The following is a 144,179-nucleotide window of genomic DNA, read 5'->3' as shown; positions in this document are numbered from 1 at the left end:
TCATGAGTAGCCAAAAATGGTGAGCTAATTGAAACATTAATCAAAAGAGTATCCATAAGACATTTTAAAGATGATTTTTTTTATTTTAAAAGTTTAAAAAAATTTGAGAAATTCAAAAAGATACAAGTCTCTCACAATAATTTTCTCCGAAACTTGAGCGCGGGCAGGCAATAATCATTTTGATTATTTAATAAAATCGGTATAAATCGGTATAAAACCTCAAAAATCGGTATTCTCAGGAACCTTATCTGTATATCGGTATCTAGTTCGGAAATCGGTATAAATATCGATAAATCGGTACATCTGGCAACGCTGCAGCGGACAGCGCTCTCATTTTAGTTTAGTCACTCTTCTCCACATCGGTCGCTGCTATCGCGGTTATCAATTTACTCGCCGTAGTCCGTACCGGTAGTGAGCATTTTGACATTTCTACGAATAGCAACCTTTCTCCAGCGCTGCTAAATTTGGTAACGCGCTTCTCACCGAGAAGCCGACTGCTATTTTAGTTTGTCGTATTGGCAACCCCCGATACGGTAGCTGCGCTATGATGAGGGCTGCTAAAATGAGTTTAGCAGCGTACCGTTACGGTTGCTTATACTTTGATCGCAAATGAAAACTGGTTTTAAGCGATCTATTGAAATCCTCTGTACTTTCCCATTGATTTTTACGTCCATGTACTTCTCATATTTTGTACATCATCTAAAAGAGCTTCGTTTTCTGAGCTAGCGATATTTTTTTCGAAAACCTACACTTTCTTCTCGATTTTTAAATCAATAGGGGAAATGTGGGCTTCGGCAATACCTTAACCTTTTATCGTCAGGAGGGTAAACAAAGTCCTAGAGCACTCAAATTTGGCCAATAGTTGCTCTGAAACACAATGTATCCACATGCCAAAATTGATCTCTGAAGGACTTTTTTTACCCCCCTGACGATAATAGGTGAAGCTATTGCCGAAGCCAACTTTTCCCCTATTTATATCAAAATATTAATTTCGCAGTTTGACACTAAACTAACAACTCGCTCCCATACAAAGTGCCACCGAGGGGTCCTAAGGTACACTGATAAAATTTCAAAGATTGTTTTTATGTGTCCCACACATGATTTTTTGTAATGTGATCAACAAATGATATCTATGTGTGGGTGGGTTCTGTTTATGTGTGGCACATGAAAATCATGTGGAATTTCACATTGAAAATCGTCAATAAAAATGTGTGGAATTTTATTAGTGTAGTAATTTTTGCAAATGTAATCGTACTTATTTAAAATAACTCCAGTGTACCAAAATTTATGAAATTTTTGATTTGGGTTCTATTTTTAATACAGATTCCCTATAAAAAATAACCATAAAAGAACGATAACCCAAATCATTGAACTATTCCACAAATTGTTTGGATGATACCCAGAACACGTCGTTAAGCAAATTAACCATACAATTTTTATTAGGGTTACGAATGTGCATTTCCTCAATACCCTTAAAGAACCCAGTTCTTATTTTTAAGTTCTTTCTATTTTCGATTTTGAGTAGTTTCGTCTTACCGTGTATACCGTGTGTAACGCAAACAGCTTGATTTGTTTACAACACCTTCAAGTAACGCTGGTGAAAAATTTCGTCGAGTCGGTTTTCTCCAAAAAAATGTTTGAAGTAGGTAATCTGCTAAAATAAATTAAAAAATCCTGCGTTTCCGACATGAGTAGTGAACAAGGCTTGAACGAATCCATTCAGCTGTATACTGATCAGGTATTTCTTAATGATATTAAAACATTTGGAAATAATATTATGTTCCTCTATTTCAAATTGTAGCTTACCCAAGTGGAACTAGCCTTAGTGGCCGCAAGTGACGGCACTGAACGCGAGTCTTTGCTGAATTTGAGAAGCGATCTCCAGGAATTACTGCAGCTTACTCGTGAAACACTTGAACATGAAAACGGTGACGAATCTGATGGACCAGGTTCTACCAATGACGTCGACGATGAGTATGCACTATTCATGTCGGAAATAGACGGATTGGATGCTTCAACGGAACCCCAACAAGCAGAGGTGACTGCGGAGGAAGCAGATGCATTCAAAGATCTTGTCGGCAGCAAATGCTCGGCTCCTCACATACACAAGTGGGGATCGAAGTCGTATCACAATGCACTGATATGCAGCTTGGATGCATCCAATCTGGAAGAGGTAACGGTGAAGGTGTTATTCATCAATCCAACTCACCAGGAAATGGTTCCGTGTGTGTACTTCCTCGAAGGAGATTGCAAATTCAGCGACGAAAAGTGTCGTTTCTCACATGGGGAAGTTATCTCGTTCAATGAGCTGAAAGAATACCGGGAGCCACGGTTTGAACTGCTGCGAAAAAAGGGTGGACGAGTTTTGGCAAAGCAGAAAAATCGTTTGTGGAGTAAGGGAACGATAAAACAGGCTGATTTTGAAAATAAATTATGCAAAATTCAAATTGACGAAGGAAAACATGAGCTGGAGATGCAATTTGAGGATGTTTTACCTTTGGAGGGCGATGAGATGTCAAGCTCCGATTCGGAATCTGACTCGAACAGCGAAGGAATGGAAGAAGACGTGGTTTCGATTCGACAGGCACAAATTATTCAGCGAAGTTTGTTAAATCCTGCGCCGAGTCAGCGGTTGGGTGAATGGGAGAAGCACACCAAGGGTATTGGATCAAAGATTATGCAAAAAATGGGCTACGTCGTCGGTGCTGGTCTTGGAAGTAGAGGCGAAGGCATTGTTGTGCCGGTTAGTGCGCAAGTATTACCGCAGGGTAAATCGCTGGACTACTGTATGCAACTTCGCGAACAGGCCAACGGAGACAGCAACCTATTCAATGTCGAGAAGAAACTTCTACGACAGAAAAGAATTCAGGAGAAACGGGACTTGAAGCAGTACGCCAAGGGGAGGGAGAAGAAAGATGTGTTTAATTTCCTGAATAGCGAAATTTTGGGTTCCAACGAAGGCACATCGAAACTTACTGATAGGAAATCCAACGAAAATCAAAATAAGATCGATCTGCCAAACTGTTCGTTGAAAAATCTAAACATTGCCAGCCTCAAACTTGCCGAGCAAACTAGGCGGCTTGAAATGGACATTGAGAAACTGTCACATTCTCTGACGCGACATCAGCCCGGATCGAAAATGCATTCGAACCTAAGAAAGCAGATTACCGACAAGCAGAAGGAAATTTCCGAAATCCAGAAAACGGAACACTCGATCTCACGGGAACAGCAGCTGAGAAACGATAAACGAAAGATGACAGTATTTTAAGCAGGACGAACCATTACAGTGTAGTGCATAATAGTTGGTATTTTTTTCGAGGATGACATCCCTAATAAACAAATACCATAAACGAACTGTATCCCAGATGGGTAAACTATCCCATAAATGGTTTGCATGATACCCGGAACACGTACTTCAGCTCTCTTTTATGATTATTTTTGTGGGATTACCATTGTCTGCTATTGGTACCGTTCTTTCATGAATAAAATGAACTACCTATCTAGTGTTAAACTTTAACAACTTTTTCACATTTTATTTCGTTTGCCGTCGAGCCAAGGCGGCTTTCGTTTCCTGCTTAATAGCGTTGCCTATAATTTTCAATGTCCTAGCATCGTCTATCTGCTCGGACATTCGCTGGAAGCAGCTATTCATAATGGCTTTTACAAGATCATCCAACGACTCGGAGCTGGTAGCTTTCGGTTGTAAACTTTTAAGTTCTTCCATGTTCTTTGCTGTATTTTGCAATTCCTCTATTTGCTTCATCAATAGTGAATTTTTCTCATTCGATAATGTCTCTCTCTTTTGGGCTTCCCCTATTTGGTTAGTCAGTAGAGAGATTTCTTTGGCTTTTTCCGCTATCAATTGATTCTTTGTATCAAATTCTCCTTTTATTCTTTCAATTTCTTTAAGATCTAAATCACTTCTATAACGATTCGCTACTAAATCTTCCTGAAGTGCGGCTACTTTTTCCTCGAATTCTTTGCAACACTTTTCCGATTCAGTTAATTGTTGCCTTAGAACTGCATCATTCTTCCTAAAACTAGTTTCCGCTTCCATAGTTCGCAGCTTTCCTTTTAAAGCATGATTTTCCTTCTTGAGCTCAAATATTTTCTCCTCCAGTGCCAAAATGTCCTCATCCTTATCAATCGCGGATTTCTCAGCCGAGCCCCCACCGCTATTCAAGTTTATGCAATCGATTTTGTCCAACACCCGATCCAGTTTGGATTCCAATTTGGACAGATTCATACGTACCTCGGTACCTTGCATTCGATTCTCGGTCATGAACAAATTAAAGTTTACATCGGTAGCCGTGTGTAGCATGTTTTGTCCGGCAATGGCCGTCGTCAGGGCATTCGCAGCAGAAGGAACCATTTGCATTCCCATCGATACGGGTTGAATTTTTCCGCTACCTCCGCTTGCAGCTCGTCGATGAGGGGGAATGTTTGAACGGGGAATAGTTTCGAAGCGTGCATCCGTATCGGAGGAATCGCTCACTTCCGTCGTTGATAGAGGCTTATCCTGTGGTAAAATTGACTGACCAACTCGAGCCATTCTAGAGATGAGACTAGCTTTGCTTTGCTCTATGTCCGAGTCTGGTTCCTCTACGATCGGAATGGTCCGTGAAGCAGGTACCGGAGGAACTCGATGCTGTTGTTCTTTTTCTATAGTGCATACATCTTTAATTGTTCTCAGTAAACGATCCCGTTCAGCAGGATTTTCAAACAATACGCTCCAGAAACTTTCGTCGTCGCTTCGAAATTGCAGGTATTCATTTTTGAGAAAAAGCTTACTGGAGGAAGCTAGATTCAAAGTTGCAACAGCGTCCGTTTTCGTTCGATAAATCAAAATTCTGAATTCAGAACCGGAATTGAGCAAAGCTAAACCCAGCTTCCCCTGCGTTGTATTCGTGTTATTAACACTGGAAAACGGATTGTATAAAGTTAATGACCTATCACACCATTATCTGCTAATCATAAACTCACAGTTTGTAGGCGGTAACTACACAAGCTTGAACCAGACTCCACTCTGCAGAGGATTTATTTGCCGATGTTTCTCCATCTGAGTGGGTTTCTACCACCTCCTGCGGTGGAACATATCGAAATGATGACGCCCCATAGCGATCCGAGACTTTGCTCGCCGTGGGTTTGGTAGCGCTAGATACGATTTCCGGCGAATTCCTCGTAGAAGCAGTCTTCCCCTTTGCAATGCCAAATATTTTCGCCAGAGTTGAGCTGCAACACGGTGATGATTTGTAATGTAATAATTTAAAACGTCAAGGTGAAAAAGCTGGAATATTTTTTTAGGACGACTCACTTGGGAGTTGGCTTGAAAAAGTCATCATCGTCATCGGATGGTGGCTGGCCACCCCTGTTGTTGGTTGGCATTTTAAAAAACTTTTTTTTATTAAGTTATCAATAAGGAATGAAAAAATCTTTACGGGAAAATCCTTGTTTACACCAATCAGGATTATAAAGGCTAAAAATTCTAAAGCCCTACAGTAAAAGTATGGACGTCTGTCAAAAGTTATTCCAATAACCGAACCGTCAAAATGTAAAGCCCTACAGTAAAAGTATGGAAGTCTGTCAAAATGCACCGCTTTACTCAGCCCACTGGCAAGCGCGTAGGCAACTTGTCAGTGCTAACATTTGAAAACGGCGCAAAAGCCATTTGTAAACAAATGGTTTGTGGGCCCTTTACTCGCTACCCGAAGAACGCCCACGCAAACCAACAGCATCGTCAGGAAGGGGAAAATTTCCCCTACCCGATGTTGCTGTTGTGTCGCGTGGGTGTACTTCAAGTAGTGAGTAAAGGGCCCACAAACCATTTGTTTACAAATGGCTTTTGTGCCGTTTTCAAATGTTAGCACTGAATGTTATACCGTGACAGCGGGCCCAGCACAGTAAAATAAACGATTTGAGCCCGGGACATGCTGCCTGCTGTCAAAAGCTGCTGTTAGTATACGTCTTGTCACTGGCCTGGCTTTACTCGATTGGAACAGCTTTTTCCGTTTTGTGGTAACAGTCGTCCATAGACGAGTGCACAGATGGATTTGAGTTCACTCACTTGACAAAAAGTGACACAACAGCGGGGCCCTTTTACTAAAAATGAACACATATGTGTTCATTTTTAGTGAACAGGGCCCCGCTGTTGTGTCACTTTTTGTCGAGTGAGTGAACTCAAATCCATCCGTGCACTCGTCTATACTTTAACTAGAGGGCTTATGACAGTCATCTGTTTTTGAAGCTTCATGTCATTCGCGAAATCGCGAGTTTCAATAATTCATCGTCATCGATCGGAACGAGCTTTCTCTCCGCAGTCGTTCCTTCAACGCTCCAACAAGTTGTTCCTGCTTCCTTCATCGTTGTTGTGGCATTGCTATTTTCTGGCGAGATTCCACAGCGGATTTAAATTTCTAGTAGCAGAACGGAGATTTATCTCAACCAAGCACAAAAATGGAATCTTTGAAGCAGTACTCGCTCGCCGAAGTTGCAAAACACAATACCACGGCGGATTTGTGGATGGTGATAGACGATAAGGTGTACGACGTCACCAAATTCCAAAATGAGGTAGGTGCAGATCAGCGGATGATAAATAATATCTGTATCTCCTTTAAAATCACCGCTATCTCTATTCTGATTTGCAGCATCCCGGTGGTGAGGAAATACTGTTTGAGGTGGCCGGAAAGGACGCCACCACGGAGTTCACCGATGTTGGCCACAGTACCGATGCGAAGTAAATACCTATATACATGTATTCTGATCTGAATAATTCCGTGTAGAACGTAGATACACCAGATTTGTGTTGTATCATTGTGACTGTAAAAGCATGGTTCTAAAAAACTTCACCGTTTTTTTCTTCTTCAAGGGAACAAATGAAGCAATTTGTTGTTGGAGAGATCGTTGAAGCCGAGCGAAAAAAGAAAGCAACAACGCAAGAGTAAGTCGTTTCTTTATTCAGCTACCTATCTACTTTGCTAGTAGTGCTTTTGTGTAACTTGTAGCATTGTAATTTACGTCATATCTGTTTGTTGCACTCAATATGTTTATTTGTAGAAAGTAGTAGCTTCTTATGGTTAACGTTTTGTTTTCCCTTCAATTTAGTTCTGATTCTTCGTCCTCGCCATCCGGATCCTGGTTCGGTGCCTTGAAGGCTAAGTTTTTTGGATAAGATTTGGATTAATATTGTAATAGAATGCCTGTATCGAATACGATTGATAGTTTTGTGCTTGATATCTCAAACTATCATTAACCTGTGGTGCTGTGTTTAAAACATTCTATCGATGAAAATAAACATTTATTTCATTTTATGAGCAATCTCCTTTGTGTAGTTCGTTTAATCATCCGATCAGAACACGTGAACTTTTTCCGTTTACTCATACATAGTAGTGCTATCTCCTTATCAATGTTCGCTGCATGATTATGTTACATATTGCTCGTTGATTGATAAGCCACAGTCTGAACGACTTCTAAACTGATTTCACCATTAAAACAAACTATCATTTCAGCTGGCAGCAAAAGGCCCTCATTGCAGGTTCGGCATTAGCTCTTGGACTTGGATTGGTTTTAATTTACAAAGCTCTGAAGAAGTGAATATTCGATCTGTTATACCTATATGTAGATATTATGTATCGCATTTTCACCGAGGACCATGCAATTGGTAATAAAAAAATAGATTTCAAATATTAGAAGATGCACAATGAAATATTATTATTACAAAGGAACTATACTTTAAACTGGATTTCTTTATTCCAAGAAAATAATGTAACGACATGTCCATCTTGTAGTATAGGTTGAGGAAATTGAGATATTACTATACAGCAATCTTAGACATGCCAAGGCGCCGCCGGGATTTTCTGAGGCATAACATCTCTGATCACGCCTTCCTTCGGAAGGGAAGTAAAGCCGTTGGTCCCCGGTCTATGAGTTGATGGGTCGATAGGTAGGGCCAAGGTGTGGGAGCTGTCTCCTTGGCGTCGCTACCATTGTTACTCAGTACGGAAAACAAGATCGACGGAAAACAAATCAAGGAAAAAAAAACCCTTAATGTCCAAGAAAACTGAACCCATTTGCTGGTTTTGCGCATAGGACAGTTGAATTTCAGTTGAAAGCAACGTAAAACTGTCGCTCGTTCCTTTGCATCTCCGAAATACAAATTGCCTATCTGAAAGTAAACTATTGGACTCGACCCATTTGTCTAGACGAAAAAGAATCATTTTCTCCAACAATTTCCGTATACAGCATTGCTTCTACAATTCCACTGAAGAACAGAGATTATATCCCCGACCTCATTCGGAATATTATCCATCACAAGATATGATCGATGCAAGGGAGGACCACCACTCAAAAGAGTTTTCACAATTGGAAGCACTAAATTAATAATGTTCCTCGTTAAGTCAGAGAGTCTTAAGTTATAGTACTTATCGTTATCACCGATAACGTTAACGTTTGAAGACGTTATCGTCATCGGCGTTAACGATACCAGACGTTATCGCCATCGACGATGACGATTATCGACAATAATTTATCGCGTTAACAACACTGTCAGAGACGTTGAATATATTGAAGGTGCTCTCCACAATTCCAGAAAACGTGAACATGGGAGCATCTTCTTGCTGATTTTCAGCTGTTCTTCTGGCTGAAAAAATGGGATATCTGGGGTTTTAGATGATCTCGGTGGTGGTGAGGGTTTCGTACATTTCCGTTACCTCTTAAATTTGTCAAGGTAGGTTGAGAGTCCATACAAGAGGTCTTACAAGGCTTTTGAGTGACGTTTTTTTAATCGCTTTCTCGTGTTGCCTTTAAAGGCAAAGGGACTACCTTCACCGACCTCTGAGTCAGAGCCTTGATCATCATCTGGCAAAAGGGAATATGTGTTTTTGATTTTTGGGGTGGTTTGGGAAGATGAAGCGGTATTTTATAAAGTTCTGCAAGTGACCTCTTGGAGCGAGCTTGCAAAGACCGCTTAAGTTTTTCTTCCTGCTGTTTGTACTTCGGACAATCAACCAAAGCATGCAGAGTATCCTGACAGTAAACACATTTTGGGTTAGTCCGGCATGGACCATCTGCATGCAGCTCGGTTTGTTGGAGCAGAAGTCAGCGGTGTGACCAAGTTGCTTGCATTTCGAGCAGTTCATTACTCGCGGTACAAACAACCGGTGGAAACTATAGATACTATAGATTCCATAGATAAGCGGAGGCAAAATATAATGGAGCCAAACGAACTGTCAGTTAGTGTAGCCAAACGAGCATGACGTCATCATGGCAACAATCAATACGAAACTAACGATTTTAAATTGGCTCACCACTTGACTAGCCTATTGGTCCCAAGCAAACGATTAACGTACCCTATTCTAGTCGAAATTCTAGTACTACGCAATGTTTGTTTTGATTCGCTATGAAAGTTTGACAGATAAAATGAGGGGTTATTGGTTTTCCCTATGTTTCGAGGGGTGAATCGATTAGCTTGGGACCGAAGAGAGTACCAAGCTGAGCCAAAAAGTTGAGCACGTTATTTCGGGACCTTCTAGTCTTAGAGTTACCTCTATGGTAGAACCATAGAGGTAACTCTAAGACCAGAAGGTCCCGAAGAAACGAGCTCAACTTTTTGGCTCTACTGTTCTACTGTTATCTGTCAAAAGTTCTTGGTAAACAAAAAAGTCAGCTGATCGCAACTGTCTCGTGGACAGCCTTATAGGGGAAAAAACTAGTACCGATAACGGAGTGCAATTAGCCGGCGCCGGTGGTGTAGTGGTAAGCGTGACTGCTTTCTAACACCCCAATGGTTCGGTGGGATTTTTCTGAGGCATAAAAATCTCTGGTCACGTCTTCCTTCGGAAGGGAAGTAAAGCCGTTGGTCCCGGCCCATGTGTGTTTAATTTATTTATTTATTTCATCAACCGATGTAGACTAGTACAAATACATATACAAATTTGTTTTTCTTAAGAATATTAAAAAATATATTGACAGCTATTATATTTTTACTTCCTACGAGTTATGATTCCGTATGGAGTTAAAATATTGTTTTAGTTTATGCCGAGACATTGAAAAGTCAATGGTTTCGCAGTATTGATTGTAAGACGCCATCATGCGATTTAATGGCCCAAATTTTGCATAATTTGTGCGATGATGGGTTACGGCAAATAAATTTCTATTTCTGAGTTGTCGAGTAGGTACATAAAAATTTAATTTTGATAAAAGTTCTGCTGAGTTAATGCGCTGCGAAACGATATCGTTTACAAACGAAACCATTGCATATTCACGACGCTCTTTTAATGTTTGTATGTTTATAAGCATGCAGCGTGCTTCATATGATGGAAGAGGAAATGATGTCCAACCTAATTTACGAAGGGCATATAATAGAAATTGCTTTTGTACTGATTCTAATCTTTCTTCGTGCGTGATTGAAAATGGAGACCATACAATGCTGCAATATTCCAGTATTGACCTCACATAGGCAATATATAGTGTTTTAATTGTGTATGGGTCCTGAAAGTTATAGCAAAAGCGCTTGATAAAGCCTAGCATGTTATTTGCCCTGTGAATAATTGTATTGTAATGGTCTATGAAAGTTAGTTTGGAGTCTAAGATAATCCCTAAATCCCTGACTCTTTCACATTTTTCTACATTCTGATTTCCTAATGCAATTGAAATGTTTGATGGTGTTCTTTTTCTGCTAAATGATATTAAGTTGCATTTTTTTTACATTCAGTTCTAATAGGCTTTTTTTACACCATGTGTAGAATATGTGTATTTCACTCTGGAATATATTGATGTCTTCATCATTTTTTATTTCCAAAAAGAGCTTCATGTCGTCGGCATAGATTAGCAATTTTATTTTTTTGAGAATGAAGGAAATGTCGTTTACGTACAGGATAAAAAGAAGAGGTCCCAGATGAGAGCCTTGCGGGACTCCTGAGGTGACTTGAATTGGGGTCGATTTCTTTCCGTTGAATTTAATTATTTGTTGGCGGTTAGTTAAATATGATTCAAGCCATTTCAGGAGTCCTCCCAAGTAACATTGCAGGTTTTATCGCGGTTTTATAGCATTCTACAAGTCTAAATCATGGTCTACAGAACCCTCATAAAACCAAAATTGTTACTTGGGCTGGCTCAATTCCAATTTTTTTCAATTTGAAAAGAAGCATTGGTATGTCAATTCGGTCAAATGCCTTGCTAAAGTCTGTATAGAGAGCTTCTACGTGGTTTCCATTATCCATTGCATTTAATGAATAGTCTATAAATTCAAGTAAATTTGTCGAGGTCGAACGTCCTTTAAAGAAGCCGTGTTGCATGTCAGTAATTCTATTTTTGGTTTGAAGAAATAATTTTTCATTTACAATTGCCTCGAAAAGCTTTGGAATGCAAGAGATAATGGCTATTCCACGATAATTACGTACGTCAGATTTTCGGCCAGATTTAAAAATAGGTACTAAAAATGAGCTTTTCCATATTTTTGGGAAGGTTCCGGATTCCAGTGACATATTAAAAAGCCAAAACAATGGAGCAGTGAGTTCCATTGCTAGACTTTTTAAAAATACTGGAGGAATTCCGTCAGGTCCAGGACCTTTTGAGGCGTCTAAATTCTTTAAAGCCTGCAAAATATCCTGCACTTGAAGTTGATTGACGCCAATGTCCCTTGAAAATTCTGGATGAAATGCAAAATAATCGCGGTCGCGATCTTCATCGGAAAATGTCGTATAGATTTCTTGAAAAAAAATTGCAAAAAGCTTACAATTTTTTTCCGAGCTATCCCCGACACGTTCGTCAAGATGCATTATTGATGGAAAATTGTCAGATTTTAATTTGGTTTTTACGTAATTAAAGAAGTTCTTTGGGCAGGACTTTATTTCAAGTTCAGTTTTTGAATTAAATTCTTCAAATGCATTACTGATGGCTAAATCTAGTTGATCGCATAAGTCCAAATAGATAGCCAAATTTTCACTATTATTGTGTTTTTTGTAATGTTTATGTGCTTTCTGTTTTCGATTTTTTAAGTTTTTTATTTGTCTGTTATACCAGACTGGATTTTTTGTGCTTCTGTAGCGTCTTTTTTTCTTCAAAGGTATTTCTTCCAAAATTATTCCTGATAAAATTTGGTAGAAGATGTCTACAGCAGTTTCGACATTTCCTTCATTCCTTAGAATTATTTGCCAATTGACGCTGTTTAATTTATGTTTGATTTTTTCGTAGTCTGCTAATTTGTATTCAAAGACTTCCTCGTATTCGCAGTCGTTGGGTCTTTGGTATTCGTGTACAAATAAAGAATATTCAATTGCTGTGTGAAACGCTTCGTTTTTCCACAATGGGTTTAATGATTTGGTCACACAGAAATCTTCATAAATATTCGTTAGTAAAAAGTCCAAATAGCAATTTTGTTGATTTTTGATGTGGTTAATTTGGTTCAGTCCTAAATTAGCAGTTTTGTCAAAAATGAACTGCAATGTTTCATTATCCCCAACGACTGGGAGTAAGATACATTCATTTTCAGAGTCCAGAATGAAGTCAGCATGGCGTTGATTAAAGTCTCCATAGATGTGAACTTTAACCTCAGGAGGAAGCTCAGATAGAATTTGTTCAGCACTTTGGAAGAAGGCTTCATAAGTGCTTTTATGAGCATGGTCTGGTGGAAAATACACTGAGGCGAACACGTGCGTTTCACCGGCAATGTGTGATTTCACCCAAATATGCTCAAATTCTGTAAATTTTGGTGTAAAGATAATTTCTGAGTTAAAATTGGCCGAAAGAGCTATAAGGACTCCACCGCCTGACTTCTTCTGAGTTGCATGAAAATTTCTGTCGTCTCTGAATACATTAAAAGCATTTCCAAAGATTTCTTCACTTTTCACGCTTTCGTCCCAGCTTGTTTCAGTTGCCAGAATGACCGAGAAGGATGAGCATAATAAATTTTGATAGATTTCCTTCATTTTAGCTGGGCTTTTCATGCGATTGAAATTTTGACAGTAAATCAAAATTTCAGTCGCATTCTGTTTATGTGAAGAGATTTTTGGAAGTACGTCGGTTGATAAAATATTTTCATTTGTATTATTATTTACCTCTTTCTCGTCAAAAGGAGTCATTGCTTCCGAAAATTCGGGTTGTGAAATTTGTCGGCGCTTTCCCTTATACGCTGCAGGTGTTGGATCCTCTGGTTGTTAAGATGACGCCGATAGGATTCCAAATCGTCAGATGCCGCCTGTTTTGGTACACCATGTTCTTCATGCACCTCGAAAAAGATTTTCCGAAGTTCCTCCGCTGAAGTCGGTAGTCCTTCGGATGCCAAATTAATTTTGATGCTAGTAGTGGTCATTCCTTCATGGCAAAACGATGGCTCCTTGTCATGCATATATGCCAAATAAAGGCGAACGATGTACATTATTTTTGTGTCCCGTAGTCGTGCTTTCAGGAAACGCCCGTCCCCATCAGCTGATTGCTGCGTCAAGCTTACGATGGGTGGGCGCATAGGGTCGAGTGACCATCCAGATGTCTGATTTGATGTATTTGTATTTGATTGCAATGATGACGGCGTTTCAGTCTTGTTGTTGTGTTGTACCTGCTTTTCTGTCCGGTATTGGTTGATGGTTTCACCCTTCCTGAAGTTGATGAATTTTGGGACCGAGAGGGCTGCAATTGGGTGGTCGGTGGTCAATGGCGGACCAGCAAATTGTACTTTCGCTGTGGCCAGTAGTTGCTTGTCCGATCCCTTGGCGCGGCTGTATTCATTTCCTTGGATGATGTTTTTGGTACTGCTGGTGTGGATTTGTTGTTGTTTTCGTCGTTTTCTGCTGCGTTTGGATTTTTCAGCAGCTTTTTCCTGCAACCTGCGAGTCCGTTGTTTTGCGTCAAATTTAGACCAGTCCTGCTTCCAGTGCCATTTGTTGCCTAAAAACCGCCATCCAGGAGATGAATGGTCAGTTTTTGGAGATATTGTATTTTTGTGTACTGGAGGACTTTCAGCTAACTCTTCCTCCAAGGTCTTCTGATGAGGTTCTGCAGCATTTATCTGAAGACTAGAAACAGCCCCAGATACAAATTTCACTTCCTCAAGAATTTCCAGAAGTTTCGGCTCTGGATGATGATGATGAGGTGATGATTCGGCCCCTTTTATTGAAAGTGCCATGTCATTAGATAAGCTTGATAGCCGTTCGTCAAGTAATTTTGTAATTTTTTGTGACATCAACGAATTTGATTCGTTGATGCCGGTTATTGTCGCGTGCGCTTGTGAATCACACGTTTTCATATGCTGGCCGACCGCGCTGCACATGTTATTATTGTTTTTATTTATTACTGCCAACGTTTCTTTTACGTCATTTAGCAGGTGCTCAATGCTGTCGAATAATTCTGATACTAAGCAGAATTTTTTTAGGTCAGCGGCAATGCGGTGGTTCGCGTCCGTTTGAGAGTGGATTGCTTCCACAAGTTGCTCCTGTTGATGAAGCAGCTTCCTCACGTCGGCTTCCTTCCGTAAAATGTGCTGGCAGTCAGCACACATAGGCACCATGAATGCCGTGATGAAATGCTCCCGTTGTCGCTGTACTCCGACACAGGCAGCATGGTATTTTTTGTTGCAAAATTCGCACTTCCATAGAAAGCGGTCGTCGTTGATGCTGCATGATATTACACCGCACGGCATAACTGCTTATGTTTTAAATATTCGACGCGATACTATAAGGTACAAATGGCCAGCGAGACCCACACGCGTCGTTGTCGAAGTGTAAAAAAAAAATATATATATATACAAATTACTTGCGGACCAAAATGCAAATGCGTCCGCGCCCGAAGACAGCTCGTGGCGAAAAATTAAATGGGTGCGATATACTACGCAGGTGTGGAAGCTGCCTTCCTGCACATTCGATTGCCGTCAATGGATGGCAATGTACATCGTACAACCAACAATCAATACGAAACTAACGATTTTAAATTGGCTCACTACTTGACTAGCCTATTGGTCCCTAGCAAATCGACTAACGTACTCCATTCTAGTATAAATTCCAGTACTATACTATGTTTGTTTTGATTCGCTATCAAAGTTTGACAGATAAAATGAGGGGTTAGTGGATTTTCCTAAGTTTTGAGGGGTGAATCGATTAGCTTGGGACCGAAGATAGTACCAGAGCTGAGCCAAAAAGTTGAGCACGTTTCTTCGGGACCTTCTGGTCTTAGAGTTACCTCTATGGTACAACGTTATATTACACAACCGGCGGAATGACCTCTGTGCAGCTGTTTGGATGTAATATTCAACAATTTTTTTTCTGTGTAGTTTCTGATATATGCCACCGCAAACAACAGCAGTGACATCTGATGAAAAATCAATGCAGAAGCTTGACTAAATGGTTAATTGGGTTCTTTAGGGGTATTGAGGTTATCGCATATTCGTAATCTACATTACAAGCCGAAATCCAAAGTTTCATCTATTGGGTCGTTTAATTAAAAAAAAACATACTAGTTTGTATACATCATCTGAAAGAGCTTCGTTTTCTGAGTACAAAATCCCGTGCTTCAATTTTTAAATCAAGATTAAAATTTCTAATTTTTGACACTAAATCTGTTAGTTGACAGCTTGCTCCCATACAAAGTCCCGCCGAGGGGCGCTAATATGGTTATTTTTGAAAATGTAATCGCACTTATTTAAAATATTTCCACCATATTTGCACCAAAACTGATGAAATTTCGGATTTCGGTTCCATTTATATTTTTTTTCCTTGATTTGTCTTCCGTCGATCTTGTTTTCCGTGCTGAGCACCAATGCTACCGACGCCAGAGAGGTAGCTCTCACACCTATCGACCCATCAACTTATGAGCCGGGGACCAACGGCTTTACTTCCCTTCCGAAGGAAGGCGTGATCAGAGATGTCAGAACATCCCGGCGGTGCCGACTGGGATTGAACCCAGGCCTGCTGGGGTGAGAGGTAATCACGCTTACCACCACACCACCGGCACCGCTTGTTCCATTTATAATGAAGATTACGATTATGTATTTACCTCAATACCCCTGTTCGCACCCCTCCGGTGCGAATGACAAACTTTAGTTTGTCCGTCAAAAGACCTACTTTTGAAAATCGTTTTTCATTCGCACCGGAGGGGTGCGAACAACCCCCCTAAACAATCAAATTTTGGAGCTGGAACAATTTTAAATAAGTGCGATTATATTAGAAAAAAATCACCGTCTTAACGCCCCTCGGTGTTGCTTGGTATGGAAGCGTTAGCTTTGTGTCAAACAGCGATGTGATATTTTGTTTTATGTCTTGATTTACAAATCAGAACAAAACAGAAAAAAATATCGTACGGGTGCTCAATAAAAAATGAGAATGATTTCAGTGCCGTCCAGCGCTCTTGCGAGAGCATCGCGACTAATTTGCGTCGTAAGGCTGACCAGGGTCCAATATTCATTGACGTTTTTTAAAGAATAAACATTATGTTTTTAATAAAAAAATACTGAATTCGTTGAAACAATTTTTTTTACTAGCTATATGATAGATAAAATTCCCATTTTTTATTGAACACCCGTTAGTAACCGATTTTTCTTTCTCAATATTAAAGAACCCAATTCGAATGATACTTCCAATGACATTTTGAAGAATATTTCAATGGAATTTCTACAATAATTCCATGAGAGTTTCGGGAGAATATAAACCGAATACTGAGGAGAACTCCAAGTGAATTTTCATGAGAACTCTCCGTTGAGTATGAAATGAACTATTCTGGGGACTAATTGAAAGTTCTCAAAATTTTCCTGAAGTTAATGAAACTTCATTACAACAACAACAACAACATTAGACTGATTACTCACAATACTTCTCATCATATTTCTAAACTTCCCTGAACTTTTTCGGACTTCCTAAAGTTTTCTCAATTTTCCTGACAATCATGGCTATTGAGCATGATTGACCGCCCACGGTTGCTAATCTGTTATTGTCAGACCAGCTGTAATTACACAGAGAACCAATAGACGATGCTTGGGACTAGCAATCATCCTCAATGTGTAAAAACTGGTGATCTCAAACTAGGCAATACCAGCGCCGGCCGCGCTCGAACACAGGTCAAGAAAGGAAGGGGTAGGAATGTGTTGACGTGACACTCGCTTTGATGGAAGCCGAGAACACCTCTGCACTTCCACGAGGAATCACTGGGATATTGGGTAATAGGGTTGGGTTTGCAGCAGGGTTCGTTTTGGTAAACAATAAGCTGAATTGATGTCATAACAATCATATAACGCGAAGGAGCTTAGGATTAAACCCACGGTCTTCAACAAGCGATCTAACCATACATTTTTAATATGAAAGGATCTGGGACCGCGTTTTGCTGCTCAGTAAGCAAGCCACTGCAACCGACGATCTTTGAAATCCTTAAACTAAAAGCTATGAAAGAGGCCTTCATTAAGATCCATTTTCACGCGACGTTAAATGTTTCGATTTTCACTTTACGCATGGTTCAGGTAATCATAACAAGCTATGACCGACGTGACGATTGTTTAAGACCTGGTTGAACAAGCTATTCAAATGAAATTACGTTCTCGAATTTTACTTGGCATGTAATGAACAACAGAAATACGCGATAATTCATATTTTCAGCGGTTGGTGGTTAATTTTAAATATACTAACGGTACTGCCTACGACTACGACGGCGATTACGACAGCGACTACGACGGCGCCTACGACAACGACAACAGAGAATTTGTAACTTACCATTTCTCGATGAACATTTCAAATGGTCCTATCTGCTTTGATCGATTCTCTTCATCGACTTTCTCTTTTCATAACCACTGCTATGCAAACAGACTTCGCGCTAATTCTACCACATAGTTTGATAAAGGAGGTTCTTATCTAGCGTCCAAAACGTCAAATACAACAGGGAAAGGTTTTGCAGCTGAGTTATTAACGAAAGAGAAAGTCGATGAAGAGAATCGATCAAAGCAGATAGGACCATTTGAAATGTTCATCGAGATTTGTCTAGGATAAACACCTTTGCCCGGCACCTCCACTGGTTCTTCATGTCTGCTATCTGTCACTGTTTGCAATTACCTTCCAATTGGCGTTGACGGCACCGTCGAAAAATTTTCTCTTTCAGCAAATATAGACAGTTTCTTATGAGAATTTTCGGTGGAGTGAAAGGATAGTACAAAGTCCGCCATGTTTCACGCACAGTCTGACGTTTGCTTATGGATTTTCTCATAGGAGTAAAGAGCTACAGAGTCGCCGTCAACGCCAATACCAATACTTCCTGTATTGCCATGGTCATCTGGGAGGAGGGTCGCATCTAGTGCTTTCCCCAGGAACCGTTAACGGCCACCAGCTACTGCCCGTCCAGTCTTGGGCGTATCCAGCGAGGCATCCTTCAGATTACTTACAATCTCCGACACTCAATGCAAATCGCAGGCACATTTACGCTAGTTACAAAAAAAAACACCCGTGCAAAGAAACGGATCAAATAAACGTCACTCTCGCGAAAGCACACCCGTCGTCGTCGAACGGCAAAAAAAGGAATCGGTGGGCACCCAACTACGAAACACGTTCAGAAGCACTTTTGGTACACTTTCGTTCGAAAACACTTAATTTTGTTTCAAAAATAGTTGCGAGTGAACCAACATCATCATCGCGTAAATAAACTAAAATTAAAATTATCGCTCGCGATACCACAAATTTCTGGACCGGGAGAAAAAATCAAACAACGCAGATAGCGTCAAATCTTCTGTTGCTTGCAAACATGATGAATCATGTTTTCTTTCTCGATTCTAAAACTTCTCGGAAAGTGAGAAAACCACCACTCACACACGTATAACCGTCCGGGAGGCAGAGTGCCAGCGCTAATCCGGCAAATGCAGCCGAAAACTATGAAAACTAATGCACGCACAAAACAGAGAAGAAACTTAACACAACCGTATCCAAAGGCGTTCGAAACTCGACTCCTCACAAACCATTTCTTTTCTTGACAATCATGGCTATTCTCTAAAAATCCAAAAAAGCGCTGAAGTTCTCGAAACTTCTTTAAAATTTATGTAATTTCTCTAATGTAACTGCTCTGAGGTTCTCTGCTCTTTCCTGAAGTTATCGAAACTTTTTTTTAAAGTTTTTGCAGTTCTTATGACGCTAGTTGAACCGAGGGGCATGCAATAACCTTTAACTCCAACGCAGGCAACGGCTTACTGCTTTAATTACATTAATTACACAGTGTAGAACATTAACTACTTTATAAGTCCATTAATTACAGACGAAATTCCGTAATTAAAGCACAGACATGTGATTAAAGTACATTAATTACATTTTCAATACTTTTAATTACATTAAGTACGGATATTTAATTTTAATTACCGTCAGTACTACTTCAAAACGCATTAATTACTTTAAGTGTTTTTAATTGCATTTTAACTTCAACGCACCAGTTCTTTGTATTGCGTGCCCCTCGAGTTGAATTACCTTGAATGTAATTGGGTTGTTTAGGGGTATTGAGGTAAATACATATTCGTTATCTGCATTAAAAATGGAACTGAAATCCAAAATTTCATCGATTTTGGTACACTGGAACTATTTTAAATAAGTACGATTACATTAGAAAAAAATCACCATCTTAGCGCCCCTTGGTGAGACTTTGTATGGGAGCGAGCTGTCAACGAATAGATTTAGTGTCAAGTATCAAACATTTAAATCTTGATTTAAAAATCGAGATGAATGTCTACGGGATCGATAAAAATATCGTTGCGCTCAAAAAACGAAGCTCCATCAGATGATGTATAAAAATTGGTATATTTTTCGAAGTTAAGCAACCCAATTGAACAGTACTAAAAATATTTAAGCTTCCATGAGCTTCTGAACTTTTATGAAGATCTCAATAATTTTCTTAACATCTCTGTTTCATATTTTAATGTTCCGATATACTTCATTTCACCATTACATATATTTACATTATATAAATAAATACTGGGTTGGGTGGGAGCATCAGGGTATCATTTGACCTGAAACTGGACGATGGAGTGGTATGACAACCGGAGTCTTGGAGGGAATAAACACTATCATTTTCTTTATCCTACCGATTCGATTGTGGTGGTGTAAATTCTACTCCAACAGTTTCAGTGAGATTGACGCACCCTTCTTAACAAACCATCCTGTAGGAAGCTTAATAAGTATTGCGAATTGCGTTATTCGATTTGCTGGATCGTATCGTTGGAAGGAGATTCTCAAATTCCCGTGGATTTCACGTAAGTGTCTCTGCTTACGGGTCCACCCCCCCGTTTTTGGCCCTTCAAACAGCGATATTGTGAATTCAGATCGGTAGCTCAAATTGATCATGCTATTAAGTGGAGCTGCATACAAGACAAGATCTTTGAAGGGATGGTGGCTACCTTACATACATACATACATACAGACATCTCAATAATTTTCTTAACATCTCTGTAGTTCTCTGAAAAAGTGGGAACTTCTTAAAATTTCTCGCTAATTTCCTGAAATTAATGGAACTGAGCGCTCCTTGAAATTCCCTCTTTTTGTGGAGCTTACTAAACTTATTTGAAATGCTCCCGCAGTTTGCTACTGTTCATGAAAGTTCCTTTCTCGAAATGTTTGTGAAAGTCTCTGCAGTTCTGTTAAATTTTTGAAGTTTTTCTGAAATTTCTTTATACTCCCACAATTTTCTTAGAATCAAAACAAAATAATTAATATAGTTCTATGATTTTCACTTAAGTTCTCTAGATATCTCGAAAGTTAATGGAACTGCCCTTAAATTATCAACACTAATTCATAAATACATCAATAGTCTAGACTTTCCTGATATTATTAAAACTGCCCAAAATATGTCTGAACTTGCTTAAAGTTCTCTAGACTGCCCTGAATTTCACAGTATTTTTTTATAAGAACATGGTGCGTATCAGGGGCGAACACTCAAAAGGTGCAGGTCTTCATCAATCGTTGCCTGCGGTATAAAATTCGTGCCTGGTGGTCTCTCAACTGGACCTCGAATGCTGAGCTCCATTGTCGATGTCATCAGATGCCGATATTTGCGTTACGTTTGAAACGAAGTAGGGGAAATGACGGCTTCGGCATGACAGACTATTTTCGGCAACCCAAATTGAAACACTATTTTCACTGGATTTTCTTACGAAAACACTTCGCTGAATGCATGCAAACGATTCTTTATGCTTTCAGCTTCAATTTGACTATATTTTTACCACTTAGAAAAAGCAATCTAGCAAGGTTTTCTTGAAATGCAACACACGCACTACAAATTGTAGCTGATTTCGAGTTGCCGATAATAGAACAGCAGATTTACATGCAGTTCAAATGGAACGGTTGCCGAAGAAAAACTGGTTGCCGACAATACTCGCTCTCACTAGAGAAGATTGGAGCTTTGTAAAAGCGTTTCAAAACAGTTTTTGACAATTCTTTCGACTGAAATTGCTAGATCAGCTGGCAGCAAAAGATTGTAAACAAACCAATACTGCATATGTGTGCATTCCTTAGAGAAAAAGGCTATAGAAAGAAGGTCGCTGCTTAGGTTGCCGAGAATACGTAAATTCCCCTATTCCAAAGCCGATATCAACATAAATTCGAGAACCTAAGTGTAGATGGGTTGTGGCCTTGTCGGTAAAGGGACGACATTACCAAGCCTGAGACGGTTCGATTCCCGGTCCGGTCGAGGAAATCTTTCGGGTAGGAAATTCTTTCGTTTTTCCTGGGCATAATAGTGTATCATTGTGCTTGCCACACAATACCGTTGGTTGGCATTGGAAGTGCATCTAGAACACTATGTTGAGAGCTGGCAAAACGCTCGCAAAAGAGACGAAAAAAGACTAGAAGAAGAATAATAAGTATACTGCCGGATTCTATTATATTTACTACCCCGAATGTCACTACCCCGGACGCCATAGCCCCGAACGCCGTTACCCTGAATGCCACTACCCCGAATTTCCTACTACCCCAAATGGCCATTACCCCGAATACCCTACTACCCCGAATGGCCATAAACCCGAAATTAAGACAAATGGAAGAACAGCATGTGATCAAAAGAAGAGTAAATTTTTAAGAAGAAAATTTTCTTTTGTAGTTTAAACTGAATACAAATGATAAAAATAACAATTTAAAATTGATTTATGTAAATCAGTGATGCAAAAGTTCACTATGATTCGCGACCTTTTTTCTAGGTGAACTTCGTGAAAATTCGCGAACCCTTCCAATGCTGTATTTTGTATTTTTCACAATGACACTCTCTAAATTCTAATAAAATAAATTATTAGATTCTATAACATTCCCCAGAATGCACCATTCCCCAGAAAAGCATTCCCCAAAATGTACCATTCCCCAGAAAAGATGATGAAATTAGTAATTTATCACTTTTTTTGTTGGTCATTTGATATTATATTTCAGTTTTATATTACAGAACAGGCGTCCATAAATAAACAGGTCCGCAAGTATCTTGCACACTGAATAATACATCTTCTGAATACCAATTTTCTAGATAAATTTTACACATATGATTTAGTATATTTTTCATGACAAAACTCTTTGATTAGTTTCACTTTACTATTGATGATACACTACGTTTACTTTTATGGAACTATGTATTTATCAATTCCAAACCATTTTATAGCTCTTTAGAAAATGACAACCTTCAAGTTTTCGAGCACTTCGTTCATCATTTAAAAAGTCAAAGGGTCTATTATGCAATCCAATTCAACCAGTCGGAAACTGTTAAACCTTATCGAAGAATTGTTCGACCTGAGTTGAAGAATTTCTCGTGATGGATTAAAAAATCGGTGCAAATTTATGGGCATTACCCCGCGTCCCTTGCGAAAAACTATTGATTATATATTTTCCTTATATTAAAAGAAGGGAATATTCCCTTCTTTTTCGTATATCCAAAGAATTAATTATTTTCTTTTGTTATATTTTCAAAGAAGGGAATATTCCCTTCTTTATCATATATTTAACGAATTAATGCTGTTCTCTTTTATACATTCAAAGAAGGGAATATTCCCTTCTTTATCGTATATCCAAAGAATTAATTATTTACAGCTTTTGGAAATGAATTCGGGGTAGTGTACTATTCAGGGTAACGGCGTTCGGGGTAGTGACATTCGGGGTAGTGTCATAAAACCATACTGCCGTTATACGCATAACTGTCCCATGTTCTATGCAATCCTTATGTCCAGTGGGACTCTTATGCGTATAACGGCAGTATAGGCCACACACTACGAAGGGGCGGGAACGAAATCTACAAGCAAGGATTTGGTTGGAAGACCGGCAGGACATCGCAGCAGAGGCAGGCTCAGATGCTTATGACGGCAGAGCCTCAACAAAGTAACTAGTTTGTACCACTGAAGGTTCGCAGGATACATGAGTGAGTGAGTGAGTATCAAACCAGGATGAATTTCTCAATACTTTTCACAAAACAACAAACAAGAACAGTAATTATTTTCAAAAAGCTTGTTTTCATCACCTTTTTCTAGAACACAGATTTTAATTTTCCGTTGCCGATTGCTTCTTTTCGGACAATCATTTTTGTATTACAGAATAAGAATTACTCCGCACAGCTGTTTACTAATAGCTGCTTTGTGTTTAGCATCTTGTTACGGCGCTTCTTCGATTTAGTTAGTACTTTGTTACATGCATTCCTTTGATAAACGCTTGTATCCGTTACGCATAAGAGATACCGGGCGATTGCATATGAAATTAAAATATTATACAAGAGTCACGAGTGTAGGAAAACATGGCTTAGAGGTACTATTTACAGATTAATTATAATCAATAACAATGCACGATTCACACTCGGCGAGATTCTCACACTTCTGCGCTGTTAGAAGAATCTTTTCAAATGTCAATCGCAGGACAGTACGACAAAGTAATTTACTCATTAATAGGAAGAAAAAACATCTCAAAGCTTTTCGCGGAAAGCGTTCTTGGGGAGAAGCTTTGATACTGTTTTTTATTCGGTCGTTATTCACTAGATTAGCTATTTTCGCGATTGATATCACTGTTATCGTTTTCTTTCAACAAAATTTACGAAAGTATAGTACTAACATGATCAATGTAAATAATAGCAGCTGATGTATCCAATTCAATTTAAATATATTATGCTTATGATTTGATAACAAATTAAATCAGTACTGTATTCACCCAAGCTCCAGACATTTTATTTTTCTATTCAGAGAAGTCGAAACAATCTCCTGATCGTTTTTTCCTTCAGATCTGGAGAAAATTTCAAGTTCTCTACACACCTAAAGCACCGGGTAAATTTACGATTATAAACTATATAAAAACAAACAAAGGGTTTTGTTTGCAAAAACATTCGTTCCTTCACGCTCTCCCTGTTAGAAAATACAATGTGTTACAATGTTCACTCTAAAGAAAATAAAAGATAACTCCTTGAATGCAATATAGAAAACTACAAATCTTCTCACTCGCAAATATAACTCTTTACCTCTCTTTACTATGAATTCGTATTCTATTTCTTCTAAAAAGAAAATTACAATCATACAAATATACACTAGCGTTAATAAATTAATGACAACTGATGATTTACGTCTAAACGAAAATAAGCCTGAAGGAAAGGGCCGAACAATGAAACATATGCTATAAATTTTGTCATTGATTGAGGACTGCACTAATGGAAGCATGGAACAATTTGTATCCCTATCAAGCTTGCTCCTTTCTAGGTCTAATGTCTACCTATCGAATGTTGGTAAATAAATTTAGAACACTTTTGTTTTCCTTCTGACTCCGCGCTTTGCTAAAAACATTCCAAAAACGAAGGGTTTCATCGCCGGCTCCGGTTACGATCGCTTCTCCATCGGGACTCAGTGCAAGATACAGAACCCGATAGGAATGCCCTGTCAGCTTGGCAACTTGCGTGAGCGATGGATATTTCCACACCAGGATCTGGTTCTGTGAATAGCCATGGGTGGACACCAGCTCCGAGGAATGTTTCGACCAGGCGAGATTGCAAACTTGAGACCCAGTGTCGACGCACTGCATCGGTTGCCCGGTGAGAGTATTCCAGAAGCGTATACAACGATCTGCCGTACCGCCTCCGCTGGCGAGTAGCCCATGGTGGTGAGGTGACCACGCAATCGCTTTCACTGCAGCCATGTGCTCCGAGTACGATTGAACGGGATTGGATGAATGCTGGTTCCATACGTATAGCCTATTGTCATTGCCGCCGCTGGCTAGGTATTGATTATCCGGGGACCATTTGAGACCGCACACCTCCTGCCTATGGCCGACCAAACGTCGCTCGGATACCTGAGCTGGAGTTCGAGTATCCCGCTGCATGATCAGGCGATCTCGAGACCCGCTCGAGAGGACATCACCGTTCCAAGCTAGTGCACCTACGCGGGCCGAATGACCTTGCAATTTGTTAACCTGTGATTGAAGTAAGAGGGAAAAATGTAGGCATTAAGCAATTGAGTGCGTCACGCACTTTTTTTTTCTAAGCGGATAAGATTAGCAGTCTCACAAAAAAAATGCGAATCCAGTTAGGAAGGTGTCACTGTCCATTCAAGTCACGTTTCGCAATACAATATATAAAAAAAACGGGTGCGTAAGAAAAGTGTTCGTTATTTATTTTTTGCAAACTCTGAATGGTGTCATCAGTGAGCAGTGCGTGAAACCATCGAGTACCTATAACTTGTATGTCGTCTTGATAGATGCGCATTTACCACTTCAGTGACTGGGTGGGTAAATAAAGAAAAGTTTTTTTTTTATTTGGACATCGCATTTCTCTTACGCGACGAATCTTGTGGATCATGGCAGGTTATCATCAAAAGTTAATCTTTCCTAGTGTATGGCATTTTCCTTCTGTAAAGCATTCCTATGAACAATCAAGAGGCTAACATCCATAATCCATAAATAGTGTTCTGCATAGAAATACAATTTTTATGGAGTAAATTTCTAGAAATATATGCATAAGATTATTAAGGATAATCCAGAAAGCATATGTAATTCTGAAGTTCTGTACTAGGTTCAAAATTCTAAGAGAAACATTAAAGATACTGAACTATAATAAACTATAACAAATATTCAATATTAAAATTATACGTTAATGTTCCATGCAAATTCCCGATTATTTCCCTGTTGCTTACGATTCCCGGTTGACTCCCGGTTACCCTCGGTTTTTTCCGCTTCAGTGCTGCAATACAAAAAAAAATGCAAAAAGTTCAATGTAACATTGACCGATTCGATTTTCTCTGCAAGTCTCCAGTCCTTATAACTTTATTTCATAGCACACGTGATATTGGAACAACATATCATACTTGATATTGATTTTACAAGCTCCTTTGATTATTGTAAGAGTATTCACAATATGCAAAAATCAAGTTCAGACTCGACACAAAAATGATTCCGATGCGCATTGTTTTCTTAGCAAGAGAAAGTATAGTTTGCTATCTGTGTCTGCCAGCAAGGGCGTAGCGAGGTTTCGAGCTAGGGGGAGAGGCGAAAAAAAATTCTATGGAAAATTTGGCCGAATGCCATTTTACCGAAAGCCTTTGTGTTGCTGGGTTTAGGGGGAAGCTACCCCCTCTGGCTACGCCTATGGCTTCAAGCAGTGATGCAAGTTTCGGGTCGCGTTCGGGTGTAAAATAAAAATCTTGAAACTCAAACTCACAGTTTTGTGAGAATTGCAGCTGGTGACTTTTGTTAGCTTGATATTCGCAGCTACGGCATCACAACTTGTAATATCATCCGCAGTTGTTTGCCTATTGATTTTTGTCTACGAAAATCAAGCGTGATCATGGTGAAAAATATCACCATGATCACGCTTGATTTTTGTAGACAAAAATCAACAGGCAAACAACTGCGGATGATATTACAAGTTGTGATACCGTTTTTTTTTTTTGGATAAAGTAGAAATTGTCGATGGTGGTGTTTACCTCACTATGTCATCTGACAGAAGTCTAGCATACCAACAGAAAAATCTCTGAACTTCTCAAACTTATCTTTATATTTACTAATTTTTTCTGACGAAGTCATCGCGAACATCTCTAAAATGAGTGCACATCTTAAAACATCCCACTGAAGCCCTAAGAACTCTGTCGGTACGTCATTCAAGTCTAGAATTGTGTCCGGCCGAATGTCCTTTTACCAAATGCCATTTGGCCGATTGTCTTGTGGTCGAATACTAGTTACTTTAACACTACTGAGTCATTCGTGACTTATCTTGGGATGAGATTTGAACTCGTGACTTTGGCGTGGGAGGCATGGATGTTAACCACTACGACGGGGTTTGTCCCTAAGAAGTCATCTATTTTCAAACAATAATACATTGCTGATTTGAAATCAGAGGGCAGAAGGAAAGAAGTGCATCTGACATACATAAATGGACTCTGTTATAATATAATAAGAGCCTACACACTTATCAACCCTCTTCTTTGCCCCTCTTAAAGTGTCTACGCACAACCCCTTATGTAAATAGCGTACATAAAATTTTGCTCAAAGTATCGATAAGGGAGCATGCCTTATGTCACGTTCTTCCTATACCTAATGCATTGCTTGTTACGCATTTGTTAACGCCCCTAGCTCAGGTTTTCAGGATTATCACTTGAACTCATTTCCTTTTAACCACCTAATATGAAATTGAGAAAAGGAAATATTGTATGAATCCAGATCCCAAGCTTAATGGAATTTTACGATCTAGGACTTGGAGATTTTTCATTTCCATTTCATTTCCTCGATCTATGCACTGGACATCAATTTAAAGGCGTTCTTGTCGAGCAAAGACAATTAAAACATTATCTCAAGATCCTTTACTTTTCAAAATTCTGAAGTTTCTGATAAAACTCAGTAGGAAAACTTCCAATATAGGAAAAGTTCCACGGAGTGATAATTCAACCGTAATGTCGAGGCACTCACAAAACGTCAGCATTACAGGTGATGAATTTCATATTCTTCGAATTATTGTTCATGTTGACACTGCAAAAGGAGGTTGAAAAATATAAGAATGAGGTTTTAAAGTATGAAGCGAAACAAAAAATAAAAATACTTTAAGGAGATTTTTCTGTTCTCGTATGTATTTGACAGCGCCAATGTAGCATACAATGAGGTTATAATGTGTTTTATCCCGTTTGGAAAATTGGACGAGAAATTAGAAATTAGAAATTTTAAGATATTTTCCTTCTTATAACCTCATATAATTATTCATTCATTTCATGAGAAGTACTTTCGGAATAAATCAGTTTTTGGCCAAACGGCGTTCGACCAAATGACATTCGATCAAACGACATTCGGCTAAATGACCCGGATGACCGTCCAGGATAGTTTAATCTTTTTTTCAACAGTATTACTACTTTCTTTTTTATTAAACATCAGTGGTAAAACGTTATGCATGGTCACTTAGAATCTGGACGTTATGCATGGTCACTTAGAAATTCTCGTGATTGATTTGAAATTGAAAAATATTAAGTAATCAATTTGTAGCGTTTTTGTTGCACTTTCATAGAAAAATGTCAGAAACATAAGTCCATTGTCCAAACTTTTATTGAAATTGATATTTTTCTAACATCCAAAAATTACTCTGCCAGTTTTCTTCAACGTCGGCTTGACAATTTCCCAAAATTATTAGATTGGGCAGAATTGGAGCCGATAAAATCCACTCCGTTGTCACAATGCTCACTACAGGGTGTCTACTAATTTTGCTAAATAAAAATCCCTGAGATTTCCAGATGTATTCATTATTTCAATAATAATTACAATTTTTTACTTCAAACGGGATGACAAGAGGATCGACCGAGCTGTAGAAAGCGAACGCTGTCCAATGAAACAATTGACCAGTTTTTTGAGCTGTGCTATTGAAAAAAGGTGGTTTGTTCAATAAAAATTAAAAACAATACCAAGTCAAATGGTCACAGCACAGCGAAAAGTAGCCGCAGGTCAGTCCCATTAGGAAAGATATATGATTTCAATAAAATAATCTATAAAACAACGTCACAGCTATGTTTTTAGGCTTGCTTATATAGAATTAAGAATGTTAGACAACATATCGCATCATAAGATTTGACTCAAACAGAGTCTGTACTTATCCGGATGTGACCAATATAGTTCTTACGACCCTCAATATGACCGCCAATGGAATTTTCATGTGATTTTAAGCGTCGTATGATGGATTTAGATTTGAAAGATTTTACCACTTCCTCGGGGATATCCGGAACATGTCCGGGGGCGACCAACATGTTGATGGTTACTCATCATGACTCTTATTGATCTTATTTTAAAATTATCATGTGAATTGATTTATTACATGGTGGGTTTGGCTCGCCGGAATATGTTCAGGCCATAGCTCCAGAATCAGCGGAACGATTCCAATAGCATTTAATAGCGTTCTATGGGACCATGGTATCTACTGTTCAATACTGTGCTAAACTAATGCAGCAGCGTCATGATATTGTCACTGACTTGCAGTTATGTTTCTTACTGACGTTAAATGTAATCGCAAGTCAGTCCCACTTTCAGTCAGATTTTGGCCATAAAATAAAAATTTCACGATATTTTATCCAATATTTTTTACTAAACTTGATGCATTCTATCACATTGCACGTTTTATTTTCATAATTATCCCTCTAAAGTGTTAAATGAGAAAACCTGTTAAATCTTCGAACGCCGTTTTCTCATTTCCAGCTTTTTACAGATGAGACTGATTTGCGGTTATGGGCAATACTCAATAATGCTACTCTAGGCAGTCAAGGCATTAGTTGTTCAATAATCTTTGGTTCAATGATCAATAATTACCATGCTATTCCAAGTCATTAAAAATTCTTCCATCCAAACAAGATCATATTACTGGTTCTCATTCCTAAGCATTACATTAGGAAACGATTGGAACGAAGAATTGATGGCTATAAAATTTCTGAAAAAAATGTAAGCTATATGATAAGATATAATCGAATTTACTGCAAAGAGGCGAATGAACCCGTTGGTTTAAAACCTCTATAATAAAAAAAAAATATATATATATATTTAACTGGTTCTCATTGAGTAACTGATTCTTTGAGAATATCAGGCTTAACTATTTACAATTCATGCATTTACGCAAAAACGTTTCAATCCAGAAGTGTGTTTTTTGTTGAACCCAACAAGAACCAGCATCCTCGCAGAGACGCACAAATCTGTCACTTGTAGGTAAATTTGGTTGGACCCAACATCCATTAAGAGACGCACTAACCAAATTGGAGGTTATATTTTGTTACAATCAACAACGTCAAGCATATACTCAAAGACAGCACACATATCATCATCCAGAAGCCATGAAGATCTGAAAATTGAACTCAATAGATGTTTGTTTGCGCTTCCGAGTACCATTTTCAGCTTCATAAATGAAGTAGATCATCAGTTGTGTGTCCGAATGCGACCCCATGCTGTATTTATCCAGCGAACATTTTTGATGAGGAATTAAATTGAAATTGGTAAATTGAGCGGAAAACTAGCTCATCAAGCTCATGTCGGCTCCTATTTATTCAGCTTTAAATAGACCGTTGACCAAAATGAGATTTTCGAATGATCTGAAAAACGGGACAACATTGCATTTGAATACATATAACCCGTTGACAAGAAATAACAGGGATTGTAACCCTTTGGTTCCAGTGAGTCATTTTGCATCGGATGAACACAGACTAACTGCTCATATTTGCGTGCTCGAGTGACATCCAACATTCGAGAGCAGAAGAATTGAGCGCAAATAAATGTCAATTAAAGATACTGCTTCTGATCCTCTTTTGTGCAATATTTGCTTACAACGACGAATGGAATAAACAAAATGAGTGCATTAAAATCCGCTGTTTTATGAAGTGGCCAGAATTGGCCGGTGAATGTGCGCTACTTGTCAAAGATCATCAAGAGGCTACTCGCTTCAATGTATTTGCGCTTTCGGTCGTATGCGACGTCTTCCCTCGGGAATGTTTACCATCTTCAAACAGTCAATATTTGCACACTATCCGAGGGAACGTGTTTCATTTCACCGCGATTACTATACATTATGGCATACTGGAGGAACATACCTGTTTGCTAGCGGCCACGTCCCACACGGTGACGTAGCCATGATGCGTCCCCACAGCCAGCTGATGCCCTCGTTCACTCCATGAAACTGATGTGACAGTGTTCGCATCGGAGCTCAAGTCGCACAGCCGTGTCACCTGAAAACGCAAATATAGTAGACATTAGCGAACGATTGCAGCGTCGAGACCGGATACACCGCTGATAAGAAGCTGGGTTACTCAACTCACCTGACTGGTGCAGGCACTCCATAGGTAAACACAGCTACCCAACCCCACCGCCAGCACATTCTGGGCAGACCAGTCAACCAGGTTCAGGTAGAAGTCGTCCTGCAGCTCAGGCGCGTCTAACACTTTGAAGGGTATTTTCGAAATTTTGCGGGTGGCCTTTCGCGGCGATCGCAGCAATTTTTGACTCTTGATGCTAACCGGTGACAGCGAGTACGGACATTGTTCGTTGTAGTCCTAGAGGAAAGAGAGAAAGGGAGAGGTTTAGTAAATAGCAATAGCAAATGCAACTGATAATAAGAGTGTGCACTTTGATCTTGATGTATTGTCGTTAACAGCTGAAAACTGAAAAAAAAACCACTAGCGAAAATCGAATTTTCTCTCGTTCCACTTTTCAACTCTAATGGCAATATTTGAGTCAGTGCACTGCCACAGCAAGTACAGAAGCCACAACACAACGACGGAGAATGCATATCAAGCAAAAGCGGTTGTTTTGATAAGCAAGTATATGCCGTCTGTATGGTACGGTACAGACTGTATTCGAATACAATATGAGCTAGTTTAATCTACATATGGATGCAGATCGGATGCATTTATGTAAACTTGAAATGAATTCAATAATTTCCAGTGAAGGTTTGCCGATACTTCTACTGGGTATGTGAAAGAGTCGTTTTCAGATTATATTTCTTTTTTGTCTACATAGGGTAGAGCGCTACTTCGTCGTAATCGCCCATTTCCGTTCTATCGATCAAAAAAGATTAAAAATATCAATTATTTCACCGTGCACAAATCAATAATAGGTTTGTTCCGATGCGTTAGTTCATTAGCTACAACATAAATCCTGTTAGAGCGGATTGTATGAATATTTACGCTCATTGTTCTCAAAACAAAAGAAGCGCTCCTAGCGAATCCCCTTTTTCTTCCGTAGGACGAAGAAAATCTAATGGCGTTTCAATGCGTTAGGACGGAATTGAAACTCGTAGAACGAATTTTGAATCAAGAAGCAGTATTATATTTTAAACAATATCTCAACAATTCGTGCCTCTTTGTCAAATCTAACGATACGTATAGAAAGGTGAATAAATTTAGAAGTCATCTTAGACAGAAATATTCAATTTTTTGTTTAAACTAGTTCAGAAAAGAGAGGCAAAGCGCGGGTTGTGCTTAGTAGGACGGAAATTAGATCAAAAACCCTATGATCATAATATGATAACATCTAGATTTGAATACAGATTTGCCCAAAATATGCTCTTGTTTATCACTAACGAAAGAATTTGCCTACCTGATTTCAAGGAGGGACACAAGCCTAGAATTTGTTGTTAAACCGATTCACTTAGCATCTTGACTGCCTATAATAGCATATTAGTGCTATATGCAAAAAAGTTGATGTTAACAAAACGACAGTCGACCAAAATTATATTTTTTTCTTTTGGTTTTAAACAGTTGCAGTGAAGCTAACATGTTATATGTTATGAGTCATACATATAGGGTAAGGTGGAAAATATGGGTCAGCTATTTAGTATATTTATTAATTTATTTGTTTGACAAAATCAACCAATGATGGTTTGTTTTTTCATACTGTTGACGTTGACAATAAAATATATAAATAAATCAAGTAGGTGATCCATCTTTCCCCATCTTACCCTACTTGCCATGTCCACAGATGATCTGTTCAACAAGTGGAATATATAATTCAATTTCGCTTGATAAACGCACCGGAATAAATTTCAATACACAATCACGTTAGGGTGATCACCTATTTGTTGTTACAACTCGCACACACGACGTAAACGGAAACCCATATCGCATTTCACCAAACAACTAAATTCTCACTGAACATGCTTCGCTGCACATTCATTCTGAATGTTATCGAGTTGCATTTTGACACCCCTACGACACCGTGGAGACATCGAAAGTAGTTCTAAAGTTCAATAAAACTGCAAAAAGTGCATCGACAATACTACCGCGGTAGAAACGAGTACGTAGCCTATAGTAGCTAATGGTAGCAGTAAGCAGCGTTCGTTGACTTCATTGGACGGTGTTGTGTTGTTGCAGCAATTTTTACGCCTCCTGTACCTTGGGAGTTTCGATTTCGGTTTCCACATTTGTGGGGAAATAATAAATAACAAATGAGTAATATTGAGGCTCACTTCTTAGCATTTTAGATTATTCCAATTTCACAAACAGCATCGAAGCTCTTTGCTTAAACTGCAGTTTTTAACACCATTGATCATTCGCAGTTAAGGGTGGTCATGGTTTTCAGACCGGGTGAGGTAAAAATCTCAATTTTCGAATGTTAAAATTCTGCATTGTTTTCAATTATTTCCTAATATACCTATTACATTTCTATTTACAATGCATTGCAATGTTATGATGCTTGTATTGATGATATTTTTCATGATAACTTACTTTTTGTAGAACTCTTCAGTTGTACATTTACACTGTAAAAGGTAGTAAAGAGTAGTTACCAATATTTGTCACTTTCGGTAAAAAAGTGACCAAATTGCTCTCGGATTACGGTGCTTGATGACTCGCAGAACGATTATTACCTACAGTTGCAAATGGATCCCATATTTCCCACAATACAATTTCGCTAAAAACAGCGATAAATCGCAGAGAAATTACACACTTTCCGTTCCAAAGATTGCATTTGCCAGTTGGGCTGGTAGTTAACGAATTAACAAAATCATTCTTTTTATCAGCTGGACTAATCTAATTTATTAGGTCCCGTTGGAATGAGGTGGTTGCATTGTTGTGCTCAAGCTTCCGGTTAGATGCAAGGAAAAAAAAAGAACGCAACAGACAAAACCACCCGCTACTGCTGCACCAATTTGGATGCAACATTAATTTCCATTTAGGTAAATGAAACGGTGCTGCTCTATCCTATCTCTTCCACCGTTTGATACATTCGATAATAAAATATAATTGACCGTGACTTTCTGACACAGACAGGCAGGTTGTCGACGTTGACTGACTGTGTCGCTAATTGAAGCGTTTAAATTTTGGGCGTGGACCTAAGTTTTCCCCTTCTTCTCTAGATGGCAGAAACGTCGAAAAAGGTCAAACGGATCAAAGGCAGATTTGAATTTACGAATTGCTTTGCATTAGATTTTTTGTTTGTTTATAGTGTTAGGTGTGGAAGGTTTCCGGTAATTACATTGACGACGCAAGTGGTTAATCACCGTTTAAATAATTCGCTATTAAAATTAATCGTAAAATGTCTTTAATATGATTTTATTCACTAAACCACTGTTGTCGCAATCGTATTCTGATGAATTCACCAGAACTGTTTCGAAATACATCAATTTTCTTGGTGGCAAGTTAATTTCCATTTTGAAATTCCTGGATTTTTCCTGGTTTTCCTGGTCAATGATTTGAAAACTTTCTGGTTTTAAAAACCATGTATTTAAAAAACTATTTTTAATAAAAAAATAAAGTGAATCCTTGTACCATCATTCTTCGCGCAATGCGGAATTTCACAAACCAAAATAGGTATTAAGGTTCTTGTTAATGCCCGTGAAATCTTTATCTGATTGTTTACTGTAAAGAAGCTAGTAGGGAGCCGCGCTACTTCGTCGTATCATGGCGCCTATTTCCGTTCTATGTGCTAAAACTATAATAGCAAAGCGTTTTCACTCATGTTTTTGCAAAAATATCTTGTATAATTACGATTGACACTGAAACATTTGCGATAACCCGTAAAATGAGCGATTTTAGGGATATCGGACAAAGAAAAGCTGAGATACGACGGCTAGCGCGGAGCCCTATCTAATGTCTGAAATTTAGAGATCTATAAGCCCCTGCGATTTTTTTAAATTTATTATTGAGATTTTTAGCCAACGGGCTAGTTTATCTCAACGTGAAATTGCGAATTGTGATATGAATGAGGACTGTTTAAACAAACCTTTGCTTCTAACAATTTTACGGATTTCCAGTTGGTTTAAATTTTCCGCAAATTGTCAACGATTAAGGATCTTATTTAGCGGAATTTTGATTACAACATGATTTCAAAATCATATGATTAAAAGATTTCATAAACAACGCTGGTTTAATAACTCTTATTATTAAAAAGACTGACTGCTGAAGTTCAAAGAAACTCCCTAAAGTTCGTAGAACTTTCCTGAAGCGTTAAGGTCTTTCCTGAAAGGTTCATTGAAGTTTGTATTGCCTGTATTTAATGGACTTCCCCGAAGTTCGAACGACTTTTTTTAAGATCTCAGGACTTCCCTGAAGTTCGGAGTTTTTTGAAATTCATAGAAATTTCCTAAATATCGTAGAAGTACCACGAAGTTCGTAGAAATTCTCAGAAGTTTGTAAGACTTCCTTCAAGTTCGAAGAACTTTCTCGAAGATCTGAGGACTTCCCTGAAGTTTGAAGGACTTAACTGAATATATGAGGACCCTAAATTTAGAAGAGCTTCCCTGAAGTTCATAAGGCTTTAAATATCGAAGGGTTTTCCAAAAGTTTGTGGGTCTTTCCTTAGTTTCTTGGAAATTCCCTGAAGTTTGGAGAGCTCCCATGAATTTCGTAGGACTACCTGTAGTTCAATCGACTTCTCGGAAGTTCTAGGAACTTTTTTGAGCTCGGAAAAAAATCCATAAGTGTCATAGGACTATCCTTAAGTTTTAAGTAATGCCTAAATGTCGTAGAAGTTACATTAAATCTGTAGAAAATTCTGTAAAATTCGTAGTTATTCCCCAAAGATTAAAGGACTTCCCTGAAGTTCGTAAGACTTCTCTAAAATTTGTAGAAGGTTCGGAGAGATTTCCTGACTATCGTAGGTCATCACAGTAGTTCACAGGATTTTCCTGAAACTTGTAAGACTTTCCCGAATTTTGTAGAACTTGCATGAAGTTCGAAGTTCTGAAGGTTCGGAGAGATTTCCTGACCGTCGTGGGTCATCACAGTAGTTCACAGGATTTTCCTGAAACATGTAAGACTTTCCCGAATTTTGTAGAACTTGCATGAAGTTCAAAGGCCTTATCTGAAGTTTTTAAAAATAGAACTTTTTTATTGAACATGTTGAACAGCTACTTCAAAGTTGTTACGCGTCGGCCTTGCTTAAGTCTGCTATCAATTAAGCACAAATCATACATGCAATTGATTCGAGAAAAAAAAAATTAAATTAAAAATAAATACAAAATATATTTACTAAATTCTCAGGGTTAATTTTGTTCATCAATGTTTAGTTGTGTGAAAGATTTAGCTTGAACAAAATTGTTAGTGTTGACCTGATTATAAAAAGAAACTTTGACATACATAATATTTAAAACCTATTTAAATTATACAAACAAGATTATTTTCCTGGTGGACTTATGAAATTTCCGGTTTTTCCTGGTGAGAATAAATTCCCGACTTTTTCCCGGATTTCCTGGTTCACTTGCCACCCTGCTCCACCCACCCCTCTTATTATGCCACAATTTCAAAAGTTAAAGCTAGTTTAATGATAGTTTCATGAGAATTTCTTAGAGAATTCATAAGAATTTTGAAGAAAATTTTAAGAAATTTCCGGGAGGGTTGCAAAGAAGATTCTCAGGGAATTCTGAGCATATTTCCGAAGAAATTCTGTGTAGTTTTTCAGAAAATTTAAACAAATTTTAATTATTTCAGGAACGAAGGGTAATGTAAATAATTTGTTTTTTAAAGATATATTTTAGTCTTAGGTGAAATCCTAGGAAATTTTGGAAGAATACTTTAAAAAATTCTAAAGTGCATACCCTGATATTTCTGAGGAATATTCCTAGGGAATTTAAAAGACAGTTTTATAGAGAGAGAAATTAAAGCCCATTTTCGCGAGAACTATTAATAAATAATACGAACATAAATGCAGAGTGAATATCAAATGTTTTCTGAAGAGTATTCTCAATGTGTTCGGCTGAGACTGTTAGGGTACAACAAAGGTAACTATAAGATTATTGTCTTCGATTGAGAGGAAATCACAAGATCCTGGTCTAAGAAAACCGTTGAAGATTATAAGGCTAGACATTTTTGAAAAGTATAACAGTGAGATGTGTGAGCTCTTAAACTTGAAAAATACCTCTATACGCCAGACGTCAATTCAATATCAAGTGCAGGCATTCTCTAGATTCTGTGACATGAAAAGTTTGTAAGGTTCTAAAATTAACAAACATATTCAAAATGTCCGACTTTGTGTAAAAACTGGTAGGCAATACCAGCGCCGGCCGCGCCCGAACACAGGTCAAGAAAGGAATGGGAAGGATTGTGTTGACATGACACTCGCTTTGATGGAAGCCGAGAACACCTCTGCACTTCCACGAGGAATCACTGGGATGTTGGATAAGAGGGTTGGGTTTGCAGCAGGGTTCGTTTTGGTAAACGATAAGCTGAATTGATGTCCTAACGATCATATAACGCGAAGGAGCTTGGGACTAAATCCACGGTCTTCTGCTCAGTAAGCAAAATCGTTTGCCACTAGGCAGACGAGCACCTTTTTAATCACCGAGTTGCTGTTATTACCATGTAGTCATATTAACAAATAAAACGATTGACGAATCTTGAATGTGGATGGGCCTGAGATTAGACTCATGATGTTCTGCTCAGTAAACAAAAACCACCGAGCCCCTCATATCACATAATACCGTTGCTCAAATTTGTGTATCCATTCAAACCCGGAAGAAACGACAACAACGAGTTTCGCAAAATACACGATACACAAGCGATTTTACCATAAATCTCTTTGATATGTAAGGACCTGGGACCGCGTTTTTCTGCTCAGTAAGCAGGCCACTGTAACCGACGATCTTTCAAATCCGAAAACTAAAAACTACGGAAAAGTACTTAGGCCTTCATTAAGTTCCACTTTCACGCGACGTTCAATGACAGAGTCCTATCCAGGATTACATCTGAAAAATCCAAATCTGGCCAACGCCCACCTAAACCTGTTCTAATCCACCTGAAATGACTAACGAATAGAAGACTTTGACTACCCAGCCATGCAATAGTCTCATTCCGTGCCTTATGGCAACTTGATGATTCTATTGCGCTCATCTTTTGGCACCACCCAGGGGAGACTTGGTCCTGTACCCAATGCTTAACTTATCTCCATTCCACTCAGCTACTCGCAATTTCTTGTGATATAGTGGGCGGAATATTATTATATGAGACAATTCAATGCAGACGTCTCCAAATTTGGGAGATCGACATGTAATCGGTGAGTTACCACGATAGTTGCTATTCAACAACTCGACAACGTCCCATCGTCAACGCATGCTATGAGAATTTCCCATTGCAGACGCCAACGAAATGACGTCATCGAGCTATCGATCAACTACCCTGGTTATCGCCTGGTACCTTATAGCACGATGCTAGGAGGCTAACCGGAAGAATCGATGAGCTACCTCTCCCCCCCTGAATATTTACGCTCATTGTTCTCAACACAATCTCCTTTTTCTACGTTTATCCGTATGACGAAGAAAATCTAATGGCGTTTCACGGAATTGAAACTCGTAGAACGAATTTAGAATCAAGAAGCAGTATTAGATTATAAACAATATCTCAACAATTTGTGACTCTTTATCAAATCCAACGGTACGTATGGAAAGGTGAATAAATTCATCTTTGACAGAAATATTTTTTTTTGTTTAAACTCGTTCAGAAAAGAGAGGTTAAGCGCGGGTTGTGCTTAGGAGAACGGAAATTAGATCAAAAACCCTATCTGCGACTTAGAAATTGTAGAACTAGGACTCTCACTGGAATCATTGAGAAAAATTATCACGATCTTGAACTTCACAAATTTTCGAAATTCTGTGACATTGCTAGATTTTTTAAAGCTCGGATTTTATTTCTGGAAATGTTAAGTATTCCTAGCTTGTAGAAATATTCAAGATTCGACTAAGCATTCGAAAAATCAGACTTAGAATTTTGATTAACAGAATTCGATTAACTTTCAACCCCGTCATAAAATACCCCATTTCAATTCAAAACATTTTAGGAATAAACATATTTTTTCAAAATTCATTAAGGCTCATCAGAACTTGAGGAGTTTGCGGTATTTTTTAGATGGATAGATACAGAATCTGCTCATAAATTACGGGAGTTATGATAGTTTTAGCATTATTATCAGACGTTGAGGGTTTGAGAGTTAATATAGGGTAAATGTCAGCATCGGCACCCATTGACTGTTTTCGGCAACCAAAATTTAAATGTTAACTTCACTGTATTCTGCCATGCAAACACGCTGAGTGTATTCACACGATTCCTTAGTCTTTCAAGTTTCATCTGATTTCAGTTTTACGACTGAGCAATGCCGTTATGCCATATTTTTCTTTAAATGAAATATGTGCATTACAAAACGCGGCTGATTTCGAGTTGCCGATAATAGAACAGCTGGTTAGCACGCAGGTCAAATGGAAAAAAGGCTAAGAATTATTTTCGGTAATTTCTCGTTTTTTTCTTCTTTTTTATTTATTTATTTGTCAAGGCTCAATTGAGTTAGCTTTGCGGAGCCATAATTCAATGTATTTCAACAATATTTCTTATGATTTAGCAAAACGGGGTCCAAATACTCGCGGCTTACTCGAAGTTAAGGAGTGTAATTTAAAAAAAGGGTGGACGTGGACTCGTTTTTTCTTTGTTTCGACTCTTTCGGTGCCCTAAACATGATTTATTCACATTTGCAAGTTACGCCCTTTTGGTAGAAACAAACAAGATCAATTTACGGGGGGCGACCCCGGCGTAGTGGTTTAAATCCATACCTTTCACGCCAAAGTCACGAGTTCAAATCCTACCTCCGGACAAGTCACGAATGACCCAAGAGTGTTAAAATGACTATAATAATAAAAAAAAAAAAAAAAAAAAAAATCAATTTAAACTGATCGAAATGGCTTGTTTGAATTCTCCTTATCTCCTGACATGTTCCACGGCGATTCCAGTTCAGGCCATAGAAAAGCAATCCCATTAACACACTTATTTACACGTACGCTTCAACCGTACAGCCAACGGTCAGTCAGCTTTTCATGGAACAGTGCCCAATATGAATGCACTTATATGCATCACACCCGCTGCAACTAACGGTAGACACGGGATGGTTCGCTCGAAAACTAGTTAATACTAACTGTTGATTTGGCACGCTCACGTATGTTTTTAAACACCGCGGCTTGTTTTGTTTTGATTCCATCGCATCAGAGCCATGTGATATGTACTTTACTGTGCTGTGCTCAGATGCAGAGATTTTACGATCGTTAAACTCGTGGGTTTTGGAATGCACTTTTTTTCTCAGACCGACGACCACTTTGCGCCGTCCGCAACCATTCGCTTGGGAAAAAAAGTATGTCTCATCATCAAGCAATCGTACGATGCTCTAAGTGCCACGCTCGTTGACCATAAATTGCGGACTTGAGATTTGCCGGTAGTGTAATAAAATTTGCATTTCGTGGGGTAAATGAAATTCAAATAAAAGTACAATAAAATTAAGCTTATATGCGCGGGGACAATATGGGCTCACAATAAGGCACACACACAAAAATGCAACAGTGCACGAGAAAGTACAGTGCGAAAGATCGCTATGGGGAAGATATGGTATGTATTTGTTTGTGGGGTTGGGTGACTGAAAATCGCTGACCGGTAGTAGAGCGTCGTCAGTGCTCAGCCGATACTCCATATATAGGGAAATGCGGTTGACTGAACTCTGCATACCCGCATGTGTCTGTCTGTCTGTTCCATGGAAGTACGTGGGAGTAGTGGAAGTAGCACTCCAGAATGGCACGACATTTTATTACGTTTATTACCATACACTTTTCGAGTAATTTACATTTCATCAAATGTCGAAGACGGCGCACAGTTGCGAGGCCTGTATTGCAAAATTTGGCAATGGTGAAAGCTAAAACCACCACCTCCGTTAAGTATTCTTGTCGACGTCGTCACCGGGGGTTGATTTGAAACAATTTAGCAAACATCTAAATGACGAAAATGACGGGCACAAAAAAAAGCTCGCAAATAATGGTCTGCCAAATAGATTTTCTGCGGAATCGTTCCTCATACAGATGTGCTAATTAGCTATGCAGAGCCTCTTTGAGTTTGGTTGAGTAGAGCGTTTGGAAAGCGGTAATTCAACATTTTTCTTGAGCATTCGACTGAATTGGTTTCCATCGAGTGAATACCAAAGTAGATCATAAAGGATCATCAAATGCTGTCAGAAAAACTATAAATGTGACACATGACTCAGCGCATGGCATGTGTTAAATTAAGTCCCGTTAGGAACGAGCATATTCGCAGTACCGAACGCATTTTCTGATGAAATCACAGACGACAGAACTGATAAACGCGAAAATTACATAACTTGCACGCATTTCAAAATCAAACGCACCACCAAAAAGGGGAGCAATTAAATTTTCTTTCCGAAAAGTCAAGCGTTTCGTAATTAAGTCGACCGACTTGCAAAAACCGCACCAGTAAATAAGCGATAATATTTGCAAAAAAAGCGTCACATCCATTTGGCGAAATTGTCCTCCTGCCAATCAAATACGGATCGTTTGCATGGGAATTGTCATCAAACAAAGGAGAAAAAACGCACCTAAAATGCGTGGCCAAATTAATATTAGCAGACGCATCTGCCGGCTACCGAAAGCGAAAGTGGAACCGTATCGATCGCTGCAAGCAAACGCATTAGATTTTGCGAATTTCAATTTTTGCAAACCTCCGCGGAAAACCTAACAGAGTCATTAGTATGCAAAGATGCCGACCAGGTTTCCTTTTGTCTTAAGTTTTTTTTCATGAAGGAAGAAAAGAAGCGCAGTGCGTTACGCACTCACGCACGCCAAATATGCTACCGGTTGCTATTTTGCATTTGTCATTCGCGAATGACAAAACGTTTGCGAATTTTGAAATGCGACGTTTTGATTGTGCCAAAATTTGCTAGCCCCATCCCTACCGAAAGCTAGGTGGTTGCAATTAATTATGAAATTTATCGCTTATCGCTCTTAAACGACAGCTATCAGCATGTTAATGAATTTTATCTATCGAGCAAAATTTCAACGGTGCTATTTCAATTATGGCTTTGCTACCACAGACAGGGGCGGGTTGGCACCTTTCGGGCATCAAGCGGTGTCACGTTGGCAGGCGGAATGGTAAATGCGAAACGATTAAAGTGGCGGTCTGGTCATTCACCGACGGTAATGCACGGATGATGGGGGAACAGCCGGGACCCAAATATGTACTTCCTTTAGCCATTTGGCTTTCCTATATTCAGTCACTTCCTTTTAGTGTTAATTGAGAACGGTTAGGTTCTTGTTTCCAATGTATTGGCGCAAAACGCATGGAAGTGGACATGTTCGAAACTGTAGTACGGTGATTATCCCATTTTGTCGACCACCTGATTGTAGATATAACGGTTTTGACGTAGGATTACGTCTTTCGGCAACATATTGGGGGTGCAATTAAAAAAAAAACCAAAATCAACCGCGTTACGAAAAGTGGTCAGGTTTTGATCATTTATAACGCTTTCAACAGCGGATGGATTTTAATTTTAGACAAGCCAACCGATTGGAACTTTTCCTATGAATCTGCTAAAATGAACACTTTATCAATTTTCAATAGGTAACTTATGCAAATTACACAAGTGTCTAGCTGTTGCAATGGTGTTCAAAATTATCACCGAGTGATTTCCCTAACACAGTCGCCGAATATTGATACCGAGCACGTAATCCTATGTCAAACCTTAAGTCGTGTCTTGGATACAACCTTTTACTTTTTAAGCATTTAAGGATTTTGAACACTCAAATATTTCAAAACTCACGTATCAGGCCGTACCTACGGAGATGAACAAAAATCGTAATTCAGACCTTATTTCGAAGATGACAGCAGTTAAAGATTTTGGATACCAAAACATGTCTTAAATCGCAACTTAGGCCTTTTGTACGAAGATAAACACAGGTTGACCACTTGATTTAAGAATTTAAATTCCAGATTTTTCCCGGTTGACTAGTCTAACATAGTTTTCCCGGTTTTCTGAAAAAGCTAAATATGGTATAAATACCTAAAATAATATTATAAGTTTTATCGATGTTCTACAAGAGCGAGGTCTACAATAGCATAGTAACGACGAAATCCCGACTACGAATTTCCCGTTTTATTCCCAGAATGTTGACATTTTCCTGGTTAAAACCTGAAAAGGAATGGATCATGACTACGACAGTCACATTTTTCCTGGGGTTGTGTCCGGCGTGATTAGCACTCATGCCTCTCACGCCAATGGTTAAATCTTATCCTAGGTAATTCACAAATGACATAAAATGTGTCTATAAATAAGCAGTTTTCTGGATTTGTTTTATACGTTCTAAATATTAATTTTTTTCTAGGTTTTAAGGTGATACGACCCAGAGAAGCCCGGGCTCTGATGCCACTTCACATTTTCCAGGCGATAATTATCTTCCACCGGAAAACATACAATAACGCAGCAAATATGGTGATGCATATTTAATGCCTGAAATCGTAATAGTGTCGGAGATTAACTCGCTAGAAAACTTGAAGTGGCAGTGCACGTGCCTATGATTTGTGGATGCTGGATCGTATCACTTATAACTTCCATGATAATTTACTCAGAACTCTTTACATGATTTCTTTGTACTAATGAGTTCACGTTTGTCTTTAGAATCATTCCCCTTTATAGCGGTCTTTTCAGAACTCCCCTAAAATAAACATGAGATTCTCTCCAAAATTCGCTTGTCGCTTTATACCAGTCGCAACATACTCTGCAGAGCACTTGACGAAAATTTTTGAATACACCATAAGACTGACCTAAAATGTGTCATTCGTGACTCATCAGGGGTGAGATTTGAACGCAAGTCTTTCAGCGTAAGAGGCATAAATGCTAACGATTTACGCCAGGCCCGTATTCAGTTAAATATTATGAATGAAAAATCAGTAATCCAATTGATTTAATTGAAACAAGGATTAGTTTTCCGTTTGATTCAACAGTGTAAAAGTTTGCTCTCATTTTTGCTGTGTTAACCGTTAAGTCAACCAAAATGAGATTAACTGGAATATTCAAAATAAGTTACACCATAACAGCTGGGGTATTATGATTTGAAATGCTGCATGACATGGATTTCTAAAAAATAACTATTCCCTACCGTGTACTGTACACCAGGATTCGCAAAATCGGATTCCGGAACCCCGGAACTGATACCAAAAGAATCACCTCGAATAGTCTGCATTTTCCATATCGCATTAGTGCTTGCATGATTTGACTTGCTGCATTATTATTTGTCTTCAAATTTTACTATGGCAATGTGGCCAGATGTCATCGGATATACCGGAAACTGATTTCAGAGACCCCATTGCCAGTTTGACATGATTTGACATGTCCCATGATATGGCTACTTTGAACGTAATAATGTTATAGCAAACCCTATCTTGGAATTCGCGGAACCGAATTCCAAACAAATTAACAATAATTTCGGACTGATTTGAGATTCGGGCGTAACTGTTTTTGTAAACAATAACAACAATCACTGATTGTTCTCGACTAAATCTAGATAGAGCTGGAATTAGGGCGTAACAGCTTTTGTAAGCATCGATGATTTCTCGGAAGCCATGGCTCTCCCTGGAAATCGACATCACCATCACATATATCATACACGACGGATATGTTGGTGTGTGTAGGCGCAGGCATGGAAAATCATTTGCATTCATTTCATACATTCATTTACATTCATTTGCCTCTAACTTTCTTCATCAACAGCATTCCGCAAATTGATGTATAGAGCTTTTGTAGGTTTTGTTATTAGCTACAAGTTTTGCTCATAACTCAAATCTGTATCTCTTATGCATCACGAACTAAAGCGGGCAGAACTTGTTGCTGTTTTGCAGTGAATGTAAAATACATTCACTAAAAAACAGTAGTGGCTTCTGTTCGCTCTGCTTCGTCATGCATAAGAGATACGGATTTGACTTATGAACAAAAGTTGTAGCTAATAACAAAAACTACAAAAGCTCTATGCATCATTTTACGGAATGCTGTTGAAGAAAAAAGTTAGAGGCAAATGAATGTAAATGAATGTATGAAATGAATGCAAATGATTTTCCATGCCTGTGTAGGCGTGCTTTGAATTCCGATAAATCAACGAGAGAAGTCATTGTTTACAAAGGCTGTTACGCCCTAATTCCAGCTCTATCTAGAAATGCTCAATCTCGCAAACTAACAACAAAACCAGGTAGGGGAGTGATACCTCTAGCAGTAGGTATTTGTTTGCAAAATCGAACTTTTATTCACGAGAAATCGGTGATTGAAGCCATTGTTTACAAAAACAGTTGCGCTCAAATCTCAAATCAAGAGCCACATGTGAAAAGGGCATACAAGCTTTTTGTAAACAAACCTTTGTAGGTTTTTTTCTCGCCAACCAAGGGTCGCCTACGCAAACCAACCACATCATCGGAAAGGGGAAAGTTTCACCTACCCTGTGATGTTGATGGTTTGCGTTGGTGTCATATGGATGGCGAGAAAAGGGCATAAGAAGGTTTGTTTACAAAAAGCTTGTATGCCCTTGTCACATGTTGTTCTTGAAATCAGTACGGAATTGTTGTTTCAATGACAGATGAACTTAAATTAAATTTTCAACAAGACGGTAACAGCAGAACTTGAAGTTAAATGGCTTTCTTTTAAAAAACTTTTAACTGCAAAATAAAATAACAATATGCTATCAGACTTATGTCGGGACTATTGTAGAAAAATGAGTTTTCATCATGATAGAAACTGCCAAACTTAATATCGATTTGCTTTCATTTTGTTTACCGAATTTGCTCGGGATGATTACTGAGATAAACACATTTTATTGCTATGTTTGTTTTATTATTATTATAGTCACTTTACTTAAATTGATTGATTTCTTTATTATAGAGACTTTCAGCCGTTGGCTGGTTCGTCTCTGAAAAGATAGTGTGGGGTCCAGAAGGGACCTCATCTACACTTTAATCAAAGATATCCGATTGAATTCTATTTAGAACTACATTTTGAATTCTCCTTAGGCTTCACCTGAAATCTGGAGTTCCTAAGAACTACCTTTACAGTAATGCGTAGATTTCACTAAAAGTTTATTTCAATTCTTCCCAAAACTCCTTTGGAAACCTCCGTCGAATTTCCGTGAACTTTATTAGAGTTCCTCAAAAATTCAGTTTTTTCAAGTCCAAGACTTTCTAAAATTCTCTAATTTTAAAATATATGAAATTATCCATGTTCCAAACCATACAAAATGCCAGATTAAGCCTCAGAGTTTTTCAAAAATTATTTTGTTACTGAATCTAAATTCATTAAATAAAATTAGGAAGTCCTATTTCCGGAGAAGATTTTTTTTAATTAACTTCAATACAATACAATGAAAAATGTGCTTCGTAAGATAATTAAAAATTTCCCTGAGTAAATTGATGGAACTCTCTGAGCGGAAAAGGTTTTTTTTTCAGTAATCAGGTAAACACATCTTAATCCTTGTTACGTTTTACGCATTGTTGATAGCGACACAGACAAGACTCGGGTCGCATTCCACTGCAGGGTTACTTCCATTCATTTTGCTTACAACATATGTTTTATGGTATTATGGAATCATAAGATGTTATGATGATGATGATGATGATGATGGTCCCACCACTTACCCCTACAAAGATTTGTGCCGGACGATTTATCTTTAAGATAATTAAATATGACATTTTAACCAGCCTATCAAACAAAATCGAACTGGTTACAGTTACAGATATAAATTACCTCTAGAGTTTACAGTTGCTTCACAGCGATATAAATGTGGAAAAGCTCAGGCGTCCACCTTTTAGATGATGATGTTTTGTTACAAGATAAGGTTGTGCTGTAAACATGAAATTTTGCCAATTGACAATCAATGGTTTTCTGATCGCTGTTGGCGAATCGTGAAGAATGAGTGAAAGAAAATAATAAAATCGCTTATTGCGACTCTCATAAAGCGAAATTGGCAGGTTTTTCAAACACATGCTTTACAACCTATTTTTGTTACTTACAAATACAAGATATCATCGTAATACCTTATGATTCCATAATCCCATAAAACAATTTTTGATGCAAAATTAATGGAGTAACCCTGCGGAGCGAAATTTTTGAAGTTTGATGAGGAGAATAATAGCATTAACCTATCTATTTTAAAATGGACCTAACTGAAAATTTTATTGGAATTAACGTTACCTTTTTATATTAAAGAGCGACCGAGGATGATCATGAAACAAGGAAAAAATGGGTTAGTCTTCTATGTGATTCCTAATCTGAATGTATTGTTATAAACTTTTAAAAAAATCAACGAAATGCAGCAAGTGTCTCATGTTTGTGTTAACAGAATTTTACCACCAGACACAAAACCATCCGGTATATCTCTCCTTTTACGTGGCATAGGAAATGCCTTGACTGCTGCCATTCCAAAGCTCATGCATTCCATACAGTTTTCTTCAGTCTCAGTTTTATATCTGAAGGAGAGCAGCAGGGTATACTGTTGTGAAAACATGTTATATAACGTAGTCTTTGGTCAATCGTCAATCAATGAGTACGCACTCTCGTTTTTCATTTCCGCATTATTTGTACACACGTTGTCTATAAATTCCGGAACAAAGAATGATTACAATCACAGAAAACGCCTTGCTGGTGGTAATCGATATCAATAGTATTATTAACATTGAAACTACCGGCGAGACGGCACGATATAGCTTCAATAAATCGTCCCGATCCTCTAAATTGCCCCAGTTTGCAATTGTTATTCATGCACAAAGTTCCACGTCCGACGCGCCAAACGCGATTGAAAAATGTTCCTCCGCGCTCCGCGGTATGTGTTAGGTATAGTTGGTCGTCAGCCGGAGAACCGAGGCAACTGACCGAATCAACACTCTCTAGTCAGTTAGCTCGAAAAGTTGAGCTTGAAATCTCTCATTTCATTTGTTTTTATTATTTTATTGAACGGTGCTGGACGTGCGTGCTAATAACATCGCTGGTGTGCTAATGATATCGGCAGGAGTGGTGCTGGTTGCGTACTGAGTAGGTAACACTCAGTCAGTGCATTTTACCGTCAGGCAACGACGTGGTTTAAGATTTATTTTTATTGCGAGCATTTTTATTCGAAAAAGTATTAAACCTTATGGACAGATTATGCGGGTTCTGGTTTTTGGATAATGTTGAACAAAGTGCGTGAGCGTGGAATCTAAGTGATTTCGGACTTTTCCGAATAGGCTGGTTCGTAAGCAAAAAATGTATGCCAGAATCTAGATCCTACTGTATTGCAAGAAGAACCCACGCACCCGTTGAGGGAATTGAAAATAAGTCTAAAATATACTTGAACTCTGCAAGGAACACAAATGGAATGAACATCAAATGTAAGGTTGGATTTCCTACATCCTCTGCATGTTTTTTTGCAACAATTGTAATGTCAGTTCTTACAATGGACTTTAGTGTACAAGCAAGTTGTTCTAGTCCTTCATGGGATGGTTTTATAGTCTTTTGGGGAAATAAACTTTGTTTAAAAAATACACTAACATAAAAATTACAAAATTAATTTAAAAAACCTTGCATGTTTTTTATGCAAATCTGCAATAGAATATTACGTTACCTGGTAGAGTGCAACAATACAACATCCTACCCATTTAACCTTCCTAATGCATTAGGAAAAAAAATTGTATGGGAATCCGGGTAAAAAATGACCCCAATGCACTAGGAAGGTTAAATCACATAGTCTATGACTGGTACACCCCAAAACTGGATCAAATTATAAGCAGTGCTGTAACTGGTGCTTTTCTTTTACTATAAAAAACGCTCCATAACTCTGAACATACTACACTAGTGGACATCAATATTAGAACACTTTAAGAAGTATGGCTCCTCCCAAATCTAAGTATCAGAGGAATTCTATATCATGTGTGTCACATTATCATGCTACAATATCAGCCTAAGAAGGAACCAATTGCATCATAAACGTAGGAGAAATAAATGGAATTGTGATTTTCTCCTTCGGAAATAACTATAAGGACGCCATACAAAAATGTATGGGGAATTGGTCATTGTCAAAACATTATTTAGCATGTCAACAATTATTGAGACATCAAAATAATCAAAGAGTTAGTTCAAATAATCATTAAACTTCATTGAACAAAAATCATTGGATGATCACATAGGAGAAACATACTTTTATGTCGGTTGGATCTTCATATAGCTTAGCAAAAGTCATGTTTAATGATTATTTGAACTAAGTTATTGGTAATTTCGATGCCATAATAAGCTTAGACATGTTTAAACATTATTGGGTTATTTTCAATCATGATTAAGTAATGTCTATACATATTAGGGCACCAAAATAGCCAATAACCAAAAACATAATTATTGACCTTGATTTTCGCAATGTTTGGCGGGAATCCAACCGGCAGAAGTTATTTGATAATTGATTTTAACTGACATGGATACGCAGAAGCTAACTTGGAAAACCCCTAAATGTATGTATCTCATATTTGATCATCGCTGATCAATCAATAATTTTTGTGATGTTCGAGAACTTCTAGCTATTGGGTCTGCTTAAAACTTTTCAGAATTGAAGTTTAATGATTATTTGAACTAACTCTTTGATTATTTTGGTGCCACAATAATTGTTGACATGCTAAATAATGTTTCGAAAATGACCAATTTCCCATACATTTTTGTATAGCGTCCTATTTATTTCTGAAGAAGAAAATCACATTTCCATTTATTTCTCCTACGTACATGATGCAATTGACTTTTTTTAGGCTTACATTGTAGCATGATAATGCGGCTTCCTAGCAGCACCGGTGGTGTAGTAGTAAGCGTGATTACCTCTCACCCTGGGTTCAATCCCAGTCGGCGCCGCCGGGATGTTCTGAGGCATAACATCTCTGATCACGTCTTCCTTCGGGAAGTAAAGCCGTTGGTCCCCGGTTCATGAGTTGATAGGTCGATAGGTAGGGTCCAGGTGTGGGAGCTGCCTCCCTGGCGTCGGTACCAAAGGTGCTCAGCACGGAAAACAAGATCGACGGAAAACAAATCAAGGAATAAAAAAATGTGGCTTCTAAACACACATGATATAGAATTCCTCTGATTTTTAGATTTGGGAGGAGCCATGTTTTTTAAAGTGTCCTTATATTAATTTTCACTAGTGTAGACTAAAAGTTTTGACTTTTTCAGCAAAGTTGCTTGTTTAGACATTTTCTCCAACTTTGCTGAATATATCGTTCCTGTAGGGTAAATTTTTTGATGCAAGCGATGAAAATATTTACCTTATTTGACACAACGATCATGACTTTTGATAATAAAAACAATTTGAATGTAGAAAAGAGACCAACTACTAAGAATTCAAACACTTTTCTTCCAAAATAAATTTTAAAAATTTACTCTGTAAGCTATCGTGGTAGGAACAACGGCACAATCACTTTTTGCCCCGTACGCGAACATGTTGCGAGTGAATGAAAAGAATAGATTTATTGTAATTTTGACGATAATATGAATGGAGTGAAGGGAATTTGGGACGATGGTTATATTCGATCATCCCTAATGTGTCGAAGTATCCTTGGTTTGAAGGGTTGGAAGTGGATCGAGAATTTATTCGTGTGATGATCTCTTAACCTATTATCGTCAGGGGGTAAACAACATCCTTAAGGGGAGGTTTACTTGGATTTGGCTGAAAAACAGTTGAACTTTGGATTTTTTTTTAAGGAGAATGAAAAGACATACGAACTTCCGGTTTCGATAATTATATTTGTCCACTATTCCTGAATACTTGGAAATTTTTTGAAGGTAAGAAAAACAAAATGGCGGCTCAAAATGGCGGCTCGCGTGGAGGAGTGTCAGTCAGGTTTTGCTGCAGAACTTCGAGTGCACACCCTCTGGTGGTGAACTGAAATGAAATTTTTTTTATTGTGGTTAAAGTTGATAATATTCCCTATGGCTTATACCTAACTAGAACGAAATCCGACAAAAATTGACCAAATTATGGACATTTGAAAATTTAGTGCTGTTTTTACCCCTTTTTTTCTCACTTTGACCTTGCTTAAAAAATAGTAACTAACATTTTTTTTTTCATTTTAGGTATAAGCCATACAAAAAATAGTATCCTTCAAAGCGCAATTTTCCGATTGTAAATCGGATCATTTGTTCAAGCCCTATGCTCTAAGTTGTTATAAAAAATATGGTTTCGAGAAAAACGCGTTTAAAGTTTTTGTTGCGTCCCTCAGCGCGCATGACAAAGGTTCACTCAAAGCGCCATTACTCGCTAAATATGTTTCGGATCGTAAAATCCTTTTGGCCACATATTCTACACACTTGTAGCTTTCATTTTATGCAAAAAAAAATCAATTTTTTTGAAAAAATCCAAGTAAACCTCCCCTTAAGAGCTCAATTTTTGCATGTGGATACATTGTGTTTCAGATTATCTATTGGCGAAATTTGAGTGTTCTAGGACTTTGTTTACCCCCATGACGATAATAGGTTAAGGTATTGCCGAAGCCAACATTTCCCCTATATGTTTTCTTGAATATTCTTAATATATGTTTGTATTTTATGAGTATGTGTGTTTGAATTGTTTTTGTATATTTGTCGCAGTAATAATTCAGGGTGTCAACTCAAAGAAGAAAACTAAATTCCCTGATATTCCCTGATTTTCCAAAATCATACACATTATTCTAAATTTATAGCTTTAAGAGATATTATGAGCCAGGTAATCAGCTAAAGCAGTAACCGTTACTTTGATTGATAATGATGTGTGAATGAGACTGCACTCATTTTTATATCAATCAGCTTGCTATCTTTTAATCTACAAGAACTTGAAGATAAAGTAATCGTAAAACGATCGGTTTAATCCCAATAACATGCATTTTCTACTTGTAACTTAAACTGGTCTACATTTGATTGACGACGAATATATACATAAATTTGATCGTCAGAAACTGTTTAACAAGTTCATGATCCCCCTATTTTTTTCAATTCACTCCATTTCCTCTCCTTGACATGTCAATTTCCTCATCCTTATTAGTTATTTTCTGACTGTTTCTGAGCTTTCCGTTAGGGATATTTCCGCATATGAAACACTTGTTTTTAATCTCCCGTTATAAAATATATTCCCCGTGTACACTTCAATGCCCATCCCATCTCCGTTGAACATTTGTTATAGATAACACGTTTAACCAAACGTTTGATCGCAGCGGGATACCTCCGGTTGGAAATCGTTCACAAGCACGTATTGCAACTCAAATTGTTACTTATTATTGAAACCCAAATTGTTACTTGGGAGATGACCAATAAGCCCGCTAATTTTGATTTATTTATTTATTATAGTCACTTTAACACTCTTGGGTCATTCGTGACTTGTCCGGGGTGAGATTTGAACTCGTGACTTTGGCGTGAGAGATATGGGTGTTAACCACTACGCCGGGGTCGCCCCTCTAATTTGGATTGATTTTGGTATATACAGCTAACATACGACTATACAGGGCTTCAGCACATTATTAGTAGGGCTTTTATTAAACAGGCTAGTTGCTTGGGTTACTTATGATTGTCCCCCATTTTTTCCATCAACATTCAGAGTTGTACTTTCACAAAATTAGCAATGTTGGCCCATGTGAGTTCAATATTTAATCATAATCTGCTACTTCTAGCAATCTTAAATTCGTCCATGCAAACAGGATCATAATTCTTATTTTTTATTGGACAGTTTAATGTCTGAATTCATCCGGCTCTTAGGCACATAATGAGGGAACTACAAGTATTCAGAAATATATCTCTTAATTTTATGCCATTCTTGCATTTACACAAAGACGCTCCAACCCATTTTCAGAGGTTTAATTTGTGTTGGGCCGAACTAAACAAAGCGCCACCCAGAAACGCGCTAATCCACTTGGAGCATGAGTTTTGTCACAAACAACAATGTATAGCTCTACACACTGATGTAAATGGATTTTTGCCGTCCCTCTGGATCCCACTTCAACTCAGGGAGGGCCCAAAATCATCAAAATTCAGTTCATTAAACAGAATCTCACGAACACTAGCGTATTCATAGGATTTTGACAGTTCTTACAGTAATGCAGCTGTAATTTTTATACAATACATATGCAGCTGGAGCAGATTATGTTCTTTATTTAAACAATTAAAATAATTCATTTAAGCACCCACAAGCTCACAATTCTATTGAAGATTTTATGAATTTACAATCATCCTAAAGCTACACCGAGTTATTAAATTGTATGAGACTAGCGAGATCAGTAATACTTTGCAGAAAGGATTAAGAAATATTTCCCTGATTTTTAAAGAAATTCTCTGAGATACCCTGAAATTCCCTGATTTTTCAGATTTTTTTTAGGTAGTCGACACCCTTTAATTGTATACTTACAGAGCTGATATAACGTTGATAGGATTAAGTACATGTTTTAGAAATAGTGAATTTTTTATCAAGAATCAAATTTAAAATATCCTTCACCCTCTTCCCATCCATACAATGTTTATCCACTAACCTTGAGAAGACCGCGAGTATGTATTTGTTTCAATTCCTTTAACTTTAGATTTGTAATGTATAACGCAAATAATAACTTGCCTCTGTAAAGTTTATTCGATTGAGCCTGTACAAATAAAGTAGCAGTGTTGGAAAAGTTCGCGATATTTAACGAAGTTCACCATGGGAAAAGTTCGCTAGTCATAGTGAGTTATCGCGAACTTTTCCATCACTGTAAAGTAGTCAACAAAGAAAGGCATAATATGACAGTTGTAAACAGATTTGTAAACAACTGATTAATTCCAACTTACATTGCAAGTTTTATAAAGGTTTTAAGGATTATTCAAGACTAAACTATGGCCTACACGACTATGATAACACCAAAATTGTTACTCGGGATGAGTACATATAATTTGTCTCGGTGCGATTTGGGTTTTCTCGCAGTTTTCTCGGAAAATCTGAATTTCCGGTTTTTCCGGATTTCCCGATTGGATGGTCATCCGCGGATTTTTCCCGGCTTTCCTGGTTCAAATCTTAAAAATTTCCCCGTTGTTAATATTTAGTTAAAAACGAATGTGCTGATTTTTTTTTTAAACTTTATTTAAGAGATTTTTAGCTTTAGGCTAGTTCATCTCTAGAATATGCTGAAATGATTGCAATATCACCACATTATTTTCGAGATACTTCAATTTGAATAACTTTTTTAGACTCGAGTCCTCTTATGATTTTAAAGCGCCAACATTTACAAAGTACCAGAATCAAGGATTTTTCAAGGTCGCATAGCTGACCGCTATGGGTCGTTATACCAAGTTTAAGAGGGAAAGATTAAATTTAAAAAAATGTTTTAGAAATCAATGATTTTTGAACTTTGAAAAATTTTCAGGGTTCTAATAATTTGAAGATTTGTTTATAGAGTTTTGAAAATTCCCAAGAGATGATGAATTATTTCTACCAAATTCTGAGAATACCTAACTCGGTGAAAAATTCAACGGAGCTCTGACAAGACTTCCAAATTAATTATGAGATTAAATCCTGAAGAGTTGTGAGTAGAATTCCTAGGTGATTCCGAGGAGAATTGGAGAGGGATTATGAGGTGAATAGCAAATGAATTTCAAGGGGCTTTTAAGGGAAATATAAACAGAATTTTCTAAGGATTTCAAATGAATACTGAGGGAGATTCGAAAGAGAACTTTAAGGAAGTGCCAAGAAAAATACCATAGGGGTCGTATTTTGAGGTTAATTAAATTTAAATTAAATTCTTAAGAAAGTTTCAAGAAAATTCAAAAGATTTTCAATGTATTCTGATGAGAATTTAAAAGGATTTTTGAGGAGAGTTAAACTCAAACATAAACATAAACTCATATAAAATATTGATTTTTTTTTTCAAAGATTAAGATTATTAAGAGTCTAATTAAATAAGTTTTTGCTGAAGAAGCATATTTTTGATTGAATAAGCTCAAGCTTGATGGAATATGTCAAGATTTATTTGTTTTCTCGGTTCTCCCGTGTAATTCCCGGCTATTTTTGAAATTACCGGTTATTTCCCGGTTTGCTGGCCTCCAGTGCAACGGCTATACCAGTGTTTATACGATCTTATGAGGCCTGTATGAATAAAGCAAGAAGGGCCTACTTGGGAATTATCGTTTGGGGGGTAAACGGGTCAAGAATGTCCTCCAGCGCTAAATTTTTGTATTGCCAAACCCATCATTTACCCTATGTTCATAGAAAAGAGTTTTTTTTTCATTATTATCATAGTAAGACAGTAAGACAAATTTTTGATACTCATAAGAACAAATCTTTTTGAGATACTAGGGGAAATGGCTCTAATGTTGGCCTATGGATCTAAGATTGGGCCCATCGCTAAAAATCTGCTATTTATCAACTTTATCTACATGAACGCGTCATTGGGACGGTACTAATGGATATTTTTGGTCGCTATTGAAAATTTAGTCGATTGCTGAATTTATGTATGGGCCCAAATTAGGGGCATTTCCCCTATATAGATAAAATGAAAAAATAGGGTTCTAGAAAAAAAAAAGTTTCACATTTTGCCATTTCGGACCGCAATGCACGTGGCTAGGATATAACAAAAGATCAGAGTATGTGATAACATAACTACTGCTTCTGTCTCCCAGGAAATCAGGTTAAGCCCTCCCGCCGTCAAAATAATCTAAGGGCCCTCCCATAGGCACGCGGTTCGCGTTTTCAACCATATAATTATAGCCAATTAACAATAAAAATACGCACTGAAAGTAGGTGAACCTGAAAATTTATGTGTACGGATACTTTTCGGTGGGGTTCCCGTAAGTGAAATCTAGTGCAAACAGATTGTCTAGTTCTGAACACCACAAAATTGATTGTTCGAATGTTTTGATATAACTAATTCTCGACGAAAATCGCAAAACACTTTCTAATGGACTTGCTACGGCAACATAACAATATTCTGGTTATTTGCAACTCACTTCTGGATAGTAGATATCTAATTACTGCTGAATGTGGCCGTCTGAAATATGTGTATAAAGAAATAGAGAAGGGTTAGTAATTTCCATTTGATTTCACTACCTTAATTGCGTGTCCTTGACAGATACGCGTAATTCGTCTGCAATGTGCAGAATTATTCAGTTTCTTGCATTAGTTCAAGATACTGAAGAAGTCTGCACATTGTAGACGAAATACGCGTATCTGTAAATGATAAGCAAATTAAATGGAAATTACTAATCTTTCTTTCTTTCTTTATAGTGGCTACAAACTCGAAAAAAATACTTTGGCAGCTACGTCATTCAGAAAGGAGAAAATCGATAAAGATAATTACAAGATTTTCAAACTTTGATCTGCGAAATCCGCGATTTCTCAAAAGAAATCCGGGACTTACCTACCATGCAATAAACTTAATTTAAGATTTTAAAAATTCTGCTTAGGAATGTGCCAAAATTTTAAGGTAATTCCAAGGAAAACTCCATGTGAATTTAATTCTGAATTCCGATATTAGTTCCAACAACATTTTGAAGAAAAGGTACTCTGAGGATCCATGGATATACCGGTGATAATTTTTCAATGACAACGAAACAGTTTCCGACTTTTTAACCTCACTTTATTTGGTGTTGTAGGGCAAGGTCTGTTGCTATTTAATGGGGTGCGACGAAGCTTACTACACTGAAACTTTCCCGATGGTAGTTCGTTGCGGTTGCGGTCGCAACACTATTAGTGCATGCTAAGGAAAATTCCAAATGATTCTTTTCAGGAATATTTTTCGGAGAATTACTAGCACTATTAATTATATGAAGAGCATTGGAGAGTGAACACAGAGAAGATTTGTAAGAGTATTATGGAGTAAATTATAAGTGAATTTATTTTTACCATAAAATTTTTGAGAACATGGGCGCAGAAAAAGGATCAAGATTCAAGGTTTGGGAAAAAATACTAAGGCTTAGATTTATTTAGATTTCATGCTTATTAAATTATATGATCCTGCGTTTAGAGAAATCTTGAAGATTTAGGGCGTTTTATTTAAAATTAAATATTCCAGGCACGGAGGGGGATTAGGGAGAAGATTAGGGAACGTGAGAAGTTCTCAAGTTCCAAAACTAGCAAAAATATTTGAAGTGCCGAACTTTAAAATTTAAGGTTGCGAACATAAACTAATCAAAAGGCTGAGACTTCATTCTTCTTATTTTGGGATTTAGGAACTTTGAAAAGTTTCTAGAACTTAGAGTTTGAAACTTTATGGCTTTGATATTTTATGAGATCTAAGACTTAAATAAATGTTAAACTTCAGATAAACCATGAACATTTATTGCCAATTTGATTTAGGACCAAAAACTAGAGCACTAGTGCGAGAACTGGCACACTTACCCTACCATAAAACATTTATCTAATAATTGTGAGAAAACTATTGTTCCATGACGTCCAAAGTCTCTTCATTTGTGATAAGGAATTACAATTGTTTTCTATTTATTTTCTGAAAACAACATATTTGTGACAGTTAGATCAGCCTACTGTCATAAGCGCGTCGTCTTTTTGCGAGCTAATACATATGCGTGTAATTTATGACATGACAGAAATTTAATGATTTCAAGATGAAAAATGCTATTAGCCAATTATACACTCTGTTGGCTGTACGGTATTTTGGCAAACAAGAAGCGCACGCGTATACTTTTTTTTTTGGTTTAACAGTGACTTACGCACCTGACCACAATAATGCGTAGCCTGCTGTGTATCATCGACGATAACGAAAGGGAGCCTTGGAGAAGAAGTGCCTCACTCGACACTCAAGTCAGTCAATCCTATTATGAAATCATAGCCGAAAGAATAAACAGCACTAATAAATCCGTCTGCCGACTGCGAATGTCAGACGAAAGGAAGAAGACCTGCCACCGAGTTTTCTTCGTTTAGAAGGGTATCATCGGGCGGAGCAATTAGCCCGGTTTGGAAGATTGGAAAATCGATTTCGGTGCGTCTTTCGATACGTGTGTCAACAACCGGTTACGTGCTAGGGCAGTACCGAATCGTAAGCTGCGTTTGTCAACCACTCACGCACGCAGCGAAATTGTTAGTACCTGCATATAAATGGACAATACATTTCGAGTTAAATCTCTGTACGACGTAAGGTAGCGCTCCAGTGATCTTGTAATTAATGGAGCTAAAATTCAATGAAGATACAGTTGATCATTTTCGTCGTCTGAGTGGTTTCACTTTCCGGATATGAGAATACTTTGTTTTACTAGCCCGTCGCTACGCTCCTCTCAATAAAAAAACATGTGTAGGATAGTAGCTACGCAATAATCTTGCTGGATCGTATGGTGCTAATTAGCTTTACCGAAACATAATAAGATCGCTCACAAGATTACACTTTCACTGCATTGCAGGTGTCTCCCATGGATATAATAACTTCAGCGTGATTAAAAATTCTAACAGTACTTAGAGTCAATCATTAACGAGTGAGTGAGTCGAGAGCTCTATTTATTACTACCGTAAAACGGGGTAGCTTTGATAGTTTTTTGAAGTATATTCTAAATATTTTTTACAACAATTAAGGTTTTTTCAATTATATTTGTTTTGAACCAGTGTCTTAGTGTGTACGCGATGTTCGATTCTCTTCATCTATTTTCTCTTTGCATTGATACAGCTAAGCGAAACAATTTTCTAAAATTTGTTCAATGTAGAGTTGTAACAGGTTGTATTGGCTATCAAAAGCAAATGCATCGAGAATCGTTAATTCTTGCGAGTTATTAACAAAAGAGAAAATCGACGGAGAGAATCGATCATCGCGTTTACGCTCTTATGCATGTTCACTGTCGATATGTTTAACGGATTATTATTGTATTTGAACTATTTTGTTGTCTTGTGACTGAACAGTTTTTAGTTTTGGGGTTACTTTGATAATACTCGAAAATATGTAAAACATACTATATAAAACTCTATACGATATCAAAGGTAATACCGTAAGCTACAAAATGCAACCAATGTTTCCAATTCGAAAATAGTGCAGAGAGTAAATTTAATCATTATGTTCTACTATGAAAGTTACGGCATTATCAAAGATACCCCGGTTTACAGTATTTCATTAAATAAATTGAATGATTTCCAATAGATATTGTGTAGCGGACGATTGGTCACACGAATGTTTGTGGAATTCATTCACAAGCTATGTTGAGTAATGGTAATGTACCGTTGTGTTTCTGTATTCTCACATCAATTCGAAATCCATAAAAGAAGAACAAAGCTAGGTGCGGCTACCAAGCACATGGCTGTTTACGTAAGATAAACTATCGTAACTAGGAGGCTACGAACAAATAGTAGGACAAATACAAACAATGAGACCAGACCGCTGATAAGGAATTCAACATACTTTTCAGGTAGATAAGAACAAGCTTGTGCAAGTGGATCGTAACTTTCCGAATGATACACGACGTCCAACATGTATGACTCAAACATGCGACCACATGAGTCCTCCCGATCGATTGCATTTTAATTGCATTCCTTTAGACTTGTTTTTGTTTATCTCTCCTTTTGCCTCTTCCTTACCGGTTGCATTCGGGTAATCAACAACGGCACGAGACCCAGCGCAAGCAAGTGTCACATTGCACAGTAGTCCAACCCAGAAACCAACATAAAATAGAAAACAAATCCACATACCTGCTTCGTCGGTGACTGATACTTGAACAGACCGGGCCGATTGCTGTTCGACAGGAGGCCAATTTTGTCCTCCGCTACGGATTTGACGTCTTCGATCCCCGTGCCGAGTAGTTCATTCTTGAGCAAACAGCCGTAGGCTACACTGTCCCGAGCGGTTTCTCCACAGTCGCGCTGCTTCTTGTTCGACTGCGGGGAGTTCTCGTTAGATTTGGTACTGAGTGAGGCGAAATTGGTTTGCCAGTTGTTGTTGGCCCTGCGGTAATGAGAGGAAAAGTTTTTCGATGCATTAACGAGTTTACCTTGGCCTAGATTTTGGTGTGGGTGACCCGAAATATTCATGGTCAATAGCAGGACTAAACTGATTGCGTGCGCACAAATCGTGTTATGATGAATATTACAATCAGGTTGATTGCAGGAAAAGCGTTAAGCAGGGCAAAGTAGGGCAACAGCAGCGAGTTTTTTTTTAGGAATACAGTAATGACCCGATTATATCAGCCAAATTTTTTCTCACTCATGTTCAATATGGATGTTTAAGGTATACTTTGTAATCGCATGGGTTACATAGAACATTTGAAAAGATTTTCAAAAAGGGGCCTGACCAAATCGGATCATTACTGTAATTGCTTTCGTAAGGCTCAAAACACACAACTCTTACAATCCACACAGGTTGAGTCAAATGTGCCAAACGATTGCATTTGTAGTCAACACTGCTTAACATCAGGTAAACGAGCGCAAGATGGTTAGAACCTGTATGATAGAAACTAGTTAACAGGATTATGCAAAATGTTAAATAAATGGGAAAGATTTCATTGGCGAGAAATTTGCGGAAGAAGCCATCGTTTACGTTTGCGACTTACCCCCTTAGCTAAGCTAAGCGGCGAATTAACGACTATAAGGACCAATGCCGCAAACGTAAACAATTACGTCTTCCGCGAATTTAGCTAGAATGAACACTCGCTCAAGTAAACCACCACGATGATTGTTGATAGGGAGAATCTGCCTATCTGATAAAATTGGTGGCTTACATGGGTATATTTTGAATTACGAGAAATTTACGAAAGAAGCCATTGTTTACGTTTCCAGCATATGAACGCTCAATGTCGAAATTTGTATTTGTAAAACCTCAATTGCTGCAGCTTTGCAGAGGCGTAATGCAATGCAAACTAATAGACGAGTGCACGAATGGATTTGAGTTCACTCACTCGATAAAAACTTCCCGACAGTGCTCTGGGTTTTCGTGGGCGTACTTCGGTTCTCGTGAAAAGAACCTAGTAAATTATTTACAAAAGTTGATAGGCTATTTTCAAATGTTACGCGAGCATTATTCATGTGTTCATTTTTAGTAAACAGGGCCCCGCTGTTGTGTCAAAAAATTTCAGTAGATGAACTAAAGTTCACCCGTGCACAGGTCTATAAGATTTATTATAAGGTACACCGGGGCAAGTTGGGCTGCGCGGGGAAGTTGAAACGGATAGTGTATTTATAAGCGGAAGTGATTATTGTCGCGCTTATGTTAAATTCTCATTTGATGACGGTCGAAGCGCGCCGCTCATAAGCGCGCTGCAACCCCGCTCATAAGGATTCTACACAGGTGTGTAACTTAGATAGTATTTTATGGCAGCGGCTTGAGGAGCGAATCCTGGATAAAGAGCATGGCCGAAAGGAATTTTGTTCCGTTCTATTTCCTGCCATCAGAATCGTTCTGGCCCTGCGATCGAGTTTAGTGGTGGGGCCTCCCAACCATCGTCTTTAGGCAAGTCTAGATAGAGCTGAAATAGGGCGTAACAGCTTTTGTAAACAATGACTTCTATCGATGATTTCTATGAATTCAAGGCACGTCCACCCATACCAACCTAACCATCGGATAGAGGAAGTCTTTCCCTACCCGATGAGGATGTCGGTTTGCGTGGGCGAGCCTTGACTAGAAATCATTAAGAGAAGTCATTGTTTACAAAAGCTGTTAGGCCCTAATTACAGCTTTATCTAGAAGTATGCATATATTAGTTACAGTCAGCTCCCGTGTTCCAGTGCAACGCCTCAAGACACCGATTCCTCATTCTTCAAGGATAAGCAAAGGAGTCCCAGATAAAATCGTCAACCTCATCGAAGCGCAGTTTGAGGCTTTCACGTGCAGAGTTCTGCATAACGGAGCCTTGTCCGACCCTATCCGGGTAGTCGCTGGTGTGAGACAAGGATGTATACTATCATCGCTACTGTTTCTCATCGTAATCGACGAGATCATGGTAGGTGCAATTGACCGTGTACCGAACCATGGGCTGGTTTGGCAGCCTATCACCATGGAGCATCTCAACGACTTCGATTTGGCTGATGATGTTGCTCTACTAGCACAACGGCGCTCTGATATGCAGAGTCAGCTCAATGACCTAGCCGAACGCTCCTCTGCGGCGGGTCTCACCATCAACGTCAACAAGACCAAATCGTTGGATATCAACACGGGCAACCCTTCCAACTTTACGGTAGCGGGGCAAAATCCGAATTTTCAACTCGAACGTGAAATCTGTGTTGTTATACGCCAGCGAGACGTGGTGTGTATCAGCGGAGAACACTCAAAAGCTGCAGGTCTTCATCAACCGATGCCTGCGGTATATAATTCGTGCCTGGTGGCCTCACAGCTGGATCTCGAATGCTGAGCTCCATCGTCGATGTCATCAGAAGCCGATAGCAACAGAAATTCGAAAGCGAAATTGGAGGTGGGTCGGCCACACACTTCGACGGGGCGGAAACGAAATCTGCAAGCAAGCGCTGGATTGGAATCCGGCAGGCAGAGTGTAAAATTATTGACTGCCTAGGCTGAGTGTGAAAGCACTGCACTATTCAATCCATTCCTCTGTGCAGACTGTTTGTACCAAACGGTAAAGGACGAGGAAATGAAAGAGCCAACAAAAACATTCAGTCACTCACGAGTAGGCGACGCACACCGCTTGCCTTCGCTCACACAGCATGTAATTGAGTCTTTTTTCCATAGAAAATGTACGCTCAGTCATTCAAAACAAATATTGGGTACCATCACGGCAGAATAAACGTGTTGACTGAGCTACTGACTAAGTGCTCGGCTGTCACTACCTCGTTTACCTCTCAATCATTCAGACTCTCACGAGGCAGTGAATGATGAGGCAGATGGCAGTTCATATTCATATCAAAATGACTCAATGAACCTGACTGTTTTGCGCACTGCCGGCAGGACATCGCAGCAGAGGCAGACCCAGGGTCAAGGCAAAAGGGAGCAGCCGCCCAGGATGGAAGTCTTTCACGTTGGCCCTTTACACCGCTGGTGGTGCACAGGACCCTTAAGTAAGTAAAACAAATCATCGTCGCTTGTCAAATCACCTCATCACCGAGTTGAAGCATCTATCAGCTGTTGAGAAGCACTTCCGATACTGCTAATATTCAACATCCGCTTTACTGTTCGAAACATCTTAAGTCATCTCCGGGACGCACAATAAACCGCTTTATGGAAGCTCCTGATTTCTCCAGCCCAGTCGTGCCGATTCCTGCCAGCGCTCAGCATAGTCGTACTGGACCTGTGACTAGGTATGGACCAGGAGTCTTCCAGCTTGCTTCTACAGGCAAGTACAATCAATACCAATTGACCATTCACTGCCTGATGCCGATTAATTTAAGCAATTCGGACTACCTATGTTAGTCATTGTGATAATGCCTCTGTAACTCCCAAACCTGGGAACCCGGAACGCACCGTAGAAAGCCTTATGGAAGCCCCTAATCCTTCCGTATCAGTCCTGCCATTAGCAGCCTTCGTTCGTCATAGTCTTTCCGGTCCTGCTTTAGGATGTATGGAGGGGGTGTTCCAATCCACTAACTATGACGAATATTCAATCAGACTCAATGATGGATAGTGATTGCCTGATGTATCTGTGATTTGCAGGGAGAACGTCGTGATCTTCTACCAAATGGAATGGTGGAATGAATTCAGATGTTGAAGAGTACCGACTAGCTGCGTCGGAGGCTCAATTCTCGAACGGTTTCCAGTCAAATCTTCGGTCCTGACTACGAGGTCTTTCGTTACAATCGGAATCCTAACAACAGCCGTAAATCTACTGGTGGAGGTGTCCTTGTAGCTGTCCGTGACTGGTTTGAGGCAAAGGCCATCGAGAACGATTCATGGAACAATGTGGAGTAGGTCTGGCAGACCATAAATATGGCTGATCGCACACTATTTATATGCGCTCTGTACATTCCACCTGATCGAGTCCGGGACAATGAAATCATCGATACTCACTGTCGGTCAGCTTTCACAGGTAAAAGATATTCATTTTGGGTGACTTCAATCTGTCTGGCGTTTCGTGGAGTGCATCTCATAGCGGATTTCTCTATTCAGATCCTGATAGCTCTACATTTCACGCAGGAGCTATTAGTCTTCTCGCCAACTACAACACAGCAACGCTTTCTCAAATTAACCATGTAGTTAACGAAAATAATCGTAGTTTGAGTGTTCAGACAGAGTTGCATCTATCTTCGACTTTCATCTCATCCGTGTTACGCTTCGTCAAAAGTTTTCTTTCGTTTTTTGCTGGCAATCATCCTGACTATAGTATAAATATTTTTTATGTTATGACCATGCTTGAATGTATTTTTTTACTATAGTTGATAAGGTTAACATCATTGGGGCTTCATCCAGCCTGTTGATGTAAAACAACAATAAAACGATAAAACTGGTAATATTTCAAAGGAAGAGTCTAGGAAACAAGAATTTAAAATTTTACTCAGCTACTGAAGTCTTGGTTCAGTTCAACTTTGTAATCTTAAAAACATTTCGAAGTTTAGCGAGTAATGGCGCTATAACCATAAGTCATATAGGGCTAGGACAAGAGATAGTGCTCATGTCCCAACCACTAGAGGAAAATGGAGCATCACTTAAACTTTTTAGACTAGAAGCTCCCAGCGACCAATTGTTTATAAATAACAATACAACGGAACGTACGGTACGAGATGTCTTCGTTTCATCCATTTATTGGATTCTGAAGCACCGTGCTCAAATCTTTGATTTAAACAGGCTCGATGTTTTTTAATCATCTTGCCCTTAAATGCTGAACAGTAGGCCAGGCCGTTTTGATATATTTTGCGCATCTCTGATGTACAACATACACCAAATAGACAAAGAAAATGATGAAACTATGTCTATCATTTTCCAGGATGCTTTCATGAACTGGCTGTGTTGATGTTGCCTCAGGAATTTCAAATTTTTCCGAACTCTGGATCCTGATTTTTTTCTGCGCGAACTCTAACATTTGTTATAAATCTTTTTTATACCCTTGAAACCTTCGCAAGATGTCTTTAGAATTTACTTATATATCTTGGAACTCTCTCTCTCTCTCTCTCTCTCTCTCTCTTTAAATTGTCTAAAAATTACCACTGGTGTAACCTTGGAATACACCTCGAATTTTCCTTAAAACTTTCCTAAGTATTCTATTGAAATTAATCTAAAAATTTCGTTGGAACTCTCCTGAGAATTACATTCCCTTGGAATTTTCTTCAGAACTACTGAAACTCTCTTCATAATTCCTTGAGAATACTGCTAAGATTCCTTATGGAAGTATTCACAGAATTTTAATTGAATTGTTATTTATAATTCCCTTTGAATTCTCTTCATTTCCTTGAAATTATTCTCACAACTACTTTGAAGTTCTCCTTAGAATTCATTTGCAGTTCTCCTCCTTGTTCTTTAGAACAGCGCTGCCCAACGAGTGGCCTGCGGGCCGGACGTGGTCTCTGGATCTCAGCAATGAGATCATTGTAGCGCAAATTTATTCATGATTATGAATTTTAGTCAAGAATGAATAAAAAATAAACAAAATGCAGCTTGAAACATGTTCATCGAACGTAGGATAACAGCCATTTAAAAAATCAAGTTTAGAAAACAGTCTTCAAAGGGTTTTAAGATTTAAAAAAGCAAGCTTGCAAACGATCTTGTAAATCATAATCGAATCTGTGCATTTTTCCAATCTCAGCATGCATGATTCACTCTATGGATTCAATCTTTCAGAAACGAGATTGGCAACTATTTGACTTTATCAACAATCTTGGCAATCTTCTAACATAATATCGTTCAAAGTCTTAAGAAGCATATATTATGTATTGGTACTTCCGAAGAATTAAATTTTACTGAAAGTAGTAACGGAGTAAGAAAGAATTTATCAACATTGAGTAAAGCGTCAAGATTTTGAGTAGGTGTTCTATGTAATGATCAAGTTTCATGATTACAGTGAAATCATATAATTATCCTATCTTAAGCCCTGTGGAGAAAATCGTGATAACTCTAAAGAAGCATTGAACCCATTTTTTAAAAATCAGTATGTTGTAGTTTCCTCATCTTTTAGAGGAATTAAGGAAAGATTGAGATAACTCGAGAAGTAATAACATTCATTTATGCTAGTACATGTTTGGCACTGATTTCTACTGGGGAAAACTGGCAGACTTTATGATTCAAGATCACAGAAAATTTATTCAAATGATCAGAATGTAGATTTCATTAAAAGTCTGACAATAATAATAGAAAGATTGGGCAGGGCTGCCTTAGAAATTACCTTAAGTTTATAATTTTACTTAAAACTCTCTTTGAATTCTCTGAATTCTCTTGAAGTTCTCCATGGATGCTCCTTCCCATCCTCCCATTGGGACTAACATACATCCTCAATGTGTAAAAACTGGTGATCTCAAACTTTATAATAGGCAGTACCAGCGCCGGCCACGTCCGGATGCAAGTCAATTAAAGAATGGGTAGAATGTGTTGACGTAATACTCACTCTGTTGGAAACCGAGAAATCCTCTGCACTTCCATGATAAATCACTTGGATAAACGGGTCGAGTTTGCAGCAGGGTTCGTTTTGACAAACGGTACACTGAATTAAAGTGATGAGTTAAGTCATGTTAAGAAATAAAGCGACTAACGAATCTTGAATGTGCAGGGGGCTGAGATTAAATCCATGATTTTCTGCTCAGTAAGCAAAAACGGTCAATCTATGACCACCGAGCCCCTCATATCACATTACACCACTTATGACGTGACACCGACGATGACGCCGACGACGACAAGTTCCACAAAACACGATATGAGCAAGCAAAGTTTTAGATTTTTCATGTAGCTTTTATGCCTGGATTGAAACGTTTTATCAATCCACTGCTAGAGAAATTCCTGCTTTCTGAGTCCAATTTCGTGATACTTGATTCTTGATATCTGATTCCAGGATTCCATGCCGGAAGATCTTGTGTTGAACATATTTTCACGCTCCGTATCATCCTGGTTGGTATTTGGTATTCATTGTCTATGTACGTAATAACTTTGGACCGACTCAATCACCAATCAGTCCTGGATAAAATTGTTAACGAGTAAGCACACCGACCTAGCTCAACACTTCCTGCGGCGGGTCACACCATCGACATCAGCCCAACGATGTATGTCAACGGATGAAAACTTCCAACTTTACGGTAGCAGGACAATCAATGGAAAAAAGTCTTAAGTTTCCAATATCTTGGCAGACGGCGGAACCAAGAGCGACATAGTTGTACGAATCAGGAAGGCTAAGGCTGCACATTTGGAGATCAAACCAGATTAGTCAACGCAAAAGTCGAATTTTCAACTCAAATGTGAAATCTTACGTCCGCGAAATTGATTTGTCATTAACGAGAAGTCGGCGATGAAAGTGCAAAGTACCTGTGTTTAAAATCGAGGAATACCTGTAAATGTTCAGGGCATCGAGATAGTGTTTAGTTAGGCTAAAAAGCATACTTACACCATAGCAGACCTTAACCACCTGAACAAGTTTGTCCAAGGCACCGCTTAGCAAGTAATTTATGTACCTCACCATAGAGCGAACTACAGGAAGTCCGTACGTATACTAACACCACTGAACCACCGAATTCTGAGCTAAACTGACTTCCATCCAGTAGATCTAATCCACCTGAATAAAGTTGTCCAAGGCTCCAAAAAAAGTGCAAAATTCGCATTCATGCATTAACATAGAGTTAACAAACTATCAATATTAATTACCGTGAAATTAGAGGTAGGAGTGCTCAAAGAAGCGAGAAATAAATGTATTTCTGTGCCCTTAGGAAAGGCGACACCGCAAATTAAGAGGTCCCTTCCTCGTACGCACATTATTTAATTCGCAACACACTCGCCACGCACAACTTCACAGCTCTCATGTTATTTCGGGACTTGGGACTTGTGTTCCTTCAAAATAGGGTAAAGCACCGTCTCTTACCGATGCATACTTAGCCGCTCCAGCGCTATAATTTATTAATGACATTGCTAAACGCGTATCAGATCGGTAATGTAATGATTTTACGTTTTCAATGTTCTTATTTCTTTTTGGGGGTTGTTATTCAAGCGTGGAAAGATTATCGCTGATCAATTTGTAGTTAACTTGCTAACACGTGAGGTAATTAGTGGTAAGTATACCTTTAGATTTTGTTTAGAGGTTCACAGTACAGATTATATTATTTACTGTTTAGGATCACTTCCAAATTCACTGGATCATGTCTTCCACTTACTGAGAAGAAAATACTACTCTCACTATGGTATAGATCTGCTGCTTCACTTCTCTTGGTTGTACAATTCTATAACATCGACTTTTGGGTGGTGCTGTAAAATTAGTTTTTATGTCAGGCCAGGTCTAGGACCTGGTTGCAAAAATCCGTACTATTTCTTCAACTTAGTGTTCTAGCTGCATTTAGACAGTTTTTAATTTATCATATTATCCAGCAGTTTTGGGACGACCTTCTACCAGCGATTTAAAGAAAATGAGTCAATAAATTTAAGATTTGATAGGCCTGAAACCCCCCCTGAAACGTCATTTTATTCTGCTCGAATTGAGCTCCATTGAGAGCTTTCTAAACCTGTATCATTTGTTGCATTAGTATGGCATTAGAGTGGCAATTACGATAACAGAATTGGACGTGTGAACGAATCAGTGTATCAAAAAAGTGGGAGAAAATATTTGTTCACCAAGCGATGCTTGTGGAAACGCTTCACACGGGTTTTCTACGGACACTCACACCATCAAAGCATGCTGTTCATGTAAACTGCAGGTAAAGCTTGCCTTCTACCACTAGGTGCGCTAGAGTTCCAAAAATAATGCGGACCTACTTTTGGATCCGATGTTCCATTTCTGTTCTGTAACCATACTCTATGCCCAGGGAATTTGATAAATTTTCCAACCCGAAAAATCTCTAGACCGGACCGGGAATCGAACCCAGCCACTTTCAGCATGGTCTTGCTTTATAACTGCGCCTTTACCGATCTCACTGAGAGAGTCCTCCATGCATACGATTTATATTTATTTATAAAACAAGCAGATTTATCTATGAACAATCACATTAATTTCAGATTGTATCTGCAAATCCGTTTCGAATTTCGTTGGTCGAATCTACAAGCTTGTGTTGCAAATTCAATTGATACTAGCTTTGAAAATTCAAAGAATCTCAATAAACATGCAGGGCAAGTCTAGAAACCTCAATGGGCAAATCATCAATGCAATTTCCTTGGACACTAAATGTAACGATCTTGTTCATTGCCGATAAAATGCTTAAATTTAAGTCATTATGAAGAACTACTAAGACACAGATGTGGTAAGGAAGGACTTTCTTATGCATAATGTTCGCAGCTGATAATACAAACTACTCAAGTAAAGAGGATGGAAACGCTGATGACGTTCATGATGAATATCTATTCATGACTTCAGCAAATTTCTTGACCATGTGTAAGCCACTCGCAGCTGTACTAACACCAACACTGTTTCAAAATAGAACTGACTCAACTAAGGATTACTGTTTGCACGTTCCCTAATCCCACATGTTGGGGAACTGAAATATTAGAATTGAAATGTGAACAAAATCCAATGCTACTTACCGGCACGGTATAAACCGGTCCAGCGACGATGACGATTCCCCACTGTTGTTGAACAGACTCCGCGCTACCGGACTGCAGTGCTTCAGGATCCGCTTCTCATAGTCCGGGCTGAACATTGTATACGCTTCACGTGGCTGTTGTTGCTATCCTCACTTGGTATCTTCTGTTCTATCACCACAAATTAAACCCACCAGAACAGCTAGCAATCAGCAAACCGACACTGCCCAAATTTGATATCACTCCTATCGGTTCTGGCCGAGTAGAACCACAGACGTCAGATTTCAGCTGCTGCACAGAATTTTACGCGTGGGAGAAAGAACACTTCGTTTCACTTTGGTTTAAGGCAGGATGTATTTTTGTTATGTCGAAACCATTAGTGGGTGGTTGTTGCGGTCTGATTTAGTATAATCCACTTTCTGTGCAGTTCTTTCTTCGCTTGACACCGAATGGCTTTTGAATGGAAAATAAAAGATCACACAGCTCGTGTGGGAATCAAACACGCACAAGTTGAAACAAATTTAACTAAATATAGTAAGAATGAATCCCCTGCCGAACTGAGTTCGACTCGACTGCCACCGGGTCAAACCAACCGCTGCTGACGAGTTTTGGTTCTGAAATGAGGCACCTTCGGGAGCGGTTTGTTTTGGTCTCTTACTGCGCTGTGCAACTACAGTAACACCCTTCTTCTGTCCCTCGTCGGAGAGTCGAGAGTCCACACCAATACAATGCAAAAGAAACGGTGAAACTGACAGCTGACTGATGGTCATTCAATCTTGCACTGCGCGTGAGGGGTTCGTCGAGAAATCGACGAAGGCTGCTACATGAAGCATACTATGTTGGGTTTAAATGTGAATGGTGCACCAATTGCATGAACGCAACTACATTTTCAACATTACATTATTTATACTAGTACAAAATGTATATATTTTGTAATAGTGTATATAACAAATAGAGTATATAACATTGTATAACAACATAACAATAATAAAAAAAAGTTTACATATATGTACACTTTTCTATTATTGTTATGTTGTTAAACAACAAACAAGGGTTTATATTTTAAATTTAATCAAAATATGTCAATCTCTGCAAGCAACTTTTAGAAGGATCACCATCATCAATTATAGTTCTTGCGTTCAGAAAGGCCTAACATACCTCGGCGTTTGCTGTTTGTTTTGCTAACTGAAGCCTTTTCAGCACTAAATCAGGATTACTTCCAGTCACTTCGCTGTAAAAAATGTTTTTTTGAAATTATGGAATCATAAGATGCTAATGAATGATATTTTGCACTTGTCAGCATTCCGCTAACAACCCAATTTCATTACTTCATTAAGATGGCTACCAAGCCTTTGGGAATTTTCCTTATTAGAGATTTGTATCGATATTTCTCCTTTAGTTTACTTAAATCTTTTAATTTGTTAGTTAGGTAGGTTCCGATTTATTGTAGTATCATTTTTTATACCTGTGATCTTGGCATTTTTACCTATGGGATAAGTACTTAAAGGGGTTAGGTTTGGTTAAGTTCTTTAGTGGGAATGACACTGGTGAAGACTGCACATTGTAGTCGAAATACGTATCTGTCATGGATACCAAAATTAATTAAGTGGAATTAAATGGAAACCCCTTTTTGCTGTTTTATTTAAAGCATTCCGATTTCATTACTTCAACATAAAACCTGTCGATTTAGCTTCCAGTGCGGCATAATCAGCAAATTTATGACATAGTTGAAAACCTTTTCTTGTAACTTACAAGTAATAATTATCATTATAAAAGCTAATGATTTCATTATTCTGAAAAACATTTTTTTTATAGCAAGTGAGTGGAAGCAACCCTGACAGTAATAATATAATATTTTAAAAAAACTCGGAAAATTGGAAACGTAACTAAGCAATCAATTGTAGTAATTAAACAAGAAAATCGATGAAGAGATATTCTGAGTAATATGGCGATACAACATTAAACTATTTCAAATAAAAAAATATTATGTATAATAATACGGTAATACTTTAAACCACAATTTATCTTACAAATTTTCTCCTGAAGGAATGAAGGATGCTATTTGGAATATTTTAAAAAATTTGAATATCTGAACTAAAAAAATGGTGCATTTAAATTTTGGCTTTAAAAAAGAAGATGTTGAAAGAACAACAATATATAAAAACATAAGATGAAATAGATTTAATTTTCCATTCTCTTACAGGGCCACTGAAAATCACTCATGTAATTTTGGGAATACTTAGTAACATGAGATTAACCCTTTCCGTCTCAGAAGGTTTTTCATTGTTTTGAGATTCAAATGTGTTTTTTAAAGTGCTAGAACAAAAGATGTGCCGTAAAAGGTTTTGTTTAAAATCAATTGTATGTTCATGACTTTTCAGTAGTTGCTAAGTTGAATTCGCAATAATACGTATGGATGAAAATAATGAGCACACGGAGAAGCTCAAATAAGTAGTTACTATTTAATAATAGATTGACAGACATGATTTATATCAAAAAGTTGTGGAACACCATGAGAAGGAGCGGGTTACAATGTTTTTGAAGCCTCTGTTTAATCTTGATTTTTTTTTTATTCAAATGCTGAATCTTAAATTTCTGCCTGGAAGCTAAGCAATAACAATTTAAAATTCGATCTAAGCAAATTTAAATCTTTACTGGGTGCCAGGACACTGTGGAGTAGAAGGCCAGGCAAGGATCATCTAAACTATTTCTAGAACCCAAGCCATTCTGAGGATTATATCCTTGCTCTATCAGGAATTGGAAACCGGTAAAATATGACGGTAGATTCTATTTGGAATAATACCTACCACAGCTCGCACACAGACGCACTGATTCTATTTGGAATAATACTACCCACCAAAAACACACATGAATTGTAAGGTTGTTCTATTGTTGAAAATCCTGACGATATGGGACGTATTGTACATGTATTGTAATAACAATATGTTAAAATTTCTTGTACAATATACCTAAAATAAGATAGATTGTTGACAATAGATTTAGTTGTAACCAGGGCTTGAAAGGGGATCGCATATCGACTGTGACTGCGTGATCGCGTACGTTTTCTGCATTCAATGTGCGAAGCAAGCACGGCGGTTTGACTGGCAAAATGGCGCAGTCGTTCTGCCTTTTGTCGATTGCTTGTGTGGTGTTTGCCGCAGCAACTCGGTGGAAGCCGATTTTTCAATTCATTCATTCTCCCGCTTATCGTGCATGTTGAAAGTTGAAGCTGCAGAATGACCGGGAGTACTCTGCGTATTTTGTTTTCATTTCTCTTTTCCAATGGTGAGCTATGCTGTACGAGTCTCCCGATAAACGCGGTAGGAAATATGTTATATTCACCGCTATAACTCGGCTGTTTTCAAACCAATCGATCTAATTTTTAATATTTGAAGTCTCTGGTTAATACTTTTTACGTACAAAAATGAAATCGACTTCTTTCTTCCTACCGAGCCGAACAATGAATCAGATCCTTTGTAACATTGACAGATTCTCTTTGTCGATTTTATCTTTGCATGGCCATAAATATTAATTTCCAGCTATTTTCAAATCACAGTTTGATAAAAGAAGGTATTATCAGCAACGGTTTTGTAGCCAAGTAATTAACCGTTATGTGATCGACAAAAAAAAACACCTTTAGGAGCTTGACAAGGTACTTCCACAAATTGAAATACTTGCTACTACGGCTAAATTTGATCGATTTTGAATCTTTTGGCACCATAGGATTCAGAAACTTGTCTTCTTTCTGGACATTGCCAACAATGTCCATTCGGAATAGTCTGGTTCCCAGAAATCCGGATTTCTTGTATAATGTTCCATAACTAAGCATTTTCTTGCCTCTCGCTAGAATATTGAAGGAATCGATATCAAAGTAGAATCTCCTTCAAGAAACAATTTCAGCTTACTTGAGGACCAGTTTAAGGTTTCTCCCCGGAACGGCCATTCCGGCGCAGGTTCCCGTAGGGCCTCTAGTGGCCATGGAAGAGTTTTGGAAGAAACCCCTACAATATGGGTATCAAAATTCATGAATTTACAGCAGGAGACTGTTTATCATAATTTTGTGATCATCCGATGGATTGTCCCGGAGTTGGTTCCCGTAGGGCCTCTAGTGGCCATAGAAGTGTTTGGAAAGAAACCCCTGCAATGATTTTTCAGATTTTGCTCCACCTCCGCCAAAGTAGGTCCATCCAGATTATTCTTTTGCGTTTGAGTTGTAATTTGCTTGTTATTTCATACCACAATAGCCTTTCGAGGTTTAAATGGCAATTACAAGGGAAAAAAATATTTTGTTTTATTTTCTTCGTTTTAGCCTTTTTCCAAAATGATATACGGGTATGCATACTATCTTTTCTTATGTAAAATTTGGAGACCACTTTTTGAAAGAACTTTCTCAAATTTTCTCGTAATAATTTCCTTATAAAAATCAAAGAGAAGTATAAGATCGCAACCAAATGGGTTCAAATTTCTGGAGAATAGTCAGAAATTATAATCGATTGAGCAGGGTAGAGCAAAATCTATATTTTTAAACACCCTTGTATAGAGGTAAGTCATGGATATGCTAAAGATAATTTATGAACATTTTCAGCCTGTTGTTTTAGCAACCTAGCAATCTCTAGCGTAAAAAATGTATCGAATTTGAGGGAAAAAACGGTAAAGCATTCGAACTGGGGTCATTTCTTTATTATCTTACAGGTTTGTCCTAATAAAGGGTGGTTAGGGAAATGTTACGTTTATTTTATTTGCGAGTGGGCTAAAGGGTATCAGAGTATCAAAATTTAATAAAATGTTGCCCTTGGGTAGAGTTTATATTAGATGGAAGGAAAAAATAGAGTTTATCTCAGCGAATTACAGTTCAACTTTTCGAGGTTTTCAGAACATCACTTGCTATAAGAGTACATAGCTTAAGAACGAATGCTCTTAGAAACAAGGTTGTAGAGTGAAGCACTACTTCGGAATATTGTAAAAGTTTCCCTTATACTCGTCAAAAATAATGAAGACAAACAGCGATATCCAAAATATATAAATGTAAGAAATGATTTGCTCAGAAGTTTAATTAAAAAAGCTGTGTGTATGGCGCTGTCGGAAGACTGATTTTTGGGGGTTTGCCGAAGTGAAGTGAGGTATGCTGCAATGGAACCGCACCTTAGATTTAAATGATGAATAAATTAAGAGTGATACTATCTGCTCACCGCTTTTTCTGCGCTTTCCTTCAATCAATTGAAAAACAGCGATGAAATAGTGGTGACCACTAGCACAACACCATCCAATTTGTTGAGGCACTACGGTAGAAACAAAAATATATATCTTACCAAGGGTTCTTATGACGATTTGGTCTTCATTCTCAAATTGCACGTTAATCCCCAAAATATGACGACCATGTCGCGATGCAGAGTCGATCTTCAGTGAAATTAATTGTCCTCTCATCTCATGTGGAATGTTTTTCTGAATTTTCTCAGCATCGATGTTAATGTATTTCTTGGTTTTCCCCGATGAAAAACTGGTACCTAACGCACTAGCTAGCGTGTCAAGAATCGCACGCATTTCGGGCCAGTCAATCGAAGACAAAGGCATATTCCTCAATGAATCGACAATAGCCACGGACGTTATTTCATTTTCTTCGATTTTGCTTCCACTTCCTCACCTTCCTTAAAAAAAACCCTTTCCTTGGCCAACGCAAAATGTGTACTGCGAAAATTACGCACAAAATTTCCCGCATCAAAATTCTTCTGGAAATATTTACAACTTTCATCACCACTCAACCTACACCACACACCCACGTAATTTTGCACTACGAAATCCTTCGCCTAATCACGAAACTTCCTCTTGCCTGCGATTTTTCTTTCCAATTTCAACCAGTTTCTTATTAAAAACAACACTGCTAAGTTTGCAAATATAACATATAACACTATCTGCGCTAGAGGTGACTGCCGTAGAACTGATTTTTTTTGCAGTCATTCACTACAGCAAACGACAAAGGGAACTTGACCGAAATGAAAATGTGAAAAAAAATCAAAACGAAGCAGAGTGACTAAACGAGAGAGGATTTTTTACGAGAGGGAGCAAGAACTGATTTTTCTACCTATTCGTAAAGCTGTGCATTTGGAAGTATGAATGCGAAAAGTAGCGTGGAGCAACGGATGGTATACGAAGTACCGCACACAAAAGACTACATGAAATTGAATGAATGGTTATGTTGACTGCGCATGAAAAAAAGGACAGACAGAAGCCCTGGTTGTAACTGTATCTTATTTTATGGTAATTGTATGGTTATTTTTTCCGGGTAACATATATATTCTATATGCAGGACTTCACAAAAGCACTGTGGGTCGCGTAGCCTCACTTTTTACCTGCCCAACAACTTGTAATTTAGAGACATAGCTATATTCAAATCGGTCTCAAAATACATAAGGTCTTCTAGTTTCGCAGATTTGTATCGATGTAAATCAATATAATTTTATTTGTTTGCGTTTTGGGACTTGTTGAACAGGTAGATTATGGTTAGGGCGACGCCACCGGTTTTGAATAACATTACTTTTAAAACAACAAAGGCAACATGCTTTGGATTTTTACTATCATTCTTCCGTCAGTTCAGGGGTCACATTGCGCATCTCGAAACGAAAAAGTTTTTCGTTTCAAGATGCGCACTGAGGCCCCAGTTTTGAAGGTAGTAGCCGAGAGTGATGAATCGATGAATAACGGGAAATTATATCAGTGATAGTATTAACTATGTTCACATTGCAACATTATAACATATGTAATTATTATTACAAACAAAAAAAAACACATCAAGATAGGCTTAGCATCATTTTAAAACATATTAAAACTAACCAATCTGACTTCTTCTCTTCTTCTTCGCATTTGAAGCTTATTGCATATCGTATAATATTAGTTTATTGCGTGCTCTCAACCGAGCTCTCAACTTAGTGTTCTAGATGCACTTCCTCATTATTAATTGAGAGCTTTCGATGCCTGTACCATTTCTGTATTAGTATAATTGTGTGGCAAGTACAATCATACTCTATATGCCCAGGGAAGTCGACAAATTTTCCAACCCGCAAAATTCCTAAACCGGACCGGGAATCGAACCCAGCCACCTCCAGCATTGTCTTGCTTTGTAGCTGCGCCTTTACCGACTGAGCTAAGGGGGCCTCAATCTGAACATAGCATAAATAAGACGTCAGACTACGGAACTATAACATGTTACAAGGCTATCTTGATGACGTTTTTCTTATCGATAAATATTATAACACCCTTGAAACATGTTATAACTCTCTAGTCTGAACAAGGCATAAGACTTGAGAGCTTTTTTAAGATTCGCACTTGAATCATAATTTTGGTACACTGGAACTATTTTAAATAAGTACGATTACATTAGCAGAAATCACTATCTTAGTATCCCTCAGTGGGACGTTGTATGGGGTCGAGCTGTCAGTTTGTTAATTTAGTGTCAAACAGTGAGTTGTTATTTTTCTTTAAATCTTGATTTAAAAATCAATGTCAAAAGTCAATGGGTTCGAAAAAATATCGTTGTACTCAGAAAACGAAGCTCTTTCAGATGATACATAAATACCGATACATTTTTCAAAATTAAAGAGTCCAATTGACGGGATATTGATAATTTTCCAGGATCACAGACTTGGAAAAAAATAGCTATCCCGAACTAAAAGACAATTAAGAATCCCAGGTCTGACGATATATTCAAGGATCTAAGATAAATATTAGAGATACCGGATATAGATTTTTCAACAGGTTTCAATACAAGGGCATTGTTTTGAATTCACATATTAAGAAAGTTAGTTTACTTTAGTTAGTTGTCTTTAATATTGAGACTTCTAGCCGTTGGCTGGTTTTTTTTCATCAGAGCAAGATATGTGATGAACTTTCGCGTATCATTTGAAAACGGCCTATGTTCAAAATGTAAACAAATCGTTTTTTGATGCCATTCTTTAGCACCGCTAAATAGCTACCAATCATATAGGAATGTTCCACATTATCGATAAAAATAATAAAAAAATAACTTGATGAACTAGTTACTAGAACTCAGCTAAAAATCACTTTAATAGACTTAAAAAAATCAGAGTAAGATAAATAAAACAGGAGAAAAAGTACATTCACCGTTAAAAGAACTTGTATTTCAATACCTAGGTATACTATAAACAAATAATATTTCTAGATAGATGTTTTCGATACCCGGTTCATGGCCGCTCAGCTCTCTAATGATTTTGTTTTCGTATTGTAATTGTCTTAAACGAATTATTGCATATTATCGTTTTATGTAATTTTATGAATTAATCGAACATTCGCGTACATACCTTGCAAGTTTTCTGCGTAATTTCTTTTGTAGTTTACAACACTAATTTAAAAAAAATATTGCAAAACCTTTAAATTCTGGAAATGACTAAACCTTTACGGTCAAAAATATGCTACTTAAATAGTATTTATTGAAAACAATTCACCTACATCCTTCACTCAACATCAGTTTGTTACCTAACAACCTTTTTTGGCAGCTACTTGTATCCAGCACAATGCATATCGATAAATTGCGTGGAATGAGGGGAAGGGGACACAACTATCCCATTCTTGTACAACCAGTATTTGACTGTCCACATAGAATTTACCCCAAAAACTTTTCCTTTAAATAACCGCAACCCAAAGCAATAGCCTCCAACCGAACCACAACGGCAACAGCAGTCTTGTTTGGCCCGAATGCCTCAATCACTCTTCTCGCAGCAGCAGCATGAAAATCGAACAACACTCGCAACCCATAATCGATCCCTCCATTCAAACAAGCCCCATTTTCAATGCACTTTTTACACTTGAATGCCGCGAAATAACACGCTAATTGCATGTACCCGTTGGTTTGCACATCCGAACGAAAACAATTTCGATTTACTCGTCCGCTAAAATTCTATTTTCCGGAGAAAAAATGCGATTTTCCTCCAGATTAGCAAACTCACACGTCCACCGTTTTTTAAAATCACACGAACGAAAGCAAAGAATATACTGAAACAACATGGGGGAAGAAGCTTTCGTCGATTTTTGATGTCAAAATGCTTCTGATGCGTTGGTTGGAACGAGAGCGAGCTACTGCGTGTGGTTGCAAAACAAAATTTGTCCATCTCTATCGGTTTCTTTTTTGTCGCTTTCATCGCCTGCGCATTTTCGTAACGGTTTACTTTTCTTCCCAAGATCGATTCTGTTTGATCGGGCAACATCGTTACTGACGCCGACAGTAGAGGCACTGCATAGGGGCATATTTACCAGATGGCTGCGTGCTGGTGTTCGACAAAATTCTTGGTTTGAGCTGCGAATGAAATGTCCAGAATGCTAGATGATGTCTGGCTAGTTTTAAAGGCTTTCAAGTCACTGGGAGGCCAACCATCAGATCAGGGGTGAAGTAGATCAAAACTCACTTGAACAGTCTATTATCTATAACCGTTCGTGCATGCGCGTGCATCGTGCGGATACCAAACGAACAAAAGAATCAACTTGACAATGGAAGGAAAATGTGTTTTGATGTAAATTTCCTTGGCAAACTCGTGGAAATCAGTCCATTTTGTTGAGTGCTGTGCTACTGATCGGCTAACACCAGCGGAGGTATTTTTACTCTGTATTTTTATGATAAAATTGGTGGATTTTCATTATTTATTTCCGTTTGGCGTTTTCCGACAACAGCCTGCCGAAAAATCCAAAATGTCCAACGTGTCAGTTCAAAAACAGGTGCCGACCGACGGCCCCCTTGAGAAATCGGCTCATAGTGTTGATAAGAAAGTCAGAAAAACAGATGGTAGATCCGCGCCAGCCTCGAGCAACGGTGACGACGACATAACGGAAGAGGAGGAAAATAAGTTGCTGGCGGACGATGATGACGATTTGGACGTCATCGATTGCTACACGGAGGATTTCGATAGCGACATGGAGAATGATTTTTGTAGAAGAGAGGCAACGAAGGAGAAGGTAAGGGAAAACAAAGCAAGTGTTGAAAACAGTAAACCATGTAGTGAGACGGAGAAAGAGTCGAAAGAAGTAGAGAAGAGGTCGGAGAAGATGCCTGAAGAAGCTGTAAACAGTAAGGAAAAGTGTTCAGAGAAAACATTGCTCGATCCCGATGATGATGTAATTGAAATAGATGATGACATTTCGGATACCTTCATGAAACCTTCAAATGGTGTGGTGGATGATGCAAAACCAGAAATATCGCTTGGTGTAAAGAACGAAATGGAGAAGGAACGAATTCTTAGAGAACCGCTGGTGAAGCAGATTATCATCCCGGAGATATGCGTTTCGGACGTAGAAGACGATAAGAATTCGATGGGAAGCCAGGAATCGCTGAGCTTGCAGATCGATCACTTTGTGGAAAAAGTATCCGAAATTATGGATGGGATCCAGGACAAACAAAAGGCCGGCAGCAGGAACGATTCATCGGCAGCTAAGATTAGTCCTGCATTGAACAGCAGTGGTGAGACGAGTGAAGTTGGCATCTACGGCTGTCATGTAAGTATACCAAGTACGGCTGGTAGTAAATGTTGGGAATTAACTTTAAATTTTCTCATTCCAGCAAGAAGATCCCGACGTTTTACGGCTCAAGTTAGATCTTTATCAGGAGATGGGTGAAATGGATTACGAGCAAGATGACAAAACAGATGAAGACGGCGATAAAAGTATAAGGGCGAGAGTGAAGCAAGAGTTCTCATCGCCGATAAAACAACGACCAGATTTTTCCCAACCGGAAGACATTTTTACAATTGAATTGACTTCAACCGATGAGGATACCGAGCCCGTTAGTCAGGTTAAAGTGGAGGTACCTAAACTCAAAAAGAAGAGGAACAAAAAAGGCAAAAAGAAAACATCCCCCCAGAGTCTTGATCTAACAATGGTATCGTCGGAGGACTCATTCCCTATCGTAGCTGAATCGACGGTTTCGGAACGGTCCATCGAATCACGCATCAGAAACGACTCCGAAGGATCCTTTGACGATGTTGGTGAACGGGTAAAGTCCTTACGTAACCGAAACGTAACGATCATACCTGAAATATTGGTCATCAACAGTGCTACCAGGAAGTCAAGGGCCAACATAAAGTTCATTGATAAGGAATCGAAGGAACCGGCCAAGAGAAAGAAAAAAATTGATCCTGCCATGCAAGGTTACAAACGACGTAAATCTGTGTGTCGGTCAGCATCCAAGTCCAGTGTACTGTCCGCTTCAACAGGGACATCTTCTATTCCGGATGAGGATATCATTGTAATTTCAGCAAATGATATCCTACTCACAGATCCCAATGCAATTGAAGGAAGAATACAGAATATTGAGAACGAATGCGATCACAACGAGAAACCGACGGAGGAGGCTACTGTTTGCCAGTCCGAGAGTGGGTCGAAGGAGGAGTTGATGAATTCGCTGGCTCTGAAAGAAGCTATTGTGAAAGAGCTGGAACATGAGGCGCCCTTGAGCGATAATGACCCAAAGAAGGAAGAACTAGAGGAAAACTCTTTTCCAATTCCGACAACGGATATTGCGCTGGAAGACATGCTGGATGCTTGGATCGAAAAAGAACCGACTGGTAATGATCCCGACGCAGTGTTCCACTCGATATCGCCGGAGGAGAAATTCCTAATGGATTCTTTGTTTGCTGATTGCGAGAAGCAGTCGCAGCAACTTCCCAGTCAGGAGCACCTGGAGTCCCTCAATACCATTATGGATGACGGGAAGCCGTTGGTGGAACGCTCTAATGAGGAACCGATCGCTCTCTGCTATACCATATGCGATGGGACTGTGCAACCGGAAGTCGTGCACATGCAAGTGGATGCTTCGAATACCCCCGCTGTTGCTGTAGAATCCGTTTGGGATGCCAGCAAAATCAAACCTCCACATATCAAGATTATTCAAAATTATCATAAGTACCCATTCCAGAACAAACTACCGAAAAAGCAACAGCAAGTCAACAGGAATGCCACCCAGCGTGGACGACGCGGACGCAAAAGAATTGTAGCAATGGGAGGATCAGACGAAGAATACCGCCCTTCAAACAGTCGCGTCAGAAAACGTCGTGTGAACAACAAGCCGCAGCAAGCAAAACTAAAATCCAAGCTGCCGAAGACGGATTTCAAGCCAACGGAAAAACTTCTCTCGAAGAAGGGTGATGCGAACCATGAAAAGCAGGTGGAAGCCCAGGAAAATTCGAAATTAGACGTTGAGACTACGTCGTCAGTGTGTATGCATATGCCTACTCTGGAGGAGGATTTGGCGTTGACTAGTTCGGATGATAATTCGGCGTCTATGGTGGGCGATAAGAATAGTGGTAGTTCCGAAGAGCAACTCGTCATGCCACCGTTGAAAAAAAGATCCTCCATGCGCTCAGGGAAGACTTCGAAGGATAAAGGTAAGTAACAATCAAGTAATAGGTAGACTAGTTATATGTAGGTATGTATCATTGGTCTAAAAATCGCTGTGAAAATGATCAGCAAAGATCATAATTTCAATCCGGGTAATCGGTTACTTTCATTTGACTTAGTCAGCATAACAAGCACTTAAAATCAGCCTCACATTAAGGTGTTTCCATGTTGAGTCCTGTTTCTTATCACACTTTACAATTTCAAGAGCACAAATCTCAAGATCTACGAAGTTTATAAAATCTGTAAATTACAGACATTGTTTGCAAGATTCTGTGACACTACCCCGAATGTCAATACCCCGAACGCCATAACCCCGAATGCCACTACCCCGAATGTCCTACTAACCCGAATGCCCTACTACACTGAATGGCCATTACCCCGAAATTAAGACAAATGGAAGAACAGCAAGGAATCAAAAGAAGGGTACATTTTTTAGAAGGAAATTTTGTTTTGGAATTTATACTGAATACAAATGATAATTTTTTATTGGAATTTAGAAGCACTTAATTTGCTAATGTAATTATTATGTCTAGGTTCATATAAGAGCATTTTTAAAATTGATTCATGTAAATCAGTGAAGCAAGAGTTCACTATGATTCGCGAACTTTTCCCTACGCATAGCGCATTATTGTGTGATTAACTGCGCACTACTTCCAACACTATGTTCAACATACAGAATAAAAGTAAAATGGTTTCTCGCTGATGGGTTATTCCAGTTTTCATCTATACCGATAATATTTCATATTAAGTATTAGATTATAATATGGGAGTACTACGAAAGGCCGAATCACGAAAGGCCGAAAACATAAAAAAGCCGAAAAAACTACAAGCTTTTTCGGCCTTTCCTTATATATTAAAAGAAGGGAATATTCCCTTCTTTATCATACATCCAAGGAATTAATTATTTTTTCTTTTATATATTCAAAGAAAGGAATATTCCTTTCTTTATCGTTTATCCAATAATTAATTATTTCCTTTTGTTATATTTTCAAAGAAGGGAATATTCCCTTCTTTATCATATATTTAAAGAATTAATTATATTCTCTTTTATATATTCAAAGAAGGGAATATTCTGTTCTTTATCGCATATCCAAAGAATTAATTATTTCCTTTTGTTATATTTTCAAAGAAGGGAATATTCCCTGCTACGTAGTTTATGAACAGACCCTAAGAAGTTTTTCTTTTCTTTTTATATACGCGAAAGAAGATTCCAGGAGTGACTATAATAAACAAAAATAGTCAATCTAATACCAGTGGCGTCGCGTAACCTCACTTTTTACCTGTTCAACAACTTTGAAATCGTTATTTAGGGTCATTTTTACCTTCAAATCAGTTTCAAAAGGCATAGGGTCTTCTAGTTTCACTGATTTGTATCCATTGAAACCAATATTGTTTTGTTTGTTTACGTTTTGAGAGTTGTTGAACAGGTAGATTGAGGTTAGGGCGACGCCACTGTCTAATACATGGCATACTTTTCTGGGGAATGGTTTTCTGGGGTATGGTTCATTCTGGGAAATGCTTTTCTGGGGAATGGTGCATTCTGGGGAATGAGATTCTGGGGAATGTTATAGAATCCTATCATTTGTATTCAGTATAAATTAGAAAAGGAAATTTCCTTTTCAAAAATTTACCCTTCTTTTGATCCCTTGCTGTTCTTCCATTTGTCTTAATTTCGGGGTAGTGGCCATTCGGGGTAGTGTACTATTCGGGGTAACGGCGTTCGGGGTAGTGTACCGTTCGGGGTTATGGCGTTCGGGGTTATGGCGTTCGGGGTAGTGACATTCGGGGTAGTGTCACAGAATCTGTTTGCAAACAACAATAAGTAGTAGTACTGAGTTAAATTTGAAAAAATATGGGGAATTGAATTATAACGACTAGACTTCAAAGGAATTTTGGAGTAGAATTCCAAGGTAGCTATGAGTAAAATCACAGACAAACAAAAGTAACGCTTTAAATAAGTTTTCCACAATTATATCGTCACGGAACTCACTAACGACATCTCGCGAGCTGTTCGCGGAAAAAGCTTGCTTGCCAAGTCTCAAACAATGTTGCATACAAGTTCGATAGAATGTATAGAAACGTCAAAGTGATCCGGTTCCAGCGGATTCGCGAAACTAATAATACTTAATTTGAACGAAGTAATGGTCATGACGAGAGGAGCAACACAATAGTTGGGTAAAGAAGAACAGCATTATAACACAGCATCGACTGGAAATGCTCTCGCAACGTGGGGCTTTAGGTAGTGATGAAAACGTCGCTAGAACTATTCCACAGCCGCAGTCAGTTTATGAGCAAAAAGAGGGACGCACATTTTTGCCTGTGGACTTGGAGACATACTTCAAGTCCCCGCGTACATCGTACGGGTTAGGCAAAAATGTGAAAAACGGTCGCATTAATGGCCCTTCGCTCATTTTCAACTTCTATTCAATTTTCATACTGCCGTACTCTAACGGAACTATCCACCTACCCTCTTCTAAAGATCATTCTCTAGCTAAAAAATCATCACACTAAAGCTTCATGTTAGCATTTCCAACCAACTCTGAATGAAATTGGGTTGTTAGCGGAATGCTTAAAAAAAAGGCAAAAAGGTTATCTTCCATTTAATTCCACTTAATTAATTTTGGTATCTATGACAGACACGGTATTTCGACTACAATGTGCAGTCTTCATCAGTGTCATTCCCACTAAAGAACTTATCAAAATCTTCTTAAGTACTTAAGGGGGTTAAGTACTCATCCCTAGGTAAAAAAAGTCAAGATCACAGGTATAAAAATGAAACTACAATGTGTTGAATCGGAACCTACCTAACTAATAAAAACCAAAGATTTAAGTAAACTAAAGGAGAAAAATCTAAATCAACTCTCTGTGATCTTGACTTTTTTTGCTCCCTTGCTGAATGACCTTTAAGCAAACATAGAGACTTTCATAGAGGCTGTTTGAATTTCTTCTATGAAACATTGCAGAACATAATAGAGATTTGAAATAATGTATTAACTCATATGGGGGTTTGATAGTGCCTTTTAAGTCAATTTGAGTTGTTTCTTTATATGTCATTCAGTCAGGGTAGCAACATTTCGTCAGGCGTATGCCGCGGATACACTTATATGACAAACGATGAGCATGAGTCTTATTTGTATAATAATGTATAGTTTTTGTATAGTGCTCACGTGAATGATGGAGCAGGGCGTCTAGCCTTATATAAAATTGATTACCTATGTCTCATTACTGCAGCATCCTTTTGATCAATACTGGGCCGATGTGTTTGAATGCATTGATGTTGATTAAATGACTGTACGTTTCTGTAGTATTATTCAACATTGGCTGGAATCAAGTGTTGTCAAGATCGCGCCCTGTTTCCTCAGCCTGGATTACTTCTCAGCTTCGTCAACAGCAAATATTCGAGTATACCATTCAACATGCTACTCGATAGGAAAGAGTCAACTTTTCCTATAGTGATGCATGTGAGACACTTTGCTTCTATCTTCGATAAAAATATGACAAGTGACTTTGAAGCTGCATCTGCTGCCTCTAATACGCCTACTGACTTAGTGGAACTGAGCACATTCGAAGTAACTCGGGATATGGCACTTTCAGCAGCAAGGAGACAGTGGTGTTCTGCCGTTGCTCAGCTATCTTAGCAGAACCTTCAGCAGCCATATTGAGTGCATCCTTTGAGCAAGGAAAATTCCCAGCATTGTGGAAGCAGTCGTATATGTTTCCTGTTTTTAAAGCTGGCAATAAACGCGATATCAAGCACTATCGAGGTATCACCAGTCTTTCGGCAGCGTCCAAACTGGTTGAGACTATTTTGAGCGCATAATACAAATTATTTGTCTTGAATTGAATCGCTCGGAAAACTACATTTCAACTGACCAGCATGAATTTATTCCTGGTAGATCGGTAGCTATTAACCTTTTGGCTTTCACTAGTAGGTATATGCATCACCACGATGGAGGATAAGGCACAAGTCGACGTCATATATACTGATCCAAAAGCCGCATTCTACAAGCGTTATGAAAGCTTTCCCGACTAGGAGCGTCTGAGCAGCTTAGATCATGGTTACATTCGTACTTGACCGGACGAATTCTTCGAGTGCGACTAGGATCTTGTGTCTCTTCTACGTTTAGCAGCACCTCTGGTGTACCTCAGGAAAATAACCTGGGTCCACTTTTGTTTACGATGTAGCAGCATTGTTGGGAGTAAAATGCAAGCTCATTTATGCAGATGACCTTACACTATACGTCATAGTTCACTCGATCGAGGATTGTCATCGTCTTCAAGCTCTGCTAGATTTGTTTGTGGATTGGTGCCGTCGCAATAAGCTCATCATCAGCATTCCAAAGTGTGCTGTAATGACATTCCACCGCTCTAAGAACCCGGTCATATACGACTACCACATTGGTAACGTTTCGCTTCGCATAGTAGACCGTATGACTGATCTTGGTGTTCTTTTGGACCCGAAGATGAAATCCAATCTGCACTATTCGTCGATCATCTCTAAGGCAAATCGTCAACTGGGATTTATTTCGAAGATTGCACGAGAATTCAAAGACCCTCACTGCTTGAAGGCACTATATTGCTCTTAAGTTCGGCCCATACTTGAGAATGCATCTGTGATCTGGTCTCCACACGAGCTAGTGTGATTGTGTTCAGAAATGATTTTTCTTTTGTTTGTTTATTTGTTTATTTGTTTATTTGTTATGGTTGCATCAACAGACTAGAAATAGTCCCAATGATGTGTTGTAAAAAAAGTACAGATTATACAGACGACATACATATACTACAGTTACTACAGTTACAAACGAAAATAACTAGGAAAGCATTGTCAAGTTACTAAAAATTTATAAGTCTTAAATTTTACACTTAGCTGTTGGGCATCAAGCGCCTTCGGTCAGCAAAAAAGGCAGAGAATCTTCGGCGAAGCATATTCCGTGTCAAGTGGAAATCGAACATCGACGCTACTCGGTTGAACACTAGCTGCAAGCCGTAAATAGCGCTCCCTATGCTATAATTAGTTCGAAGAAGTGGAAGTCTCAGCATAAGACTGTTGCGTAGTGATCGAGGTTGAACATTAATGTTCACTTGTTGCAGAATTGCTTCGCAGTCGATTCTTCCTTGCAGAGTATCGGCGACGGTTAAGGCTCTGAAAATTTCTCTTCGGATACGTAAGGGCTCGATATTGATCAATTGACAGCGATTCTCGTAGCTTGGAAGACGAAGTGGGTATCTACAAGGCAGCTTACGGAGCGCGAAGCGAAGAAAACGTCGTTGAACAGATTCAATTCGCTCGGCCCCATTATTGTAGTTCGGGCTCCAGACAGCAGAGCAGTATTCCAACGTAGATCGTACGAGAGAGCAATAGAGCGATTTCAAGCAGTAAATGTCCGTGAAGTTCTTAGTAATCTTGAAGACAAAGCCAAGCGTTCTGGACGCTTTGTCGACGACATACGATATATGGTGTGAGTATGTCAGCTTTGAGTCTAGAAAAACGCCTAAGTCTTTCACGCAGTGCACCCGTTCGATAGTCGTGCCTAGTAGTTTGTAGTTGAAAATAATCGGTTGTTTCTTGCGTGAGAAAGTAATAACTGTACACTTAGCTGGGTTGACCACCAGTCGGTTTAGACTACACCAGTCAGCAAAGATGTCAATCTGATTTTGGAGAGAACGGCAGTCGGCGAGTGAGCGGAGCGGATGCGCAGAAAAACTTTCAGATAGTCTGCAAACGATAATCGTGGCTCTGTGATAACATGGTGAACGTCGTCGAAGTAGAGGAGAAATACCAATGGTCCCAGATGGCTGCCCTGAGGTATACCGGACTTTGCGCAGAAGCTTGCTGAGCGACAAGTACCCAAAGTTACTGTCAGTTAGAGAGAACTGTCAGTCCCTGATGCGGCTCCTGCGGGTTACCACCAGTCGCCTTCAATATAATAACCGAGACATTGCGCTTCGAATCCCCAGACTTAATGGTCGCAATGCTGGGACCGGTCTACAACCGGTGTATCAGAACAGTATCAGGGCTACTCCCATCCACTACGGAAAAAGCTGCTTGCATCGAAATCGGTGTACTTCCCCTTAGGCATCTGATGACCATCGCCACCTGTTCGAAAGCAGTTAGCTTTCTTGAACGCACCATCGGTAAGAATGAGGGAGTGTTCCTCCTCTCACGGAGGCGAACAAACTCCTTCGATATCTAACCAATAAAGGAGCTCTCTCCAGTTTATGGGGGTCACTGGGTAGGCGACAGAGGTTGGAACTCTCCTCAATTGAACATCGACTGGACAATGAAAAGGAACTTAAGAGCTGGAGAAAACTCTATTCATCTTCACAAAGCATACCTACAATTCATTTCTACCAGGCTTGCCAATAACCAACTCATATTCACCGACGGCTCTAAAGCACATGGTCACGTAGGAATTGGGGTAACCGGTCCCAATATAACCTACTTTCATCACCTACCTGATACCTGTTCCGTGTTCACAGCCAAAGCTGTCGCCATACTTTTAGCTGCCCCTGAAGCTTCATCGTGTCCTACAGCAATCCTCTCCGACTCAGCAAGTGTACTTTCGACGCTCGAATCTTACAAGAATCGGCACCGGTGGATCCAAGCAATACACAATGCGGCTTCGATTTAATCTTTTAATTTTGTCGAACCTCTTAACGGAATCCCATTATGAAGAGCTTTTGAGTGTGTTGATTATTCATTTAAAACATCGTCGCTAAAACATTACCGCCATATGTCGAGTACACTGTAATCGGTAGTACGCTGAATAGATGGCGGTAGTGTGTAAACGTCAAACGCAAGGGAATTGACTATGTGCGCCACAGGTGGCGGTACCGACATGAATGACCATAGTAAAAACAATAAAATTTCTGACCAAAGCACACTATTGAGATCTGGCTCCGTGTTCCCGGGAAATATTTAGCTAAGCCATGAACCCGCATGCAAAAGTTATGAATTGGTTCGTATCTGATCTACTATGGACAAATTATTTTTTAATCTAGATCAAAAATTCCTATGGTTTCGACTGGATCACTGTACATTTAATTCGGCCGTTTACGATTTTCGGGCATAAGTCAGAATTAAGCGTCATGTCGGTTTGTCGGTGGCGGTACTACCAACTACGATATTTTTAAATTTACCGTTAAATGCTTGTTCGATGAACAACTTGCGAGTGTTATGTCTGTTTGTCTGTGGTACTACACCAAATTCCAAGATCGATCGCACTAGAGAACAGTATAGAGCTGTCAGGCAGGTAGGATGCCGAAACTCATCAGAGATCTTAAAGATGAATCCGAGTTGCCTGTTAGCTTTGGCTACGATATCCGTGTAATGAAGCTTAAATGTCAAAGCAGAAACAAGTGTAATTCCTAGATCACGAACGTTGTCCAAACGCTGCAGAGGTTGGTTGCAATAGGTTTTAGCTTGCGATGGACAGTGATGATATTGCATTTTTGAACACTCAACGTGAGAAAATTCCTAGAGCAGCACTCTTCGAAACTATCGATCAGATGCTGCAACCGCAAGCAATCAGTGAAGCATCGCACAACGCCGTACGTCTTGACATCGTCTGCATAGAATGACCGGCAGCCAGTTAGAAGTATCAAACCTATTTCGTTAATGAATATCGAGAATAGCAGCGGTCCCAAATTGTTGCCTTGAGGAACGCCTGAGTTATTTGAAATATATTTGATTGATCAGAGCCAATTTCCACGCAAAGCTCTCGATTGGTAAGATATGATTTAAACCAACGAGTGAGCTTTGAAAGCGGAGAAGAAAGCTCTGTTGAGCATCTTTTGAGTGGCCGATGGAGTCGACGAGGTCAAATGTGACCGTGAAAATATCAAACCTTAACGATGCCGTTGAGTCTTTGAAGACACTCTTGAAATTCTCTGCTAGAAGGTTATATTTTTCTAAAGAAGTGTTGGCTCTTTTATCGCTTAGATGAATCTCAACCGTTAGTCCATCCTCTTTCCTTTTTGTCTTCACAAACGTCCAGAATAGCTTAGGATTACGCTAGAGATTGGTCTGCATACGTCTTGAGTGCTTCTTGCTAAAGAAAATAATCGCTTGATGAATAGATTACGGTATTTGCGAAGAGCCTTCGATCTCACACGCTTCAAGAGTTTTAATCGAGCAATAGACCATGCAGGTTTTAGAGCAGGTCTCCTCAGAGGCACACAGTCCGCTATTAATCGGCTCACAACTTCGTCGAAGTAGTTAACGGCTTCATCAACACAAGTCAAGCGACTGCCAATCTACCTGGGCCAGTGAGTGATTCAATGCAACGAAGTCAGTTCTACGAAAGTCCAGGCTTTGTACATCAACGATGTCTTCATAGAGAACAGGAGCTGATCGATTGATGAATGCTTCCAACGCTGGATGATCGGCGTCTAGATATATCAGACGTTCGGATGCCTCGGCGACACAGTGCGGTGGCTTATGTATATATTCTGTTTACCTTGCATACAATATCGTTTGCGACTTAGCGAGCAAGCTTGTTTTCCGCGAGAAGCCCGAGAGAAGTCGTTGTTGAGGTTCTATGTTTTGAGATACTATTCTTTCAAGAAAAACGTATTCAAAGATTTACGTCTGTTTGTCTGTGGTAAAATAATGTTAGCTCCTCGGAATGTCTTCACAGTAATGATGGTCTACCTGGGATCATGTTTTGCAATTTAAATGTCTTCAGGTTGAATAATTTCGGGATATTTTTGGCGTACAAAGTAGGTGCTACCATAGAGGTAACTTTAAGACCAGATGGTCCCGGTTATCTTTAAAACTTTCATAGCGAATCAAAACAAACATAGTGTAGGTAGTAGTAGAATTTCGACTAGAATATAGGCCAGTCAAGTAGTGAGCCAATTTAAAATCGTTAGTTAGTGCTACTGATAATCAAACCTCTGGTCCGGGTTCATTTAAGGTTTCCATTCATTGTCTTGATATCAATGCTGCCTTTGGGCTTGTGTTGTTTTCGGGTTATTGATCTATTCGGGTGAGTGGAATTAGAGCTTATTATATCAGATAAATGTTGTATAATTGCGTAGACCATGATTTAGCTAATGGGAAACGCTTTTCTATAGCGGCCTTTGATACATAGGTACATATTAAATAATTACAGTGAACTCTCTACAACTCGATATTAGAGGGACCATCGACTTATAGAATAAAAATCCCATACAAAATCGCTATCACAGTAGTCATGAAATGAATTTTTACTATGGTTCTATAACTCGATATCTAGTTAGTGGACATCGAGTTGTGGAGAGTTGACTGTAGATTATTATCCTCAGTCAGCATATTACACGAAACTAATACTAACCACCAATAACATCAAATTTTATATTATGTCTTACCATATATTTTGGAGGTCCCATGAAGGTGAGAAGCACTGGTAATGGTTTGAAGCTTGTTCTGTCAGCGGTGCGCAAGCGAGGCCGACCCAAGGTGATCAAACCCGGCTACTCTACTAACCAACATTCAAGTGTGTTTCGATGTTTCTAAACCCATTGTTTTCGATGAATTAAATATCGGTTTTCTTCTTTTCATATCAATAGCACCAACTAACAAAGGCCACACGGAACCGTCTGAGACTTGTTCGTCTAAACGAAGAGGACGTCAGATGGGTCGCAAATCGGAAAAGTCCGATTCCTACTGCCCAACTTCTGAACGCAAGGAAAGTTCTAGGGCTTCTTTCAGTTCGCAGAAGCAGTCTACTTCGGAACAGTCGTTCTGCACGTTGAGAAATGGTAGGTTAATGTTTGTTTAATACCCTGGACAGATTATGGCTTATATCATGTAATATAGGCTGTCTTGCAATGAGCACTCATACATAGGATTTCCAGTGACAACTAGATGTATGAGTGCTCATTGCAAGACAGCCTATATTACATGATATAAGCCATAGTCTGTCCAGGGTATAATGCTATATGTTTAATATACGATTGTGCATTATTACCCGGAACGTACCGTTCCCCGGCACACCATTTCCCTGGAAAGTAAATATTCTACAGAGTAGGCCTACACTTTTTACACGCCGCCGCTGATGATTTTGAGTCGGCGCACCGCCGTGATCAATGTTGACACGCCGCCGTTATAATTTTAAATACGTCGACGATGTAATGGCTTTAAAATGTTTTTAAAGCTTAGAAGAATCATTCATCGCAAACTGCACCAAATTGGAAAATAACAATAATTTTCGTTGGTGTAAAAAGCGCCGATTTTTCTGAGGCATACTAATCTCTGGTCACGTCTTCCTTCGCAAGGGAAGTAAAGCCGTTGGTCCCGGCCCATGTGTGTTTGAAATGGTGCGATATCCTACGCAGGTGTGGAAGTTGCCTTCCTGCACATTCGGTTGGCAAACGATGTCCGTCGGTGATTGGCACTAGATTGCGGAACAGAGACCGACCTTAAATAAAGGAATGAATTATCAGATACGTCCGGGAGGCAGTATGTTACAGCTGCCAAACCTTCTACATTTTGGTTGAATCCAACATGTTTTCGTTCTTGTATAAGATTTTAGTGGGGCCTCATAGCCTAGTCAGTAAAGGCACGGTATTACCAAGCCGGAGGCGGCGGGTTCGATTCCCGGTCCGGTCGAGGGAATCTTTCGGGTTGGAAATTTTCTCGACTTCCCTGGGCATAGAGTATCATTGTGCTTGCCACACAATATACAAATTCATGCGTTGGTATTGGCATCGAAAGCTCTCAATTAATAACTGTGGAAGTGCATTTAGAACACTAAGTTGAGAGCACGCAATAAGCTAATATGCGCTAAGCAATAAGCTTGAAATGCGAACACGAAGAAGAAGAAGAAGAAGATAAGATTTTAAGTTTTGGTTCAGAATTAATGGGAAAATTGACAGATTGCTTAGATATTCCATTTTCATGCTGGTTTAGAACGCGTGTTCAGAAAGTATCGCGCCAATGGATTGAAGTTTGCATGGAAAATTATTGGGAAATTATTGAGTTTCACTTGCATTGCACAAACTTTGGTTGTATACAATAGCTGCTATAGCTGCCAAAACGATGAAAAAAATTGATATGTGGTTGTCATGCCAATGATTAATAAGTCTGTTATTATTGTGATGAAATTGGTGCTGCCTTGCGCATTTTATCTGTCAATCGACCTTATTTTGTAATGTTTTCGCATTTTTATCTTTCTCCTATATGCTATAAAACTGATCGTAACAACTACAGTCTATTTGATCATGGTCATAGAAACAACATATTATTTTCTTTTCAAAATTTGAACCAGTAGAACCAAACTTAGAACGATATAAGTTATTTAAAAATTCTTCCGTAGTAATGCCCATACAAATTTGTAGAGTTTTTTTACATAGTTTTGTTTAATTTTATTTTATTATTTAACTTATTTAATTTAGTTTATTTAATTTTATTTTAAAAAGGATTGGAATTTAAATTTAGGAGCTCGGCTAGCTTGGCGGCTACCGCTTTTGCTTACTGAGTAGAAGATCATGGGTTTACTCCCAAGCTCATCGAGAACAAAACAATTACTATGGTCGCATCGCCTGCTTAAGCGAATCCTGATCAATCTCCTACCAAACTATCCAACTACGTAGCATCTATGGGGGCGTCGGAGAGTCGCTGGCTTCCCGTTAAGTAGATGTTACATCAACAATATCCTTCCTTTCCCCGTAACGGAGAAGATGGGCGTGGACGGCAATGGTAATTGTCATGATTTTCCTGTTCTGAACATTGATTGGAGAACTCTAGCTGGAGCTGGAATAAGGGCGTAACAGCCTTTTGTAAACAATGACTTCTCTTGTTGATTTCTCGGAATTCAAGGCAAGCCTACACAAACCAACATATCCATCGGGTAGGAGAAGTCTTCCTCTACTCGAAGGTGACGTCGTTTTGCCAGGGAGAGCCATGACTTCCGAGAAATTATCGAGAGAAGTCATTGTTTACAGAAGCTGTTACGACCTAATTCCAGCTCTATCTAGAACAATTCACTCCCAAATAGTTTTCCTTAAGCAATCAGAATAAGAACGTTAAAGTTGATACATGATAGTTGCCAGTGTGCAATCTACGAATTACTCCGTTACACACGCACGTAACGCAACGCATAGTAATTCCTATACAAATTTCTAACCATTTGCGAGCTAAACCTTCATCAATATTTACCTTTTTTTGCATAGGTTTATATGAATCAAATTGGAGAGTAACCTATAAAAAATAAAACACTTTTTTTCAAAATGAAACACCCCAGTGTTGAAGATGGGCGTGGCTTGCAGTTAACCCCCAAGATCTAGCCAAGATACACATTATGCCAGATATATTCCAGATTCACCCAGGCATGTAAAAAACATTGGATTTTAACATTAACATATCAAGCAAAGCAACACCTCCAATCACATAAGAATCCGAAGAAAATAACGACCCATGGCAGTTACATCGATAGCCCAGTACCACATTGGCCACAGCTGTCCACTTGTTTTTTTCCCTTTGGTTTGTTTTTTTCCGTCGATCTTGTTTTCCGTGCTGAGCACCAATGCTACCGACGTGCCAGGAAGGCAGCTCTCACACCTGGACCCTACCTATCGACTCATCAACTCATGAACCGGGGACCAACGGCTTTACTTCCCATCCGAAGGAAGGCGTGATCAGAGATGTTATGCCTCAGAACATCCCGGCGGCGCCGACTGGGATTGAACCCAGGCCTGCTGGAGTGAGAGGTAATCACGCTTACCACTACATCACCGGCGCCGTTCAGCTGTCCACGTTACAAATTCCCCCGGGAAATGGCCAGAGTCTCAAACCATCATTTTGTTTGTTCAATATCTCCAAAAAGATCGAGCATTCATCCAAAGAGTCATAGAAATAATTTCGATACTGTTTGGAAAGATACGATGGTGTTTTGGGTAGCTAATTTCAAATGGTGTTGTCTATAACATGTAACAAAAAATTAACACAATCATTTAATATTTAATTTATGTGACCTTTGTTTGAATTGGGTTCTTTAAAGGTATTGAGGTAAATGCATATTCGTAATCTGCATTAAAAATGGAACCCAAAACCAAAATTTAATCAATGTTGGTACACTGGAACTATTTTAAATGAGTATGATTACATTTGCAAAAATCACCTTATTAGCGCCAACAGTGAAGTTATTATTTTGCTTTAAATCTTGATTTAATAAATCGAGATGAAAGTGTACTTACCTTACCAATCAGGCTAAGGCCTTGTTGTCCTCTGCTGTCCGAAGAAGTTGTCTCCACTCGACTCGATCCATGGCCACAGTTCGCCAGCCTCGTAATCTGCGAAGGGTCCGCAGGTCACCTTCTACTTGGTCGATCCACCTTGCCCGCTGCGCGTCTCTACTTCTTGTTCCTGTTGGGTCGCTTTCTAGAACCATTTTTACTGGGTCGTCGTGCGGCATTCTTACGACGTGCCCAGCCCACCGTAGTCACCCAATTTTTGTAATGTGGACGATGGATGGTTCTCCCAGCAGCTGGTGCAATTCGTGGTTCATTCGCCTCCTCCACGTTCCGTCATCCATCTGGACTCCACCGTAGATGGTACGCAACACCTTCCGTTCGAAAACACCAAGGGCGCGTTGGTCCTCCCCGAGCATAGTCCAGGTCTCGTGGCCGTAGAGGACCACCGGTCTAATCAGCGTCTTGTAGACAGTCAACTTCGTGCGGTGGTGAATGCCATAATGCGTCTTTGAATTTCTCTGCTGGTATCATTTTCGGTGGTCACCAGTGAGCCCAAATACACGAACTCATCGACCACCTCGATTTCGTCACCGTCAATCTGAACTTGGGGTGGAAGGCTAACATTGTCTTCCCTAGAACCTCTTCCTTTCATGTATTTTGTCTTTGATGCGTTGATGACAAGTCCAATCCGTCTAGCTTCAGTCTTCAGTCTGATGTACGTTTCCGCCATCATCTCAAAGTTCCGTGCCATAATTTCAATGTCATCGGCGAAGCCAAGGAGCTGGATGGACTTCCTGAATATCGTGCCACTCGTGTCTATCCCAGCTCTTCTGATCACATCTTCTAACGCGATGTTGAACAGCAGACACGAAAGTCCATCACCTTGCCGTAACCCCCTTCGAGATTCAAAGGGACTCGAGAGTATCCCCGATACTCGAAAAACGCACATCACTCGATCTATCGTCGCCTTGACCAATCGCGTCATTTTGTCCGGAAATCCGTAGTCGTGCATAATCTGCCATAGCTGATCTCGATCGATTGTGTCGTATGCGGATTTGAAATCGATGAACAAATGATGTGTGGGCACGTTGTATTCGCGGCATTTCTGCAGAACCTGCCGAATCGCGAAAATTTGGTCCGTGGCACCCATGAATCCCGCCTGGTATTGCCCACGAACTCTCTTGCAAATGGTGAAAGACGGCGGCATAGAATTTGGGAGAGTACCTTGTAGGCGGCGCTCAGCAGTGTGATTGCGCGGTAGTTGCAGCAATCCAACTTGTCGCCCTTTTTGTAGATTGGGCATACGACACCTTCCATCAGCTCCTCCGGTAATATCTCCTCCTCCCAAATCCTGGCAATTATCCAGTGCAGCGCTCTAGCCAGTGCTTCACCATCGTATTTTAATAGCTCACTTGGTAGTTGATCTACACCAGTTGCTTTGTTGTTCTTCAGCCGACCGATCTCCTCCTCAACTTCTTGAAGATCAGGGGCCGGTAGCCTGTCGTCTTCTGCGCGTGCTCCAAGGTCTGTTGCCGTGCCACCTTCGTTTTCTGCTGCTTCGCCGTTGAGGTGCTCGTCATAGTACTGCTTCCACCTCTCAATCACCTCACACTCGTTCGTGAGAAGGTTGCCGTCCAAGTCCGTGCACATATCGGCTTGCGGCACGTAGCCTTTGCGCGAACCATTTAGCTTCTCATAGAACTTTCGTGTGTCGTTTACGCGGTACAGATTTTCCAACGTCTCGCGATCTCGGTCTTCCTGCTGACGCTTCTTTCTTCGGAAAACCGAGTTTTGTCTGTTCCGCGCTTGTCTGTATCGCTCCACTTTCAATCTCGTGCGGTGTTGCAGCATTCTCGCCCGTGCTGCATTCTTCTCCTCTACGAACAGTTTTCATTCGCCGTCAAACCAGTCATTTCTTCGGTCCGGGATTGCAGTACCTAATGCCGCTGCAGCAGTACTACCTATGGCTGAACGGATGTCCCTCCACCCATCTTCAAGAGAAGCTGCGGCAAGCTGCTCTTCCGTGGGTAGTGCAACTTCCAGCTGCTGCGCGTAGTCCTGGGCAACTCCGGCGTCCCGTAGTTGCTCAATGTTGGGTCGCGGCGTTCGACTTCGACGTGTGTTATGCACCGTCGAGATTTTTGAGCGCATGCATACCAAAGATGAATACTAAGATGAAACTGTCGGAAGAAAAACTTTCTATTTTAGTGTCCTTTTTCACGGTCCCTTTCATCCAATGAATACCCCCTGTACTCCAGGTTATTTTGTGGTTTTGCTGCCCCCTCGGAAGAGATGAAATATTGCGCTCATTTTTATCAAAACAATCACACCAAAATCAGAGATGTCCCTTTTTTAATTACTCGATTAACAACTAATAGCTTATTTTTGTTCGCTGTGCTGCCATTTTTCCACCAATGAGAGTGCAGCACATGTTTGAAACGATCGGTGATGATCCTCTGGAGATGTTAATGCTTATATCGGCATGATATAACCGATTACCAATATTTTACTTTTCGGTTCGTTAATCGATTATTCGATTATTTGAATGAAAATCGGCCATCACTAGATGAATGTGAAACGTCATTTCAAATATAAGGCCGTACATAAATAATGATACAATTTGAAAGGGACCTGGGCTAATCACAAATTACGTCCCCACTATAACTGAAATAAACACGAGTGTTCACCGGTTGTGCATACTGCAACTAGGTAGTGGTCCAAATCTATGTTCGCACTGCGGTACGTGCGGACGTAGATAATGTCGGAGAAGAATTTCCCGTCGATTAGAACGTGATCGATTTGGTTTTCTGTGTGTTGGTCAGGTGCTCTCCAGGTGGCTTTGTGGATATCCTTGCGGGGGAAAAAGGTACTTCGAACTACCATACCCCGAGATGCTGCAAAGTTCACGCATCGTTGGCCGTTGTCGTTCGATACGGCATGCAGGCTGTTTGGCCCGATTGCCGGTCTATACATTGCCTCCCGTCCTACCTGAGCGTTCATGTCGCCGATGACGATTTTGACGTCCCGTTGCGAACAGCCGTCGTACACCTGCTCCAGCTGCGCATAGAACGCTTCTTTCTCGTCGTCGGGTCTCCCTTCGTGTGGGCAGTGCACGTTGATGATACTGTAGTTGAAGAAACGGCCCTTAATCCTCAACTTGCACATCCTCGCGTTGATCGGCTGCCAACCAATCACGCGTTGGCGCATCTTACCCAGCACTACAAAGCCGGTTCCCAGCTCGTTGGTGGTGCCACAGCTCTGGTAGAAAGTAGCCGCTCTATGCCCGCTTTTCCATACCTTTTGTCCCGAGATTAAAGTGTGTGGGTTCGAAAAAAATATCACTCTGCTCAGAAAACAAAGCTCTTTCAAATGATATATATGGCTCCGCAAAGCTACAGCAAATGAGCCTGGAAAAATAAACGCATTATATATATAAAAAAAAAGATGATATATAAAACCGATATATTTTTTAAAATTAAAGAACCCAATTCAAGTAGAAAATGCGATATTTTTACGCCCACCAAAGTGATCCGCCGATACACGCCACCGCCGACTAAAATCAACGGCGTCACGCCGCGACGCCGCCGCCGATGAAATGACCCGCGCACAGGTCTAGTATTAGCACAAACGAAGTGACAGACGGAGCGGCTCGAAAACTTTGGTGACTAACCTGCTATTGCAATTTTTCAGTGTACCACATGGCAACACCATTACTACTGGACTGTACCACATGGCAACACTACTACTGGATTGAACTAGCATTTTCACCAATTGAACTAGAATGTTTTGGTTCTATCTCTTTCACTCTACTCAAAACTGGAATGCATAAAAAAATGACAAAATGATATACACTCTTTGCACACTGTCAAAGAATCATTGTACACTAAATCAACTTCGTGCAAAACCAAAACAAAAATACTATCCCATCTGGTGGATGATGGCACAAGCTTCTAAGAAAATTCTATTACAGCGAACCACCTTATTTTAATTGATTTCTTCGCCAGTAAGTCGTCTGTCACTTCGTTTGTGGTATTAGAGAGAAGCGGTTTCAAAACAAACTGCCATGTTGGTTGTGCTACACAGCAAAACAAAAAGTTTCAACATCGATCAACGGTAATCCATGCTGATGTATGAAATATTAATGTAATGGTATAAATCAGATGCAATATTTCATCGATTGATGTATTTTTTTTTCGCACTTTCTGTTTACATTGTACAATGTAATAGTGCACAAACGATGGATTGACCTGGTTGCTGCAACTTTTTTTGTGGTGTACATCACCCAGAATGTCACTTCCCCGAACACCCCGAATGAAATTCTGTCTTCTTTTGATTACTGTTCGTTCTTTTAACATTAGGGGTAATGACGTTCGGGTAATGTAGCACAATTGGTGGTGTTCGTGGTAAGTGGGACTGCCTCTCACTCCGAAGGGCCTGGAATCAATCCCAGTAGGCGCTGTCGGGATTTTCTGAGGCATACAATATTTGATCACGCCTTCCTTCGGAAGGGATGTAAAGCCGTTGGCCCCTGGTCCATGAGTTGATGGGTCGATGGGTAGGATCCAGGTGTGGGAGCTGTCGTTCATGGCAAGTCCGTCCCATAGCACAAATCAGCAAGTCGAAAAAACGCGTTTTAAGTTTGCGTCGCACAATTTGACAATCCGTTTTACTGTTTTTCCCTGTACAAAGTTGTTGAGCCTATCCAGTTTATGGAAATAAGGGTGATTAGCTACCATTTCCATTGAAAAAAAAACAATTTTGACAAAAACGCAAATGAGACCGGCTTGCGATGAGCGGCAGCTCAGTACGTAAAACAAGATCGACGGAAAAAAGTTGTAAAGAGTAAACTGTAATTAGGAAAATCAACAACTTTTCAAATGGTCAATTGGGGCTTTAATTTTGAAAAATATATAGGTTTCTATACATCATCTGAAAGCGCTTCGTTTTCTGAGCACAACGATATCCCATTTACTTCTATCTCGATTTTCAAATCAAGATTTAAAGCAAAATAATCACTTCACTGTTTGACACAAAACTAACAAATTGACAGCTTACTTCCATACAAAGTACCACCGAGGGGCACTAAGATGGTGATTTTTACTTATGTAATCACACTTATTTAAAATAGTTCCAGTGCTCCAAAATTGATGAAATTTTGGATTTCAGTTCCATTTGTGATGCAGATTACGAATATGGAATTACCTTAAACCCCTAAAGAACCCAATTAATTCTGGGTAGTGGTCATTCGGAGTAGCGGCGTTCAGGGTACTGGCGTTCGGGATAGTGACATTCGGGGTAATGTTATACTGTCGCTAACATAGTTGAATAGTTTTTACACCAAGAAAAAAAATTCCGGGAAACGGTTCTCCGAACACTAATATACAACATGCATTTGTTTACACTTGACAGAGGACAATAATACTACGAAGAGACCAGTGCAAAGGCGAAAGCGTAGACTTCTGACCAGCAGTAGCAGTGAGGAAGCAGAAACCACTTCTATCAGTAACAGCGCTATAACTGAAACAGAGCCCGAGCTACAGTTGAGTGCGTCTTCCATTTCGTCGGAGACGGACCAAGTTACTGCACAAGATTATGCTGCGGAAGGGGGAAAAGATCTAAACGACGGTCAACAGGTTGCTGATACAATGAACAATCTACAGATTGTAATTTCACCGCTTACGGAAGAGAAGATACGTTTGATCAACACTCCGCTGAAAAAGCCCAAGACATTCACCAAGGCCAGCCAAACGGAGATATGTGGCATGACTTGGTCCATCGACTTGGATCAGATCGACTTTCACTCGGAATACTTTAATAAATTCCGCACCCTGTTAAACCACGGTGCAAAACGTACACCAATGCGTGAGGCCAATAACGAAAGGGTGCCAACAGGTGTACCAGTAGGATGCGAGCGTAGCTTCAGCGACGTCGACATTCCGAGCCGATCAGCGCTACATCACATAATGAATTCCCAATCTCCACCCGTAGAACAGCCTATAAAACCAACTGCAAACGGAAACAATAGAACTTATACAGACATGTTATTGTTTCATCGTGAAGTAAGCGAACTCGAACATAATACATCCAGCAAGTCGGAGGATCCACCAACCCGTCAAAGATTGGTATTGTTTTTAACAACAGTTGACGTAAATTTGAAAGAATGCTTAAATTTTAAACATTTCAGGAGCAGGTAGTCAATACCGTACGGTCAACTTTCCGAATACCAAAGCTGGCCAAAAAACCATCTACGTCACCACAAGTGGTGACATCGTCTACCCCGCATGTAGTCGATCCCAATTGCAGAGATGACGAACCTGCCTTGAGTCCAGTTCCATCGACATCCCGTTCCGAACACAATAGGCCTGCACCTAGCGCTGGTACCGTGCAACGGCTTATCATCAACGACTACGTCGACGATCATGTCAAGCACTCTAATGATCGGCAAGAACTAAAACCGCATATTATCATGCAGGAACGATTTGTGCCACCGGTCAGTCGAAACGTGAATCCGTAAGTATTTCATGCAGTTTTTTTTTAAAATAATACCTGAATCCTATGCCTCCCTATAGAGATTTGAATCCTTTGGCTGTATCGATAGCTGACAATAGAGCACAAGCCGGTGGGCAGGCAGTATCGAATCAGGTTTCTCAACCGGGACCGTCTTTGGCGGTGGAAAAGAAAAGCAGTATTCCGAATCGTTCTGAATTGTTCAACGTTAAACGGACAATTCGAAACGACATTGCGCAGCCTCAGGCACTGCCTATGTTGCATGGCCTTCAGCAGCCCGTTTCGCAACCCTACGTTCCGGAAGCGTGTAAGTACAATCCACCGCAGCAGCCCACTTTACTTAGCTTTCCGATGCTTGGAGGCTTCCAACCGTCCTTCGCTGGGGGAAACACTAACTCTTTCAACCGTGGGTTGTTGTCTGGTTATTCAGGAATGAATATTCCGTCAATGTTCAGTGGTGGAATGCTGGGAATGCAGGGAATGCAGCATCCTGAAAGCAATGTTAACAACTTGATAGCCATGTTGTGGGAGCAATGCTGCCAGCAACAAATGAATCAAGCCGCTATGCCACCTTCGGTGGCATCAATGGTGCCTAACCAAAACGCTCCCAGCCAGCAGCCAGGTCTGGGGCAATTGTTCCCTCAGATGAGTGTGCCCTCTGCAGGCCCGCAGTTCGAGCCGCAACGTACTAACGAGCAGTTGGAAGTCATAAGCTTCACCTTCGGGTGTATCGATTTCCTGACTAACAAATGCATCAGAACCCACTGTCGATACTCGCACGTAGTTCCGAAAGAGGAGGATGTTTTCCAGAAGCTTTTCATCCAGAACCGAGACTCCATTATGGCAGCCTACAAGTTTGTCGCCATTCGGGACGATCTTTTCAACAAATACTTCCCGGTGTTTGCAACAGTGATGGGTCGAAACAACATGCGACACCAACTGGTCAGCACGATCACGGATTGTGAACAACCGAAGCGTCCCATCCAGTACTACAAGTACATTGTGGAAGGCCTGAAAATGAGTGGCACCAGTCCGGTTCAGGCGGTCCAGATCGTTTTGGATAAGCATACCAAGAAAAATTTCCATCAAATCAATGTTCTAGTAGACCTGATTCTGGACACAGGCGACGGCATTCCGACGTTTCTTCGTACATTGGAGGAATTTTCTAATGTGAAAGATTACCGATTCGAGATCGTATACATCAATCGGTTGCTGGAATTCTGCAATAAAGTCGAGCTATCGTCGAATGAACTTGCTGTATTCATTTCGAAGCTTGTACTGAATGTTCCTGCTGGAGAGGAGCATCTGGTGAGCGCCGGAGCATTGATCGAGTTTACTGGGAAGGTGAGACTTGACCCGGAGTTGGCGATGAACGTGGAGTACATCGTTAGGAAGTATGGCAAAATTGAAATGACCCCATAGTTGTTAGGTGTAAAGCTTCTCAAGAGACTCAGGTGTATTATTTCTTTTCTATGTTTTTTGCTATGCTGTATCTGCTTGGATACATCAAAACGAAGTATTGATTGTTTTTTGTCATTTCTTAAAAGCATTATGATAATTTGTAAGACTGAAGCAAACATGTTGAGCATAACGATGTTATGATTTTTTTATTTATCAAGGTGGTAAGCGAGCTGTACCATGTAACGTTCTGACCGTAATTAATAAATGATCAACCTATACTCATTGTTTAATTTTCTTCCCCGTAGCTAACTAGAACTTAAGACCTGCCCTTAACTACATTTGTTAAGAACTTTCAAAGCTATTGAAAACAGGCATAACATTCGAATGATGTTCATCGATCACGCATTTAACGATCAATTCAAATTTTTCTTAGTTGGTAGTACTGCCGCCTGTGGCGTGCTTAGTCAATTCCCTTGCGTTTAACGTTTACGCACTACCACCATCTGCCAAGCGTACTGCCCGTCCTAGTGTGCTCTAGTGCGAAAAATATTAAATGTGTTATGTCTGTTTGTCTGTGATATTACCATATAGCACGGCAACAGAGGAATTTCTTCGCGAACCCGAGCGTCTGTTATACAATCTTACGCCTGCTCTCAAGTGTTATTAATTGAGAGCCGTCTAGGGGTAAGAGGGGCATAGTGAGCAGGTGGGACATAGTGAGCATTCCGCACTTAGTCTCTGGATCTCTAGCTGCATGAAACAAATCAACTGGTAGTAGGTCCAATATCATTATGATGTTGATCCTACCACCGATCAATTTGTTCCAAATGGCTGGAAGTCCAAGCTGGTGCACGGAATGCTCACTATGCCCCACCTGTTCACTATGTCCCTCTTACCCTAATGCCAAACGATGCATGAATTTTTATATTGTGTGGCAAGCATAATCATGCTCTCAAGCCCAGTAAAAGTCTAGAAAATGTCCAACTCTAAAGCCGAATCCGCCACATCCGGCTTTGTAATACCGTACCTTAAGGTGAAAGTAACCTAGTAAGTAAATGAAAAATTAAAAAAAAATGAGACATCACTTCAGATTGGAAAAAGCTCTCGTCGTTTTGTGCGAAATAATAGAAGGAAAACATCGACCAGTGAAAACCATTTTTGAAATTTTGATTAACTCACTACGTCACTTTCACCTTAATTCCAGAACAACATGTGAAAAGGGCATACAAGCTTTTTGTAAACAACCCTTTGTATGCCCTTTTCTCACCAACCGAGGGTCGCCCCCGCAAACCAGCAATATCATCGGGAAGGGGAAAGTGTCCCCTACCCGCTGATGTTAAAGGTTTGCGTTGGTGTCATATGGGTGGCGAGAAAAGGGCATAAGAAGGTTTGTTTACAAAAAGCTTGTATGCCCTTTTCACATGTTGTTCTGGAATTGACGCTTTTTTCGGAAGGAAAGTAAAGCAGTTGGTCCCCGGTCCAAGAATTGATGGGTCGATAGGTAGGGTCCAGGTGTGGGAGCTGCCTTCCTGGCGTCAGTAGCATTGGTACTCAGTACAGAAAACACAAAGGAAAAAAACCCATCAACGACTGAATGAGAAACGCATATCCCTGGAAGCTACACCTAAGATGGCAGCACCATCACGCCGAATAGGGTGACCTATGTTTATTTGTTGTATTTGCATCAACAGACTAGAAGTATTCCGAATGATGTGTTGTAAAAAAGTACAGATTATACAGACTACATATAGGGAAAATGGCTCTAATGTTGGCCTATGGATCTAAAATTGGGCCCATCGCTAAAAATCTGCTATTTATCAAATTTTATCTAGATGAACGCGTCATTGGGACGGTACTAATTGATATTTTTGGTCGCTATTGAAAATTTAGTCGATTGCTGAATTTATGTATGGGCCCAAATTAGGGGCATTTAGGCCGACATTACATCCATTTCCCCTATTCGGTTGTTTCTTGCGTGAGGAAGTAATAACTGTACACTTAGCTGGGTTAACCACCAGTCGGTTTAGACTACGCCAGTCAGCAAAGATGTCAATCTGATTTTGGAGAGAACGGCAGTCGGCGAGTGAGCGGAGCGGATGCGCAGAAAAACTTTCAGATAGTCTGCAAACGATAATCGTGGCCCTGGTGAATGACATGGTGAACGTCGTCGAAGTAAAGGAGACATACCAATGGTCCCAGATGGCTACCCTGAGGATTGTGCTACATTTCCCCGAATGTCGTTTCCCCGAATGTCACTTCCCCGAACGCCATTTCCCCGAATGTCATATCCCCGAAAAAAAAGTTTGGAAATTTCCAAGCGTTATTGCTGGCAATTTTCTTACTATATTTTGAGCATAGTGAGCAGATTGCAAACCAGATTAAATTTCAAGTCATGCAAATGGAAGGTTTATGAGATTAACCCAACTACCAATTAATTTGCTTCGAGTAGCTAGAAACGCATTACCAAAGCACATGATGCTCACTATGCCCCTCTTTCCCCTATTAATGTATTGAGCCGTTAAAAGCATTTTCATTTTTATATATAGAATGATAATCCAAAACCAAAAAGACAGACCAAAACCAAAGAGCACAAAAAATTTGGCAAAATATCGTCGGTTTGACAAATTGGTTATAAATTTTAAGGAGATTTTGCCTTCTTTTATTTCGATCTTTTATGGTTTGACAAAATGGTAAAATATTTTTATTCCTACTTTTTTACATAAGCAGTTCTTTCGGGAAATTTAGCAAAACTTGTTTCGGAAATTATTGCAACCAAATTTCAACAGGTGACAGTAATAAACAGAAGTTATGGCGATTTGTTTTGAACGCAGAAAACCGGCAAATGTTTATTTATTAAATTAGAGCCTTTTTCTTGGCTCTTTCAAAAAAAAAATATTGGTACAGAAGGTGGCTTATATTATGGCGCAACACCCCTACCAAATATTTTTTCTCGTTTCGCCTCCACAAACGAAAATTTAATAAAAATGTTGAAATCTGCATACATTATTTTTCGGTTTAACTTTTTGTCCATAGAAAGTTGCGCTATGTTGTCAGTAGTTGTGAGTGTAAAACTCACAGCATTCCTCGATTCAATTGTCAAATCATATATCTCACAAGTTTTGCCAAATTCCTCGATTTGAATTTATAAAGAAAAAATCTCGTAAAACTATGTTATCAATTTTCGACCTCACAATTATTTTCAAAGTTCTCGGAAGACTGCTCGTTTATAAAAAAGGGAAAAATTTCCTCAAAATTCATTACCAATTTTTCAAACCGTCAATCTCACAAGTTTTGAGAAAGTTTTCGAAAAAACATTTATAAAAGAAGGATAAAATACGTCTACGGCTGAAAATCTCCTAAATAAATTTAAAAAGAAGGGAAAATCTCCTATACATTTATTACCAATCTGTCAAACCTCACTAAAACTAAAACTCTCGCCCCATTAATTAACTTTGAACACATATTTTCACTTCTGAGCTGTTATTTTAAGGTTAATTGTTGCAATATTCAAAGATGTCTTCTTAATGCTCGCGAAACCAACCTTAGAAATGTAATACAGTCAAAGTATATTATAAATTTTTGGATTTCATTCGAGGAAATTACATTCGAGAAATGAAATTCGGGGAAATGGGGTACATGTTTGTCTGGGATTAGGGGAAATGGCGTTCGGGGAAGTGACATTCGGGGAAACGACATTCGGGGAAATGTAGCACAATCACCCTGAGGTATACTGGACTTAGCGCAGAAGTTTGCTGAGCGATAAGTACCCAAAGTAGAGTCGGTGTATAATGAGTCACGCCAAGAGAAAAATAGTTTAACTTGCATCACAGTTTTCGAAACATTCCCATTATTTTCACTTGGCAACAGAGGACTTCTACAACAACTTCAAATGACTTCTAGCGAGAGAAAAAATATTACGGCTGTAGTAAATCATTATATCAGTGATTTTGTCAAATTATCTTTACAAAAAAAGTAGAAATTCTCATTACTAATCATTACTGAGCGTATCCCATGACAATTTAACGCTCACTGCGTGTTTATGCTCATTTTTTCGATTATATTTTATATTATATTGCAATACCTTTCGTGGACCTTTCATAGCATCGTAATGTTTATTTACTTTGCACGATTGACGAGTGCACGGATGGATTTGAGTTCACTCACTCGACAAAAAGTGACACAACAGCGGGGCCCTGTTTACTAAAAATGAACACATGAATAATACTCACGTAACATTTGAAACGGGTCTATCAACTTATGTACACAAAACTTGTTAAGCCTTTTTCGCGCGAACCGAATACGCTCACGCAAACTAACAACACCATCGGGTAGGGGAAATTATCCCCTTCCCGATAATGCTCTTGGTTTGCGTGGACGTACTTCGGTTCTCGTGGAAAGGACCTAGCAAATTATTTACAAAAGTTGATAGGCCCTTTTTGAATGTTGCGCGAGCAGTATTCATGTGTTCATTTTTACACTGCAAATAAAATTCACGTAATATTCACCTGAAAAGGTACGTAAATATTTTCCATCGTACTTTTCAGGTGAATATTACGTGTTTTGGGAATGAAATGTTGTTTCAAGTGATTCATATGAAAATCAAGTGATTTTCACGTAAATTTTATCGGACGTTCCGATGATCTCTAAATTAGCTTAACTTAAAAGTTACGTGAATTGTTTAGTAATCGTCACAGGATTTTGTAGTAATATTTATGTGAATTTGTGGTATGTTTCATGTGTTTTAATGCAGTGGTATTGCATTATATCATCCGGATTTTTTTTAAATAAAATTTAACTTATTTGTTGAATTTTTACTTTATTATAATCAACATAAAATTGTTCTTTTTAGTAACTATCGTGAGTATCAAACCTATTCTTAAATCTATACCCAGTGCAACAGGTTGTTGTTAAGTTGATCGTTCTGCATTTGTTTGCTCCTCAATGCTCTATAATAATTGCTGCTTCTGAATAAAGTTAAAGTTGGTTATTGGTTTATTTAAAACATTAAGTTTGATCCTTACATTTATTTTCCTCCAACAACTGATGACTTCGAAAAGGACATCATGTCTCCAATAGACGTCTTTTTGTTGTAAGCACTCCTGTAGTTCGGCGATTAAGCTTGTGAGGACTGCTCAATCCGATTTTACGCTCTTCAATTTATTTTGGATATTGAAAATCAGGATTCATATATTGATATTAATCAAACTTACGCTCACAAACATTAAAAATCCCCAATCTCCTAGTAACAAAAATCACATATTTTCAACCGGCGCCATTTTGAACTAACAAATACGCAAAAACAGTTTTCACATCATGAGGTCACTTAAAATTTACGTGAACTTCACTTAACATTTATCTGTATAACACTTGAACTCCATCAGTGAATCTAGTGGAATTCATTACCATGCTATTGATATTTATGTGTAGCATGTAATTCTTATTGGATTTCTATTTTTGAAAGGTTACCTGATTTTTCAGGTGAAATTTACGTTTCTCGTTAGTTCAGTGATAGTAAACAGGGCCCCGCTGTTGTGTCAATTTTTTTTCAGTAGATGAACAAAAGTTCACCCGTGCACTCGTCTATAGGTAGCCGGTTTGACAGTTCAATAGGTAGACTTGGCTTCACTCTTGGCTTCACTCTTGGCGTGACTCATTATACACCGACTCTAACCCAAAGTTATTGTCAGTTGGCGCTCCGTGAGGTATGAACGAAACCAAGGAGCTGTCCATAAACTACGTAGGTAGGCCGTTTTTGAGAGGTTTTAGACTAATACAAAAATTAACCCTTTCCTGCCCATACAACACAGGTGTTTCGCAACTGAAAAACAATTACTATTAATTTTATTCAAAAACTTTTTTTAATGAATTCGATAGTTTTAGCCCCGTTTCTCGGAAAACCATTTTCCGGAGCACCACTTAAGGTATCTCGCGATCAGTATATTTTAGCTTGAAATCTCTCCAATCAATTCTCGATACATCTTTTAGTTACCGATTGAGAAAAAAATTACTAAATTTTTCTTTTTTGTTGTTTTTGTGCGTTTTGGGAAAGTACCTCTATCATTTTGTATAAGAAAACGGGGCATTTCTGTGGTGGGAAAAAAGTGATTTCCCTATCACAGATTTCAGTACCTAGCACTGAAAAAAAACCCGGACGGTACATCTATTTATGCTTTTAGATTTAGATTGGCAGTCCCATACAAACGTTTAAAAAATCATGGCCCATGCCGCGTTGCTTTCAGTGGTGTGGTACCCTCACAAAAATGTGCTATGTCATAAATGAAAGTAAAAAATATGGCAAGTGCATGTTATTATTGGTTGTCGATAGAGGCAAAAATCGTTGCAATCCACAATTGCAGCGATTAATTCCCTTTATACTTAGATAAGGTTTAGTTTTTCAGGTGGCTCGAAGCTGTTGACACAAGCAGTTGTGTTTTTTTTTATTTGGTGCGTGTCATGCGATAGTCTGTTTTCGATAGCAACTCATTAGGGACTGTTCATAAACTACGCAGGGTGGAGGGGGTTGGCAATCATCCACGGCCTTTACAAATTAAAAAAAAATGTATGGACAATTGTCTACGCAGGGGGAGGGGGCTCAAGAATCCCAAAAAAACTTCCTTCGTAGTTAATGAACAGCCACTTATTGCAGTGCTTGCTCATTTTTTGAATTTCGTTCGCTTTTGCTGTTAACCCGTTGGAAGCAAACAACTAGTGAAGATATCGGTGGAAATACAACTGACGATCAGATTCAGCTTGCCACATCGATCGGGGAAACCATCAATGGGAGACATTGCAAATTTTGTGAAATCGCTGGATTCGGACCCCACTCAGATGATCGCTACATATTGCATAGCGGAGGAAAAATCTATGGTGTAAAATGTTCAAATCAGACGATTCGATGCTTTGTTTGCTAAACAACCGTGAACAATTAACTTTCCAACTGTTCAGTACGTGAGAGTTTACGACCTACCATAAGAAGTCCCGGATAATCTAGTATTGGTGCTACGGAAGTACGGTGATGTAAAGCGTGTAGTACGGGAGCGATTTCCACACTCCAAAAAATATGCACGTCCGATCTACGTGAAAACATAGGTAGCTTTCGTCCATACTACTTTTCACGTAATATTTACGTTAATGTCATGTAGCCAAAAAATATTCCCATTTAGTGGTCAACTTGAACAGTACGGTAAATTTTACGTGATTTCCACTTAACTTACATTTACATGATATGTTTGTCAATTTCACTACCATCATGTAAAAATGGAAGTTGAAGTAATCGAAATAGCTACTTGATTTTTCACGTAGGTTGAACGTGTATACTTTGTAGAGTGTACATGCTTATCACATTCCTTTTTACGCGAAATTCCCGTAGTATCAACCGACATGAAAATCGAATGTTATCAAAATTGCATTTGACATTGGTCTGCGGCACGTGAAAATAATTGAAGTGGGGTGTTTAAGGGGTTACGTGATTTTTCACGTAGCATCAACGTGAATATTTTTTGGAGTGCAGCTACCTTTGGCTTCAATATACTTACAGTACAGACAAACAGACAAGCATTTAACGGTCAATTTAAAAGTATCTCAGTTGGTAGTACTGCCACCTATAGTCAATTCCCTTGCGTTCGACGTTTACACTCTACCCCCATCTGTTATCTTGCCGCCATCTGTACTACCCACCACAGTGTAGCGACGATGTTTTACAATGAGAAATATTCAATGTGTTATGTCTGTTTGTCTGTGCTTACAGGTGTGCGAAGATAAATGGATGTAAAAAAATAGATTCCCAACTCGTTGCATTTCCTCAATCGAAAGGGGAACATTCTACCAAGGGAACAAAAATGTGTGTTTCCTTTGTAAGACGGAGGGACATCGGATAAATTCCTGCCCCAAGCGTATGACCCGAAAGCAGCAATAAAAGGACTGGGCGAAAATTGGTCGAATGGATACAGGTTCGAATTAAATTTGAAGTGACAAAAGGTCGAATGCACAAGGTTGAAATGGACAAAAGTTCAAAAGGTTAAATTATTTTTATTGTTATTGTTATTGTGTCATGCTGGAGGGGGCATTGAGCCTGGTCGCCAGTGCAATCAGATAGATAAAGATGAGATGGCTCTTAGATAATGACTTATGCGAGTCGATTGAAATCAGCCGAATATTGAATGAGGGTTTAGGTGATCCTTAACATAGAAGCGTAGATGCATAGATGAAGGATAAGAGAAAGGAGAGAAAAAGGTATTGAAAAACAGAATTGGTAGAGAATGAGTGCTGATGAATATGCATTTATGTTTCATTTAGTTATAATAATTATCAATAATACTTATTGTATTATTGTATTGTATATAATCTAGTTATGATTATTGTCAATAATACTTACATTTCGATAAAGATGGTGCTGCCTACTTTACCTGTTATGTGATACTTATCATCACAGAGTCCAACCTTGAATAGCAGACCAGGTCCACTAACAAAACACTCGTTCCGAGAAGGGGTTTATGGTCTTCTTCTTCTTCTTCAGGTTCGCTCACCACCCGGAATGAAGGCTCGGTGCGGTTAGTAATATCAAACAGTGTTACATGCAAACGAAAAAACGAAAAAGAGATACAACCAGGATTAGTTTTTTAAAGTAATAGTTTCATCTGAATACCCAACTAACCATATCTCAGTGACATTGTACCACTCTGAACCCACACCTAAAGCTATTTTGTGATTATATGGTTACTTTGGTATTCAGATGAAATGTTGTGCAAGTACCAGAAGTTCAACAACGCCCAACTATGGACAGCTCAATGTTAATACCATTTACTCTTTGAATCAGCTTACACCAACATGATAATCTACTAAGAAACATCTAAGAATGTATAGAGATAAAGTTCAAAAATACAGTTTTAACTGATGGTACTTTATAAACGTCAAACTGTCCAATATTGGACCCTGCCAACACACGGCGCCTGCACGGCAATGTGGGCCGTCAGAATGGTTCATCGGTTGCGAAGTGAAGTGCTTCTTAAACTGAAGCGATACATTTCTCAATGTTTCAACGTTATCCTAACGTAAACTTAATATTATCGCCCATATGCCTGTCCACGCCCGAAACCCATCCACCACACAAAATCAAATAAAAATGTTTCTGTATGGCAAACACGTCCAGACATAAACGAGAATATGTGTGTATATCTTCACTGTAACAACTACGGGTAATCATCGAAAATACTTGCATTTTACTCAGGCACTTTTGAGCAAACTGCAATCACTCTCTCATACTCGAAATGTGCCACGACCAAATTGGCACAACGACGCCCTATACGCTCTCTGACCAAAGCGCAGGGTCAAAAGGTTAAATTATTTTTATTGGATAAAAAAAAGTCGGTAAGACAATATGCTGATTAAAGTAAGTAAATCAAGCGTAGACTTTGAGCAACCTGACTGAAAAACTCGAAAGTTATGTCTGTCTTTTGGAGATAATTCCTTTTTTAAAGCATGAGCAGTTCTTTGGCAGATACAAGCTATTGAATAATCAAGCTGCAAATGCTCGATAATTATTTCTCAATTTTGAATTTGACTCCTTCTTTTGTAACATGAGCAGTTCTTTGCCAGATAATACCTATCATCATAGTACCAATTTCTGCTCATTCAAAGTTAAAAATAGCAGGAAAAGCCCAAAATTGTATTTGTTTCATGTTTTTCATCATTCGTTAGGATACACACTTAGAAATGATTACTGGCTTCGGTAATGTTTACCGAACTTTCGATTTCATTCGTTTAAATATGGATAACTTCACCACAATGGTAATACCACCGGTTGGAAACTAACGATTTAAAATTGTCTCACTACTTGACCAGTCTATTGGTCCCAAGTACATCTATAAGCGTACAATTCTAGTCGAAATTCTACTACTACCTACCCTATGTTTGTTTTGATTCGCTATGAAAGTTTGAAAGATAAAATGAGGGGTTCGTGGATTTTCCTATGTTTCGAGGGGTGCATCGATTAGCTTGGGACCAAAGAGAGTACCAGAGCTGAGCCGAAAAGTTGAGCACGTTTCTTCACGACCTTTTGGTCTTAGATTTACCTCTATGGTAATACCATAGAGGTAACTCTAATACCAACAATTAATACGAAACTAACAATTTTAAATTGGCTCACTACTTGACTAGCCTATTGGTCCCAAGCAAATCGATTAACGTATCCCATTCTAGTCAAAATTCTAGTACTACACAATGTTTGTTTTGATTAGCTATGAAAGTTTGACAAATAAAATGAGGGGCTAGTGGATTTTCCTATGTTTCGAGGGGTGAATCGATTAGCTTTGGACCGAAGATAGTACCAGAGCTGAGCCAAAAAGTTAAGCACGTTTCTTCGGGACGTACTAGTCTTAGAGTTACCTCTATGGTAGTCACTTCGACTCTCGGAATAATCCCCATATTATAATCCGATTAATTATACAGGAACTGAGAAATATTTACTCAGTTCCGCTAATTTTCTTAAAACCAGAACTGAGTAGAATTTACTCTAAATTTGACAGATGCACCCATTACTCAAAAGTAAGGAACTAAGTGTTTACTCACTTTAGCGTTGTTCCACTTTTACCTAAAGTGAGTAGAATTCTACTCACTTTAGAGTAAAAATTAAATGAGCGTGTATACATTTTTCTTTCGACATTTTGTCATACTCAACAAGTCAACACAAAATTCAAATAAATCTTTCAGTTAAGTCGGAAATACTTTATTTCAGTGATCAAATTTTAAATTAAAAATCAGTTTTCAGTACAATTTGATTCGAAAAAAAGGGTTAAGCCAGCGGCTCAGCCGTAAAAATCACTAATAATCAATTTATCTATCGATATTGGTTCGCTAGCTTCAATTCTATGCAAGTTAGGTTTTTCTCTAGAATCCGATTTTTCATAGATTATGATATATTTTTTTACAACAGCTCTCATCTATTTTCTTCAACAAGTGCCTTTAATCGGTACGGGAGGAGACAAAAATATATACAGAAAATTGTTCACTTCTCCTATTTATCGGTGTCGTAGCTAGAGCACTAATTCTTATAATATATTATACACAGTTACATTGAAATATTTCGTTAAGATTTTCTAAGTAAGTTGCACTCACTTGCATCAATATTCTGTTTAGTATTCGGTTATTGTATAGATTCTTCCTGTGGGGGTGACATAGATATTTAACACAACATGGGTTTGTATGCACAGCAACTAAACAGGATTGGAAAACCTACTAAAGCAAGTAACATTTAAAACTAAGCTTGTAAAGTTTTGAAGTATCGATCCAGGTAAAAAAGTGGCCAAGGAACAACAATATAGCTCTGTAGCAAAACTTTCTGTCACATCTGTCCACGTAGCAAACTTTGTTTGGTATCGATACCGTTGTGGGACAATGTTCCATCTACTCCAGTCCAATATATTAAATCTAATCTTGCTTCGGTTGCTGCTTAGTTTTAGTTCTCCTTGATGTAGTTGCTGTCGAAGATCTCCAGCTCGCGTTGGATGAAGCTGGCCTTGTTACTCAGCACTTTGATCTGCTTCTGGTTAGACTCGATAACGCCCAGCGAGGTTTCGATGTCCTTCAGCTCAGTGTTCATCTCGGTTGTGGCAGTGTCCACCACGCGGCACAAACGGGCAAAGGTGCTGGATAGCTCCCTGTGTGGTGCGGACAAGAATTGTGTGAAATTAGTGATAATGAAATGTGGTAAGCAGGGTGTAGTTAGAACTTACTGTTGCACCTGATGGCTGCAGTTAGCCGAGGTCAGATCAACGATCAACTTCAGTTTTCGCGTAGCGTGCTGCACGTATTGGGTCTTGAAGTTCTTCTCCTTGGCGGCGTTGGTCCATGATAGGCGCTCGTAGAGGTACACGCTACCGTACAGGATACCGGCGCCCACAATCACTCGCCAGCCGATCGTTTTCAGGAGCTAGAAGAGCGGATGTTATGTTTTACGGAAGTAGTCGTGAATTTATGGTGATGAATTATGAACATTACATGTTGAAAATAGATATCAACTTTAGAAATAACCTACCACTCCTGCCACCAGCAGTCCCAGCGTGCCCTGCGATCCAATCGAAGCTATCGCCACCTTTGATATCACCGATAGCTGCTCCTCTGTGATTAGCTCGTTCTCCGGCATAAGACACATCGGTGAAGTGGGTGACATAATTTGCGATACCTGATAAGATCATAGTATTGGAATCAAATTAAAAATATCCGTGAGCAAAACAATAAATAAAACCTTACATTCATATTACTACTCTGTCTGTTGTGCGTAATGGCTTTCTTGTTGTTAGGCCGCATTTTGCCATTGAATCGCGCAATGAACGCCGTTATGCCCCAGGAGAATTGGAACTCGAGGTTCTCTTGGAAATCGGCACACAGGTTCTGACAGTTTAGCGAGTACAGCATTTCAAACGGCTGGTTCCTCGCAATGACGTGGTGGGTGTGGGTAATAATCTTCTCCGGAGGAATCAGAGATGTCATCCTGTCGGTCATCTCCCGCTGAGCTGTTTCAACATTCATAGCCAAAGCTGTGCTGAGCCGTGCCCTAAGATTTGATCCGAGACCACTTTCTACGTGGGCATTTATTTCCTTCTTGTAAACATTGAGTACCAGTTGATCCGCGTGGAAGGGCAGATTGAACTCATCAACCAGTACATTCAGTCGCCAAATCTCTTCATTCAGTGCCTTAGCTACCTTCTGTTCCACCTCTTCGACCATGTTGTGAATCTTCATCTTCATTTCGCGCGTCACCTGCATCAGCTGCGTTTCGGTGGTGGCAATCCGATCGGTTAGTTTCTTCTTCTGCTCGAGCTTCTGGTTGCGCAGAACGTTCGCCCGATCGTAGATATTGTCCAGCATGGTTCGCATCTCGTTGGAAATGCTCTTGCCCCGGGAGCTGTGCTGTTCGAACTTCGTGCGGACTGCGCTCTTCGAGATGCATTCCTCGAACTTCCGCTCGAAATCCTGGAACTCGAAGTAGCGATTCTGGAAACCATCAGCCAACGCACCGGCAATGGGTGGGAGTCCTTCCGCTTCCTTCAACCGGGCCTGCAACGTTTCGCGGGCTGACACGAAGAAAACGCGTTCTTCGGCTTCCTTCCCGGAGGCAACCTTCAATTCCTTTACGAGAAAATCGACGCATCGCTCCTGGTGCTGTGCTTTGACCTAAAAGTAGGATTAGAAACAGTGGTACTACAGTGGACTGAAGGTGTACAAAAAAGTATTTTTGTTACGACTGAAAGCGAAGGAGTGCCTTCCACTAAAGTTAACACACATCCATATTAGTACAGGCAGTTGTACGACATTTCCTCCAGCAAAATTCTTAGTAGATTTTTTTCACTGGATTATGAAAATCGTTACGAGTTACTATTCCTCGAGATGTAATTCTTAAGATTTTGAAAAAAAGTTGCCCCTTTGTATCATGAGCAGGCATGACGTTAATCGAGGAAACGTCATACAACTCAATCAAAACTGAATAAAATGTGCAAAAAAGAAGAAGAAGGAGAAGAAGCAGATAGGACAGTCATCGGCAGCGGAAGCGAAAGTCATTGGACAAACTTGCTCCATTACCTTATCCAGGTCCTTCTGGTAAATGATAAAAATGGGTTCGAATTGGAAGAGAAAGAAACAAATGGAAGAAGAATAAGAAGGATAATGATACAGCCGTCTGATCATAATCACCTCCCGCGTCAGCTGATTCAACTTACCGATTCTTGAGACTCTGGTTCCGATGCGGACGCATCCCAACGGTTGTTCAACACGAAAATGTTCGGTTTCGATAAGCGGGTAGACACCTGGTGAAAGAAGGACTTTTCCTGCAAAACAGAACAAATTCCGCGTTCGTAAATTGTTCAACACTCGAGTGCAGCAATTAGTGAACTTACCGCCAAGGTCATTGTGGATTCAGCGTTCAGCACCAGCACAAACACATCGGCATTCAAGCAGAAATTGTCGATCCAGTCGTTCAGGTTCGGCGACACATCCACACCGGGCGAATCGACAAACACCACATCGTCCCTCAGCAGGCTGCACCGTTTGCGGGGCCAAAATATTCGTATCATCGAGCTTTCCGAGAGCTTGTCCTGGCAGAGTGCGTTGGCGAGTTGTTTGATCGACTGCAAGTCACAAAAATAGTAATTAGTCAAAGCTATGGCATTTAACAAATTCCACACCACTCACCGTAACATTCAGCTTCTCATCGCAGCCTTCCTTCACCAGATACGCCTCGTCGCCGTCTATGCCCTCGACCTGGCAGAAGCAATGGGTCGTATGACCGATACCACTCGGCAGAATTTTGTCCCGCAGCATAGCGTTGATCACCGAGCTTTTCCCGTTCGAGGTACGCCCAAAAAAGGCCACCTTCATGTGATCTCGGGCCAGCACCTCCCGAATGCCGGATACCTTCAATACATAGCTTTTGAACATTTCCGATTCGGCTTTGTCCACGATTTCCACCACCTTCGGGAGGTCTGTAATTTTTGATAACAGGAAAGAATTAAAATATTTCAGTATGTGTTGACGGGACAACATTTTACGACGAATGCGCTCGCTTGGCTTGAAAATTTATTTACTTCCTAATGCACCATTGAGCTACATGCAGATGAGGTGTAGCCAAACTGTAATTAGATCATAGACAACTCCTGGAAAGGGAATTATGAGCTGAACTATTCAAAATTCAATATAGATCTTATCCATGTGAACAAGTTTGCTGAAAACTACAACCTGCTCTATCTATTCGAGGAGTTAGAAGTCAAACTGAACTAATCCACCATCCAAAGGTTCTTGTTCGTCTGAACAACTATGCCAAAGACAGCAACCTTATGTTTAGTCGAACCGTCAAGTTAATGCAAGCAACTAGATGTCAAAAGATACACCTTCGCCGCCTGGTGAGGAAATCTTGAACTAAACACTGTTCATCATTCAATAGGTTTTGTCCATCTGAACAATGCCAAAATAGCTAGGCTCTTGGACTTTCCTGTCCCAAGCGAAAGGATGGGCAGGAAGAAAGGAAAACAACAGAGCAGTACGTACGCTAGTGTAGCGGCTGTAAGTGCTTTGTACAGCAACAATCAGAAGGAAGTAATGGACGTGGCAACTCCGGAGACCAGAGCCCAACCAACAATCAATACGAAACTAACGATTTTAAATTGGCTCACTACTTGACTAGCCTATTGGTCCTAAGCAAACGATTAACGTACCCCATTCTAGTCGAAATTCTAGTACTACACTATGTTTGTTTTGATTCGCTATGAAAGTTTGACAGATAAAATGAGGGGTTCGTGGATTTTCCTATGCTACGAGGGGTGCATCGATTAGCTTGGGACCGAAGAGAGTACCAGAGCTGAGCCAAAAAGTTGAGCACATTTCTTCGGGACCTTCTAGTCTTAGAGTTACCTCTATGGCCCAACAGGTGGAGCCCGAACTGACAGAATAACATTGGGCGGATCTTGCAGCGCACGTTTCTGACAGAATAACTAATGACATTTAACTGGCAATTTCAGGTCATTTTAAGAAGTATTTCATGAACATTTTAAGGAAAACTAAGGGTGAATCCTAAACTAGTTTTGAAGAGACTATTATGGGGATTGTGAGTAGACATCCATAGAGTTCTAAATAAAATTCAGAGTAATTGGATTGCAATCATTTTCCTAGCGTTATTCCACATCAAGACATTGAAGAGAGCAGTCATATTTTTATCGTTAATAAAACTTGTTTATTGTTACGAGTTGTCCTGCTTGTTTCCTGTACGCCCCATTAGCACTAAAGAGGCTGAATCTAGAACTTAGCCAATTCAGTCTGTTTATTCCGCACCATATTCCTTCAGGTTATGGACTCTGCTTCGAAGGAAGGTTCTGGAATTCCGCAGTTGAATGGAACACATTTCGAGAATTGGCGTTTTCGAGTTCTTTGGATGCGGCGGAAGTTTCCGAAGCGCTTACGGGACAAGTTCCTGGTGCAACGGATCCTGGAAAAGCGAAGTTTATGCAGACAGATCGGAAAGCGAAGTCGTTGCTGGTCGGATTCCTTTCTCATGAGTGTCTTGGCATAAAACGGGACAAGGAGACGGCTCGCGATATGTGGAAGGCTCGCTCTACGCGAAGAAGTCTGTGGCAAGCCAAACCCTGTTACGAAAGCAGTTGGCAAGACTTCGAATGAAGTAAGGTATTTCAATGCGGCATCACTTTCAACAGTTCGCCAACATCATACGGCAACTCAAGACCGCTGGTGCTAAATTGAAGGAGAACGATACGGTATCCCAGTTATTTTTTACCCTTTCCCACAGCTACTACTCCATGGCAACAGCTTTAGAGAACATCAACTAAAAGGACATGAGGTTGGAAACCGTGAAGCAACAATTCAGTGCCAACATTTCAAAGGAACGCAATTGCATTTGTAAACAATGGATTTAGCCGTCGATTGCTCGCGAATCAAAGCTCATTCATGAAAAATAATGACACCAGCAGGTAGAGGAATGTTTCCTCTACCAGCTAGCATTGTAATTTTGGAGAGGTAAGATTTCATTCGCGAGAAATTGACGGCTAAAGTCATTGTTTACAAAAGCAATTACGCCCCTTTGAAATGTTGGCACTGAATTGTTGGCGAAGGAATCCAAATGGTCTGATGGGATGGAAGGTTCTTATGAAGATAGGAGTGTAGCGTTTGTCGGACGAAGAAATAAGAAGCCCAAAAAAGCTGGGAAACGCCATCGTTGCGGAAAGGTGGGACATATGCAAAAAGATTGCCACGTTAAGAAGCCAGAAGGTAAGGTGAATGCAGCCGTTAACAGCAAGTCTGTTTCGTTCATGGTGAACAAGATGTCGACAAAGACAGAACACACAAAGTCCGTATTCGTTGTGGATTCTGGATGTAGCGACCATCTGGTGAACAGCTTGGAATGCATGTAGTCGGTGAGGAAGCTCACACAACCGTTCGTGATCTATGTGGCCAAAGATGTTGTTACGATTATTGGAAACTACGAAGGTGAAATTACTGGACTATCAAGAGAAGGTGTGCGGATTGAATTGAAGAATGCAATATTCGTGTAAATGTGTCTCAAGCGGGAATCGACGTACTGTTCACAAGTCGTGATGGAAAGCATCAAGCAATTATAAAGAAGGATGACGCGGTTATTGGGAGTAGCGCATCTACGAGGTAATTTATATGAACTGAATTTGATTTGGACATGAAAGAAGCTACCGCAAATCTATGCGCATCGGACACTGGAAACCTCTGGTTACGCCAGTCAGACCACGATGAACACGTTGGTTCAGTACAATATGGTAGAAGGATTCGGTCCGAAGGTGAATGCTGTCGAATTCTATGAGACTTGCGTACTTTGCAAGCAGTGTAGAGAACCTTTCGATGGAACTCGTGAAAAAGCTAGTCGTCTACTTGAGCGAATCCACTCGAATGTGTGTGGACCAATCGATCCTCCGATCTGGAACGGATCAAAGTATTTTGTGTCATTTTTTGACGATTATATGACTATGCGTGTGTCTACGTGATCAAGAAGAAGTCTGAAGTTTTTGATCGTTTTCAAGAATATGAAGCGATGGTGACTGCCCAGTTTGAAAAACGAATCAGCAAGTTTACCGTGGATCAAGGACGTGAGTACTGCTCGAAGGAACAAGAAGCATACTATAAGAGAAAGGGGACTCAAATCCAGCCAACTGTAGCCTATTCTCCGCAACAGAACGGGGTTGCCGAAAGGTTCAATCGAGAAGGTAAGAACAACGCTGATTAACTGGAATATGCCCCAAGTACATGTGGTCATAAGCAGAATCGTTGCCCTCTATTGCTCTATCGGACAACACCGTACGCCTGCTGAGTATTGGACCGGTGTGAAACCTGATCTTTCGAAGCTGAGAATTTTCGGATGCAAAGCATTTGCATAGGTGTCAGGTCAACTCCGGAAGAAACTGGACTATAAGATTCGCGAGGCGGTGATGGTAGGCTATGCTATGAATACCGCTTTTGGGATAGATCGTCAAGAAAAAACCTCGTAGCCTGTGACATCAAATTTAACGAGAATTCATCACCATACGCAATTGAAGACAGTCAAGACTCGAAGGTACCGTTGGTGATTCCGATGGTATATCTGGACTGCGTAGATGACCAGCAAACTGACTTCCAGGACGCGATGTATGTTTCAAACAATGGCGAAGATGAGATTGAACTGGAAGAACAACAAAACAACCAGCAAGATGAATTCGAAGACGCGATGCCTGTTTCACTTGATGACGAAGAAGACGTTGAACTGGCAGAACCACCTGAGGAACAACTTGAGAATCCTGGGACGCTCCGTTCACATTCAAGAGTCAAACGACTCAAACACTAGGCGCGGTGAACGGGAGCGCAGACTCCCAGATTCCTCGGAGTCCTACGGTGAAATCAGGGCGCAGAATGACCGACAATTGTGGCTGGATGCAGTTGATGAAGAACTAAAATCCCTGAAGGCCAACAAGGTATGGCAACTGGTGCCGTGTCAAACCCTTGCAGTCGAAGTAGATCTTCCGTATGAAAGAAGATGAAGAAGGAAACCCTGTGCACTATAAATCAAGATTGGTTGTCAAAGGTTTCTTGCAGAAAGCCGGTTTGGACTACAACGAAACTTATTATTATTATTTAGCTTTATTAAGGAGGCTTTCAGCCTTAGGCTGGTTCGCCTCCAACCACAACGAAACTTATGCACCTGTTTCGAAGCTAACAACAATCCGTATTGTGCTGGCTGTCGGTGTTCAAAAAGAGTTGCAATTTCCACTAAATGGATGTGAAGACGGCGTTTCACGGTGAGCTCCAAGAGCAAATATTCATGGCGGTTCCGGACGGCGGCAAGGCGGGAGCTGGCACGGTGTGCCAATTGAAGATAATTCTATATGGTCTGAAGCAATCCGCTGCTGGAACGAGAAGTTCAATCAAGTGCTGCTGAAGTTAGGTTTTATTCGTTCCAAGTACGATTATTGCCTATACTCCCGTACCGACGAGAGGGAGAAAGATGCTATTTTCATCGTACTATATGTGCATGATCTTCTCAAAGCGATGAATGAACGAGGAATGAAGCTGTCAACAATCCGACTGTGGAGAATGGTATGAAGATACAAGACGGAAATATGATGCTGTCTCAAGAAGCTAGTCTAGAAAAGATCTTCCCGAAGTTTGGCATGTTGGAATGCAACCCTCCAAGGACCTCAATCGAAAAATGATTGCAGCATGATCGTCAAGTTTCCGAAGTACCGTATCGTGAACTACTGGGAACCTTGATGTATGTGATGGTATCCACGCGATCAGACATTTGCTATCCTGTCGGATACCTGGGAAGATTCCAAGAACAACCCGGACAGTAGGGCATTACTTGAAAGGGACGTTGGATTATTGCTTGACTATAACCCGAGACGTTCAAGCAAAACCACTAGTTGGATTCACGCACTCACGGATGAAGACTTGGCTACCGATACCGAGGACAGGAAGCCAGTGAGCGGATTTGTCTTCCAGGTGTTTGGATCGAATATTGTCTGGTCCAGTAAAAAACAAACGGTGGTGGCCACCAGGGTTGCTTCCACTCACTTGCTATAAAAAAATATTTTTCGGACTTATGCAATCATTAGATGTTATAATGATAAGTTGTACATGTAAGTAACAAGAAGAGATTGTAAGGTATGTGTTTGATTTATAAAACCTGTCAATTTCGCTTCCAGAGTGTCACAATTAGCGATCTTATGATTCGTGAGCGTTCACTCAGAGTGAGTGCTCACGAGTCGTAAAATCGCTGATTGTGAAGCACTGAAAGCAATATTGACAGATTTTATATGTCAAACATATACTGCAAGACCTCTTCTTGTAACTTGCGTGTACTAATTAGCATTATACTATTTCATGATTTCATAATTCCAAAAAACATTTTTTTTATAGAAAGTGAGTGGAAGTAACCCTGGTGGCCACTTCATCAAGCGAAGCAGAGTATGTGGCGTTAAGCATTAAGCGGAAGCTATATGGTTGACTGGTGTTCTAGGCGATTTGGGTGAAAATAAGATCGAGCCGATAGCCATATATGAAGAGAATCATGGATGAATCGGCATGGCTAAGAATTGGTAGAGATGACGATGAGAATGTCCACATGGATGATTCGTTCATGGATCCCAACGAGATGCTAGACGATGATATGTTTTGTCTTCTGTCGCACGATGATGAGATTGGTCTAGATGACTATATCTCCGGCAGAGAGATGAATATTCTTATTCTTTCCACCGGTCTCACCAGTCTGTATCTGAGGGTACAGGACGGCGAAATTATCTGTTGCGGATACCAAAATTTGTTTCTGTCAACAACCAATTTTTGACACGTCAGTGCGCGCAGGCGCAGAAATAGCGCAGTGATGCCAGGTACTTTAGGGATCATAAAAATTATGTACCATGGGTGCCGAACAGTGCCAACGAGTGTGCCGTGGTGTGCCTTACTATGTTTTTGGCACACTGTGCTGAGTGACCAACCCCTCGACTAAAAGCGAAGACATCATTGGTCTTCGCTAAAAGGCTCATTATAGCCATAATAAGTACGGAATGTCGATTCATCTGAACGACACTTCGTGCATATTAACGGGGTTCATTTTAATTTGAACTTCTAGTAACCCTATGACCACCAAAAAAGTGAATTTCTGGTAGCCTTATTTGCTGTTTTGTTTTCATTCTACGTTCCGTTTCGCATCGATCCATTTTACTTCTCACCATTCCATCTGCTAATGATTAGCGGAGTTCAAACTAAAAAGTGTTCCGATTAAAAACGGTCAGATTACCGGGGGTCCACGGTATACGAATAAATTGGTGAGAATGGAGGGATGACGAATATCAAAATTCAACTCACGTAACATTGCAGGACAATCTATGTGAGATTGAACAACATCCGAAAAAGCCTTAGTGACATTCCTACGAACCTCTAGAAGGTCATGGTTGATCTTCATATCTAGGGAGATTATATGGATAGCTTATACTTGCTGTATGCTGTTCTGATAGTAAGGAACCCAGACCACAACGGCATACTCCAATGTAGAGCGAACTAAGGAACAATACAGGGTCTACAGTGAATATCCGAGAATTCTTTGGCAGCACGAACAATTAGATCCAGGCATTTAGAAGCTTTGGAGGTTATGTATCCTACATGATCTTAAAAAGTAAGATTCGAATCTAAGAGAACACCTTAAAAGTAGATTCTCTCTTTAGAGATGTTCCGGCAAATGAAATGGTGTTTACGTCTAAAGGAAATTACTTAGCATTTGTTGGCATTCAAACTCATGCGATTATTTGCGCACCGTTTGGAAAAAAAAGGTCTTAATGAAGGAAATGTGCATCTTTTTGACATAATAGCGTTTGAAGTCATCGACATACGAGAGCTTAAACCGCTTAAAACATTTGAGCACTAGGTTGTCATCATTCAGGTACAGTAACAATTAGAAAGGTTAAATATGACTGCCCCGTGGAACACCAGATGTGACATGAATGGTTCTGATATACTATTATCACAGACAAATAGACATAACACTCGCAAGTTGTTCATCGGACAATAATTTAACAGTCAATTTAAAAGTATCGTAGTTGGTAGTACCGCTCCCTCTGGCGCGCATAGTCAATTCCCTTGCGTTTGACGTTTACACACTATCGTCATCTGTTCGGTGTAGTGCCCACCACAGTGTACTCAACAGATTGCGGTAATGTTTTACAGTGAGAAATATTCAATGTGTTATGTCTGTTTGTCTGTGGTATTTTCTCGGTATTACCAATTTTTGCCGACATTGAACGACCAACCAGAGATAATAGTTTCGCCAATCTAGCAACGAACCAGAGAAACCTAGACGTTCAAGCTTTGCTATTAAGATTTCATGGTTGATTTTATCGAAAGCAGCTGAAAAATCAGTATAGATTGCATCGACCTGCTTGTGAGCTTCTATAGCCTTGATAATAAAGGACGTATATGAATTGGTGCAGGTGGATCTCTTTGGCATGACCTCAGGTTGAGTCGCGGAAACGTAGTTGTGACAATGATGTTAGTATAGTCGTAGCACATGATGCAGCGATTTCTCTGTTATTTAAAACCTCTGGTTTATCACCCTTTTTGTGCACGGGAAAAACGAACGAATCTTCCATGTTTTAGGAAAAGATCCGGATGAGAGCAAGCGATTGATAATAGTAGCTAGAGGTTGCGAGATAGCAGAACTATACTCCTTCAAGGTGATAGATGGTATGCCGTTCGGACCGGGGTTACGAACATTTCAACCGAGCGCAAGCTGATTCAACAGTTTTATGTAATATCCATGGTTGAGGACCAATTGCAGAGCATGGAGGTACATTAGCTGCAGCATCATTCACCAGATGTGGGTCAAATGTTTCGTCGGTAAATACTGCTGAGAATTGTTCTTTCCGGACAGTTATGCCGGAAGAGAAGAAACTTTTTTATCGCCGAGCTTCATTTTTGAAGGTAGTCCACGGTCCTATTTCCTTCAGCTGTTCGTCGATATATGACAAGAAATTCTTAGGATTGTCTTTCAAATTTCGTTGATTCCGACGTAGATAAGTATGAAACCGTTTTTTTTTTGTTTAGCCGCTTGTATCTACTGTTGCAGGCAAGGTAATACGAGTTACGATTCTTGGAGAGTTTTTTAAGAGTCGATCTTTTTTACACATTAAAAGTATGATCAGAACATCTAATGATTTCATAATTCCGGAAAACATTTTTTTTTATCTGAAATGAGTATTTACAAACTTGGCGCTAGTCTGAAATTTGGGAAAATTGTGAGTCTCTAATTATATCATATAACATCAGATATTTATGTAGCGGAACATATTCATCGACTTATTGTGAAGAGCTATAAATAGAAAATTTAGGATAAGAGAGAAGCGGATTCAAAACAAACTGACCATCTCTAGGAAGATAATGGACGACAACATGTTTACCTACGGTGACTGGGTTATATGAAACATTGGAATCAAATCATACAAGGGGCGTCGACAAGACGATGGTATTTCTTGCCTCCAGTTCAACGATGCTTTAGAAGCTGTTATGCAACAAGCTGGCTTTAATATACGGGTTAAACATGTAGATGTCTAAGTAGAATTTTTAGAATCTTCCACATATTCCTGCCCTTTTTTGTCTTTTACAATGGGTAAGAGAAACCAGTATCCTACTACGCTTAGCAACTTCAACAAGTTATGATAAAACCCTGTACTCACCGTCAATGAATCCGGTGGTCTCGACCACATAGTCCTCGATTTCACCGAAGATGTCGTTGATCTTCTTCTTGGCACGGACGAATATCTGCAGCGGCGAGACATCGTTGTGACCGGTGGCGGCACCGCCGGCAGCATGCAGACCCCGGGGCGATGAGGTATTGGCGTCAAGCAGTGCCGCCGTGTCGTACGTGGAAGCCGACCCATTCGAGCCAGTCACCATCGACAGGGTACGGTTCAGATACGCGGCCATTCGTTTTGTTTTTATTAATGTTCACACGTATTTTCAAAAGTTTGTTTTCGTAGCAGTTTTTTTTTGGTTTGTTGTGTTTTTGAACCGCGAGCCGAAGATGTATTTTCCGCGAGATTACGCGATTCGATCGATTTGTTTTTCAAGTTTATGTTACGTTCGAATGGCGATGGCGACGAAAGGCATAATAGTAGTAGCAAAAAGAAGCTGATTAGAAAGATACTCGTGTGATTCGGCTTTGTTTCGAATATTTTCCTACAACAACACACAAAATTCAGAGAAAAAGGAAAGACACAAATTGGCTCAAAAACGTTTCTGAAAAAACTAATATTTTTTAAAATGCCTTGGTGTATGAACTAATTGCGATGGAATAATCTTTCTAGGCTGGGATACTGTGCACTATTAATCGATAACAAACAAAAAATACACTTTCTAGCGCCGTGCTCTCAGTTCATCCGGCAGTAATCTTCTGCTAATAGCGGTGCTTTCTTTTTTTCGGGCAACTCAAATAAATAACTGAAAGTAAACGCATGAAATAAGAAAACAATGATTAATTTATACGGGAAATGATTTCGCACGGACTGCACATTGGGACGGAACGGAAAGCTGTAGTTAGGTATGTGTCATGATGTAAGCTGAGTGTCTTTTTATCTGCAACAGAACAGAAATACAAAAAGCACTTCTTTTTACGGAGTAAAAAACAAGAATTACGTTTCAGAAATAAAACCAAAAATGCGACTGAAAAGATTCCTACTTGGATGAAAATAACACAAGAGACGACTGAGTTTTTTCGTTCTTCCTTTTCACGAACCTGCTTGGACTCGGACATAATCGAAAAAGCGTGAGAGTTCTGCTCGGCAATGTATCCTTTCCGTGCGCTAGTGCATTTTCACTGATCCGGACACGAACTGTTCCACCGGTACGATACGCTATCCACCAAAAGGGGCAGGTTTGCACGATTTGTTTCAACAAGAGAAAGGTTCCAACTTAATGCGAAATACAAGAGACGAAGCACTTTTTCCTCTGACAACATGCGTGATGTAACTTTTCACCATCAGCAGCCAGGATAGAAGATGGAATCGAAGGAAAACGAGAAAATGTCATGATGACATATCGGCAAAATTAGGGATGCTCATGTAAAATTAGGAAAAATTGAACTTAAAAGGCTAACCTCGCGCGAATCCAGGGGGCTATCCCTATATACGGAAACCGCAAAATACGCAAAAATGTCTGTAAAGGACATAATGGACTCAATGTTGACTATAAAGTATCCCTAATAAAAAGTTGGAAGGGTTGTATACTAGATACGACCGCAGGGTTGGCGTTGGATAACGTCTGTTATGTGTTGTACTTAATTGTGTATATTATATTTTAGGAATATTCCTTAATAACTCTTTTGCGAAAGTATGGTGGCCCTGAAAAGGGCCGTTTTGTTGGGCTCATGTTGTTGACAATGATGGAACGGGCGACCTTGTTGGACGCTTATATAGTAGAACAGAAAATATCATAGGTGTCAGATACTCGCATACGTACGTTAAACTCTTTCTTGATAATGTTGTGGCCCTGAAAAGGACCATTTTTCCAACGCGCTCGGCGTAGTTGCCCTTGCGCTAGCAGACGGTGAATACGACCCACTGAGAACTGCAGCAGCTGGGCATTCCATGACGGCGGCCCAGTATACCGGAGCACTGGCACCAACGCACTCGGCGTAGTTGCCCTTTCGCCCCCAGGCTCTGCTGCCGCTGCTCTGGTACTGCTGCTCTGCTGCTCTGCTGCTGGGTCGACGATCGGATAGACAATGATGGAACGGGCGACCTTGATGGACGCTTATATAGTAGAACAGAAAATATCAGAGGTGTCAGATACTCGCATCTGATGTCTCGGTTGGAGAAAAAAAATCAATCGATATTCACCATCTTTAGACAATGGTTTACTTTTAACCGTTTTTCAATAGTTTACAGAATGAAATCAAAAGTTTTGAAACATTCAGCAAATTGCTAGAAATATTTCCAATCGATTGATGCCACTATCTCGTAAATCTATCGAGAGACGGTTGAGTTATTATCGTTCAAAAGCGACCTTGATAGACGCTTATATAGTAGAACAGAAAATATCAGAGGTGTCAGATACTCGCATCTGATGTCTCGGTTGGAGAAAGTATAAGAATATAAAAAAATCAATCGATTTTCACCATCTTTAGACAATGGTTTACTTTTAACCGTTTTTCAATAGTTTACAGAATGAAATCAAAAGTTTTGAAACATTCAGCTAATTGCTAGAAATATTTCCAATCGATTGATGCCACTATCTCGTAAATCTATCGAGAGACGGTTGAGTTATTATCGTTCAAAATCTTTTAATTTTTCGTAACGCATCCAAAATGACTGTTTTCAAGACGAAAGACGTTATCCAACGTCAAAAATACCATAAACCTGGAGTAAAGGCCGGCGCACAATGCATACGTTTTCGGGTTTTTTGACAGATAATGCATGGGCTAACTGTCAAAAAACCTGAAAACGTATCTATTGTGCGCCGGCCTTAAGAATAAGAAATCTTTGGAAAAATTCTAATGTTCGATTGGCTCAGATTTTGACAGTTCATTTGGCTCAAAACATTCTCTCCGCCCATCTCTCCCTCCGCGTATTTCTAGGTAGCATGGTAGTTTTGCACACAAAACGTAATCCACAAAAAAAAAACATCGGGGGAGGTAGCTCATCGATTCTTCCGGTTCGCCTCCTAGCATCGTGCTATAAGGTACCAGGCGATAACCAGGGTAGTTGATCGATAGCTCGATGACGTCATTTCGTTGGCGTCTGCTATGGGAAATTCTCATAGCAGGCGTTGACGATGGGACGTTGTCGAGTTGTTGAATAGCAACTATCGTGCTAACTCACCGATTACCTGTCGATCTGCCAAATTTGGAAAGACGTCTGCATTGAATTGTCTCATATAATAATATTCCGCCCACTATATCACACGAAATTGCGAGTAGTTGAGTGGAATGGAGATAAGTTAAGCATTGCACAGGACCAAGTCTCCCCTGGGTGGTGCCAGCAGATGAGCGCAATAGAATCATCAAGTTGCCATAAGGCACGGAATGAGACTATTGCATGGCTGGGTAGTCAAAGTCTTCCATTCGTTAGTCATTTCAGGTGGATTAGAACAGGTTTAGGTTTAGGGTGGGCGTTGGCCAGATTTGGATTTTTCAGATATAATCCTAAATAGGACCTAGATTATTTAATACACTAGTAACCTCAACTTCTGTCACAATGTTTCATTGTGACTAATCAACACTCAATGGGTAAAATATCAAATTTGCGGTAAATTTGAAAAAAAGGGAACTTGGAGTGTAGAGTGCACTGCCCACTGGACGATTCTGAAGCCTGACCAAGTGAGTGGGTTACGGGTTTATTTGATTGTACGTCATTTCCAAGTTATATATAGATACATTCATACCATTGGCATTTTGTATTTGAGATAAGACAGAGACAGGATGCGGAGGGCCCGCTTAGGGGGAGCGTAACCCATGTTATGGCTTCCATTTATTAAATAGTTCAGATAGGCTGGAAATGATAGGTTCATGGTGAGAAAATGTACCATATGGTGCCCGTTCACTGATCAAAATTAGATTCAAATCGTCAGGCCCTGCCCTGGAATAAGGGAATTGACGATGATTTGTCAAGTTTCATTTTGCATTTGCATATAATTGTAAGTTTAGGTTTGCTTTTGTAATTGTAAGATAGATAGTTTGCCTCAATTGAAACATTGAGTTAAACATGACGAATCATACCTCTAAAATAGTAGTAGTTACAGTGCCGCATTATCTAACTTTTGTTTTGTTTGTTTACATATAACTAATACTAATACCTCCTTGTTTTCTCTCTAATTTGTCTACTATGTCCCACCATCACGATGAGAGATGAGCTACCGTACATGGTACACGCTCATATACACTCCCAAAATAGTATGCCGCAAGTAAGTATATCACAGAGGCAACTAAAGATCCAGAAACAAAAACCGAAAACGCTGAACGGCAGATTGGTTTACAGTGGTCGACCAGGGTGTGTGCTGATAAATTACAAAATTACAATTAGGGTAGATGTACCAGTTATGGCTGTGCGTTCCTGTTGTGGTGTGTTCCAATCATGGCCTATGGAAATCCTATATGCCATAATTGGAGCACATCATAATAGGAGCGTATAGCCATAACTGGTACATCTACCCTACATCATTATTCCATACATCAGCTTGAATTACGTTGATCGATATTACATTTTTTTTGCTGTGCACTACACCACCGGAGCCAGCAAAGTTCAACAATCCATCGTTGCTTATGCCTTTGTTGTCGTTTGGAACCAGTTTTGCGAGGTAGGTGACGATTGTGCGTATTTCTCGCGTAAATTTTGAAAAGGGCCTAGCCTGAACAATACGTAAAGAGCAAATTGAAACATTGTACGTCGCGTGAAAGTGGAACTTAATGAAGGCCTAAGTACTTTTTCGTAGTTTTTAGTTTTCGGATTTGAAAGATCGTCGGTTACAGTGGCCTGCTTACTGAGCAGAAAAACGCGGTCCCAGGTCCTTACATATCAAAGAGATTTATAGTAAAATCGCTTGTGTATCGTGTATTTTGCGAAACTCGTTGTTGTCGTTGGTTCCGGGTTTGAATGGATACAAAAATTAGAGCAACTGTATTATGTGATATGAGGGGCTCGGTGGCCTTAGAGCAACCGTTTTTGCTTACTGAGCAGAACATCATGAGTCTAATCTCAGGCCCATCCACAATCAAGATTCGTCAATCGTTTTATTTGTTAATATGACTACATGGTAATAACAGCAACTCGGTGATTAAAAAGGTGCTCGTCTGCCTAGTGGCAAACGTTTTTGCTTACTGAGCAGAAGACCGTGGGTTTAGTCCCAAGCTCCTTCGCGTTATATGATCGTTAGGACATTAATTCAGCTTATCGTTTACCAAAACGAACCCTGCTGCAAACCCAACCCTCTTATCCAACATCCCAGTGATTCCTCGTGGAAGTGCAGAGGTGTTCTCGGCTTCCATCAAAGCGAGTGTCATTTCAACACAATCCTTCCCATTCCTTTCTTGACCTGTGTTCGGGCGCGGCCGGCGCTGGTATTGCCTAATTCAAGATCACCAGTTTTTACACATTGAGGATGATTGCTAGTCCCAAGCATCGTCTATTGGTTCTCTGTGTAATTACAGCTGATCTGGCAATAACAGAGTAGCAACCGTGGGCGGTCAATCAAGCTCAAGCTCAAGCTCAAGCTCAAAACGTAATCCACAAAAAAAAAACATCGGTGTGGAGATTTTGATTTTACTATAAAAGGGTTGGTTAAAAGACATCGAATGGTGGTAGATGGCAGATTCTATACACACAAAAAATTATCGTTAATTAAATTGAAAAAACCATTGGTAGAATTAAAAGTTTGCGTTGGTTCTTGTTGGTACACGGATAGAAATCTCCTTATACCTTTTGGCAAATTTCTATTGCTAATTATTCATAAAATGTATAAGTCAACTAATAAGCAGACGCCGTGCAAAAAGTTAATGAAGATCATGTGTCAAATGAAATGTATAAGCGGTCACACATACCTTTTATGCATTCTTATAGGACCTATGTGGTTTGTCTTATGGAATGTATAAGGCTGATGTTTTGGCAAACATGTATAAGTTAAACACATGAATTAAATAATTGATTTTCGTTTCGTGTAGAAAGTCTTTAGCATTCAAAACAAAAGTCAGCCAACTGTCAATTCAAAAACAACTCAATTTTTACTTTTAATAGTAGAAACTTTCAAATCAAATTGTAGAACTGTAAATATAAAAACCCATGTTTTTAAATAGACTCACGAAAGCATTTAATTTAAAATATGGGCATTTTTAACGCAACGATGTATGTTTTCATTTCAAATATGAATTATTTTTTAATTCGACTGCTATATGCTTTGAAGAAAATAACAATAGAAATATTTTATTTAATATATATTCGTTTATTTATATTTTTGATGATGACTGAAAGGGCACTGCATTGTGGAATCTACCATGAGAAGCATTTTACGCAAATGATACAGTTGGTGATGGTGATGGTGGGAGTAGCCTTTCTTTCCGGCAAGACTGACGAGGCTGCTCAAAACACATAAATTAGTAAAATCGGAAGCATGATCGAAAGTTTTCGAAAATTTCATCAACCTACCTCCAAATCCCGTAACTAAAATATCCTTCCGATCCTTCCACTTGATAGCGTCAGAAGAGAAACAAGCGCGCCGGCGGATGAAAATGTGGGAAACTTCTGCTGCTCATGCATGTTAGCTGCTGGTTTACTTTCTTTTTCACATGTCTAATTTGGCGGGAAACGATGGTCCAGTACTGTCAAAAACTTTGCAATGAAGAGGTTTTTGACAGTTTTTCGACTTTTATTCTAAAAAATACACTTTTAAAATTACAAGCCGAAAGTGAAAGCAACACTTTTAAACCAAAAAAATATGCTTTATTTTGAAAATTTTCATAGTTAAAACTACGAAATTTGGCAAACTTTTAATTTTATATTTTTATAGCAACAATTTTTGTTCTTTGTGTGTAACATTCCCCAGAAAAGCATTCCCCAGAATGTACCATTCCCCACATAAGCATTCCCCAGAATGTACCATTCCCCAGAAAAGATGATGAAATTAGTAATTTATCACGTTTTTTTTGTCATTTGATATTATATTTTAGTGTTATATTACAGAAAAGCTTAATATACACATTTGATTAAATATATTTTTCATGATAAAACTCTCTGATTAGTTTCACTTTACTATTAATGATTCACCACCGACATACCGATATGACACTTAATCCTGACTTATGCCCAAAAATCGTAAACGGCCGATTTCAATGTGAACTATCAAAACCATAGGATGTTTTGATCTAGATAAAAATAATTTGTCCCGAATGGATCAGACACGAACCAATTCATATCTTTTGCATGCGAGTTCATGGCTTAGCTAAATATTTCCTGTGAACTCGGAGCCAGATGTCAGTACCAAGTAGCATTGCAAGTTTTATCGAGGTTTTAAAGCATTCTACAAGTCTAAATCATTGTTACTTGGGTAGTGTGCTTTGGTTAGAATTTTTTTTGTTTTTGCTATGGTCATTCATGTCGGTTTGTCGGTGGATACACTGTATTCACCAATTCCAAACCATTTTATAGATCTTTAAAAAATGACAACCTTCAAGTTTTTTTTATCATTTAAAAAGTCAAAGAGTCTATTATGCAATCAAAAAATCGGTGCATGGAACGTTGAACTACCGATCACAAACGAAGTTACAGACGACTTTCTCCGAAGAAATGAATTAAAATAATGTGGTTCTCTGTAATAGAATTTTAGTCCACCTTCCGCCCCTCACCGCCAGGTTCGCTAGTATTTTTGTTTTGAATTAATTCAAGTTGGTTTTTGTGAGGTACATGAATACGGGAATTAATATTCATAGATTCCTTTCCCCCACTGATGACAGTATTTGTGATACTGTCATACAATGTTGGTACGATTGATGTAGAACATTGGCAACACGGCACAGAGGATGTGGCTACGAAAGCTCGTGCTTGTTCCATTCATTCAGCAGCAGACTCCAGGAAAGGTAAGTCCTATTTTGTGAGCCAATCAAATTCCTGTGCCGAGTGATTTCACAGTAATAAGGCATAATGGCGATTTCATCGATTCACGTAATTCATTGGGTATTTACATTGGCGATCCTGCCAGGAGAAATCGCATAATTAATTGTTTTTGTGAAATCACTCGGCACGGGAAAATATAATGGAAATTCAGTGTTAGTGACTAGTGACGCGCAATGAAAACCGTCGGAAAAAGATAATGGAAGCGCGTAAAGAAAACCGCTGACCAAATGACGTGTTAAGATAACCGTCGAGGGTGAAAAAGGTGTGTAAAGAAAACCACCTAGAAAGAAAGGCGTGTTGGGACAACCGCTCAGGTGAGTAACGAAAACCACCAGCATAAAATGGCGAGTTGAGACAACCGTCAGCGTAAAAATAAGAGGTGTGTAAAGAAAACCACCTAGAAAGAAAGGCGTGTTGGGACAACCGCTCAGGTGAGTAACGAAAACCACCAGCATAAAATGGCGAGTTGAGACAACCGTCAGCGTAAAAATAAGAGGTGCGTTAGGAAAATCCCTGGTACAATAAATGGCGCACCGGGACGACCGCCAATGATTGAGTGCGTAATGAAAACCACAAATCAAACGAAAAAGATGGCGTGTTGGAAACCGTCATTGAGAGAAAGAGAAAGAGAAACGATGCGAGGTGCTTATTGGAAATGACCTATGAGAAAAGATAGTCGATTGTGACAATTGTATGCGAGAGATGTATACAGAAAACCGTCCTCATATAGAAACACCTGAGATACTCGGTGATCGGAGGTATTCTGTTTTAGGAAATTTGTCTATTGGTTAGCAAGAGAAAAATTAATTGTGAGTGAGATTCTAAAAAGAGTCATGTTTTGTTTCCAATATTTTGCAGATTCGTTGAATTCTTCAGTATGTCAGCGGAAGGAAGATACGTTCGCATTAATCAGTTCAACGACGGCATTTGTAACGCTTCGGATAACGAGTCAGGCACAATGGAAGATTCGGAAGCCGGAAGATTTGTTCGTGCCCCGAAGTTTTATGACGACCAATGTGAAGAAGAAAACGATCAGTACGCTCACTATGAAGTTACAGTAGATCCAAATCAAGAGAATGAAATGTTGAAACGACAGCTCGCCGATATGCAAAGGGTACTCGACGAAATATCATCAATCCGTAAGAGTCCACAACAACAAAACGCCGAAGCTAACGCTGCTGAGGATAGCTGGAGCAGTTCCCGCACAATGCCATCGTCAATGTCTGAAAAAAGTGGTCCGAGCATCAGATGGGATCAAATGAAGCCGTTTCCCAAAGATGTACCAGCGAACAAGATGTGGGAGGAATGGTCAAAATATATCGAGAATTTTGAAATTGCTGCCTCTCTGTCCAATGCAAATGACCCCGTGCGGCAGTCACAGCTGCTTTTCCTATCTATTGGTGATCAATTACAGGGCATCGTTCGAGCAGCGAAACTTCGACCGGATCTAAACGACAAACAATGCTACAAAGTTTTCATTAAGAACATCGAGGACCACCTGCGATCCATGACTGATACCACTGCGGAGCATGAAGCTTTCTCGTGTATGCAGCAACGCAAAGAAGAGTCCGTGATGAGCTTCCATGCCAGGCTCATGGAAAAAGTCCGAATGTGTCGATACAGTTCGAGCGATCAGGAACGTTTCGTGCGTGCTCAGCTTCTAAAAGGAATGATAAACCGTGAGCTAGCAAGAACTGCGAGAACATTCGGCCACGAAACCAACTTTATCGTGCAGGCTGCAACACGGGACGAGGCGTACCAGAGGGAAATTACACAATCAACGATTATGGAGGATGAATCTATCAACCAGGTGCATGGCCGCATGCCTAGAGCTATGAAACGTGAAAGGAATAGTGAGCCCAGTAGATCTCAGAACAAACAATTTCGTCCAGACAAGCCCAGGTTTAGTAGTCGCAGGGACCGATGTTCAAGATGTAACAAATGGATGCATCGTAACCGCCCTTGCCCGGCTCTAAAGCTCAAGTGCAATAAATGTGGCAAAATTGGTCACTTTGCTGTAGTATGCAGATCCAGCCAAGTCAATTCAGTACAAGATTACAATCTAGCGCGGGAGGTGAAACCAGATACTAAAGAGGAAGAGGTAAAGTGAATTTGTTTTGAATTATTTTAAATGTGCGAAATAAAAAAAAATCATCAGTTGAATTCGTAACAAGCCCTTATTCTTAAACTCTACCCTCTATTTTCCTCAACAGCTTAATGCACTTTCCCTTGAGGACGTGCTGATCGCCTGTAGTCTGGGATCGTCCACCCCAATAAGGTTCTTGATTGATTCAGGGGCCGACGTCAACGTTGTAGGAGGTAGCGACTGGCAAAGCTTAAACATGGAGTATGAGTCTGGATTAGTTCAATTGGAACCCATCAAAATTAGTTCCGATAGAGCATTGCGAGCCTATGCAGCTAAAGCTCCAATGAAAATAGATTTCACGTTCAGATCAACCATATGCGCTGTTGGATCGACAAACTCGGTAGTAGCAGATTTTTTGGTGGTGAATGATGGAAAGCGATCGCTGCTTGGTAGATCAACAGCAAGCGATTTGGAGCTGCTGTTTGTTGGGTTACAAGTGAACAAGTGTGAAATTGTTGACGGGAAAATATTTCCAAAAATGCCGGGAGTCAAAATTAAATTTAGTGTCGACAGAAGTATTCCTCCAACACGGAACGCGTACTATAACATACCGGCAGCTTACCGGGAAGGCGCTCGACGACGATTATTGGAAATGGAAGCTAGTGGCATAATTGAGAGAGTAACGACAGCACCGGAATGGATAAGCGGCATGTCTGCGGTATCTAAAGGAAAAGATGATTTCCGATTAGTCGTTAACATGAGAGCGCCGAATAGAGTCATCAAGCGGGAATATTTCCGTTTACCAGTTTTAGACGAGATGAAGATCAAATTACATGGAGCACGCTACTTCACAAAGTTAGATCTGAAAAGTGCCTATTATCATTTGGAATTGAGCAACGAGTCACGTGACTTAACAACGTTTTTGGCAGAGAATGGCATGTTTAGATTTACGCGATTAATGTTCGGTGTGAATTGCGCGCCGGAGATTTTTCAACGCGAAATGTCTCGGATACTGGAGTGCGTTGAAAATAAGATAGTCTACATTGACGATGTATTGCTGTTTGCGAATAGTTTGGAGGAGCTGCACAAAATCGTTGCTCAAGTACTTCAGATCCTAAGGGATAATAATTTAACCCTTAATACTGAAAAATGTGAGTTCGATAAAATGGAAGTTACATTTCTCGGACATAAGTTAGATGAAAATGGATTCCACATCGAGGAGGCAAAAATTGGAGCCATTAAGAAATTTCGGCAACCCACAACTACCTCAGAATTGCGAAGTTTTCTTGGGTTGGCATCATTCGTCAGCCCCTACATAAGAAATTTTGCCACGATATCAAATCCTTTGTGGTCAGTTATTGGATCTAAAACGTGGAACTGGGGTGAACAACAGGAAGAGGCTTATAAAGCATTGAAACAACAGATAATCCACTGCACTGTATCGTTAGGTTATTTTTCAGAGCACGAAGATACCATACTGTACACCGATGCTTCGCCAAATGCTCTAGGTGCAGTACTAGTGCAAAAAAGAACCGGAAAGAATCCACGTATAATCAGTTTCGCCTCGAAAGCATTGACGGAAACCGAAAAAAAGTACGCTCAGAATCAACGAGAGGCACTTGGCGCAGTATGGGCGGTAGAACACTTCTCGTACTTCTTGCTGGGCTGACATTTTATTTTGCGTACCGATGCAAAGGGAGTTACCTTCATTTTTAACCGCTCACGAGAAAGTTCAAAAAGGGCTCTAACCAGAGCAGATGGGTGGGCATTAAGGCTGAGCCCATATAACTATACTGTTGAGTACGTTAAAGGTGGTGACAATATAGCAGACCCGTCATCCCGATTGTATAAAGGTAGAGATGAACCATTTGACGAGGAATCGAGCCCGTGGGAAGTCGCTCATATAGAAGCAAACGCAGTGGGTTTTGTAACCGAAAATGAAATCAAGGAGTGTACGACAAAGGATGAAATTCTTCAGCAGGTAATTATGCATGATTTTTTTTTTTATTTGTTAGATAATCTAAAAAGAAATAAAATAAATAGGTCATAGAGGCGTTAGATTCAGGAAACTGGCCGAAGCACTTGAGTAGATTTCAAGCGGTATCTGATGATCTGCTCATGAAAGATGGGGTGCTAACGAAACTAGGCTGTGCTGTAGTCCCTGAGCAGCTACGTCATAAGACTCTTGAAGTGGCGCATATTGGGCATCCGTTAGCAGCGAAACTTAAAAGCATTCTCCGCGAACGAGTATGGTGGCCAGGCATGGCTACAGATGCTGATAAATGGGTGAAGTCATGTGAAACATGCGCCATAAATGGAAGGCCAGAGAAACCGACACCAATGCACCGTTTATTTGCTCCGAAGTCAGTTTGGGAAACGATTGCGCTTGATTTTAATGGTCCTTATGCGAGATATGGAGGAATTTTGATTTTGGTGTTAATAGATTATAGGTCGAGATACGCAATCGCAAGACCCATAAAATCGACAAGCTTCGAAAACACGAAAAAGATTCTCGATGACGTGTTCAACACAGAAGGGTTTCCCGAAGCTATGAAATCGGACAACGGGCCGCCATTTAATGGAGAAGACTACAGAAATTACTGTAATGCTAGAGGAATTCGGACAATCTTCTCCACGCCGTTCTATCCGCAGCAAAACGGTTTAGTGGAAAACTTTATGAAAGTTGTGAACAAGGCGATGTCTACTGCACAGTCAAGCGGACGTGGTTTCAACGAAGAGCTACAGGCGGCTGTAAATGCTCATAATGCTGCAGCCCATACGGTTACAAGAATGCCCCCGGAAGAAGTTATGTACGGTAGACGAATCCGGCGAGGACTACCACTGATAACCCGTGGTAGAGCAGATATCAATGAGCACTTGTTGGACTCGAGAGATGCTGAAGCAAAACTTCATTCCAAAGCTCATGAGGATGCCCGACGAAGCGCTAAGCCATGTAAGGTCCACCCTGGAGACGAAGTTATATTGGAACGTCAATCGAAAGCGAAAGGAGATACGAGATTTGACAAAAAAAGATACACCGTGATCAAAGAAGATAATGGAAGCCTGCTCCTTAGCGACGAGCATGGCTGTCAGGTTCGCCGTCATGTTACGCAGACCAAAAAAGTACACCGCTGGAGGGATATTAATACCAAGAAACCACCGGAAGAAACAGCAACAAGTCGACCATCGAGAGAAAAGAAAACCCCGATCCATCTATCGGATTATGTGCAGCAAACCGAAGATATTCGGTAAATCACTACGATCGAGTCTACAATATAAAATAGGCATAAGAAAGGATTAAAAAGAGAATTTAACTAGTTTGATAAACTTGACTACGAATATTATTTTTTGCTCATTTACTCACAGTGAAGTTTATTCCGTTTAACTGTTTCGTATATACAGAGGTTCTTTTTTGAAAAGGTTTCGCAGGGTGTTTGGCAAGCTTTCAATGACGGGTCTAGGCCACAATTTTGATCCATTATCTAGGGATTGAAAGTGTTCCTCCATTCTGTGGTTAAATTGATGATCTTGAATTCCTCTTGAGGTTGTGAATGTCAAAGATGGTTGATCCGTGAATGTGTTTTTCGGCTGCCGGTTTGATTGCGCTGTAGTTTTTCACCACGTAGAGGTCCACTCCTAGAAAACTGTCTTGAAAAACGTCTATTCCGATTGCGATGTCCGGTAAAAAAGAATGAAATTTCGTCGATGCCTACTGTGAGTGAGCGATGTGAAAAAACGTAACCCAGAAATAATGTGCACAACCAGTTGCCGGGCAACCGAATGCGGCAGCTGTCAGAATAACATCAAGCGTTACGCCAACAGGTCTGTGCCATAAAAAAGGGAGGTGACGAATCCATCACGCGTTCCTACACGAAACGAAAATCAATTATTTTATTCATGTGTTTCACATATACATTTTTGCCAAACATCAGCCTTATACATTCCATAAGACAAACCATATAGGTCCTATAAGAATGCATAAAAGGTATGTGTGACCGCTTATATATTTTATGAATAATCAGCAATAGAAATTTGCCAAAAGGTATAAGGAGATTTCTATCCGTGTAGAGCGAACACTGTTTCCATGTGTTCCACACATGGGGTTTTTTTTTTTTTTTTTTTTTTTTTCAGGGGAGAGGGAAGATGTGAGGTACATGAATACGGGAATTAATATTCATAGATTCCTTTCCCCCACTGATGACAGTATTTGTGATACTGTCATACAATGTTGGTACGATTGATGTAGAACATTGGCAACACGGCACAGAGGATGTGGCTACGAAAGCTCGTGCTTGTTCCATTCATTCAGCAGCAGACTCCAGGAAAGGTAAGTCCTATTTTGTGAGCCAATCAAATTCCTGTGCCGAGTGATTTCACAGTAATAAGGCATAATGGCGATTTCATCGATTCACGTAATTCATTGGGTATTTACAGTTTTGTGTGCAATGATCTGGCAACTCGTGTCCTTGCTCGTGTTGACGGGGTGCTGTTTTCTCACTCATCGAAGGAAATTTTGATTAGAGTGAGAAAGTAAGGAACAGTCAGCGCGGGAGCCGCGGGAGCCGTGTGCGTTACTATAGGTGCGGCAGAAGGAATGTAGTCGACTCTGTCGTTCTCACGATGTTCTTACGCATGATCCAACGTTTCGTCACACTAGATTATGCATAAGAACGTCGTGATAATGCAAGTGCTGGCTTGTTTCCTTCTGCCTCACCAATCACATTGATCACAGCACATACGATTCTCCGTCGGTTCGTGGTGCATTGTGCATTCTTTGTGCCATACCACCAGTCCAAACACTAGAAGTTTTGGAAGGTTCTCCCTCAGTACCTGTAAGCAGTGTGATACCAGCTGACATTCGCATGGGTAGAGAAATCCGGAACATTTTCTCGCTTTTGAGCATCAACGTCAACCCGGTCTCGAATCGCATTTCCGCTTGAGGTGGCACCGTTGGCAGTAATCTATTGCGCCGTGGGAAAGACCTGCTTAGTGCACTAGTGCTGGAAAATTCTGCAAGTTCGTCATTAAAATTAAATCAACTTTTCTTCGCTGTAACGTACTCCGGATCAGACTCGCTGGTGGAACGTTTTCGTGGGACGGTTTTCGACCCAAAAAGCTTCAGTTTGAACTGCTTTCCAAAAGATTTCTGGGCAGGCGTCTTGGGACGCACGATCTCCACCGAGGCATCCGTTAGCGTGTTCGTGTCGGAGCGGATGACCTGTTTGATCGGCTGCAATTCTACCATCGATTTTCGGCCCTGCTTTTTGTTTAACTTCACACGATAGTTGAAATCGAACACGGTCGACGATCCTGCGGAGGATGCTTCGTCTTCATTCTCCGAAGAAGTCAACGATTTGATCTTTTCCGAGCTGAGCTTCTCGAGCCTTACGACCGGTTTGACTCGAAGTAATTTTTCGACAGAAGTTCCTCGTGGCAGTGGAATCTTCTTGACCAGTTCCTCCAGACTGATTTCTTCGCTTCGAAGAAACGAACGAGGAAGAACTAGATGAAGACGTGGACAGCCGTCATTTCGACGTTGGTTTCTTTCGTGTAGAAACCAGATCGGAATCGCTGTCGTCACTGTCTATTGCGGTTCGTCTTTTCTGAGATTTGCGTTTGGTCGTCAATGCAACTGACTCTTCAGAATCTGAATCATCCGATTCAATCTGACGTCTGCCACTAGATCGGCCCCTAGAACTCCCCTCTCTGCTATCGTTACCGGCTTCCCCCATCTTGCTGCTTCCACTCTTCGGGAAGCCTCGGCTAGCTTCAAAACCGCTTCCGGTGTCTTTCGAACAATCGGACGACAAAAGGTGAAAACATAGTTCTTCGAGGGAACCTCCATGCACTGATCTTGGCGACAAGTCGAACCGCACGTTGCACAAAGGATCAGATCCCAACGCTTGCAATCGTCGTAATCTCGCCCATACCGACAACGACACTCTTCAGCGTCACACTCCGAAGGACGTTCCAACTGATCGTTGAATACATTCGGTTCCAGCTCCCACGAGGCATCCCTCGAACAATTAAAATAAAATATTCAGTATTCAAATACCGATTCACCCACCTCCACAGCTTCGCTTAATTTTCCGGAAAATAAATGCCACGCTGATGGATCTGCTGACTAAAGTCGTCCTTGTTGCACAAAGGGCAATTGAAAAAGTACCTCGCCGATTGGGCAAACTGTGCCACGTAGCTCCGATGGAACCAGCCATTCTGACAGCACGGGTCACGAATCGATTCCAGCTTCCTGTACGGTCCCATATCATCGTAGCAAATCCCACAGGCTTCGGTCTCGGAGTGTTTCACCTTATCCACCAGCGCTACGTGCTTATCGCACCACGACTGGAACGTTTCCACGTAATGCGACAGGCACTCATTCTGCATCCCACAAAGCGTATGGAATGAACGGAAGCACTTCTTCGCGCAACACCAAACGTTTGCATACCGTTCCTTGCAGATGTAACACTTTTGTCCTCGGATACGAGCTTCCTCATTTCTGATGTCCTCCTCCATGAATCCGAAGATTCCCTCCTCGTCTTCAGGTAACAAGGTACACGTAGCAGGTATAATGACTAGTTTTGCCACGTCTATTAGCCCGGTCCAGAATAGAGCATCGCACCATCGTACCGCAATCATGCTCAAACGCGTGACATACAGCATCTTTAGCCGAAATAAATAATAAATTGAACATAATTGGTTTCATCCGATCCTCCTTCATTATCACCATCTCACCTTCAGCACGTCGATCGATTCGATGGATTTCGGCATGATTTTGGAGTAAATTTTCCTTCTTCAGATCGCCCTCGTCGAGAGCTTTCAGTTCCTCTACGGAGGAGCAAATGCATACCGAGTATGGCCACCCGAAAAAAAAAATAATTATAATAAAATAACGAAATTACAATGATTTTTACGGTTGAATTTCGGGCACATTATAAATTTATTGTTAAATTATTGGACGGGTGAAAAAATAAATTTCGTTTTAAAAGATATAATTCTCAATGAAAATTAATTTGATGAGATCAAATTTGTTCGAGAAAAATCAGTTTTTTTATTGTTAAGATGCTTAACAACCCCCCTTTTTTACTGTACATTTCTCATATACCATGATTTTCGTTTTGATTTTATGATAATCAACAAAAATCTCCATTCAAAATCATTGTATTTTTATTGGATTTTTTACGGGCGGGTCCTGTTTGGCGTCCAACAACGATATCTTCTCGGTCGCGAATGACCATGGCTTTGGTTAGGAGCACCGACTGATGAAATCTTTAGCAACAATTGCCGCCAAAAAGCGCGAGTCATTGACAGCTCAACATCGTTTATTTGTAAGCAAATGTTAACCCGATGTGTTTACTCCTAATCATTTTGGCCTAAGGTCTTTCATTATACAAAAGAAGTGCAGATAACAATGAACACAACATAGTGACATGCAGTTTGACAACAGGCTCTCCCTTTCAATTTTCGTTAGAGAAAAAGAGATAACAGGCGGTGCCCCAATAGCATCAACTACTTTAAGCTAGTACATATGAGTAGATAGTGTTGCCGTGAGGTACACTCGAAAATTTCAAATGTAAGTGCGTCAAACCAAATTTCGAGCCGCTCCGTCTGTCACTTCGTTTGTGTACCGATTACAAATTTATAACATTATTCCACACGTTGTTATCCCAAATGGTCATTACCCCGAATCCCTTGCGAAAAGCTATTGATTATATACTAGAGATGAACCAGCCTAAGGCTAAAAGCACAAACGAAGCGTTTGTGCTAAAAGTCTCGTTAATAAAGGAAAAAAAAAAACTATTGATTATATATTTTCCTTATATTTTAA

General features: G+C 39.7%; 6 protein-coding genes and 1 pseudogene across 9 annotated transcripts; 3 read left to right on the top strand and 4 right to left on the bottom strand.

Annotated features, from left to right (window-relative positions):
* Positions 1-1,633: 1,633 nt before the first annotated feature.
* Positions 1,634-3,297, top strand: LOC135705224 (zinc finger CCCH-type with G patch domain-containing protein). Its single transcript, XM_065226833.1, has 2 exons — positions 1,634-1,738; positions 1,802-3,297. Exons 1-2 carry the CDS (start codon positions 1,688-1,690, stop codon positions 3,266-3,268), a joined length of 1,518 nt encoding a protein of 505 aa, XP_065082905.1. The 5' UTR covers positions 1,634-1,687; the 3' UTR covers positions 3,269-3,297.
* Positions 3,298-3,501: 204 nt separating this feature from the next.
* LOC135705223 (uncharacterized) lies at positions 3,502-5,422 on the bottom strand. Its single transcript, XM_065226831.1, has 3 exons — positions 5,315-5,422; positions 4,984-5,232; positions 3,502-4,919 (listed from the first exon to the last, which is right to left on the bottom strand). The coding sequence occupies exons 1-3, from the start codon at positions 5,383-5,385 to the stop codon at positions 3,533-3,535; spliced, it is 1,707 nt and encodes a 568-aa protein (XP_065082903.1). The 5' UTR covers positions 5,386-5,422; the 3' UTR covers positions 3,502-3,532.
* Positions 5,423-6,279: 857 nt separating this feature from the next.
* LOC135705222 (cytochrome b5) lies at positions 6,280-7,653 on the top strand. 2 transcript variants are annotated; one of them, XM_065226829.1, is made up of 4 exons: positions 6,280-6,567; positions 6,645-6,733; positions 6,866-6,937; positions 7,506-7,653. In XM_065226829.1, exons 1-4 carry the CDS (start codon positions 6,454-6,456, stop codon positions 7,588-7,590), a joined length of 360 nt encoding a protein of 119 aa, XP_065082901.1. In that variant the 5' UTR covers positions 6,280-6,453; the 3' UTR covers positions 7,591-7,653. The 2 variants fall into 2 exon arrangements, with proteins under 2 accessions (XP_065082901.1, XP_065082902.1); XM_065226830.1 differs by lacking the exon at positions 7,506-7,653 and adding an exon at positions 7,102-7,301.
* Positions 7,654-24,175: 16,522 nt separating this feature from the next.
* On the bottom strand, positions 24,176-78,617 carry fzr (fizzy-related). Of its 2 annotated transcripts, XM_065226804.1 has the most exons (6): positions 78,499-78,617; positions 69,650-70,099; positions 59,764-60,016; positions 31,193-31,426; positions 30,968-31,102; positions 24,176-25,343 (listed from the first exon to the last, which is right to left on the bottom strand). In XM_065226804.1, the coding sequence occupies exons 2-6, from the start codon at positions 69,763-69,765 to the stop codon at positions 24,651-24,653; spliced, it is 1,431 nt and encodes a 476-aa protein (XP_065082876.1). In that variant the 5' UTR covers positions 69,766-70,099; positions 78,499-78,617; the 3' UTR covers positions 24,176-24,650. The 2 variants fall into 2 exon arrangements, with proteins under 2 accessions (XP_065082876.1, XP_065082875.1); XM_065226803.1 differs by lacking the exon at positions 78,499-78,617 and having other exon boundaries at positions 69,650-70,362.
* A 471-nt stretch (positions 78,618-79,088) lies between these two features.
* LOC135705185 (uncharacterized) lies at positions 79,089-103,388 on the top strand. Of its 2 annotated transcripts, XM_065226772.1 has the most exons (8): positions 79,089-79,243; positions 79,322-80,140; positions 80,205-82,026; positions 91,405-91,518; positions 91,592-91,783; positions 100,625-101,337; positions 101,400-101,725; positions 101,785-103,388. In XM_065226772.1, the coding sequence occupies exons 2-8, from the start codon at positions 79,340-79,342 to the stop codon at positions 103,142-103,144; spliced, it is 5,328 nt and encodes a 1,775-aa protein (XP_065082844.1). In that variant the 5' UTR covers positions 79,089-79,243; positions 79,322-79,339; the 3' UTR covers positions 103,145-103,388. The 2 variants fall into 2 exon arrangements, with proteins under 2 accessions (XP_065082844.1, XP_065082845.1); XM_065226773.1 differs by lacking the exon at positions 91,405-91,518.
* A 10,442-nt stretch (positions 103,389-113,830) lies between these two features.
* Marf (Mitochondrial assembly regulatory factor) lies at positions 113,831-127,654 on the bottom strand. Its single transcript, XM_065226770.1, has 9 exons — positions 127,404-127,654; positions 126,346-127,108; positions 117,308-117,597; positions 117,013-117,243; positions 116,836-116,943; positions 115,370-116,293; positions 115,155-115,301; positions 114,853-115,049; positions 113,831-114,777 (listed from the first exon to the last, which is right to left on the bottom strand). The coding sequence occupies exons 2-9, from the start codon at positions 126,593-126,595 to the stop codon at positions 114,576-114,578; spliced, it is 2,349 nt and encodes a 782-aa protein (XP_065082842.1). The 5' UTR covers positions 126,596-127,108; positions 127,404-127,654; the 3' UTR covers positions 113,831-114,575.
* A 13,333-nt stretch (positions 127,655-140,987) lies between these two features.
* On the bottom strand, positions 140,988-142,930 carry LOC135705221 (pineapple eye protein-like; annotated as a pseudogene).
* Positions 142,931-144,179: the final 1,249 nt, after the last annotated feature.

Source organism: Ochlerotatus camptorhynchus, unplaced genomic scaffold (genome assembly GCF_037179485.1).
Source record: "Ochlerotatus camptorhynchus isolate MF236.1 unplaced genomic scaffold, CSIRO-AGI_Acam_v1.1 ptg000261l, whole genome shotgun sequence".
Classification (NCBI taxonomy): domain Eukaryota; kingdom Metazoa; phylum Arthropoda; class Insecta; order Diptera; family Culicidae; genus Ochlerotatus; species Ochlerotatus camptorhynchus.
Note: the sequence above shows the minus strand (reverse complement) of the source record. Positions and strands in the feature narration are given on the sequence as shown.

Bases quoted from the DNA above. Each gene is read 5' to 3' on its own strand.
- Marf (XM_065226770.1), bottom strand. From the start codon at position 126,595: ATGGCCGCGTATCTGAACCGTACCCTGTCGATGGTGACTGGCTCGAAT. The intron at 115,050-115,154 runs GTAGGTTATTTC...CCGCTCTTCTAG, and splicing joins GACTGCTGGTGGCAGGAGTG to CTCCTGAAAACGATCGGCTG. The intron at 114,778-114,852 runs GTAAGTTCTAAC...CGCACCACACAG, and splicing joins TGCAGCCATCAGGTGCAACA to GGAGCTATCCAGCACCTTTG.
- fzr (XM_065226804.1), bottom strand. From the start codon at position 69,765: ATGTTCAGCCCGGACTATGAGAAGCGGATCCTGAAGCACTGCAGTCCG. The intron at 60,017-69,649 runs GTAAGTAGCATT...TCATTACCGCAG, and splicing joins GACCGGTTTATACCGTGCCG to GGCCAACAACAACTGGCAAA. The intron at 31,103-31,192 runs GTGAGTTGAGTA...TTGCGTTTTCAG, and splicing joins GGAGTGCCTGCACCAGTCAG to GTGACACGGCTGTGCGACTT.
- LOC135705222 (XM_065226829.1), top strand. From the start codon at position 6,454: ATGGAATCTTTGAAGCAGTACTCGCTCGCCGAAGTTGCAAAACACAAT. The intron at 6,568-6,644 runs GTAGGTGCAGAT...TCTGATTTGCAG, and splicing joins TCACCAAATTCCAAAATGAG to CATCCCGGTGGTGAGGAAAT. The intron at 6,734-6,865 runs GTAAATACCTAT...TTCTTCTTCAAG, and splicing joins GGCCACAGTACCGATGCGAA to GGAACAAATGAAGCAATTTG.
- LOC135705224 (XM_065226833.1), top strand. From the start codon at position 1,688: ATGAGTAGTGAACAAGGCTTGAACGAATCCATTCAGCTGTATACTGAT. The intron at 1,739-1,801 runs GTATTTCTTAAT...TTCAAATTGTAG, and splicing joins TTCAGCTGTATACTGATCAG to CTTACCCAAGTGGAACTAGC.
- LOC135705223 (XM_065226831.1), bottom strand. From the start codon at position 5,385: ATGCCAACCAACAACAGGGGTGGCCAGCCACCATCCGATGACGATGAT. The intron at 5,233-5,314 runs GTGAGTCGTCCT...ACCGTGTTGCAG, and splicing joins TTTTTCAAGCCAACTCCCAA to CTCAACTCTGGCGAAAATAT. The intron at 4,920-4,983 runs GTGAGTTTATGA...TCCGTTTTCCAG, and splicing joins GTAGTTACCGCCTACAAACT to TGTTAATAACACGAATACAA.
- LOC135705185 (XM_065226772.1), top strand. From the start codon at position 79,340: ATGTCCAACGTGTCAGTTCAAAAACAGGTGCCGACCGACGGCCCCCTT. The intron at 91,519-91,591 runs GTGTGTTTCGAT...TCATATCAATAG, and splicing joins CTCTACTAACCAACATTCAA to CACCAACTAACAAAGGCCAC. The intron at 101,338-101,399 runs GTATTGTTTTTA...TAAACATTTCAG, and splicing joins CACCAACCCGTCAAAGATTG to GAGCAGGTAGTCAATACCGT.